This window comes from Leucoraja erinacea, chromosome 6 (genome assembly GCF_028641065.1).
Source record: "Leucoraja erinacea ecotype New England chromosome 6, Leri_hhj_1, whole genome shotgun sequence".
In the NCBI taxonomy this organism is placed as follows: Eukaryota; Metazoa; Chordata; class Chondrichthyes; order Rajiformes; family Rajidae; genus Leucoraja; species Leucoraja erinaceus.
Window position 1 is genome coordinate 71,265,004 of NC_073382.1, and position 131,852 is coordinate 71,396,855.

General features: G+C 42.9%; 1 protein-coding gene across 3 annotated transcripts; it reads left to right on the forward strand.

Moving 5' to 3' along the window:
• The first annotated feature begins 3,511 nt into the window (after positions 1–3,511).
• cep126 (centrosomal protein 126) lies at positions 3,512–108,306 on the forward strand. Of its 3 annotated transcripts, none has more exons than XM_055637354.1 (13): positions 3,512–4,311; positions 18,405–18,524; positions 37,791–37,961; positions 45,984–46,095; positions 56,965–57,172; positions 71,163–73,404; positions 78,269–78,430; positions 89,854–89,969; positions 91,905–91,971; positions 93,469–93,681; positions 101,619–101,680; positions 102,921–103,107; positions 105,256–108,305. In XM_055637354.1, exons 2-12 carry the CDS (start codon positions 18,437–18,439, stop codon positions 103,053–103,055), a joined length of 3,576 nt encoding a protein of 1,191 aa, XP_055493329.1. In that variant the 5' UTR covers positions 3,512–4,311; positions 18,405–18,436; the 3' UTR covers positions 103,056–103,107; positions 105,256–108,305. The 3 variants fall into 3 exon arrangements, with proteins under 3 accessions (XP_055493329.1, XP_055493327.1, XP_055493330.1); XM_055637352.1 differs by having other exon boundaries at positions 37,810–37,961; positions 105,256–108,304; XM_055637355.1 differs by lacking the exons at positions 3,512–4,311; positions 18,405–18,524; positions 45,984–46,095 and having other exon boundaries at positions 37,832–37,961; positions 105,256–108,306.
• The last annotated feature ends 23,546 nt before the right edge of the window (positions 108,307–131,852 follow it).

A 131,852-nucleotide genomic window follows, 5' to 3' on the forward strand; every position in this document is an offset into this window, starting at 1 on the left:
AAATGAACTCATAATATTTCATATTATACTAGCTGGATATGAGAGATTTTACAATGGTAGAATTACATCAGATATTTGCAAAAGTTTACACGGGTGAACTGAATACCTTTATTTTTGTATATACTGGTATTCTAAAGTAATTTATAAAAGTATGTTCAGACCTACATGCTGTCTGTTCTCAAGGTTATATAGTTTTAGAATACTGGAACAACCTCTGATTTCACTGCTTAAATCAAAATATCCTGCCAAATACACAAAATAACAAGCCAATTACACATATCGATTACATTAAAACATTGTTGACAGTCAGTCCCACAACCCAATTACAAAGAGTCCCAAACAATATTTCTCCAGAAGCTTCTGGAAGGAAGTCAGTTAACTGAATAATGCTACATTTAACCTGGCAGTACAAATAATTCAGCCAGGGCTTCACACTTCGGCCAATCACCAAACAGCAGGGCAACTGTCTTGCAACATTTGCAATCTCTTTGCAGTAATTCAATCAAACACATGCATCTACAACACCTTAGAGTCCTCATACATATTATCAATTGCGAGGACAGCTGGACCTTCCTTATCTGATATATTGATCTGGGACTTAGACTTCCTGGCACCAGCTTGCAGCTTGAGGCTTCTCACAGAAAAAGGCTAACAGGCCTTGTAATGCATATATTTTTTGCTTTATTTTAGCCAGGATTTACAAAATAGGACAATGTAATAATGTGCAGTATTTTTATGTTGTTTTCATAAATACAATCAGTTCTAATGTTACTGCAACAATATTGAACTGCAGGAAAACATTTTTAATTTGTATAACCTAGAGGAAGCAGTGCAGTGCAAGAACACTTCTGGATCGGTCTGCCACGAGGGAATTTCAGCCTACTATTGGGGACATTATCAAACAAATATCCATGTAGACAACATCTACCACCCTACCCTCATCGATCGCCTGTGTCAACTCCTCAAAAAACTTAAGTTAATGAGCCATGACCTGCTGTGTACAAACTCATGCTGACTGTCCTTAATTGACCCATTCTCTTCCAGCTGGGATTAAATCCTATCCTGAATCCTACCTCCCCTATAGTTTCCATAGCACTAATGTGAGGCTCACCATGATGGATTCTCTAAATTAATCTACTGCATCTGGTATATTCAATGTGAGCTCCTTTAGCAAGACCAAGCGTAGACTCGGCAACTATTTCGCTGAATCCCTGTTTAAGAAAGAACTGCAAATGTTGGAAAAATTGAAGGTAGACAAAAATGCTGGAGAAACTCAGCGGGTGAGGCAGCATCTTTGGAGCTCCAAAGTGGAGGCACAACATTTTGCTTGGGTAACTTACAAACCAGCAGTATGAGTTCAAGTGAGTCTATTGTCATGTGTTAAAGAGGGAACTGCAGATGCTGGAGAATCGAAGGTTACACAGAAAAGCTGGAGAAACTCAGCGGGTGCAGCAGCATCTATGGAGCGAAGGAAATAGGCAACGTTTCGGGCCGAAACCCTTCTTCAGACTGATCAGGGGTGGGGGTGGGTGGGGACAAGAAAGGGAAAAGGAGGAGTAGCCGGAAGGCTGGAGGGTGGGAGGAGACAGCAGGGGAGCTGAGGAAGGGGAGGAGACAGCAAGGACTAACAGAATTGGGAGAAGTCGATGTTCATGCCCCCGGGATGCAGACCCCCGGGATGCAGATCCCCTCCTCCACCATAAATGAGGCTCGCACCAGGGTCTCTTCCATACCCCGCAACACTGCTCTCTCTCCCCATCCCCGCACTCGCAACAAGGGCCGAGTCCCCCTAGTCCTCACCTTTCACCCCACCAGCCATCACATACAAAAAATAATCCTCCGTCAGTTTCGCCACCTCCAACGTGACCCCACTACTGGCCACATCTTCCCATCTCCCCCCATATCTGCCTTCCGCAAAGACCGCTCCCTCCATAACTCCCTTGTCAATTCTTCCCTTCCCTCTCGGTCCACCCCCTCCCCGGGCACTTTCCCTTGCGGCCGCAGCAGATGCAACACTTGTCCCTTTACCCCCCCCCTCAACTCCTTTCAGGGACCCAAGCAATCGTTCCAGGTGCGACAGAGGTTTACCTGCATCTCTTCCAACCTCATCTATTGCGTCCGCTGCTCTAGATGTCAGCAGATCTATATCGGTGAGACCAAGCGGAGGTTGGGCGATCGTTTCGCCGAACACCTCCGCTCGGTCCGCAATAACCAAGCTGACCTCCCGGTGGCTCAGCACTTCAACTCCCCCTCCCACTCCATCTCCGACCTCTCTGTCCTGGGTCTCCTCCATGGCCACAGCGAGCAGCACCGGAAATTGGAGGAACAGCACCTCATATTCCGTTTGGGGAGTCTGCATCCCGGGGGCATGAACATCGACTTCTCCCAATTCTGTTAGTCCTTGCTGTCTCCTCCCCTTCCTCAGCTCCCCTGCTGTCTCCTCCCACCCTCCAGCCTTCCGGCTACTCCTCCTTTTCCCTTTCTTGTCCCCACCCACCCCCACCCCTGATCAGTCTGAAGAAGGGTTTCGGCCCGAAACGTTGCCTATTTCCTTCGCTCCATAGATGCTGCTGCACCCGCTGAGTTTCTCCAGCTTTTCTGTGTAACCTATTGTCATGTGTCCCTGATAGGACAATGAAATTCTTGCTTTGCTTCAGCACACAGAACATAGGCATTTACTACAAAACCGATCAATGTCCATATGCTATAATATAAATATATACACACATGAATAAATAAAATGATTAAGTACAAATAACAGATAATTGGTTATTAATAATCAAAGTTTTGCCCGAGCCAGGTTTAATAGCCCGATGGCTGTGGGGGAAGTAGCTATTCCTGAACCTGGTTGTTGCAGTCTTCAGGCTCCTGTACCTTCTACCTGAAGGTAGCAGGTAGAACATTGAATTCTCTAATTTGAATTGAATACTTTATTGTCACATATGGCAGGTCACACTAAAATTCTTTGCTTGCATACCCAAGGTATGTTAATAGTTGCCCATAAAGGGCACTTACAAAGTACCCCATGCCAGGTCCTCCTTTGTTTTCCCCCTCCTCTCACAACGCCCCCCCCCCCCCCCCCCCCCCCCCCCCCCCCCCATGTTGGGTCCTCCTTTGTTCCTTCCCCCAGCAGTGGTGCCCTCACTTACACATGTTCATCATCGACCGCCGTACCGACCTCTCCACTATCGCCACCGGGTCCTCTCGGTGGCGCCGACCCCAGACCCCAGCCGTGGGCTCCACAGACCCAGGGGCCATTGGCTTCGTCAACTCGCGAGGCTCCGGCCTCGGCTTCTCAGCGGAACCTTCCGAACGCCTGCCGCAGTGCTCTAAGTAACTTTTAAATACCTCAGATTTTAGGTAACAGGTAAATTTTAGGTAACATACAAACACTTCCCTCCCCCATTAAAAGTTGGTTAAACAGTTCCACAGTTCTTAACGATGTAACCACCATCTACAAACGTCAGGTTCTTGAACTGAGTGCACAACATTCATTCATTCCTACCTCAACAATGAACACAAACAGGTGGGAGATTGCAACCTTCATGTGGTCCGCTCTGTTTCGACGAATGAAATCAACCCGGCGTGCACAATCAAATAATATCAAATAGAACAAGTTATCCGACAACTTTAGGCTGTGCACGACATACGCCAGAAGAAGAGAACACAGAAACAAAATGTTGAAGTAACAGGCAGCATCTCTGGAGACAATGAATGGGTGACGTTTCAGGTCGAGACCTTTGTTCTTTCTTCAACAATGAACACTACATATCAACTCTTGCACGATACCAAATGTGTTTTGCATTTTAATATCTTGCATTAATGTTTCACCATGTGCCGGCGGCGCTCAGTGCGCAGACTCCCGCATGCCGGCGGCGCTCAGTGCGCAGACTCCAGGCTGCCGGCCGTTCTCAGTGCGCAGAATCCGAGCGGCTGGCGGCGCTCAGTGCGCAGACTCCCACGCCCACCATCGCCATGAAGATATTGGTTGCTAGGGAAGCCGCGTCTCCAGTTGTTAAGATGGCGAGGCCGAGGGTTGTCCCGGAGAACACCGCGGATTCTAATGCATTTCCTGCAGAGTTTTATCACTGATGGCCTGCGAGGAAATTGATCTGCGAGTGCAAGTTACTGCGGCATCCAACTTTAATGGAGCGTTGTCAAGAATGGTGTTAATCCCGCCGCCGAGTCCCGAGAAGTGCCGGGTCCGGACGGAGGGCACAACCCGGCCGGGGACTGATTGAGGCGGAGAAAAACCTTCGACAAGCCTGAAGCCAGCCTCAGGATGCAAATGCAACGAACCGAGTCCTACTCGTATCCTTTTGGTACCGAGCTTGAACGAAGTGGGGAAAGATATCGCCACGATTCACCCCGGTAACTTCATTGCGAAGCCCAGTAGAATTAGATTTAGATACTTAGATGATGCTTAGATACTTAGTGATGACTTAGCTCTAGATACTCGTGCGATTGTTCCGCCTATAATCAATTGGTGAAATTGCTGTTTGATGCAAAGTTTAGTTAAATGTAAGAACATGGCAAAGTTAACACCATGGATATGGCCGAAGAAATTTGTCTCAAGAGATATTGCGGGCATATTTACCCGCATACTAACTCAAGTCTGGATGTTTAAGAAAGAAATGCAGATGCTGGAAAAATGACAAAATGCTGGAGAAACTTAGCGGATGAGGCAGCATCTATGGTGCGAAGGAATATGTGACGTTTCGGGTCGAGACCCTTCTTCAGTCTGAGTTTCTCCAGCATTTTTGACTACCTTCAAGTCTGGATGTAACTTACCCCATATTCCGCCTTTTATTAATTTTTTCTAATAAATAAATCATGATCCCATTCTTCTTGTAATGATGGACCGAAATTTTGGACTGGTGTTGAATATGTTGAATTAAATGGCCAGCCGATCAGAGACGGCTCAATGTAATTAGAGCTTAAATTTGGGACGTTGACTATCGAGAGGAATCTGAAATTAAGTTGTCCCGGCAGTGCAGTGTTGACGGTACTTTAAAGTACCTGCTTTAAGCCGTTCATGAGTCTGAAGCATGCAAAAAGGATGGGGAATTATTATTTTTGTGGTTTGACCCTCAGACACTCTTCTTTGGACAGTTAAGGTCTTGTCAGTATTCTGGAGGTGAATTTGATTGTTGATATTTTACTGTGCTGAGGGGGGACTTTTGGAGATCCTGTTTTCGGGATTGTGTTCAGTCTCGGAGCATTCAACAATAGACCCTCTGGAAAAATAGTCAAAAATAGTCAAAGCTTCCTATACTCCAAAGACGTTAATTGGCTGGTAAATGTAAAGAAATGTCCCTAGTGTATGTAGGATGTGTTAAAAATGCGGGGGTCGCTGGACGGCGCGGATCCGGTGGACCGAAGGGCCTGTTCCCGCGCTGTATCTCTAAAACGATTGAAGGTGACATGAATTGAAAGGGTCCCTCGATTTGTTTTGCGAAGTTACATATGATCATGTTCATTATCCTTCCTGATGGACCAAATCCACACTGATTCAGGAAGCAGCAATTCAGCAAGGGGAAGGAGCATGGCAAGGATGGTTCTTGTGAATTTGTTTTCAAGCACATGAGAAATGGACATTAAGGTTTGCTAAAAACAACTAACAGCAGTCTGAAGAATGGTCTCTACCCGAAACATTGCCTATTTCATAGAAACATAGAAAATAGGTACAGGAGGAGGTCATTCGGCCCTTCGAGTCAGCACCGCCATTCATTGTGATCATGGCTGATCGTCCCCAATCAATAACCCGTGCCTGCCTTCTCCCCATATCCCTTCATCCCACTAGCCCCTAGAGCTCTATCTAACTCTCTCTTAAATCCATCCAGTGATTTGGCCTCCACTGCCCTCTGTGGCAGGGAATTCCACAAATTCACAACTCTCTGGGTAAAAACGTTTTTTCTCACCGCACCTCACCTCATGTCCTTTGCTCCATAGATGCTGCCTCACCCGCTGAGTTTCTCCAGTATTTTTGGCTAGCTTCGATTTTCCAGCATCTGCAATTCCTTAAACAAAATCTTCTAGTTTAGTCACACTAAGATGAAGCTGTTGTCATCTTGGAAAATCATGAGGAATCTAGGTTTCAAGGTCAGTTTATCGTCACATGTACCAATTAAGGTACAGTGAAATTCGAATTACCATTCAACTACAGTTGAACACATATGTTTTACAGGAAAGCAGGTCATCTCTCCTGGTGAAATTGATATTTTTAATTTAGAAACAAAAATAACTGTTACATGCCAACAACAAATATTTTGAGAGATTTTTTTTGTTTAGTTTAGTGATACAGCGCAGAAACAGTCCCTTCGGCCCACCAGGTCCGCGCCGACCAGCGACCCCCGCACATTAACACTATCCTACACACACACTGGGGACAATTTTTACATTTACCAAGCCAATTTACCTACAACCCTGTACGTCTTTGGAGTGGGGGAGAAAACAAAGATCTCGGAGAAAACTCACGTAGATAACGGGGGAGAAAACTCACGTAGATAACGGGGAGAATGTACGAAGTCTGCTCAGACAGAGATAGTGTAAAAAGGAATTTTTAATGCTCTAGGGCAGGGACCTCCAAACTTTTCAGCATGAGGGCTACATTATATATTTGGCACTTTTTGCGGCCCATCGGAAAAAATAAATAAATGACACACAAACACACACACACACACACACACACACACACACTGACACACTCACACACACACAACACACCATACACACACACAATGAGGTACACACTGAGGTAGAGAAAAGAGGGATAGGGAGGGAGGGGGTAGAGAGAGGGTGGGGAGAGAGAGGAGGAAGAGGGAGTGAGGGGGAGAGGGAGTGAGGGGGAGAGACAGGGAGGGGGAGTAGGGGGAGAAGGGTGGGGGAGGGTGGAGGGAGAGGGGTGGGGGAGGGTGGGGGGGGAGAGAGGGGGGGGGGGGAGAGGGAGAGAGAGAGGGAGGGAGAGAGGGAGAGGGGTAGAGGGAAGGAGGGGGCGAGAGAGGGAGGGAGAGAGAGAGAGAGGGGGGGTAGCACTGGCAATCGTCGGCAGATCCCAGTCAAAGGGTCCAGGTCAGTGTGGCGCCCCGGAGCGAGAGCTGTTCATGGATCACCCTCATGGGGGGAGACCGCTACACATGGACCCTGGCCGACCCTGCCGCCAACTAGCTCCCCTCCTCCACCCCCCTCCCTCTCGCTCCACTCCCCACCCCACGCTACCACCCCGCACAACTTGCCTTTGCAACACAGGAGCAGTGGCATGGCGGCACAGCGGTAGAGTTGCTGCCTCACAGCGCCAGAGACCCGGGTTCCATCCTGAGTACGGGTGCTGTCTGTACGGAGTTTGAACCTGCGTGGGTTCTTTTCGGGTGCTCTGGTTTCCTCCCACAATCTACGTTTGCAGGTTAATTGAATTTGTCCCAAGTGTGTTTAGGATAGTGTTAGTGCGTACGTGCATCGCTTTGAAGGGCCAAAAGGCCTGTTTCGCGCTGTATCTCTAAAGCTGCGCTACCACAGAACCCGCTAAAAATAGCCTGCCGCACGGAACGTGCTAAGAGCTTGCTGCAGGCCGGATAAAATCTCGTGGCAGGCTGGATGTGGTCCGTGGGCCATAGTTTGGAGACCCTTGCTCTAGGGCTCTTAATAGTCATGTCAAATAGAGTTTATCGTCAGACGCACAAGTACAATGAGGTACAGGTACAATGAAAGTCTTGCTTGCAGCAGTATCACAGGCACATAAACTCGGACAACACAATGCACAAATCATGCATGAATTCTACAAGACTGAAAAAAAAAGACATTAATGCAAAACACATTTGGTATAATGCAAGAGGTGGTCTTTAGTGGTCATTGGTGAGGTAGAATAAGGTAGTGCGGTCAGTTCAAAAACTGATGGTGGTAGGAAAGTAGCTGTTCCTGAACCTAGTGGATTTGGACTTCAAGCTTCTGTAACTTCTGGTGGTAACAGCAAAAAGAAGGCATGGCTTGAATGGTGAGGATCCTTGATGAAAAATGCTGCCTTTTTGAGGCAGTGCCTTGTAAATGCTGTTGTTGGTGGGGAGGGCTGTGCCAGTGATGGACTGGTACAGGGAAATTCAACGGTTCAAGACCCACAACTACATAAAAGTTAACATAAACATCCACCACGGTGGATTCCTTACTGTGATGGAAGGCAATAAAGTCTAATCTTCTTCCCACTTTGTTCTGCTTGATTAGCACTATTGAGCCTGAATTAGTACTACTGTGGGATTAAACTAGTACACGTGCTGTATTAGTGCAATAAATAATACAGAAGAAAAAGGGATTAGTAATGAAATTCATATAAAGGGGGTTGCTATTAATTGTAGCTATTACCAAGTATGTTAAGTCATGATTACACAATGCTTTTACTGAACAGAATTCTCAGAAATACTGAGAAACACCAGCTGATGAAGGTGAGTGCAGCATTCATCTAACCAAATTGATGCAGTGAACTAGTGGGGTAGAACATTTGCACTGAATAAATTCCCAAAATGATAAGTACGCTGTGAAATAATTATAAAGTAAATCCCAAAAAGGTGAAAGTTGGTACGTTTTTGATGTCTTGAATGCAGAGAAAAGTCAAAGTTGAACTGGGATGATCATTCAAACCGGCAGCTGCAGTTCCTTCCGACACATGATCATTCAATATCCTTTAATTTAGAAATTTAGAGTATTGATTTTATTTTTGCTTTATTAAAACAAGGGTAAAATTGACAAAGGAGGTTTCTAATCTCATTAATCATGGATATATTTCCTTAGACATTAATAAAATGAATGTCCAACAGGCTGCTTGGATTTGTAAAGTAAAATGTGTTTTTGCTATCTTCACTAGAATTTTTTAACATAGATTTTCACATTAATAGAAGATATTTAAGACTGAGTATAGGATAGTGTTGGGAAGCTGTGAAATATATGCAGGGTAAGTGCTTTGAAATGGGGACAATATTACTATTTAAGTTTAGATATAGGTATTTTTCCATTTAAATCAATTTAAAAATCCTACAAAAGAAAATACAAAGGCTCATTTGAAAACAAGTTATGTTCCCCAATGAATAAAGAAAACACCATGCTGGCAATGTGTCATCAATTCAGAATTTACATTTTCCTCTAAGAAAACCCCATGTGGCTTTCAAAACATACATAGAAGCTGTGAGCCAATCTTATTTGTCTGAATGTATAAGAAGGAATTGCAGATGCTTATGTAAACTGACGATAGACACAAGAAGACATTTTAACTCAGCGGGTCAGGCAGCATCTCTGGAGAAAAGGAATAAATGACGTTTCGGGCTGGGATCCTTCTTCAGACAGTCTGAAGCAAAAATTAGAGGCTCCTCTAGTATCTTTGGTCTGAAGAAGGGTCCCAATCCGAAACGTCACCTGTTCCTTTTCTCCAGAGATGCTGCCTGACCCACTGAGTTACTCCAGCTTCTTGTGTCTATCTTTTATTTGTCTGAATGTTCTGTTCAGCGTTCTGACAATATTGCAAAAAAAAAAAACTATAATGTGAAGCAAGATAGAAATCACAATTCACAAAAGAAAATGAAGATTTTACTGAAAAATATAATTACCTGATATAATTTAGCTTGAACTAACAAAGAGTTATTTCTGTGGTTACCAGCAGAGGTCCAATGGGAGATAGACACAAAATGCTGGAGTAACAGCAGTATAGGCAGCATCTCTGGAGAGAAGGAATAGGTGACGTTTCGGGTCGAGACCCTTCTTCAAGCAATGGGATATGCATTGCATGGCAGATAAAATAAAGAAATCCATTCCCATCCTCTTGGGGCTATACAAATGGCATTCCCAGAATCTGTAATGAAAATGAAGTGATGTCCAGGAGGACAACACTGAAGTTTGTTCAGGCAATGGTATTAATGGTTATCAGGTTGAATATAGCACATTTCTTCACAAACTGGTTCACAAATTAGCTCCTGCAGGGAGAGAGGCCTGACACAATATTGCCAGTTTTGCAGAAAGTATATGCCAGACTTGTCACTATGAGTGATTTTAAAAATCTTTGATGAAAGCCTGAGGTACTGTACATGGCAACCAGGTGTAAGTATCCTATTAATATTATATTTCGATGAAATTTAAGAAGGGAGAAATTCTATAACGACCTACATGGAAATTATGCGTGTAAGCAATTCTCCCTCCTCAACAAAATTGCTTCAAAATTTAAGAGAACACATCACATCAGTTCATGACTTCATGAATGTATGTGAACTGCTTCTGTATGCTGCAGGTGAAACTTATGTAACTTAAAATGTACTTACTGTGGTTTGGGAGGAACACACAACCCACACTGCTGCCTTGGTGAGTTTAAGGAAGTGTGAATTTTATAAAGAAATCAGAGACAACTGAGAGGAGTAAGTTATCCATCAGCCTTGACACATCCTTGATCATGCATTGGACCACTTTCAGAAGAAACACTCTTGCTTTAAAAACTTGAGAGAAGAGATTAGTGAGAAAGACCATGAATGCCCATAGGTTGATTAACAGTTTAATACAGTGGATTTTCTGAATCTTGATCTAAAATGTAGTCATCCATACTCGATCCCAGTTATTAATAATGTATATTATTCTAAATATTCATTGTGTTAACAATCACGTTGGTAAGAAAATTGTTCAAGGCACAGCTATGCGTTAAATAGACTTGAATATGAATGTGCATTTAATTGAGACCAATTGTTGATCTATCATGTAAAGGAAACTAGACGTTGTCCATAGTCCTTTAGCTAGGTCTTTATTTAAACACTAATAACACACGTTCCAGTACTAACCACAACTGGTCTACACACGTACTGGAACCCAACAGGGAGGGAACATGCAGAGACTACAGTTATACTATAGAATGTGGGAGGGACGATATGCTAATGAGGTAGTTACATATGTGGTTGCATGCATAACCATCTACATCCCTTCCCGTAAGATAAATAGCAGCAGCAGGCAATTATACAGACCTGCACATAATAACAATAATGGTCAGAGAACATCTCAAACTAAGCATAATCACCATACCGATCAGGAGGCCGCACAACTCTGCCAGAGCGGGTCCGTACACCACCCTCACTCCCCTCTCCCAAAGGCAAAGGCAGCGAAGATCGGGGGGACGGAATAGGCAGCAATGCAGGTCGGGGACTAGAAACCGGTGAGGCAAAACCCGAACAAGAAGGGGAGGACGAAGAAGAAGAACCGACAGGAGAGGACCTTGGGGAAAGAACAGGAGAGCCGAGATCAGGTTTCACAGGAGCAGGTTGGGTAGGCGCTGGAATGACAGCAGGGGCACATGGGATAGCCCGAGGAGGAGGAACAGGTAAAGGAGTGGAAGTGGATGGGAAAGAGACCGGTGGAGGAGGCTCACGGACAGCACGCAGATGCTGGCGACTGCGACGATATACAGTGGAGGCGTGGGTTCGAATCCCACTTCTGACACCATGTAAAGGAAACTAGACGTTGTCCATAGTCCTTTAGCTAGGTCTTTATTTAAACACTAATAACACACGTTCCAGTACTAACCACAACTGGTCTACACACGTACTGGAACCCAACAGGGAGGGAACATGCAGAGACTACAGTTATACTATAGAATGTGGGAGGGACGATATGCTAATGAGGTAGTTACATATATGGTTGCATGCATAACCATCTACACATCACTTGACAGTTTTTTAAATAAATAAAGTGAATTAATTTTTCCAATCACATATAAAAAAACCAAATTCAATCAGAGATTTAAAAAAAACAAATCTTTAATATTACATTAGATAGTGGGCAGAAGGAGAAATGTTTACAAAGAGGAGGAGCCACTGCCGGCGTGTCAGAGACCAAGGTCACCCTCTCTGTGATTGCCTGCGTTTTCTCCAGGTGATCCAGTTTCCTCCCATATCCCAATGATCAGGGCCGGCCTTAAGCCGATTTGACCGATTGCTCTCAATTGGGCCCCGCGTCTAAGCGGGGCCCCGCCCTAATGTTCCGTATTTCGTACGGAAATACGAATTCTCTTTGTTAAATAAAGATTTTTTTTAATTCGCCATCCGGATTTTTTTTTTAAACGAACATGTATAACGACCGCTGCTCGGCCATCAGACACAAACGATTTGTTAACTGGTTCTGTTAGCACTTCTTAACAGCAAGTAGTTAACACCTTGTTATGCAATGTCATCAATCTGCGTCCATCCGCATTCCTCAGTAAATGTTATTGTGTTTTGAACAAGTATTAATGACGCCATGTTCCTTTGAATAAAATTCACGCGGCGTCAATAATACTTGTTTAAAACACAAGTACATTTACTGAAGAATGTAGATCGATGACACGTTGAGAATTTCATTAAACTCGCCATCATGAGTGAGGGCCCCGGACCGCGAGAAGGGGCTTCTTCCTGGTGTGCAGGTTAGTCATTCACCTACCGACCCACGTTGTGTGTCTCTCTGTCTTTTGCTCTCTCCCTCCCTCCCTCTTTCTCTCGCGCTCTCTCTCCCGCTCCCCATCTCGTCTCTCTCTAGCTCTCCCATTCCCTCACTATCACCCTGTCGCCTCAGTATTCCCGGAATCATTGACGTTTTGCGGTAGACAAAAATGCTGGAGAAACCCAGCGGGTGAGGCAGCCGCCCAGCCCGCTGAGTTCCTCCAGCACTCTGTGTTTTTTGTTTGGCTCTGAAGTTGAAGGTGGATCAGCGGGACAGGCAGCGGCTCTGGGGAGAGGGTTGAGTTTCTGGTCGAGACCCTTCTTCAGACAATCACAAGTACTCTCACCGACGCGAGTTCAGTTCAGTCTGAAGAAGGGTCTTCTCTCCAGAGTCGCTGCGCTGCCTGTCCTGCTGAGTTACTCCAGCTTTATGTCTATCTTCAATTTCAGAGAATTACAATTTCACACGGGGGGCTTATAAAGTCTCTAAACCCCTCTGGGACACTCTGAACACCTCTAAACCCCCTCTAGCCCCCCTATTCCCCTCTAAACAATTCTAAACACACCTGAACCCATCTGAAGCCCTCTAAACATCTCTAAACTGTTTAAACCCCTCTAAACTAGGAGGCTGCAAGGTGACTTGGATAGGCTGGGTGAGAGGGCAAATGCATAGCAGATGAGGTATAATGTGAATAAATGTGAGGTTATCCACTTTGGTGGCAAAAACAGAAAAGTAGACCATTATCTGAATTGTGGCCGATTAGGAAAAGGGGAGATGCAACGAGACCTGGGTGTCTTGGTTCACCAGTCATTGAAAGTAGGCACGCAGGTGCAGCAGGCAGTGAAAAAAGCGAATGGTATGTTAGTATTCATAGCAAAAGGATTTGAGTATAGGAGCAGGGAGGTTCTACTGCAGTTATACAGGGTCTTGGTGAGACCACACCTGGACTATTGGTACAGTTTTGGGCTCCTAATCTTGCCATAGAGGGAGTACAGAGACGGTTCACCAGATGACGGTTCATTTCATATGAAGAAAGACTGGATAGACTCGGCTTGTACTCGCTAGAATTTAGAAGATTGAGGGGGGATCTTATAGAAACTTACAAAATTCTTAAGGGGTTGGACAGGCTAGATGCAGGAAGATTGTTCCCGATGTTGGGGAAGTCCAGAACAAGGGGTCACAGTTTAAGGATAAAGGGGAAATCTTTTAGGACTGAGATGAGAAAAACGTTTTTTACACAGAGAGTGGTGAATCTGTGGAATTCTCTGCCACAGAAGGTAGTTGAGGCCAGTTCATTGGCTATATTTAAGAGGGAGGTGGATGTGGCTAAAGGGATCAGGGGGTATGGAAAGAAGGCAGGTACAGGATACTGAGTTGGATGATCAGCCATGATCATATTGAATGGCTGTGCAAGCACGAAGGGCCGAATGGCCTCTACTCCCGCACCAATTGTCTATGGTTCTATGACTGCGTCCAACTGCTGTCTGGTTCGTTGATCGGTTTTCTAGATATGAACTGTTTTGGGAGAGAAAATTGCTCACGGCAGACCAAAAGTGTTAAACAGAAATTGGTCAGATATTGAGCTTTACAAAGTGAGAAATCATGTGAAATAATCACTGAATTTAATTTTAAATGAATGTACCTGCATGTTATACTGTTTAATTTGGAGATACAAGCAGATAGTCTGGTTGATACAACCAGATTAGTTTGGAGATACAACCAGTAGTCCACTGAGTTTGCACCAACCAGCGATTTTTGTTACAGATTTGACAATTTTATTTGGCGGCTAATCAAACGCTGTCTCTAAGGGGGTTGCATCCAATCACCAACCAGCTTGCCTTAAAATTCCCGTCCAATCAACAAATAGGTCTCCTCCCGTCCAATCAGCCGCGGTGACATTGTGTCCAATCACATAATTAGCAGCTACGGTAAAGGTTGGAAGCCAGCCGAGCTACTGAGTCAAACGGGAGGGAGCAGGAGAGATTCACAGTGTATAATCCATAGCACCTAGTGTACAATTTCATAATATATACTAAATAACTGGGCTGACACACCTTGGCTGGGAATTTGGGGTTCACCAAAATTGTTCCCAATTGGGCCCCGCACCCCCTAAGGCCGGCCCTGCCAAAGATGTGCGGGTTTGTAGAGAGACAGACAGACACATACACACACACACACACATCATGAGGGGGAACACAACATCTGATCATGAGGGGTTTAATAGGATAGAGTATAGAGTTGAGGGGCAGGTTTATAGGTGATATGAGAGCTGCAGAGAAGTTGATTAGATACAGAAAAGACATTTAGATAGACACATCAAGAAAGGATGAGGGAAAAGTGCAACCATGGGCATGGGCCAATTTGGAACCAAGGGCCTGTGTCCATTTCGGTACGATGACAGAACTCTAACATTATTGTGAAAAGTTTGCACTTTTTCCAGCTTAATGACATAATTGCTACAGCTGGGTGACAAAAACTGAAGAGTCAAGGGTCAAGAGTCAATTTAATTGTCATTTGGACCCCTGGAGGTCCAAACGAAATGCCGTTTCTGCAGCCATACATACAAATAGACCCCAACATAATTAATTTAAGAAACATCCATCACATTGTGATGGAGATAGACACTCTCTCCTCTGCATTGACAGAGTCAAAGGATAGCAGCTGGCGAAAGTCCCGCGCCAAAAGCCACGCCGGGTGGTGCAGGTGGCACACCTAGGTGGAGCCCCCGGTGTGCGCCGCAGAGTGGTATTCCAGCCGCGCGGGGCAGTGGTGTCAGGCCCCGCTCCAGGGCTCTTCGACCCCCGCATTTGGAGAAGTCGCCGCCGCAGAAGGAAAAGCGGTCTCCCCCCAGTGTCTCCCGGCGCCGTCGTCCACAGACCTTAGAGAGCCTCCGACTCTCCACGAGCAGCAGACAGAAGCAGCAACAGCATCAACATTCCTCCACCGCTCCGTGAAAACGTTTGCACCTGAGTCCCCGGTCTCTTCCTGTTGGAGGCCGCTCCTAATGACCTCAACGACGCTGAGACCCCGACGCTGTCTCCAGTGCACAAAAAGTTTCCCCCCCCCTCCCACCCACCCCCCCCCCCCCCCCACACACACACACCCCAACATAAAATAACAAACACTCCAACAATTTTGCTGGCCAGAGCCGCGCCGCCTACCGCTTTTTTATTTCTCGAATTATTATCGACTCATTACTGATTAAAAGTCTAAAAAGTCAAAAGACTTTGAAATTAAAACGACCAACTTCAACTGATGACGTCACAATGGCTCGGCTAGCAGTGATCAGCCTCACTGAAGATTTCATGCTTTATTTCTCGACTTATTACTGATTAAAGTTTAAAAAAATCTGAAGACTTTGAATTTAAAACGACCAGCTTCAACTGATGATGTCACAATGGCTCGGCTAGCAGGGGGAGGGCAAATTGCTATCGCAACACACCAGGGCAAGTGCAATTGGAATTTTTTTAAAGAGCACTGCTGAGGGAGCAAGGGGAGAGCTGGAATCTTACATTCGGGAATGGCTTGAGTTGGAGGACCATGCCTCCCTTGGCTACGGGTAGGGAACGGGTGCATTGGGGGAGTAGATCCAACGGGTCTGCACTTGGTCTAGTATATTACTAAACCTCTTCTCTTGTTTGTGTGAGTGTCTATATATATATATATATATATATATATATATATATATATATGTGTGTGTGTGTGTGTGTGATCTGGGCACAATCTGGTTAATTCCTATATTTTTCCAAACGCTAGGCCACAGCCTTTCCATTTTCACACATTCTACTCACATTTCCCCTGGAGGCGATAAACATCTTTCTGTCACATTCCCACCTATAATTCCGACTTTTTAATAATTTAAAGTTTTATAAACAGCCCGAAGGGTGAGTTTTCGGGGAAAAATACCCGAATTACGTCACAATGCACACGACATGACGTGACACTCCAGGAGGGAGGGGCATTCTAGTGCTCGTGCGGCTGTGCCAGCGCCCAATGCCCAATACCTGGTGGTGAGGGTGGTGCCGCGGGCCCTGGCTGAAGCCGAGCCTGGTGCTCGAGCTGGAGTGAGAGCCGTGCCTGGGGTTTGGGATGGGGCTGTGACCACCGAAGCCCAACACCTGGTAGCGAGGGTGGAGCCACGGGCCCTGGCTGAAGCCGAGCCTGGTGCTCGAGGTGGAGTGAGAGCCGTGCCCGGGGTTTGGGATGGGGCTGTGACCGGGGCCGAGAAAGAAGCCGCCGCTGGAACCAAGAACAAGCCTGGGTCCGTGGTCAGGGACGAGCCTGCAGATGAAGTCGTAGCCTGCACTGTAACCCAGGCGGTGGCTGAGCTGACGGCTGGAGACTACAACCAGGGATGGGCCGATTACGAGAACCAGGCCTAGTTCCTGGCCATGACGCTGCTCTATGACCTGGGTAGGTCCTGGGGGAGGAGGATGAGGGAAATGAGGAAGAGGGAGATGGAGTAGGGAGTGTGATAGTAGAGGGAGATGGGGGGGGGGGGGGGGGGGGGGGGGGTGGGCTGTGGAGAGAGATGCCCCCTCCCTATCTACCCTCACTCCCACCCTCTCTACCCCCCTCCCACTCCACCCCCTCCCTCTATACCCCTCCCTCTCTAACCCCCTCCTTCTCTAACCCCCTCCTTCTCTAACCCCCTCCCTCGCCCTCTACCTCTCTCCCTCCCTCTCCTCTCCCAACTATCCCTCCCTCTACTCCCCCTCCTCTCCCTCTCTCTCTACTACCCCCCTCCCTCTCCTCTCCCTCTACACCTCTCCCGCTCCCTCTCCCTCTCCCTCTCCCTTCCCTCTCCCTCTCTACCCCTCCCCCTCCCCTCTACCTCCTCCCTCTCCCTCTTTACCTCCCTCTCTCCCTCTTTACCCCCCCCCCCCCCCCTCCCTTTCTACCCACCTCCCTCTCTTCACCCCTCCCTCTCTATCCCCCTCCCTCTCTACCACCACTCCCTCTTTAGGGATTGAAGAGGGAGGGTGAAGAGGAAGAGGAGGGCATGCTGGGATGAGGAGAAATGAGCCGCGCCTGCACAGTTGGGGGCTATGCATTGGGGGAGCCGGTGTCTTTTTGGATTCTCCTTAATATTATCTCCAGAACTATCTCCTGCCCCCTCTTTTCCCTCTGGACTTCCTTCTTAAGTATGTTCCTCAGAAACCAAAACTCTTCCAGGGATACATTTAATCCAGGTTGCCTGTACCTGCCCCATACCTCTTATTCATTTCCTGACAAGAACCTTAATTTCTATTGTTATCGAGGCTTCCTTACTCCCACCTGCCACGCCATTCACTTTAATAGGAACATGCATGCCCTGAATTCTAGTTGTCTTATTTTTAAAAGCATGATTTACATCAACATAGCCTTCTTCACTGTTGTAATTCATTTTATGACTAGATCACCAGTGTGAAATTTGCTTTTTGCATTTCTCTTGCACATTTTAATTTAAAATTGTTTAAGTAAATCTAGCAATAATATAAACCTAATAATCGTTCATAGTGCTTTAGTACTGGTCTTCCCCAGGTTTCAAATGCCTGAAAATATAAAGAAGCGTTTGGGAGACTAGTGGGATGGATGGGGGTGTATTTGCCAACTGCTGTTGGCCTGCAAACATCTTTTGCCGGATGGGAACAAGACTTTTCCCTGTACATTCTCTTCCCACCTGCCTGCCCCAACTCAAGCAGAGCCTCGGAAATTGGATCTGCTGTAAAGCTGATCAAATTTGTATTTTGAGTAATTAGAAAAATTAGAGGCAAATAGTACATTTCCATACATGTATATAAAGCACCTGTTTAAAGCAGTTTGCATGTGAACTTGTGCATTTGAAAAATAATGTTCCATATCTTGGGTCGAATACATTTATTATTTAAACCAAATAAATTGGAATAAATATTTTGACCTAAGCAAAATTTATGAATTTGTCCCATGTTTTGCATGTTGTTATTTCTGTATTTATTCTTAACTCCTGGCCTTTGTAGAAATATAAAAACTCAGTTGGAGCCAGAATGGAATGAAGAACAGCAAAGATTACTGGAAGCACAAAAAACAAATAGGACTAAAGCTCGTAAATTTACATTGCAGACAATCCGCAGGCAGAAGTAAGTACAATATATCAGAATTTGTAACTGTAAGATAGATGATTTTTTTAATCTCCAGGACATAAAGCCAATTAACATTTTCTGATTTTCCCCTTTTGCATCTTGCAGGTTTCTGTACCAATATGGGATCTTACAGCTTAGATTGCTTTCTCCAAAGTACTCTCATCTTATTTTCCTGTATTGGTCCTCTACAAGATCAGGCTCTTGCAAAATGCAGTTATTCATACCTTTTCCTAAATTGGGTTTTACTCTTCTCACCCCACGGCTTCTCATCCTTTATTATCCCGTATCAATCTCAAAATTGTCATACTTATTTTCAGATTTCTTTGCAGGATTTTCTCGTCTCTCTTAATACTATTCTTTCATATATTACCTATTCGCTTTCAATTTCCTTTCAGCTTTAAACAAACTTAAAGCTCCTCTCTGTGACTATTTATTTGGTTTTCAATCCAAAGTTTGAAAAAAATATTTTCTTTTAATAATAATAGTAATAATAAATTTTATTTATGGGCGCCTTTCAAGAGTCTCAAGGACTCCTTACAAAAATTTAGCAAGTAGAGGAAAAACATGTAAGCGGAATGAAATAAATAGTAGAGACATGGCTAGTACACAAATTAAAGACAGAATTCAATTCAAAACACAATATGAGGCAATTCAAGCACAGATGAAAAGGGAGGAGGACGTGGGGCTAAGGATAGGCAGAGGTGAAGAGATGGGTCTTGAGGCGGGACTGGAAGATGGTGAGGGACACGGAGTTGCGGATCAGTTAGGGGAGGGAGTTCCAGAGCCTGGGAGCTGCCCTGGAGAAGGCTCTGTCCCCAAAACTGCAGAGGTTGGACTTGTGGAGGGAGAGGAGACCGGCTGATGTGGATCTGAGGGATCGTGAGGGTTGGTAGGGGGAGAGGAGGTCAGTGAGATATGGGGGGGGGTCAGATGGTGGAGGGCTTTGTAGGTGAGGACCAGGATTTTGTAGGTGATCCGGTGGGAGATGGGAAGCCAGTGAAGTTGTTTGAGGACTGGAGTGATGTGATGCCAGGATTTGGTGTGGGTGATGAGTCGGGCGGCTGCGTTCTGGACCAGTTGTAGTCGGTTGATGTAGGTGGAGCTGATGCCAAGGAGAAGTGAGTTGCAGTAGTCCAGTCGGGAGGAGATGAAGGCATGGATGAGTGTTTCAGCAGCGGGAGGTGTGAGAGAGGGTCTAATTTTGGCAATGTTGCGGAGGTGAAAGAAGGAGGTTTTAATGACATGGCGGATGTGAGGCTCGAGGGAGAGGGTGGAATAAAAGATCATGCCAAGGTTGCGGGCCTGGGGAGATGGGGAGACAGTGGTGCCGTCGATGGTGAGAGTGGGGTTATTGATTTTGCTGAGTGTGGATTTGGAGCCTATGAGGAGGAATTCTGTTTTATCACTGTTGAGTTTGAGGAAGTTATGTTGCATCCAGGTTTTTATAGCTGACAAACAGGTGTTGATATGGGAGAGGGGGGGGGGATTGTGGGGGGATTTGGTGCCGAGGTAGATCTGGGTGTCATCGGCGTAACAGTGGAAGTCTAGGTTGAAGTGGCGGAGTATCTGACCAAGGGGGAGGATGTAGATGATGAAGAGGAGGGGGCCGAGTACGGAGCCTTGGGGAACGCCTTGAGTGACTGTGGCTGTAGCAGAGGTGTGGTTATGGAGAGAGATGAAGTGGGATCTGTTGGAAAGGTAGGAACAGAGCCAGCTGAGTGCAGAACCTTCAATGCCGAGGTCTTTGAGTCTGGTGAGCAAGGTGGTATGGTTCATTGTATCGAAGGCTGCGCTCAGGTCGAGGAGGATGAGGATGTTGAGGGAACTAGTGTCAGCAGAGGTGAGGAGGTCGTTGAGGACTTTGAGGAGAGCAGTTTCTGTGCTATGGAGGGGGCGAAAGCCAGATTGGAGGGGTTCAAATAGGTTATACGCAAGGAGGTGGGAATTAAGTTGTGACGCAACGATACGGTCCAGGGTTTTTGAAAGAAAGGGGAGGTTTGAGATTGGGCGGTAGTTAATGAGAGAGGAGGGATCGAGACCAGGTTTCTTTAAGATTGGTGTGACAGCAGCAGTTTTGAAAGCGGAGGGGACAATTCCTTGGGACAATGAGGAGTTCAAGAGATTAGTGAGGTAGGGGCAGAGAACGGGGAGGCAGGACTTCAGCAGGGGAGTGGTTTAAGTTAATGCATAGTTAAGGGCATGTCCCACTTTCCTGAGTTATTCACGAATTCTCCCGAGTTTTCAAATTCGCAGAATGTTCGTAACGAGTCCGTAGGAGGCCGTAGGAGTCCGTAGTTATGTTGTAACGGCTTGTTATGCCAGCCGTAGGTACTCGGGGCTATTTTTTTACATGTGGACATTTTTCAACATGCTGAAAAAACATCCCGACTTACCTGATGCCCCGAGTACCTACGGCTTGAGTTTCTGTGATCTTTTTTTATGAGTTCAACTGATCACATGAGTTCACAAATAAAACTAGCATAAATTCTTCCTTTACGTCTTTTGTTACTTTCTTTGAGTTATTTTGGAGTTAATGACATCATGAGAACACATGATCAATTGTAATGTCTTGTTTGCTTTGTTCTTGCTTATGGGTGTGAAGTTTACTTTACATTTGTTTGTTTCGTTCCTCCTTAGTTCCTATATTTGTTTATTACAAACAAGTAAGTGCTGTTGTGTTGAATTAAGATCAGAAATAAAAATAAATGACAAGGTCTAGGCTATAAAAAGCATTTAACATATTTTCTATTATTCTGTCCGGCATATTTTAATTCTTTAAGCTACTGGAGGGTGTTGAACTTTCAGAATAGTTGCTACCATGATGGTAGAAGGAAATTCGACTCCCCCAAGGAGTCTGAGGGAGCTCTCTCACCTGATGGAGAGATGTCACCACAGGAGGCATGTTCTTTGTGTGTGGCTGCCCTGGAGACTTGCTATGGCTACAGTGAGGAGTTCCTGATCTCTCTGGCAGCATGAAGAATGCTACATATTATATATGTATGTCCCTTTAGAGAACTGGCTGTCAAAGACACAAGGAAGTTAAATGATGGCAGCTGCAAGATCTTGCAATAGAACCACACAACAGTGCACACAAGACATGACACAGTGATGTTACCCTTGGAAACTTGGCAATGATATTCCAGGAACCTCAGAATTGAAGAGCACAATCTTTATGACACTCCAAAAAATGTCAGAGCGACATTTAACACTGCTCTGACGCACCCATAAAAGTAACAAATGGGTTTCTAGGTTCATGTGTGCAGTCTAGAATGAGACTTGTGGGAGGAACAGGGAATAAAAGATAATGGGCAAACCAAAAATAGTTAAGGACAAATCTTATGACCATGGAGAGGAAAAGAATGTTAAGTCTGCCACCTCTAATGCTCCTCCCACTGCAAAATTCAGTTCATCTGAAATGTCTTTGCCATTATGCACATACCCGTCATCTTGATATTCATGTGCACCCACAGCTGTGCAAAGACTGGCACCCTAACCTAAAGTTGTCGTATCATCTTTAAATTCCTACAGTGCTTGAGCCTTTATCTTTGTTGTAATTTCCTAAACTTAACCATTCTGACAATTGTTTTCCTGATTTCAGCCTTGAATATCCTTCCTCCCTCTAAATGACAGTTTACTATTTGTTAACTTGGCAACATGGTCTAGAATTTTCTCTCTTAACATTTGTGACTGCTCTTTCCAATTCACTTTCCTTTTATGATCCTTCCTAAATTCAATTTTTTTGACAAAGTTTTGACTGTCTGTTAACTGTTGACAAAAAATGCTGGAGAAACTCAGCGGGTGAGGCAGTATCTAGGAGCGAAGGAATAGGTGACGTTTCGGGTCAAGACCCTTCTTCAACGTATCATCATCATTTGACAATACTTGCTGGATTTTAGAAGGATGAGGGGAAACCTTGCTGAAACTTACCTTAATACTGAAACTTAATAGTGAAAGGCCTGAATAGAATGAATGTGGAGCGGATGTTTCCACTGGTGGGAGAGTCTAGGACAGGGGTTGGCAACCTACGGCCCATGGGCCAGATCCTAGGCGACCTAGCGCAAGCGACCTAGGAACTGTGGCTAGTCCCGGGGCTCGCAGGCAACTTGAACGCTACAGCCAGTCCCGGGGCACGCAGGCGACTTGGGAACTGAGGCTAGTCCCTGGCACGCAAGGGATCTGGGAACTACAGCCAGTCCTGGGGCACGCTAGCGACCTGGAAACTGCAGAAAATAATTGAACAAACACGTGAAAAGTATGTATTATTAGTATGTATTATTACTAATTTGTGTATTATTAGTATGTATTATTACTAATTACTAATTTAGTTAGTATGTATTATTATTACCATTTATTAACCATGGCAATAAATGTGGCCTGCCATCCGCTCACAAACATAGGTCCTGGGCCCCATGAAAAAAAGATTGCCGACCCCTGGTCTAGGGCCAGAGACTGTAGCCTTAGAATAAAAGCACATAAGGAATTTCTTTAGTCGGAGGGTGGTGAATCTGTGAAATTCATTGTAACAGACGGCTGTGGAGTCCATCAATAGACATTTTTAAAGTGGAGATTAACATATTCTTGATTAGTAAGCTTGTCAGGGCTTATGGGGAGAAGGCAGGAGAATGTGGTTGAGAAGGAAAGATAGATCAGCCATGATTGAATGGTGGAGTGGACTTGATGGGCGGGCCAGTCTAATTCTGCTCCTAGAACTTATGAGCATAAAGCGGCTGTCCCACCAGCATGCGACTGCATGCGGCTAGCGCGACGTAACGTGGTCGCTTGAGCCATAGGCCTCGTGGGACTGGTCCCACTTCGATCGCCGGAGCCGTATGGAATTGTGCGGGACTGGTCCCGACCGCGTGGGGCTCCGAAAAACTGATACTGTCCAAAAATTCCGTGCGGCAACGGCCTGTCAGCCCGCAGCCGCATTGAGGCCGTACGCAGCTCCTCGACGCTGTACGCAGCGTCTTGTTTGCGTGGTGGTGCGCAATGACGTCACCGACCGACGTGCCGTTGCGTGATGACATCACTGCCCGACGCCGTGCAACGTCCAAATTCAGTCGGCCCACCTCCTGCCCAGCTGATTGGTGAGTATGATGCCGGGACCAACCCCGCACAACTCCAGACGGCTCCGCGGTTGGAAGTGAGCCCGGCCCCGCGAGGCCGTACGCCTCAAGCCACCACGTTTGGTCGCGCTAGACGCATGCAATCGCATGCTGGTGGGACAGGCCCTTAAGTATTGGTATTTTGCCAACCATATCTCAAATCAGTGCCTCTAAAATACAAAACTGCATTTCAAAAACAATAGCCTATTATGTTGGTCTAAAGATGACAAATGACAAATTACATTGGGGATAAAAATAAAAACAGAGTGGAGTAAAGGGGAGATGGAGATTAAGGGCACGGATAGCATAACAAAGAGAGATGACAATCATGGAAGAGAAAAGTAATCAAACCAGCAAGAACAACATGAACTGAAGGGAATAAAATACAAAACTGCTGGAGGAACTCAGCAAGTCAGGCAATATTCATGGAGGTCAATGGACAATTCATGTTTTGGTCAAGACCCTTCTCAATGATGCAATTATTTTTATGATGTGATTTTTGATAATGCAAGCGGTCTTAGGAATTTGTTGCATTTTGGCAGAACTGTGTACAGAGCATCTGGGTAACTTTCCCTCCCTCTGAATCAACAAATTGGCAGAAGCTCAAACTTTAACCCATCACTTCTGAGCCAAAGTTTGTCAAAGTACAAACACTTACATCCAATGTGTCATTGAACCTAGTGATATTGATCAACTACCATGACACAAAAGATACATCAACACCTTTTCATCCCTGTTTTACTTTATTTAATTACTTGATTTAATCCTGTCACTATTGCCCAAACACAAGTCAAACACGCTGACCAATGTCTACATTCTGTGGACACTACACCCGATTGTTCTGAGAGTACACAGACTTCAGCTTTGTGTTCCCAGCTAACAGCATAGTCCCTTGCATCAATTAATCATTTCTAGTTGATTACTCAATCAGCTGGAGGACTACTTATTTATTTCATTGGAATTTATAACTGAAAGAATAAGATTTACCTACAAAATTATATTAAACTAATGTTGCCAAATGTCACACTCAATAAACAGTGTGCTTATAATATGTGCATTTAACTGCACCACACATTTCAATTATCCGAGTTGAACTTCATTTGTCAATTAGAAACTTTCTAAATTCTTAATATAAGTTGTTAACAACATTAGTCACAGCACTGATCCTTGTGGATCAAAACAACCTATCTTCTTCAACCGTGACAAGTCACAAATTAGAATTCGGTCTTTAGAAATGCTGGTATTGCATCTGGGGAGGACAAGCAAGGCAAGGGAATCCACAATAAATCATAAAACCACAACCACATACGGAGAGATCAGGGAGCCCAAGAAATGCATTTCAGCAGATTTTCAAAAGTACTCGGACAACTAGCGATTGTGGTTTAGCAGACAGATGGAACACCTTTGTTGGTTATAATGTAGGTTTAAAGAGCAAGTATTTCACACTGTAATTGTATAAATATAAATAAGTCCAAGCTAAAAATTGCCTATATTACCCCACTGTACAAGAAGGGAGCAAGTCAGAATAGTGGAAACTATAGGCCGGTTTGTCTGACTTCATTGGTTGGTAAGATTTTAGAGTCCATTATAAAGGATGAGGTTACGGAGTACTTAGAATTTCATGATAAAATAGGCCAAAGTCAGCATGGTTTTGTGAACGGGATATCTTGCCTGACGAATCTGCTGGAATTCTTTGAAGAAGTAAATAGCAAGATGCCCTAAATTTTCAGAAAGCCTTTGATAAGGTACCACACGCGAGGCTGCTCAGGAAAATGAGAGCCCATGGTATCAAGGGGCAGATACTCGCATGGTTGGCTAAATGGCAGAAGGCAGAGTGGTAATAAAGGGGGCCTTTTTCTGGTTGGCTGCCAGTGACTAGCGGAGTTCCGCAGGGGTCGGTGCTGGGGCCGCTATGCTTGTATATTAATGATTTGGATTAGGGGATTGAAGGCTTTGTGGCCAAGTTTGCAGATGATACGAAAATAGGTGGAGGAGCAGGTAGTGTAGAGAAAGTAGGGACTGCAAAATGACTTGGACAGGTTGGGAGAGTGGGCAGAATAATGGCAGATGGAATATAGTGTAGCAAAGTGTGGAGACATGCATTTTGGTAGTAGGAATAAAGGTGTAGACTATTTTCTAAATGGAGAGAGAATCCAAAAATCGGAGGTGTAAGGGGACTTGGGATTACTGGTGCAGGATTCCCAAAAAGTTAATTCGCAAGTCAAATCGGTAATAAGGGAGGCAAACATTATGCTAGCATTTTTTCAAGAGGGATAGAATATAAAAACAGGCTGAGGGTCTATAAGGTGCTAGTCAGGCTGCATTTGGACTATTGTGAGCTAGTTTGGGCACCAAATCTGAGGAAGGATGTGTTGGCTCTAGAGTGGGTCGAAAGGAGGTTTACAAGAATGATTCCAAGAATGAGTGGGTTACCATATGAGTGTTTGATGGCACTGGGCCTGTACTCGCTGGAGTTTAGAACGATGAGGGGGTCCCTCATTGAAACTTACCGAATAGTGAAAGGCTGGGATAGAGTGGATGTGGAGAAAATGTTTCCACCTGTGGGAGAGTCTAGGAATAAGTTATCAGCGAAGAAAGAATAGGGAATCCTGGTTCCCTAACTGGTAAGTGGTTTAAAAAAGACAAGAGGAATTACATGGATTTGTTTCCTGAAAAATAACATCAGGGAATGTACGGTTCCATTATCGCACACCTGATAAGAGCAATCATATATATGCTCATATATCTATTAAAACTCTTATGTGTGTGTGTATGTGTGGATGTGTGTGTGTTATTTTGCATGTGAAACGTATCTCCTCGAAAACCAGACGCAAAAATGCGGAGATTTTTACTATTTCGGTAGGGATTTAACTTATGAGTTCAGAAATCCACTTCTTGGTCAATTATTTCCCCAGATTTTGAATAAAATTGATCACAAAACTCAATTTTTAAAATGTAAACGGCGCTCACCAGCTGCTGATGTCACAATGCCCACATGCCGACCAATCCAGGCCCACCTCCAGGCGTCATTTGCTCACCTCCACTCCCCCCCCCCCGCTCCAAGTACGCCCACGCCACGCCTCCCGCAGCTGGACTCCCACGCCTGCCCACCTGCCCCCTCACTCCAACCCTCCCTCCCCCCCCCTCGTTCTCAAAATGTTCTGCAGATCAGGAGGTCACCGTAGGTCACAGCCGGTTGCTGGCTTGAACATGGCGGCAGCAGGTATTTTCGCGCGGGGATTACTCCTTCTGGGAAACCTGAAATTCCTCCTTTGATCGCAGGGGCACAGGGAATCGGCACGCGTGAGCTGCCGAGGCTCTCCACGTCGGCCCCGTCAGCCCCACAGAGCTCACTCACCGAGTTCAGATCCTCCCTCTCCCTCTCTCTCTTCCCATCCTCCCCCATCCTCCTTCCCTCTCCCCCTCCCTCCCGCTGCAAACACAACGTGCTGCCAGTCGCGCCTCTCGCATGTCCGTTGATAAAAACCTTGCGACCCCCCCTCCCCCCTTTCTCTCTCTCCCCCCCCTCCTCTCTCTCTCCCCCCCTCTCTCTCTCTCTCCCCCCCTCTCCCTCTCTCTCCCTCCCTCCCTCTCCCTCTCTCCCCCCCCTCCCTCTCCCTCCCCCCCTCCCCTCCCTCTCCCACCCACTCCCCTCCCTCTCTCCCCCTCCCCTCTCCCCCTCCCCCTCTCTCCCTCCCTCTCCTCTCTCCCCCCCCCTCCCTCTCTCCCCCTCCGTCTCTCCCCCTCCGTCCCTCCCCCCCCCTCTCTCTCCCCCCCCCCTCCCACTCTCCCCCCCCTCTCTCCCCCCTCCTCTCTCCCCCTCCCTCTCTCCCCCCCCCCCCCTCTCTCCCCCCCTCGCCTCCCCCCCTCCCCCCCCCCCCCCCTCTCCCTCCCTCCCCCCCTCCCTCTCTCCCCCCCCCTCTCTCTCCCCCCCTCCCTCTCTCTCCCCCCTCCCCTCCCTCTCTCCCCCCCCCCCTCTCCCCCCTCTCCCCCTTCCCCTCCCTCTCCCCCTTCCCCTCCCTCTCCCCCTCCTTCTCCCTCACACACACCCCCTTCTCTCTCTGCCCTCACTCTCTACCCCCCTCCCCTCCTTCTCTAGATGTGCCTGCGAGTTGGGGGCTATGCGTCAGTAGATAGGACGATTATGGAGTAAAAGGAGCAAATTCATAATCTGAATATATTAACAAGGAGGGTAGTTAGTGTGTGTGTGTGTGGGGGGGGGGGGGGGGGGGGTAGTAGTTAGTGTGTGTGTGGGGTGGTTAATGTGTGTGACGCCGCATGTCCTCCCCCCTCAACCGCACGTTGGGGGAACAGTCCCAACGGGTCTGCACTTGGTCCACTAAAATATTATATTTTACTTCTCCCACTGTTCATTAGCTGCTTATGCTAGCAAGCTGTTCATTTTGAACTTGTCATAAAATCAAAGAGTTGTAAAGCATAGTTTAGTTTAGTTTAGTTTAGTTTAAAGATAGAGCGCCGAAACAGGCCCTTCAGCACACCCGGTCATGCCGACCAGTGATCTCCGCATATTAATACTATCTTACACACACTAGGGACAATTTTTACATTTACCAAGCCAATTTGCCTACAAACCTGTACATCTTTGGGGTGTGGGAGGAAACCGAAGATCTTGGAAAAAACACACGCAACACGGGGAGAACGTACAAACTCCATACAGACAACACCAGTAGTCGGGATCGAACCCAGGTCTCTTGCGCTGCAAGTGCTGTAAGGCAGCGACTCTACTGCCGCTGCGCCGGCCCATAGAAGCATGCTCTTCAGCCCACCTATTCTATGTTGTCCACCACACCAATATATATGAATCCCACTTTCCTGCATTAATCCCATATTTCTCCATGCCTTGCTCAGTTGCCTGAGGTGTTGTTCCTGCCTCCACCGCCTCCCGTGGCAGCTCATTCCTTTTACTGACCATCCTTTATGTAAACAAAATACATCTGATCTCTTTTAAACCTCCTCCCTCCACCTTAAACCTATTCTTTCTAGTTTCAGACACCCTACTGTGGGAAATACACTGGCTAATTACCCTATCAATGCCACTCGTCAATTTATTTACTTCAATCACATTACGTCTCAACCTCCTTCACTCCAGGGAAGCCAATCCCATCCTCCCCTAATCTCTCATCATATTGCGAGCTCTCCAGCCAGACGACGTCCTTGTGAATCTTTCCTGCACTATCTCTATAACTAAATCAGGTCCTTTCTAGAGTGTTTAGTTTGGTTTGGATTATTGTCATCAAGTGACTTGAGCTGCAATGGAAAGGTTTTGCTTGTGTGCTCACCAATTAAATCAGATAATATACTATGTACGGATAAAATCAAGCCACATACAAGTACAGAAGGTAGAGAGCATAGAGATAAATAGCAGAATGTAGACTATAGTTTTCAGCATTGAAGCATTACAATTCCAGAGAAAATGTATGATGTCCGCAATGAGGTAGATTGGAAGATTGGGACTACTTCATTGCTTATAAGAGAACTGTTATATGTTTCAAACTTTGGATCTTCTGCCTGTCAGGAGCCCACCGGAGTGAAAAAGGTCCTTAATTATGTTTGTTGCTAACTTGAGGCAGCATCCAGAATTGCACACAGTGCTCCAGTACTGCCTCGCCAAAATCATAGAGATACAGCTTGGGAAATGGCCCTGTGGCGCACCAAGTCTGCGCTGACGATCAAACACCCATTTGTCCCACTTCTACATTCATCCAGTTTTGTTTTTTATTCTTCCTGCCTTCTCATTAATTCCCTTCCAGGTTTGACCAATCACCTACACAATTGGGGCAACTTATAGTGGCACATTAATCTACCAATGTGCACATCTTTGGGTCATGGGAAGAAACCAGAGAAACCCGGATGGGCAAAGCACAAACTCCACACTGACAGGACCTGAGGTTAGGATTGAACACCAGTCTCTGGTGCTGTGAAGTACTAACTAGCTACACCATTTTATTAAAAATCAGCTTAGCCTACTTTCAGTTATCTGACACTTCTACTTAATTTGTTGTTTTACTGGTAGTCTGTGACTAGGCCAGCATTTATTGGTCATCTCTAACTGTCCTCAAGAAGCCACATTCAAGAGGCCAGAGAAGATGCCTAGTTGTTCTACAACTAAATTGGACAACGAGGTAAGAGAGCATGCCCCAGCCTTTTAGATGTTGCACTAAAGATCCTGATGGAAGTGGGGGAAAGTGTCAGAGATATCTTATAGCGAGGGGTTAAAAAGGTTTTGATGATGGGAAGATTAGTGTCAGGATCACTAGAGCTGTATGCAGGGTTTTAAATAACCATACAAACCTGTCAGTCTTTGTGTCTCTTAAAATCTACAAATATCATATTGTATCACCAGTTCCAACTAGTGCTCAATTTGCCGTATGACGATCACTCACCTACTGACAATTTCTACCGAATAGGATGTAATCATCATAGAAAATTAAGTCTGAAGAAAAGTCTTGACCCGAAATGTCACCTATTCCTTCGCTCCATAGATGCTGCCTCAGTCTAGCATAGAAAATTATATCAGTACCTGCAATTAATATAATTGCAGTACAGTAGCTGTAAACGTATGAAATTTTAAAATAGGTATGGAAATTGCACAAAAACATAGAAAGGCAGTAAAAACTAGAAGATATAAACCAAAAACAAACATTTTATAGTTGTTGTAGACACAAGGAACTGCAGATGCTGGTTTACTAAAAATGACACAAAGTGCTGGAGTAATTCAACAGGTCAGGTAGCATCTCTGGAGAACATAGTTAACAGAGAACATGTGTTCTCCACAGATGCTAACCAAGCTGCTGAGTTACTTCAGCACTTTGTGTTTTATTTTACAGTTGACATCTATATATTACTAAATCTCTGATCTTGACCGTTTTTGGCCCACTGTGGTGTGATTTCCGAGAGAACTCCGCCACCTACGGCCATTATTTTTGGCCACCTCACTCAGAGCCCCCCTCCGCCTTTCGGGATCGGAGGATTTTTCCCATGAAAAATCAGAGAGATATTAATGTTTTTAAAATATTTGCCATTCCCTCTGTTGCCCTTGCTGGTGGGAGGGGGAGGGACTATAAAACCCAGAAGTGGTGTGCCTCACTCACTCTTCAAGATGGAGGAAGCTAGAGGGTCACGTTTCTCTGAGCTGTGAATAACACTGAACACATGTCTACTCAACTGTGTGCCCTTAATGTGGTTCTAAAATGCTTGCAAAAAGTGTTTATTGGTTCTAAAATGTTTGCAAAAAGTGTATTGGTTCTAAAATGCTTGCAAAAAGTGTCTATTGGTTCTAAAATGCTTGCAAAAAGTGTCTCTATTGGTTCTAAAATGCTTGCAAAAAGTGTCTCTATTGGTTCTAAAATGCTTGCAAAAAGTGTCTCTATTGGTTCTAAAATGCTTGCAAATAGTGTCTCTATTGGTTCTAAAATGCTTGCAAAAAGTGTCTCTAATGGTTCTAAAATGCTTGCAAATAGTGTCTCTATTGGTTCTAAAATGCTTGCAAAAAGTGCCTCGATTGGTTCTAAAATGCTTGCAAAGAGTGTCTCTATTGGTTCTAAAATGCTTTCAAAAAATGTCTCTATTGGTTCTAAAATGCTTGCAAAAAGTGTTGGTTCTAAAATGTTTGCAAAAAGTGTCTATTGGTTCTACAATGCTTGCAGAAAGTGTCTATTGGTTCTAAAATGCTTACAAAAAGTGTCTCTATTGGTTCTGATGCTTTCAAAAAAATGTCTCTATTGGTTCTAAAATGCTTGCAAAAAGTGTCTCTATTGGTTCTAAAATGCTTGCAAATAGTGTCTATTGGTTCTAAAGCTTGCAAATAGTGTCTATTGGTTCTACAATGCTTGCAAAAAGTGTCTATTGGTTCTACAATGCTTGCAGAAAGTGTCTGTTGGTTCTATGCTTGCAGAAAGTGTATTTTTTGGTTCTACAATGCTTGCAAAGAGTGTCTATTGGCTCTAAAATGCTTGCAAAGGGTGCCGATTGGTTCTAAAATGCTTGCAAATAATGTCGATTGGTTCTAAAATGCTTGCAAAAAGTGTCTCTATTGGTTCTAAAATGCTTGCAAAAAGTGTCTAAAATGCTTGCAAAGAGTGTCTCGATTGGTTCTAAAATGCTTGCAAAGAGTGTCTCGATTGGTTCTAAAATGCTTGCAAAGAGTGTCTCTATCTATATTACTAAATCTCTGATCTTGACCGCTTTTGGCCCACTGTGGCGTGATTTCTGAGAGAATGCCGCCACCTACAGCCGTAATTTCTGGCCACCTCGCTCAGCTCAGAGCCCCCGTCCGCCTTTCAGGATCGGAGGATTTTTCCCATCGATTAAAAATCAGAGAGATATTAATGTTTTTAAAAGATTTGCCATTCTCTCTGCTGCCCCTGCTGGTGGGAGGGGGAGGGACTATAAAACCCGGAAGTGGTGTGCCTCACTCACTCTTCAAGATGGAGGAAGCCAGAGGGTCACGTTTCTCTGAGCTGTGAATAACATTGAACACATGTCTACTCAACTGTGTGTGCCCTTAATGTGGTTCTAAAATGCAGGTAAAAAGTGTCTATTGGTTCTAAAATGCTTGCAACAAGTGTCTATTGGTTCTAAAATGTTTGCAAAAAGTGTTTATTGGTGCTAAAATGCTTGCAAAAAGTGTCTATTGGTTCTAAAATGCTTACAAAAAGTGCCTATTGGTTCTAAATGCTTGCAAAAAATGTCTATTGGTTCTAAATGCTTACAAAAAGTGCCTATTGGTTCTAAATGCTTGCAAAAAGTGTCTATTGGTTCTAAAATGTTTGCAAAAAGTGTCGATTGGTTCTAAAATGTTTGCAAAAAGTGTCTATTGGTTCTACAATGCTTGCAGAAAGTGTCTTTTTTGGTTCTAAAATGCTTGCAAAAAGTGTCTCTAATGGTTCTAAAATGCTTGCAAAGAGTGTCCCTATTGGTTCTAAAATGCTTGCAAAAAGTGTCTATTGGTTCTAAAATGCTTGCAAAAAGTGTCTATTGGTTCTAAAATGCTTGCAAAATGTCTCTATTGGTTCTAAAATGCTTGCAAAAAGTGTCGATTGGTTCTAAAATGCTTGCAAATAGTGTCTATTGGTTCTAAAATGCTTGCAAAAAGTGCCTCGATTGGTTCTAAAATGCTTGCAAAGAGTGTCTCGATTGGTTCTAAAATGCTTGCAAAGAGTGTCTCTATCTATATTACTAAATCTCTGATCTTGACCGCTTTTGGCCCACTGTGGCGTGATTTCTGAGAATGCCGCCACCTACAGCCGTAATTTTTGGCCACCTCGCTCAGAGCCCCCGTCCGCCTTTCGGGATCGGAGGATTTTTCCCATCGATTAAAAATCAGAGAGATATTAATGTTTTTAAAAGATTTGCCATTCTCTCTGCTGCCCCTGCTGGTGGGTCTTTTTTTAACTATAAAACCCGGAAGTGGTGTGCCTCACTCACTCTTCAAGATGGAGGAAGCCAGAGGGTCACGTTTTAACATGAGTTGTGAATAAGTTATTCACATTGAACACATGTCTACTCAACTGTGTGTGCCCTTAATGTGGTTCTAAAATGCAGGTAAAAAGTGTCTATTGGTTCTAAAAGTGCTTGCAACAAGTGTCTATTGGTTCTAAAATGTTAGCAAAAAGTGTTTATTGGTGCTAAAAGTGCTAGCAAAAAGTGTTTATTGGTGCTCCAAAATGCTAAATGCAAAAAGTGTCTATTGGTTCTAAAACTTAGTGCTTACAAAAAGTGCCTATTGTTTCTAAATGCTTACAAAAAGTGCCTATTGGTTCTAAATGCTTGCAAAAAGTGTCTATTGGTTCTAAAATGTTTGCAAAAAGTGTCGATTGGTTCTAAAATGTTTGCAAAAAGTGTATATTGGTTCTACAATGCTTGCAGAAAGTGTCTTTTTTGGTTCTAAAATGCTTGCAAAAAGTGTCTCTAATGGTTCTAAAATGCTTGCAAAGAGTGTCCCTATTGGTTCTAAAATGCTTGCAAAAAGTGTCTATTGGTTCTAAAATGCTTGCAAAATGTCTCTATTGGTTCTAAAATGCTTGCAAAAAGTGTCTATTGCTTCTAAAATGCTTGCAAAAAGTGTCTATTGGTTCTAAAATGCTTGCAAAAAGTGGTCTCTATTGCTTCTAAAATGTGTCTATTGGTTCTAAAATGCTTGCAAAAAGGATCTCTATTGCTTCTAAAATGTGTGTGTGTGTTGTCTGTCTGTGCATGCGTATGTGTGAGTGTCTGTGGATGAGTGTATGAGTGTCCGTGTGTGTGTGTATGTGTGAGTGTCTGTCTATGAGTGTGTATGTGTGAGTGTCTGTATATGAGTGTCTATGTATATATGAGTGTCTGTGTATGTGTGTGAGAGTTTGACTGTCTCTGTGTATGAGTGTCTGTGTGTGTATGTGTGTGTGTTCGTGTTCGTGTTCTGCTTGAAATGCTGTGAAATTGGCTTGGAGTGCTGTGAGGTTGGACTTGCTGCCTACACTCTGCTTGGTGTGCTGTGAGGTTGGACTTGCGGCCTGCACTCTCCTTGGAGTGCTGTGAGGTTGGACTTGCTGCCTGCACTCCGTGATGACTTTTGAGGTAAATTCTCAGATTTTCTTTGTTAAAATTTGACTGCTTAATCTCTCTATATTAAAATTGTCTTTTTTTAAATATCAAAAGCAAAGTGTTATCTAGAGGCAGTGAGCAGCAGAACACATCTAGAGACACAGCGAAAAATAACTTAATATATCTCATCTTTAACATTTAAATTGTTGTTATATTTTAAGTAATTCACATTTTAAACTTTAATAAATCCTTTTTCCACTTGCCATGCTTGCGTGTTCTTCATCACAATAGTAACCTAATAGGCAGGAAGGGTTGCGCTGTCGGAAAGAGCCACTAAGAGTGCATAGGGGGTGATTGAGGGGAGATGGACTGAATGCGTGTGGGGGAGGGGAATGGCATGGAGCAGAGTGCGGGGTGAAGGGAGGACGGATGACTGAGTGAACTGCCACCACCAGCCATGAGAGACTGGGCTGCCAGTCCACCAGCCACGAGTAAGTGAAATGCCAGCCCACCAGCTGTAAGTGACTGAAGTGCCAGCCCACCACCCATGACTTAGTGAACTGCTAGCCCACCTGCCATGACTCGCTGAACTGCAAGTCCAAAAATCCATTCAGTCCACAATGTCTATACTAGCCCTCTGGAAACCAGTCCCTTCAGCGCACAACAGACTGAGTGACTGAGCTGCCCGGCCAGAGTGACTGAGGTGCCCAGCTTGAGTGACTGAGCTACCAGCCCAAGAATCCATTCAGCCCACAATGTCCATACTAGCCCTCTGGAAACCAGTCCCTTTGACCCACAACACACATACTAGCGATCCAGAAAGCCCCCCCCCCCCCCTCCCCCATTGGCCTGCAATATTGGAATTGTTGCAGAGGTGGAATATTGCATTTGGGGACCAGCCCTCCGTGTGAAGCTGGGATCCAACGGGTCCCACTTAGTCTAGTTTCCTTTAAATGGTGGTGGAAACTGGCCGTGTATTCTGCTAAACTTTTGTTCAGCTGTGGGAGAGGGTGTATGCTGGATCAATTGTTATAAAAGTTAAAAAAGGTCTACTTATTTTTCATTATTTAATAAACAACAATGACATTTATGTACCTACGTTGTTTTTGGATTTGTTTTGGCAATCAATATTCATCTAGAAGTGAATGAAACTTGTCTACAAGTAGAGCTCAGTATGTCAGTGTATCACAGATTTCCTTATGGTACCAGCACTCTATTGATTCAGTCACAGTTACTTTATTTTTGATTTTTCATAATTTTGATTATTTCTGTTTCACAAGTTGGTAATTTATACATAAGTTCATAAATGATAGGAGCAGAATTAGGCCATTGTTTCCGTCAAATCTATTACGTTATAATCTCTGGTTCTAGACTTTTCCACTTGTGGAAACATCCTCTCCACATCCACTATATCCAGGCCTTTCACTATTCGGTAAGTTTCAATAAGGTCCCCCGTTGATAATTGCTTGTTTCTATGCTTTCCCCCCCCCCCCCCAATCTAGTTTCAGTAAAAACACTGAATCAAGGACTTGTATTAACTAAATTTTATTTTACCAAAAGCACCACACACTGTACCTATCCCACCATGGGATCGATCCTTGCGTCTAACTGTTCAAGCCCTCTAGGCCCCGCGCAGACAGAGGCACTCCAGAAGGGTATGCGGTCCTGAGCGCTCTTCCAGTAGATTGACCCTGAGCCTCGTGATCACAGCCTTTTATATGCCCCGCGAACCCGAGGGCCGAACCACACGGGAGTTGTCTCTTAATCACCCAATTATCGATTATCCCCATACATAACAGACATTCCCCTAACCCAATGATATAACAAAATATTTTATTCACAACGGACTTCGAGATGAAATCAACTTGGAAACATTTACCCTGATTAACAGAAATCTCAGACAAGGCTCAACACCCCATCCAATCACCACTTAGCAGAGTCAGACTCTGCAACATTTTTTACAAACTATTTACAAGATGTATGTCTGGTTTGCAGCCATCCAATCCATTCTATGCATTTAGTACCAGATTGACAGGGTTTGCAAGGCTTCCCATTCTTTGCTTGAAAATTGTACCTAAGTTCCAGACTCCCTGTCACCTCTCGCAGCCTGTCCCAAATCTGTAGAGAACAATTCCAATTTGACCAAATCTCCCAGCAAACCCTGAAACCTAACCCCATTTTGAAGTTGTGGCTGGTCCAATTTATGCTTCTAAACTCCAGCAAGTAGAGGCCCAGTGCTGTCAAACACTCATCATATGTTAACTCACATGCTAACCTCTTTTGTTTTACTACTTAAACTGGACATTTTCATTATTGGCTAGGTTTAAAAAATTAATCCCCTTCTTTCTCAGCAGTGGGACAGATAATGTTAATCTCAAATAGAGTTTCAAAATCACACAAATATCCTGTGGGAATGAGCCTTGACAAATTGTTTCCTCCGTATCACACAATTTCTGCAACAGTGTTCTGATTTGCATATTTAAGTAGCCTTATTATTACAGGCCTTCTGAAAATTGCATCAGATGTGGCTTCCAAGTCTACGGGGTGATCAAGGTGATATCCAACTTTTTATTTTCCAGTTTAAAAATCCCAAGTAACAGACAAAGTTTCCAATAAATGATTTCCATTTGGCCTTATGGTTGGTCACAACAGCAATCACGAGAAAGTCTTTCATGATTTTACAAAGTATGGTTGAAATTGCTAAGGCCAATGTTATTTATAGCACAATTTTACCAGTGCAAAATTGATTGATGAATTTGGTAGCATTAAAATAACACAAAATCACTGATAGTTTCTGCCTTTTTCCATATAATGTTAAAGAGTTTTTATTTAACTTACATGATGATATCATTTACTTGGCACATCTTAACATGGATGCTTCAGTTTGGGAGCAGGGTGGAAAAATAGACAGAAAATTATTTCCACTATAGACTAAATTCCTGTTCAAGGCTTAATTTCATTAATTTCTTTAAATCACTCAAAATGAATATGGTTGTTAATGAATTGATGAAATGCATGAGACACATCATGACCTTATGTGAGAATACTTTTACCTAGATCACATATAAAATTCAGCCAGTATTTATTCTCTACAAGAGGTCCTTCCATTTTTCCTCATCTTAACCTGTTAACATGAACCTCTATTTCCCCCATCATAAGCTTTATTAGTCTTGCTTTGAATGCATTTATACTATTCACAACAGCCATTCCCAATAGTAATGGGTTCCATATTTTTTGGGATGATCATTTATCCGCATTTATTGGATTTCTTTGTGACGTATTTACATAATTTCAAGATGGTTTCCAGTTATGCCCTTCCCCACATTTGGAAACAATCTATCTTAGCATCCACTGCATCAAAAAAAATCATCATTTTAAAGATCAGCTTTTTGATCTCCAGTTTATTGGTAGCTCCTGCTTATTTTGTACATTGAATAATGCAATATATGCTTTAAGAATCATGACTGAAGAAATGTTTTTTGACATGCATTCACTATATCAAGCAGTTGGGTGATTGATCTTCTCAAATTTAGAACAATTGTTCTTTTTTCACAGTGTCTGCTGTGTGTTATCATTCTATAGGTTGTAAATCATTACTACATTACCCTTGCAGAATTTTGTATTCCTTACAGAGCCCTCGAGGAGAAGCGCAGAGAAGATGAGGAAAAAGAACAAAAACTTAGGGAGGAGGTACTTCAAGAGCGAAAACTGAAGCAACAAGATGCAACTGAGAGATTTCAAAGAGCCCATCTCCACTCATCACAACGCAGGCAATATATAATTGGTGAGAAATAAATTTATTCTGAATAATTTGTTAGATTTGAGTAGCAAATTAGTCTTTTTTTATTTATCCGTAGAATACTTAAATTCACAGTTTTTTTAAATTCTTCATTATTCTTTTAAGTATTCATAGAATACTTAAATTCACAGTAGCAGGCATTCTTATTGTTCATGGGATTACCCATGTTCAAGCAGCAGCCCTAGTTTTTTTAATATAGTGTCTGTAGATTCACAGACTAGATATTAACAAAGTTCAAACTGAAGTCCTTAATGCTATTCCTCCTCAAGCCCTGCTTTGTCTTGTACAGCGCATGAGACAGTAGAGCAGGAATACTTGCCTCTGCAGCAGTTGCACGTATTTCAACAATCAGTCATATCTCTTTGTAGCAAAATAGAAAGATTAAACGAGAACTTGCCGTTTGAAGTTTGATCTTTATTTTATGAGAAGTTGAAGTGAGGGACTACGTGAAGAGCCTGCCAGCCCGCATGCGCATCAATCTTCAGAGCAACTGTATGAAACCACAGACCACTTACACAAACTTAAACTATAGAAAGATTAATAACCCTCGACTTACCGAATTACCTTTATGAGATTCAGGGTTGGGAAGGCACGTAGTCCCTCACTTCAACTTCTCATAAAATAAAGATCAAACTTCAAATGGTAAGTTCTCGTTTAATCTTTCCATTTTATATCGAAGTCACATGAGTGACTACGTGAAGCCTTCGAAGCTCTGTGGTTTCATGCAGTAAACCAATCTGTGTGTGAAACACTTAAACAGATAAACCATAAATGGCAGAAAAGACATGGGTTATTAACAACATGATGCTAACTGACATACATGTCCCTTGCCCTTAATCGGACCACAGTCCCAATTGGCTTTGCGTTAGACAATAACTCATGCAACACTGTTCAGAATTCTTTCTGCAATCATCCAGACATATTCAACCAAATTGTATAACTTCTGAAAGTGCACTATGTAAGCCTCCTGCTGTTGCAAGATGATCAAATGGGAATATCCATTCTATTGGCTGCCAATGAGCCAGCCCCCTTGGAAGGGTGAGACTTGAAATGATTTGAATTCATCCCCGCTTTTAGCTGCTTACCCTCTATTCAACTTACCCTCTACCAGCACCAGCAATCTCTTGAGAAAACTATTAAATAACAATGAAGAAACTATCCTTCATGTCATAAGTACTAGTAAGCTCATTGTACCTGTATACATAATAATACCCCCAATCTCCGATCTGGTGGGTATGCTGTCAACTCGAAATTGTACCCAACCGTGCCCGGTTTGCTTGATGAGATAATTCCCATAACAAGCTACCCTCATGTAGTTATGACCCAGAGACCAAGCTGGAGATTGAGTAAATACTGTGTTCTTTGTGCTGAAATCAGTTGCTAAAAGCATAATTAACTTAAAAGATACTGCTCCCATTAGGAATACAGTAGATGAATATCTGCCTAATAATTTTACTGATACACATTCCACACTACTATGAGTCTACGCTTTAGAGTGTTCATATAAATGACACCTTGCATAACATTAGTCAACAGTGGGTGAATAACCAATCATTTATTGTCCCACTTTTTCACCCAGATAGTTGTGAATTTATGGAATTCTCTGCCACAGAGGGCAGTGGAGGCCAAGTCACTGGATGGATTTAAGAGAGAGTTAGATAGAGCTCTCGGGGCTAGTGGAATCAAGGGATATGGGGAGAAGGCAGGCACGGGTTATTGATAGGGGACGATCAGCCATGATCACAATGAATGGCGGTGTTGGCTCGAAGGGCCGAATGGCCTCCGCCTGCACCTATTTTCCATGTTTCTATGTTTCTTCACAAACTTTCCATACAACCGTGTAGAGCTAGGTGCACGAGAAATAGGCTGAGCTAGCCATCACTCGTGACTTCGAGTAAGTAGAAGCTTCTTTCAGCCGCCTTTTACAATGGACACCCTGAATGAGTAGGCCAAATTGGCACTATTAAAATTCATGTTGCCTCATCTATAATATCGTAAGAGGCATCTACTGACAAAACCCATGTCTTATCAGCTAGAAATGCATGTCGTCTATAAACTCTATGACACAATGCCCTTGTGATCTGAGTAGGGCAGCATTAGCTTTAGAATCTTTGTAAATAGCCTAGGCCTGAAGACAACCCCTAGGTAGAGCCTAAAATTTCCACCACTGGCTTGTCATCAAAAAACACCAGATATATCTGTGCCTCTCGTGTGTAGATATGGAAAAGTATGCATCTTCAAAATCGATTTAAAATGGATTTATGAAAGGTAAATCATGTCTGACGACTCTTATAGAATTTTCGAGAATGTAACTAGTAGCGTGGATAGGGGAGAACCAGTGGATATGGTGTATCTGGACTTCCAGAAGGCTTTCGACAAGGTCCCACATAAGAGATTAGTATACAAACTTAAAGCACACGGCATTGGGGGTTCAGTATTGATGTGGATAGAGAACTGGCTGGCAAACAGGAAGCAAAGAGTAGCAGTAAACGGGTCCTTTTCACAATGGCAGGCAGTGACTAGTGGGGTACCGCAAGGCTCAGTGCTGGGACCAAAGCTATTTACAATATATATTAATGATCTGAATGAGGGAATTGAAGGCAATATCTCCAAGTTTGCGGATGACACTAAGCTGGGGGGCAGTGTTAGCTGTGAGGAGGATGCTAGGAGACTGCAAGGTGACTTGGATAGGCTGGGTGAGTGGGCAAATGTTTGGCAGATGCAGTATAATGTGGATAAATGTGAGGTTATCCATTTTGGTGGCAAAAACAGGAAAGCAGACTATTATCTAAATGGTGGCCGACTAGGAAAAGGGGAGATGCAGCGAGACCTGGGTGTAATGGTACACCAGTCATTGAAAGTAGGCATGCAGGTGCAGCAGGCAGAGAAGAAAGCGAATGGTATGTTAGCTTTCATAGCAAAAGGATTTGAGTATAGGAGCAGGGAGGTTCTACTGCAGTTGTACAGGGTCTTGGTGAGACCACACCTGGAGTGTTGCATACAGTTTTGGTCTCCAAATCTGAGGAAGGACATTATTGCCATAGAGGGAGTGCAGAGAAGGTTCACCAGACTGATTCCTGGGATGTCAGGACTGTCTTATGAAGAAAGACTGGATAGGCTTGGTTTATACTCTCTAGAATTTAGGAGATTGAGAGGGGATCTTATAGAAACTTACAAAATTCTTAAGGGGTTGGACAGGCTAGATGCAGGAAGATTGCTCCCGATGTTGGGGAAGTCCAGGACAAGGGGTCACAGCTTAAGGATAAGGGGGAAATCCTTTAAAACCGAGATGAGAAGAACTTTTTTGACACAGAGAGTGGTGAATCTCTGGATCTCTCTGCCACAGAGGGTAGTCGAGGCCAGTTCATTGGCTATATTTAAGAGGGAGTTAAATGTGGCCCGTGTGGCTAAGGGGATCAGAGGGTATGGAGAGAAGGCAGGTACGGGATATTGAGTTGGATGATCAGCCATGATCATATTGAATGGCGGTGCAGGCTCGAAGGGCCGAATGGCCTACTCCTGCACCTATTTTCTATGTTTCTATGTTTCTATGATCAGATTAACCAAATCTTAACCTGATTTGGCATGGTCCACTTTTCTTCAACCTTGAGAAAAATATTAGAACTATACCCCTCTTGTTCTTGGGCAGACTACTCATCATTTATGAGATGTCTCTGTTTCCACTTACAACCATAGATTCCATTATTGACCATAAGGACGGAACATTTTTTTTGTCTTCTCTTGCCGTGGAGGAATAATCGACGAGAAAATAAACCTTATAATTCTGTGTGATTTGTAAACTGGATAATTTCCAGAGGTTATCTGTCCCCACCTGTTTGTCGAACCCCGACTTAAATATCGACAGCAGCTCTCATGTGACTAATATAATAACATTCACATAGTCAAACCACCTCCACCTCAATGTTGCTTTGCAGTCCATGAGAAGACAGATGATGACTGAAGATGAGATCAGGGCAGTTTCTGAGAAAGCACTTGCTGTAACATCCACCAAGAAGATCCTTGGCCTCAGACAGAAAACTAACAGACAGCTGATCCTAGACTTGCTCTGTGCCTTTGCACATGCATCATGACCCGCTGGGGACAGCACTGAGTATGAAGAAAGCACAGCAACCATGGTGAGCGCTGAACCTGCGGATAAAAAAGCCCTCTGGCTTTGATAGAAGAGTAGGCCTGGTGCTCCAACCAGCCTCCATGGAACAGTATCCTCTTACTCTTGAGAAATTTTAGCATAAATTGGATAGGCCTCAGGCATTTACCATCCTAGTCAAATTGAGTTTAGACTACGTATAACACAGAAGACCCTCTGCTGACCTTGTACAAGGTGAATCCTTCCCTGAGAAGTCTCAAAACTTTCTGGGTTAAAGCCTTTTGACTTAAAATTTTCCTTAACTGATGGCATTAACCTACAACCTCCAGTGTCTGACTGAATCAGAACATACATCAGATCCTTATGCGACTAGAATTGAAACGTAGCATCCACTTGGTGTGGGAATACGAGTTCCCTGTCAACTCGTCACAGTCAGAGTCACCCTCAAAGTGGAAAATATCATAATGCAACCCTGAACCAGGAATTGCTGCCGCAGTCCTCTGCCTGGAACGACCAATCTCAGTCGTCAGAGAGCACAACACATTATCTTCACCAAGGTGAGAGCGATGGCCCTGGGCCTAACAAAGGCCTCTGGCTAGGTCTGAATTGAGTAGGCCTAGGGTTCTAATCAGCCTCAGAGCAGTGCTTCCAGCCGTTAGTTTATATATAGAGGTGATATGCCAAGATACTGGAGCCCTACCCACATAGGATGATTCTACCATCCCCGCAGCCGCCTAAAATTCTCCCTGCAAGTCTTAATCTTGCTAACATCTCTCCTCTTCGGAGAGGCACATTGCAGGCGGTCGCTGCACTGGCCACGCCGTCAGCCAAATAAATTTCAAACCGCCAGCTCCTTAATGAGCCTCCCCGACGGTCGATGCATCGGCCGAGCCGTCAGCCTCTAATTTTAGCCGCCAGCTCCTTACGGAGCCTCCACGGTGGTCGCCGTCCTGGCCGAGCCGTCAGCCGAAAAGTTTTCACCGCCAGCTCCTTACGGAGCCTCCACAGCAGCAGCTGCACAGGCTGTGTCAGCGTCTCCGGACCCGCTGCCCCTATTTTCGGAGCAGCGGCCCGGTCCTGCAACAAAAAATCCCTTACCTGCCGGAGCAGTTTCAAACTGCTCCGATTCTCGCGTTCTGCGTCGACGTATTGACACGCATGCGGGCTGGCAGGCTCTTCACATAGTCACTCACGTGACTTCGATATAAAATGGTGGATTGCATTGACCTACAAATAAGAGATAAAGGAAAGAATGATAGAATGGGATGTGGAGAACAAAAACTAGAAAGAATTTTCTTGAATGAGGAGAAAGATTAATTCAGAGATAGAAAGGGAGAACCCAATAATGATATTCTGGGATTAAGGAACTATGAGTTTGTCACTATTACGTGAGGTAGTTGGGTGTAATGAGATAACCTTATCTGCCTTATGTAGAGGTGTGAAGCATACTTCAATGAAGGAAAAACTGTAAAAAATAAGAGTATGGACTCATTCAATTGGAACAGAAAAGTGTTTTCATAAGTTGAGATGGAGTGGGATGGATGCTGAGGGAAAGTCAATAAATTGTTAACAGAGACCAGTCTGTTGTCTAACGCTTGCCTGGGATATGCTCAGCCCAACTTCTTTAAAGTCAAGCGTAAACAGATGTCATGGGCACTGTGAAAACCAATTTCTACATGAATGGTCACAGACAACATGGACCGCACCTGCACCATTAAAGATTACAGAAATGGCATCCAGGACTGTGTTGCATGCTGTTAGATTCCTCCCAGCATGCTTGAAATACATTATCACACGAAACACCTGGCAACAACAGTGTGAAACGACTGTGAATTGCTGATTTCTTGCAGCTTGCATGGCCTCTTAGATTTAGTTATATTTTAGGTATGCTTTAGTTACCTTTCAGCTTTTAGTTTTTCAGTTTGCATGGTGCACAGACACAATGCTTTGCTATCAGGTTCTGGGGTTCTTTAAAAGAACACTGACTCATCATAATTGATGACATGTGTTTGCCAGTAGGTGGAACTATAGTGACAGATTTGTAAATCAAATAAACTGTAAATGCTGGAAATCAAAAATAGAAACAATCTCAAAGGGTATTTGGCTATGTTTGTCTTCCCACAGGTGCAGCCTGACCTGCTGAGTATATCCAGTGCTTTGTTTTTATTTTTCATTTTCTGACAGAGTTTGGCCCTTGAGCTATAACGCACAGGTTAAAGGAAAAATGCAATAATTTGGTGCTGGCAGTCCAAGGCACTTCAGATCTAATCATGTGTTTATTCTGCCTCCACCATTCCTTTATTCTCTTTTTTTAGCCACCCAATCAACTATTCTCAAATGTTTAAAATGTCTTCAATAATTAACACCAGTACATTATGGCTCAAAATTTTAATACCATAATGCATTTCCCAGCAATGATTGAAAAATGAATACACAAAATAAAATCCAACACTTTAAACATTTCCAGGGTATTTTGTGTCACACCAAAAAACCAACTGAGCATTTCTCAAAGTGATTCACCTTTACTGACATAATTCCCACAACATTCCCGCATGTAATGCTTCTTCTGAAGTATTACAAGGGAAATTAGTCTACATTAACCTGGCTTGATATTGGATGGATATCCCATTCTTGTATTTAACAATTGTTTCTGCAACACCCTAAAAAGGCATTGATGTTCCCAATTACTGGCACTTTGATGTCCTGCATTGTCAGACCCAGCCTACTGGACCTTATGAATTTTTCTTTGCAAAATTCCAAGTTACCCATCGGTCCGATGTTCCAACCACTAACCGTTCAATCCTCTGAGGTTCCACACCTGTGATCACAGCTCCCAGCTACACCTACTTCTAGCCATGACCTACAAGTCAGACTCTCTTCCTAGCCCCAATCATTCCCACTTGGTTATCCACTTTGATAAATTAAACTCCATGCCCCAATCGACCAAACTCCACCGATAGTCATCCATAACTTCCTGACAAAGCCTAGATCAGAACACGATGTTTTTAAATTATGCTCTTTCAGAAGCACTGAGGACTTAGATCTCACATGTTACTAATTTGCAGAAGTGGGCCCACAACTAAAATAGTTGTCAGAGTGCTGCTGCATTCCCCATCTGGGCATAAATCTTAAATCTCATTTTCAATCTTATTGCTAGTTTACATTGTCCCAAATGCTTAATAACATAAAACAGGCCAATTCTAACTTCTGTTTTACCCCATTTATAGTATTAATATATCCATAAAATTACTTTAATGTAATTTAAGAGAATTACCTTCACCTATTTTTTTATTTCTTAATGCAAAACAATATTATTAGTAACTGTACTATTGCCTCAACAGCCCTGCATATTAGAATCCAAATTTGCATTCAACTGCATTTTTTTTTTCAATTTGTTTCACAAAATGAACTTGCTCTGCAATGAAATTTATCATGAGCTGAAAATTTGGAAATCATTCCCTCTGCATGGTAAATGGAAAATGCTTTTTAAAATCCATTTCTTCCATTCATGAAATCTTCCACCTTCTCAAATTATGTCTACCCTCTGTTTCTTATTATGTACGCCAATCTCTATCCATATCATAATGTTTCTTCCCACCATTAGACATGCGGAAATTCAATTTGATGCCTCTTTAACCATCAAGGTTCATGATTATTCAGTGCTACAAAATACAACTGATTATTGCAAAATCTTATCATTAAATGAGTAAATATTCAATAATTTTATGAAAAAAAAAGAAATTTGAGTTATTTACTTAAAATCAATAGCTCGGTTGCTATCCTCTAACATTAATACCAATATTCCCTCTAATTTTCCAGGAGTATCAACAGTAATAATAATATTATTGAAACCTACATTAATGGCCTAATGTTCCACTTTATTTCTGTTTTTTCTCGAGGCCATAGAAACCAATCCATTCAATTAGATGCAGCTCTTGAACAGATTCATGGTTCATTTTATATGTCAACTTCTCCATCATCTGCTGTTGCAGAGCCCACAGTCTTCACAGGGTATGGATTTTCATTTTGACAATTAAAATGTATTCTAAGATATTAGAACATTGAACAGCATAAGCAATATTAAGCAAATTGTTTAAAGTTCTGTGATAGAACACTATTTTTAAATTGGGCCGTCTTAACATAGTTAAGAATTTTTTCATTATTTTTCTTCTCTAGGGAATGGAAGATGTGCTTTAAAGCCCCATAAAAACAATGGTTTAAAAATTGACTCGTTTCCCGTTACTAAATGACTATCTAATTAGGGATGGAATTGGAGGTTTTTGTCTGTTCAAAATACAGTGGAAATTCTGTGGAAATTAATGATTTGTGGTCAGTTCATTTTTCCAAAATAGCAAGAAAATAATTTATCATCCTGTTTGAGAAGAAAAACAGTCAAAATCTATCCCACTGTCCCACTGTCCCTTATATGGTTTGTGAATATATAAAACTTACTATGTTACTACATGTTAGTATGCATTATAATTTGTGATAAATTCATTCTCAAACTGTCACAATTGAATTATTTGAATTGAATAGGTGGGGAAAATGATTTCACAAAGGACTGGGAACTTAATATCCAAGGGTATACCCACCTATTGAAAAGACAGACAGGTGGGCAGAGGGGGTGGGGTTGCTCTGTTGGTGAGGAATGAAATTCAGTCCCTTGCAAGGGGTGATATTGGAACAGGAGATGTGGAGTCAGTATAGATAGAACTAAGGAATTGTAAAGGGTAAAAAATACCCTAATGGGACTTATCTATAGGCCCCCAAACAGTAGTCTGGATATAGGGTGCAAGTTGAATCAGGAGTTAAAATTGGCATGTAGTAAAAGTACTGCTACGGTGGTTATGGCAGACTTCAACATGCAGGTAGACTGGGAAAATCAGGTTGGTACTGGACCCCAAGAAAGGGAGTTTGTGGAGTGCATCCGTGATGGATTCTTAGAGCAGCTTGCATTGGAGTCTACCAGGGAGAAGGCAATTCTGGATTTAGTGTTATGTAATGAACCAGATTTGATAAAGGAACTTGAGGTTTAGGTGCTATTAGGAGGTAGTGACCATAATATGGTCAGGTTTAATCTACAATTGGAGGGAGAAGAGTAAATCGGTGTCAGTGTTACAATTGAACAAAGGGGACTATGGAGCCATGAGGGAGGAGCTGGTCAAAGTGACTGGACAGATACCATAGCAGGGATAACAGTGGAACAACAGTGACAGGTATTTCTGGGAATAATACAGAAGGTGCTGGATCAGTTTATTCCAAAGAGGAAGAAAGATTCCAAGGGGAGTAAGGGGTGACCGTGGCTGACAAGGGACGTCAGGGACAGTATAAAAATAAAAGAGAAGAAGTACAACGCAGCAAAGATGAGCGGGAAGCAAGAGGATTGGGTAATATTTAAGGAGCAACAGAGATAACTAAAAAGGCAATACCGGGAGAAAAGATGAGGTACGAAGGTAAGCTAGCCAAGAATATCAAGGAGGATAGTAAAAGCTTCTTTAGGTATGTGTAGAGGAAAAAATTAGTTAAGACCAAAGTTGGACCCTTGAAGACTGAAAACAGAGAATTTATTATGGGGAACAAGGAAATGGCAGATGAGTTAATGGGTACTTTGGATCCGTCTTCACTAAGGAGGACAGAAACAATCTTCCTAATGTACTAGTGGCCAGAGGATCTGGGGTGATGGGGGAACTGAAGAAAATCCACATTAGGCAGGAAATTATGTTGGGTAGACTGATGGGACTGAAGGCTGATAAATCCCCCGGGCCTGATGGTCTGCATCCCAGGGTACTTAAGGAAGTGGCTCTAGAAATTGTGGATGCATTGGTGATCATTTTCCAATGTTGTATAGATTCAGGATCAGTTCCTGTGGACTGGAGGGTAGCTAATGTTATATCACTTATTAAGAAAGGCGGGAGACAGTAAACAGGGAATTATTGACCAGTTAGCCTGACATCGGTGGTGGGGAAGATGCTGGAGTCAATCGTATAAGATGAAATAGGGGCACATTTGGATAGCAGTAACAGGATCGGTCTGAGTCAGCATGGAGAAATCATGCTTGACTGATCTTCTGGAATTTTTTGAGGATGTAACGAGGAAAATGGACAAGGCAGAGCCAGTGGATGTGGTGTACCTGGACTTTCAGAAAGCATTTGATAAGGTCCCACATAGGAGATTAGTGGGCAAAATTAGGGCACATGGTATTGAGGGTAGAGTGCTGACATGGATAGAAAATTGGTTAACAGACAGGAAACAAAGAGTAGGGATTAACGTGTCTCTTTCAGAATGGCAGGCTAGTGTGGGGTACCGCAAGGCTCGGTGCTGGAACCGCAGCTATTTACAATTTACATCAATGATTTAGATGAAGGGATTCAGAGTAACATTAGCAAATTTGCAGATGACACAAAGCTGGGTGGCAGTGTAAACTGTGAGGAAGATGCCATGAGAATGCAGGGTGAGAGGTTGGGTGACTGGGCACATGCATGGCAGATGCAATTTAATATGGATAAATATGAGGTTATCCACTTTGATAACAAAAACAGGAAGGCAGGTTATTATCTAAATAGTGTCAAGTTGGGAAAAGGGGAAGTGCAACGGGATCGGGGGGGGTCCTTGTTCATCAGTCAATGAAGGTAAGCATGCAGGTACAGCAGGCAGTCAAGAAAGCGAATGGCATGTTGGCCTTCATAACAAGAGGAGTTGAGTATAGGAGCAAAGAGGTCCTTCTGCTTGAGGAATTTGAGGAAGGACATTCTTGCTATTGAGGGAGTGCAGCATAGGTTTACAAGGTTAATTCCCGGGATGGCGGGACTGTCATATGCTGAGAGAATGGAGTGTCTGGGCTTGTATACTCTGGAATTTAGAAGAATGAGAGGGGCTCTTATTGACACATATAAGATTATTAAGGGTTTGGACACGCTAGAGGCAGGAAACATGTTACCGATGTTGGGGGAGTCCGGAACCAGGGGCCACAGTTTAAGAATAAGGAATAAGCCATTTAGAACGGAGATGAGGAAACACTTTTTCACACAGAGTTGTGAGTATGGAATTCTCTGCCTCAGAGTGCGGTGGAGGCCAGTTCTCTGGATACTTTCAAGAGAAAGAGCTAGATAGGGCTCTTAAAGATAACAGAGTCAGGGGATATGGGGAGAAGGCAGGAACGGAGTACTGATTGGGGATGATCAGCCATGATCACATTGAATGAAGGGCCGAAGGCTTATTCATGTACCTATTGTCTATTGTCTATAAATATTTCCGCATTCAACTCCTTATAATAATAATTATTATTGCGAGGTGAAGATCTAGTGTTTACTTCAGCTGAAATGAAAGGGTGGGAATAATTAGAACAGGATGCATAGATGTTACTTCAGTATTCATAGAATCATAGTCAGAGTGATAGTGTGGAAACAGGCCCTTCGGCCCAACATGTTCCAGCTACACTCGTCCCACCTGCCAGCATTTGGTTCATCTCCGTCCAAACCTGTCCTATTCATGTACCTGTCGAACTGCTTCTTAAATGTTGGGTTAGTTCTTGCCTCAACTACCTCCTCTGACAGCTTGTTCCATACATCCACCACCCTTTGTGTGGAAAAAGTTACCCCTCAGATTCCTATTAAATCTTTTCCCCTTCACTTTAAACCTATGTCATATATTTATTTTAAAGTTTTGTATTTTGAGCCCATAAAACATTATAGTTTTGATAAGTTAGGAGCATGACAGCATTAATGTAAATCTTTTTTTCAGTAGTCATCTTCACTAAAATTCCACCTAGAGAATAGTTTGTTATTTACTGTAAGTGTACCTATATCTTCTCATTTATTGTAATCATGTTTCTGAGCAACTGCCTTGTGCCTTCTGGTATTCCTTTTCAACCACAAATTATGAACTCTCAACGCAATAAAATTGGCTTTTTTAAACCAACTGTGAACAGGTAACATCTAAGAAAAAGCAAATAAATTAATTATGAAAAGGGAGCTTTTCATAACCAAAGCTTTCCATAACCGAAGGAACCTGCAGTTTAAATATAGTGAAATAATGTATAATCTCAGAAAATTTCAACAGATTCATACCAGTTATGAGAGCAGATCCAGGTTTCTAAAAGTTTGGACCAATTATGGTAGATCCAAAAATTCTGGAAACAAGTAGAAGATTTATATTTAAAACAAAAAACAACAAATGCTGAAAATGCCAAAGCAAAACCAAAAAATGCTGGAAGCACACAAGCTGGTCAAGTAACACCAGCAGGATAAGAAACAGAATTGATGTTTTAGGTCAAGGACCCTTCATCAGAACCAAAAATGTAAGAAGAAAAATGTTCTAAGATGCATAGAGAGAGAGTGGACAGAAAAGTTAAAATGTCTGTTATAGGTTACTTGTCAAAGGTCTAATAAATGGTCATGACCCAAAATATTGACTGAGAATTTCCAGCATTTTAAAGATATTTGCAGGTTTCCTTTGTTTTTCACAAATCAAAGTTGTCATATTGGTAAATACTTTAAAACACGGTGCCCATTTGGCCCTTGTGGTTGCGGAAGGTATTTTGGGTATAAAGGGCCTGTCCCACTGTACGAGGTAATTCAAGAGTTCTCTTGAGTTAAAATAAAATCAAACTCGTGGTAAGCACGTAGAATGTACGTAGCGGGTAGGTCGGAGCTCGGAACGTCTCTTAGTGGCTCGTAACGCTAACGGCAGGTACTCGGAAACGCGGTAAGCTCGTGAAGACTCGTGAAGATTTTTCAACATGTGAAAAATGTCCACAAGAGCCCCGAGTACCTACGAGCGGCTATTACCGTAATTCTCCGAGTTCGAATCGGGAAACTCGGGAGAACTTACCTCGTACAGTGGGACAGGCCCTTAAGGGTATTTCTTTTGCAGGTGGGCTGGGCAGGTGGTGAGTGCATGGATTCTCAACATCTCCCAATGTACAGGGGTTTTTTGGGCATAGGTATAGCTGTGGTAATATACACGTCACAACAGACCACAGACGGTGTTGATGAATATGTGGCGTTGTTCATAGTCTGGGTTTGGGGGGGGGGGGGGGGGTTGTTCATTTGTTGATTAAAGTCAACTGGAGGAATGCAAATGTAAGAATGGTGAGGGATTGTAAGTAGTATTCATGCTGTAAATACAGTGCCCTCCATAATGTTTGGGACAAAGACACATCATTTATTTATTTGCCGCTGTACTCCACAATTTGTGATTTGTAATAGAAAAAAATCACGTGGTTAAAGTGCGCATTGTCAGATTTTATTAAAGGGTATTTTTATACATTTTGTAGAAATTTTTCACCATGTAGAAATTACAGCTATGTTTATACATAGTCCCTCCATTTCAGGGCACCATAATGTTTGGAACACATGGCTTCACAGGCATTTGTAATTGCTTAAGTGTGTCCTCCTTATGGCAGGTATAAGTGAGCTCTCAGCACACTTTTCCAGTCTTTCCATCACCTTTGGAAAATGTTATTACTGTTTATCAACATGAGGATCAAAGTTGTGCCAATGAAAGGCAAAGAAGCCATAATGAGACTGAGAAACAAGAATAAAACTGTTAGAGACATTGGCTTACCAAAATCAACTGTTTAGAACATCATTAAGAAGAAAGAAAGCACCCGTGAGCTTACTAATTGAAAAAGACTGGCAGGCCAAGGAAGACCTCCACTGCTGATGACAGAAGAATTCTCTCTGTAATAAAAAAAAACCCAAACACCTGTCCGACAGATCAGAAGCACTCTGTAGGAGTCAGGTGTGGATTTTTCAATGACCACTGCCCACAGAAGACACAAGCTAAAGATGGCTGCAATGCAGTCCTGGCAGAGCATCACCAGAGAAGACCCCCAGCCCCCCCGCTTTTTTAGCGATGTTTCACCCGAGAGTTAACGGCCAGCCCAGCGGATGTACTTGGGTGACCGACACGGACGATTCAGTGTCTGCAGGAAGCACCAACCTCGCCCGTAACACACCGGGAAGGGGGGTGGGGGTCAGCAACTCACCGCGGTAGGGGTGGCCTGGTGGGCCGCTGAACCATGAACGGGGGGGGGGGGGGGGGGGGGGGGGGGGGGGGGGGTGGTGGCTGCCCAAACTCCTCATGGAGCCGTGAGGAAGCGAGCGACAGGAGGAGGGGCCCGGCTCCTGTGGTGGAACAAACAAGGAGAAGTTGTTCCAAGAGACGTACAACATGGACTTCGGTGATCACACCAGAGGCAATCGGTAGAGAGTGGAGAGACGGCGTTTCAGGAGACCCTTCACGAAGAGGGCTGGGCCTAGCACTGAAGGGGAAACCTTGTAAAGGTTTGGGAAGAAGGGCAAGGCAATAGGAGAGATGAGCACAAAATGCTGGAGTAACTTAGTAAGGCAGTATCTCTGGAGAAAATGAATGGGTGACGTATTTTTTCGGGTCGGGACCCTTCTTCAGAGATGCTGCCTGATCCACTGAGTTACTCAAGCATTATGTATCTATTTTCGGTATAAACTAGCATCTGCAGTTCCTACACAAGGTAAAAGGGGACCTAGGAGGATGCTCGTTCAAAGAGCGGGCTAGGCTCAATGGGCCAAATGGCTGCCATCCACTGCACCCATTGACTCCAGCAGCAATATTGGTGCCAACCACACCTCCCTACACGTCAACATCTCCAGCACAACACAACCCCTCTTGCCCAACCCACTGTCCAGCCCCAACACCCCTCTCTTCCACCCCCCCCCCCCCCCTCCACCACGGCGTACCCCACCCACCCTGGGGGCTCTGCCCTCCCTCGGGTTATGGGGTACTGTGTGTGCCACCCTCTCACTGACCCTGGGCCCCGCTCCCGGAGCAGTTCCGCCATCAACCGGTCCATCTACACGCCCGGAAACACAGCGATAAACGGAGCGGGCGCGAGTGCCCAGAAACCAGTACCTCAGTGACCTGTCACCCTGATCCCCTGGTAACCGGTTCCCCTGATAAATATCCCACCATTTATTGAGGTGAGGGATGGCCTGTACCAGTTTTTGGAGGTCAAGCAATAACAAAAATAATAATCACCTGCTCCTATCTCTCATGTAGGCTCTACATTATCTTAAAAATACTTCAAACAAAAAACATTGAAATCATTCTTCTACAATGCACTAAAACATGATTTTAATAATCAAATTTTAAATACTCCCTACTGTGGGACCCCCTCCCACAATCTCCTCCCGCTCGGTCATTCCGTTCCCTCGTTGGGTACCCCCGAGGCTGGTGATCAGTGATCGCTCAGCCTCCCCACTTTCAAAAACGCTCCCCGGCCCCTGTGCTGTGTCCCAAACATTATGGTGTCCTGAAATGGGGGGGGGGGGGGGGGGGGGGGGGGGGGGGGGGGGGGGGGGGCTATGTGTAAACACTGCTGTAATTTCTACATGGTGAAACCAAAATGTATAAAAAATAATTTTTTATAATATCTGACAATGTGTACTTTAACCACATGTGATTTTTTTTTCTATTACAAATCTCAAATTGTAGATTAGAGGCAAATAAATAAATGATGGATTTTTGTCCCAAGGGCATTGGATGTATAAAATTGAGTGCGTTTGTGTTTTGATTTTGCATCAAATTACATTTCACAACCATTCTTATTTGAATAAATCTTGTTATTTTTACATAAATGCTTCACATTGTATGGATGGAAGGAGGCATCTATCCTGCATTCTACCCACTGCGTGTTACTATGTCACTGAACTGCAGTTCCCTGAAAAAAAACATATTAACTAAATTCCACTATGCTGCTAATTTGGCATGCATTATAACCATATAACAATAACAATTACAGCACGGAAACAGACCATCTCGGCCTTCTAGTCCGTGCCGAACACTTACTCTCACCTAGTCCCATCTACCTGCACTCAGACCATAACCCTCCATTCCTTTCCCGTCCATATACCTATCCAATTTATTTGTAAATGATAAAATCGAACCTGCCTCCACCACTTCCATTGGAAGTTCATTCCACACAGCTACCACTCTCTGAGTAAAGAAGTTCCCCCTCATGTTACCCCTAAACTTTTGACCCTTAATTCTTAAATCATGTCCTCTTGTTTGAATCTTCCCTACTCTCAATGGAAAAAGCTTATCCACGTCAACTCTGTCTATCCCTCTCATAATTTTAAAGACCTCTATCAATTCCCCCCGTAACCTTCTGCGCTCCAAAGAATAAAGACCTATCTTAGTCAACCTTTCTCTGTAACTTAGGTGCTGAAACCCAGGCAACATTTTAGTAAATCTCCTCTGTACTCTCTCTATTTTGTTGACATCTTTCCTATAATTTGGTGCCCAAAATTGTGCATCATATTCCAGAATTGGCCTCACCAATTCCTTGTACAATTTTAACATTACATCCCAACTTACATTACATACTCAATGCTCTGATTTATAAAAGCCAGCACACCAAAAGCTTTCTTTACCACCCTATCTACATGAGATTCCACCTTCAGGGAACTATGCGCAGTTATTCCTAGATCCCTCTGTTCTACTGCATTCCTCAATTCGCTACCATTTACCATGTACTTCCTATTTTGATTTGTCCTACCAAGATGTAGCACCTCACACTTATCAGCATTAAACTCCATCTGCCATCTTTCAGCCCACTCTTCCAAATGGCCTAAATCTCTCTGTAGACTTTGAAAATCTACTTCATTATCCACAACACCACCTATCTTAGTATCATCTGCATACTTACTAATCCAATTTACCACACCATCATCCAGATCATTGATGTATATGACAAACAACAGTGGACCCAACACAGATCCCCGAGGCACCCCATTAGTCACCGGCCTCCAACCTGACAAACAGTTATCCACCATTACTCTTTGGTATCTCCCATTCAGCCACTGTTGAATCCATCTTGCTACTCCACTATTAATACCCATCAATTGAACCTTCTTAACCAACCTTCCATGTGGAACCTTGTCAAAGGCCTTACTGAAGTCCATATAGACAGCATCCACCGCTCTACCCTCATCAATTTCCCTAGTAAATAAATTCTTCAAAAAATTCAAAATTATTCAAACATGACCTTCCAGGCACAAATCCATGTAGACTGTTCCTAATCAGACCCTGTTTATCCAGATGATTATATATATTATCTCTAAGTATCCATTCCATTAATTTACCCACCACTGACGTCAAACTAACAGGTCTATAATTGCTAGGTTTGCTCTTAGAACCCTTTTTAAACAATGGAACAACATGTGCAGTACGCCTATCCTCCGGCACCATTCCCATTTCTAATAAAATTTGAAATATTTCTGTCATAGCCCCTGCTATTTCTACACTAACTTCCCTCAATGTCCTAGGGAATATCCTGTCGGGACCTGGAAACTTATCCACTTTTATATTTTTCAAAAGTGTCAGTACTTCCTCTTCTTTGATCCTCATAGTTTCCATAGCTACCCTACTTGTTTCCCTTACCTCCCATAATTCAATATCCTTCTCCTTGGTGAATACCGAAGAAAATAAATTGTTCAATATCTCCCCCATCTCTTTTGACTCTGCACATCGCTGTCCCACTCTGACTCTCTAATGGACCAATTTTATCCCTCGTTATCCTTTTGCTATTAATATAGCTGTAGAAACCCTTTGGATTTACTTTCACCTTACTTGCCAGAGCAACCTCATATTTTTTTTAGCGTTTCTAATTTATTTCTTAAGATTCTTTTTACATTCTTTATACTCCTCAAGCACCTCATTTACTCCATGTTGCCTATATTTATTGTAGATCTCTCTCTTTTTCCGAACCGTGTCCAATTTCCCTTGAAAACCATGGCTCTTTCCAATTATTACTCTTTCCTTTCAACCGAACAGGGACAGAAAGATTCTGTATTCTTAAAATTTCACCTTTAAATGTCCTCCAATTCTCTACTAGATCCTTCCCATAAAACAAAATGTCCCAATTCACTCCTTTTAAATCCTTTCGCATCTCCTCAAAGTTAGCCTTTCTCCAATCAAAAATCTCAACCCTTGGTCCAGTTCTGACCTTCTCCATAATTACATTGAAACTAATGGCATTGTGATCACTGGACCCAAAGTGCTCCCCAACGCATCCCTCCATCACCTGACCTGTCTCATTTCCTAACAGGAGGCCCAGCACTGCCCCTTCTCTAGTATGTACCTCTATGTATTGCTGCAAAAAACTATCCTGCACACATTTTACAAACTCCAAATCATCCAGCCCTTTAACAGAATGTGTTTCCCAGTCTATGTGTGGAAAATTGAAATCTCCCACAATCACTACCTTGTGCTTACTACCAATATCTGCTATCTCCTTACATATTTGCTCTTCCAATTCTCGCTCCCCATTAGGCGGTCTATAATAGACCCCTATAAGTGTTGCTACACCTTTCCCATTTCTCAGTTCCACCCAAATAGCCTCCCTAGAAGAGCCCTCTAATCTATCCTGCCAAAGCACTGCTATAATATCTTCCCTGACAAGCAATGCAACACCTCCACCTCTTGCCCCTCCAATTCTATCACATCTGAAGCAACAAAATCCTGGAATATTTTGTTTCCAATCACAGCCATCCTGCAACCATGTTTCACTAATCGCCACAACATCATACTTCCAGGTGTCAATCCAGGCTCTAAGCTCATCCACCTTTCTTACAATGCTCCTAGCATTAAAATATACACATTTAAGAAACCCACCACTTCTTATTCTCTGTTTATAATCTTTTCCTATTATCATTATATTTGATCATGTTTTCAATGATTTGTTATGGTGAGCAAAGTATGATTTATAATGTGCCTTGTCTCTAATATTGATGTTTTAAATAAGTTAAATTAAAGCATTAATTTAGATTCCAGAACTAAAATTCTAGCTAGAGTGCAGAAAGAATAATCTTGCAAATAATTTCTTTGGAATTGCATTTCTAGGGCCACTTGTTTATCCCCAAATCCACCAGCTTACAGGCAAGCTACAAATGTTTCCCACCACAAGAGTCAACTTTCAGCAGCTAAGGCTTATGCCAAGCTTATGCAAGAGAAAAGTGGTGTAAATTTGAAAAACAGTCGGTTACGCTTTCAGCAGGAGCTGCAGGAGACACAGCGTCTCCTGGGAGAGCAACAACTGAATAGTTTACAGGTACAGTGAAAGTAAAAACAATTTTACTATTATTTGTTCATAGGTTTCTTTCAAAATGAGCTGTTTTTAATATTACGAAGAGTTAGGGAAGATTTAATTTAGTGGAGCTAAATTTGATAGAGGCTATAGATGTGCATTGAATTGCAATGCAGAGTGGAACCTTGCCCATTCAGTGTAATGAAGCAGCAAGCCAACCTTATATTGCCTGCTCTTTTTCATAACTGCTTTACATGAAAAGTACTAGTGGTGCTGTTCACTGACTGGACAATTAAACAATGAATCTTCACCAGCAGTTAAAGCTAGCCTGCACTGTTTTGAACTAATCTAAATCTCTTAAGTGGTACATTATGATGAGAGCAGATGCTGGTAGATGTGCAGGAGAGGAATCTATTCTGGGAAATCTAAGAATGGCATATTCAGGAGATCAATTCCAAAATATCTGCTCTGCAGCGTGCATGAAGGATCATGTAGGATTTATAAGACCCATTGTGTCCACACAAGTCAAAAGGAAGCTGCCAGCCTGATCCACCTTCCAATATTATATCGAAAACTCTACAGATCACTGTTCTTCCCATACACTTCCTAGTACTCTTGAAATGTGATGTGAGTTTCTGCCTCCTCTGCTCATTCATGCAATAAATTCCAGGCTCATAGCACAAAAAAATCTGCTAATCTACATTTTCAAGCAAGCCATTTATATACATATATCCCAAAGAATAGAGGTCCTGGCACTGATCCCTGCCGAACACCACAGGTCACAGACCTCCAGTCAGAGAAATACTTCTCCACCACTACCCTCTGGCTTCTATTGCCAAGCCAATTCTGAATCTATTTTACCAAGTCATCCTAGATCCTATGTATCTTAATCTTCTAGATCAGCCTACCATGAGGGACCTAGCTAAAATAAAACAACGATAGCTAAAATAAAACAATTCCTCCACTTTGATGACCTCGAAAAGATCATCCACACATTTATCTCCTCCCGCCTAGATCACTGCAACTCTCTTTACACTGGCATCAGCCAATCTTCCCTGTCCCGCCTGCAACTGGTCCAAAATGCCGCAGTGAAACTCCTGACGGGCACCCGAAAAAGGGACCACATCACCCAGATCCTGGCCTCTCTCCACCGGCTCCCTGTGCGGTTCCGTATACATTTCAAGACCCTCCTCTATGTCTACAAAGCCCTCAATGGGCTTTCCCCCTCCTACATTAAAAGTCTTCTCACCCACCACTCCACCTCCAGGTCTCTCAGATCGTCCAACTTGGGGCTGCTGAATATCCCGCCTAGGCATAAGCTTAGGGCCGACCGCGCCTTTGCGGTTGCAGCTCCTAGACTGTGGAACAGCATCCCCTTTCCCATCAGAACTGCCCCCTACATCGACTCCTCTAAGTCAAGACTAAAAACTTATCTATACTCCCAAGCCTTTCCTGACGTCCACTGAGCAAGGGCTATATGTATATATGTATGTAGTTTGTTTGTTTATAACAAATGTAAAGCACTTTGGCCAACGAGAGTTGTTTTTTAAAATGTGCTATATAAATAAATGTGACTTGACTTGACCTTGCCAAATTCCATGTAGTCAAAATCAACTATTCTATACTCAATCATCTTTATCATTCCCTCACAAACCTCAAATCAAATTTGTACGCCATGACTCCCCCTGCACAAACCATGCTGACTGCCCCAAATATCCCAACCATGCACATTTCCAAATTCATGGTACTTGGAGTCAGCCCTCCCCTTTGGGTCCTCGACTTCCTGATCAACAGACCATAATGTGAGACGATAGAAGGCAAATCATTCTCTACAACAATCTTCAACGGTGGTGTCCCTCAATGATACGTTCTTAGCCCCCTTCTATACTTATGACTGCGCAGACAAATACCAATTAAATTCAATTTACAAGTTTGCAGATGACACCACCGTAGTGGGTCAGATATCAAATAATGACGAGATGGATTACAGAAAGGAGATTGCAAATCTAGTAACCTGGTGCCAAGATAACATCTTCTCAAAAACAACAAGACAAAGGAGATTGTCATTGACTTTGGGAGGGGAAACAGTATACACATGTACGCATTGATGGCGTCAAGGTAGAGATGGCCAATAGTTTCAAGTTCTTTGGAATAAATATCACCAGCAATTTGTCCTGGACCAGCCACAAAGAAGCAATGGCCAAGAAAGCACACAAGCACCTCTACATCTTTAAAATGCTTAGAAAGTTTGACATGTCCCTATCAACCCTAACCAACTTCTACAGATGTGCCATAGAAAGCATTTTATCGGGATGTATCACAGCAAGGTTTGGGAACAGCTCCATCCAAGGCCATAAAAAAATTGCGCAGTTGTGGGCATAGCCTAGACCATCATGTAAACCAACCTTTCCATGGACTCCATCTACACTTCCTGCTGCCTCAGCAAGGCCACCAGCATAATCAACGACCAGTCTCACCACAGTCAGTCTCTCTTCTCCCCTCTCACATCAGGCAAGAAATACAGAAGCCTGAAAGTGCATACCTCGAGATTCAGAAATTGTTTCTTCCCACTTGTCATCAGGCAACCGAATGGTCGTCTCACCTGCTAGAGCGTGATCCTGATCCCCTATCCACCACATTTGAGATCACTGAACTATCTTTAATCAGACTGCACTAAATGTTATACCCTTCATCTTGTATCTGCACACTGGAAGCTTGATTGTAATCACGTATAGTCTTTACATTGACTGGATAGCTCGCAACCATAGGCTTTTCATGGCACTTTGGTACACATGACAATAATAAACTGAACTATGCATTTCCATATGTGAGTAGATCCTATCACTAAGAATCTTCTCCAATAATTTTCCTACCATTGACCTAAGGCTACCAGCTTACAATTTCCTGGTTTGACATTACTGCCATTTTTAAACCTACATTGGCAATTCTCTCGGCCTCTGGGAGTTCATCTACAGCTAACGACGATGCAAAGATTCAGTCCCCAACAATATCCTTGCTTGCCTCTCTCAATATTGTTGGATAGCTTCCATAAAGACAGGGGGAACTATGCTTTGATATATTTTTAATCTATAGATCTCACTACTTTAATTATTTCACCACCTAACCTCCAAATATTCTATGATAGAGAATTCTGCAGGAATTATGCAGTTCAGTCATTGACAGATTCACATTTGCAAGATGCTTTTAATTATTTACCCCAAGAAATGTCTGCTATTGTTCCCCTCCAGTCCTGTTTAATGTGGGAATATTATTGTCAATGGAGGGGTGGTGGTGGAAAGAGTGATTTCAATTGATGCAAAGCCATGAGGCATTTATAATCTCAAACCTGTGTTACAACTCACTCCTGATGTGGGCCAGTATATCTCCCCACTGGCAAGATCTATATAAATCTATATAGATTTATATACACTCTATACAGTATACTTTACAGATCATTATAGATGTATATACACACGATAAAGTGCACTTTATAGATAAGGACAGTATATACATAAAGACAGCGATGAAGATTAAGACATTAGCTGATGCATGTATCGGTTAAATTTGCCTCTTTCTGATAATAGTGACATGGAACTTTTACCATTGCTAGAAGCCCTACCTATTTTTCAGAGATAGTTATTGAAACATGCAAAATAGGATCCAATCCAGATTTTTGAGGCTGCAGATAATTGTAGTAGAAATATCACTGCAGCATCTGAAGGATGCCCCATTTCAAGAGACAACAAACGCAGTTTGAGAGACTATTATAGGGATGTATTATAAACCTTTCTGATCCTATTTACTCTCTGTTTACACTATTTTATACAAATGATGCCAAGTATTTATAGAAGCAAACAGGAGTAAAATTGCAGTGAATCAGAATTCCAACTTCAGTTGGCAAAGGAAGTCACGGATCAGAAAATCCAGAGTGGAGAGGGCATGCAGGAACCATGGGCTGGCATTCAGGCAGCAAGCCCAGTCGGGCATGGTCTGGCCCAATGAATTCCAATTTGCAACTTGTTTATTTCGTTTACAGACATCACAGGCAATACAGTTTATTACTCACTAACATTCAACTGTGTTGATTCTTCCATATGCTGGAATGTTTCATATTTAAAACAGGCTTTAGAAATTCTGATTTACTGTTAAGAACACAGTATTAATAAAGGGTGTGCATGTGAAACATCTATGAACAAAGAGTTGGCTCTTTATTCCGATATAGAAAAAAAAGTCTTCTAGTTGCATGCATTTTTGTTTCAGTATAAGTTTCCTTTCACTGAAATCAATGTAACTACCTGTGTAAACTTGTAAAAATGTTGATTGTTTTATTGTGAACCTCCTTGACAAGAACCAATAGGTGTAGTAAACTTTTGATAAGAATCTATTTCCAGACAGATGGTCCTAATCTTACATAGAACAGTGTCAAGTTGCTTTCTCTTCAACAAGCACTGGGTTTACAATACTTTATAGCCAATTACCTCCTGCTTGCAGATCTCATGAATGGTCACAGTTACACTTTCTTTTTGGCAACATGAGAAAATGCTGTTTGGAATAGTTATATTTTCTTCATATAGGACAATAATATGTTCTACAACTTTTAAAAGTAGCAAATACTTCAGATGAGATGAGATTGATGCAGACCTTCAGAGTAAAGAAGTTTACAATATTGTATTGGACGTGGCCAATGTAATGAGATCCCAAGAATGTAGTTCACAGGTAGAAAAAATTGAGCTAATATTATCACTTTTTGTTTAAAGCTCGTGTCAGTGAAATATTTCAAATTTTGTGAGCTAATCATTGAAGCATGTTTTAGGCATTATTCACGCATCCAGTAATTGGATAGTGCAACAGCAAAAGCTTTTACAAACAAACCATGGTTGGAGTGTAGTCATCTGATGACATGTATCCTTCTGCAACACTGTTGATTCTAACTTGAACCAACAATGAACTGAAGGCAACTGTTAAATACGCATATGAAATCCAAGAATTAGCATTAAGAAGCTTAACCCACCCACATCTTCAGTTACATCCAGACATTTTTGGAGATCAAGTTGCAGTTGGAGATATTACAATTTTGAAAAATTGTAAGGAACAGAGCTCGTTACTGGAATATTAAGATACTGCATGGGTATCAGACATTTGTAGTTTGTTGAGTATGCCAAATGCTGTGGATCATGATACAGAACGCATAAGACCCAATGAGCAAGAACACGGTGCAATGCAAGGGATCATGTAAAGAAGGCTCTACAATAACAATAAAAGTAGCTGATGACAGTTCTCATTCTTGCACTTAGCTGAAGACCAGTCTCTCAGGAAATGTCCTTTATTTTTCATATGGTGGCTAGAGTTGTCTGCCACAGAAGCACAGCTACAGCCACAGGAAATGCCCAAAACCATCTTGCTCGTGGAGCTGATGGGGTTAGTTGGTGAAAAATGCCTCTTATGATCCTTACTGGCTGAAGATTCTCTGGTAGAGAGGTCACAGAAACTCCTGTTGCATGGAAAACAGAATTCATATTTTTCCTGGTAATGATAAGGTGGTGGGCGTAAGCAGTTTGATGATTGCGAGCTTCCCTACAATTCAGGGAGCAGTAGATTGCATCCATATTGCCAAGAATATGCACCTTTGCCTGACGTAATTTTCCTGAATTTGCGGACCCTTGCTACATAGTCATCCTTGCAACAGTGAAGATGAACTGTTCTACATATCTATATAACTAAAAGTATCATCATGACCACTTCCTGTCTGCGCTGTATATTGATTTTAGAAAAAACGCTCCCATATAGCGCTATGATTTTTGGCCATCTTACTCATAGTCCTCCTCTGCTGAGGCAGCCCCGAGGATTTTTCCAATCGATGAAAAATAAAAATGTTATGATGTTTTAAAAATCTTGAGATCAGCTGATTGGTCCTCTTGCCTAAACTTCAGTCCCTCAGTCCCTTAATCACAGGGAGAGGCCCCAGTGATTCTACGCTGTGAATCAACCTGTGAGTCTGGCAGCAATGGCTGCTTGAAACTGCAATGCAACATTGCAAAGGTGCCGTAGAGCTTGGTGCTGGGACCCCAGTTATTTACAATATATATTCACGATTTAGAGAAGAGAATTAAATGCGACCTCCAATTTTGCGGATTACACAAAGCTACGAGGAGGATGCTATGAGGCTGCAAGGTAATTTGGATAGGTGGGTGAGTGGGCAGATGCAAGGCAGATGCACTATAATGTGGATAAATGTGAGGTTATCCACTTTGGTGGCAAGAACGGGAAGGCAGATTATTATCTGAATGGTGTCAGATTAGGAGAAGGGGCGGTGCAACGGGACCTGGGTATGCTTATACATCAGTCAGTGAAAGTAAGCATGCAGGTACAGCAGGCAGTAAAGAAAGCTAATGGCATGTCCTATTGTTTGAATCTTCCCTACTCTCGGTGGGAAAAGCTTTTCCACGTCAACTCTGTGAACTATTTTCTATGTTTTTTTCTATTAGTTTGCTGCACCCTCAAGCCTATTTTTCAATAAGGCCCCAGGAATAAATGCAATTGGACCCGGAGACTTACAGATCTACAGCATGAACAGTCTGCTGAACGGACAAAGAGGGCTATGTAATAATCCTGAACTGATTGTACAACTTCCTGCCCTTTGCATCTACATGGCCTGTGATATCCCCTGGTACAGCTTCTTCTCATGTGATCTAAACACAGGAGAGAAGAAGATGCCATTATCACATCTGTCAGTTGCTCATGACATGCACCTCTGCAACTGCACTGACCAAAACTCACATAAATTATTTGATGCTTAAGAAAGAACTGCAGATGCTGGAAAATCAAAGGTAGACAAAAATGCTGGAGTAACTCAGCGGGTGAGGCAGCATCTATGCAGCGAAGGAAATAGGCAATGTTTTGGGTCGAGACACTTCTTCAGACTGATGTGAGGGTGGGAGGGGAGTGGGGGGGGAAGGGAAAATATTTGATACGACTTTCATCGTGATTGTGATATTGCAACATTTCTCAAAATTGTGCTTGATTGGGTTTAAAAAGCTTTGCTTAATCAGAATCAGAATCAGATTTTATTGAAGAAGGGTTTCGGCCTGAAACATTGCCTATTTCCTTCGCTCCATAGATGCTGCTGCACCTGCTGAATTTTTGTGTACCTTCGATTTTCCAGCATCTGCAATTCCTTCTTAAACACATTAGATTTTATTCGCCAAGTATGTTTTACAACATACGAGGATTTTCACTGGCCAGGTCAGTCATACAATTAAAAGCAACAGATCACTCAAAACACATTTTAACATGAACATCCACCACAGTGACTTCTACACATTCCTCACTGTGATGGGAGGCAAAATAAAGTTCAAGTCCTTTCCCTTAGATCGTCCTTGGTCGTGGGCCTCGAGCCCCCGTTGATCGGATGGTCTTGACTCCCGTAGCCAGCGGCGTTCAGGCCCTCCGCATCGAGGCGATCCGCTCCCTCATCGAGGGGATGTCAGCTCCCCCGCGCCGGGCGATCGAACCTCGCGTCGGGGCTGGACGAACCTTCTGCGGCGTTGGAGCTCCCGACTAGCCTCACCCGAGACTGTGAGCCCTTGGTGTTGATTCCGCGGTGGGAGCAATCCCAGGCAAGGGATCAGCTCCAATGGTAAGTCTGCGCCCCGCGGTGGGGCCTACGATAGTCCGAGGAGGCTTCCAGCTCCATCGATTGAAGGCCGCAGAGCCCGGAGAATGTGATCCGAAAAATGATCACATCTCCGGGAAGGTAGGAACCTGAAAAAATTAGGAGGTAGGAACCTGAAAGTTTCCCCCGATCCCCTCCCCCCTCCCCCCACACAACACAAACCGAGCAACATTAAAACAAACTTTCAACAAACGCTAAAAATGAAAAAAAGATGAAAAAATGAACAGACTGCCGTCAGGGCGGCCATCTCCCCCAACGCCTCTAGTCTTGTCAGCAAGTCTGCCACACAAATTAGTCTACTGCTTCATCTAAGAGTGCGAAAATGACATTGTTAACTTCAGCAGTGAAATCACTACTTCCTCACCTGAACGTTTAGATGTGGTTCCAATATTGTGACTTTCAAAGATCTCTGGGTTAGCATATGGTTTATAAGATTGCAACAACGTACATTAATATGGTTGCAAGATGCCAAACTAACTTGATGTGAATGGATATTCGATTTCTGCTCCTAATTGACTTCATTGTCATTTTCATTTCTTTCTTTTACCTCGGTTATGTTATAAGCACAGAGCACAATTCTATTCATTCCTAACAGGTAGCACATGTCTCATGTCTTCCCAAACTCTCCCAGCTTTCCAACATACGTAGGTTGTAGTTGGCTTGCTAGCATCGCAAGTGCCTCCTGGATGCCCTTCCTCAATACTTTCTGGTACGTGTAATGCTCTGCATTTGCCACATTCTTTGCAAGGTGCTCAGATGCACCCAATATCGTCCTCCATAATCCAGACTTCTGTAATAACATCATCACCAATATATTATTGATGGGACTTCTTTAAGACTGTAGTACTGGTTGCTGAACAAAATCTCACCACCTCAGGAGTTATAAAAGTCTCTGTCCACACTCAACTTGCTATTTCAAGTATAGAACATATGACAGCACTCTAGTAGATCATCAGCACTAACTAACATGCATCACACCTGTGAGTTGCTTAAGCTACTGATTCAGAAGTTTGAACAATACATCATCTAAGCTCTCCTGAAATCTGGGAATTACACTTAAGATCTTCTGCATGTGGCAACATTTCTTAAGCATTGATGAAGTTAAAACCTGTTGATTTTATCTTGGACAATATACTGGTCTGCTATGTAATTTTCAAAAAAATCCTAAATTTGACTGATAAATTAAGCCAATCAAGCAATAAGGATGAAGCTACATTGGACTCATTGATCAACCTGTGAATAAATACCAACAGACGAGATCAAAGCTATGACTTCAAAAGGCAGATTCCATGAATGCTTTAATAACTAAATTTTTTGTATACATTCTAACCAAATCCATTGGAGGTTTTCTTGCTTTACGCAAATGCTAACTTTAAAAAATAACAGAAAATAAAAACTGAATTATGATGCATGCGTTTATTTTGAATTTATTAATACAATTTGCAAATCACTGGCAGGGCTATTCCTAACTGACATTCAACTAAAGAGGCAGTCAATCTAAATGGTCCATCTGGTATCACATATCAGGCAGACCAGTTAAGTAAGGCAGGTTTCCTTTTCTGAAAAACATTAATGAACCAGATGAGTCTTTATGATAATCCAGGAATTAACGGTATACTGAGACTTGCTCTTTATATATCAGTCCATATGTTACTTAATTTCTTGAATCTGATTTCCCATCCACTTTGTGGTGTACTTTGAACACGTTCTAGATCAATGATCCAAATCTCTGCCTATTAGTCCAATAACTCAATGTTAAATTTTTAGTGACGCCATACAACATTCCAACCACTAACCTTTGACACTACATATTATATTTTTAGAGTCACTTGTTTAAATATTAAGAGAATTTGAAATAGGTTAATTTTTAAATATGGACCGTGCTTGGGCAGTCCATTTGACCACTGATTACTTTTAAACAGGCACTTAATGTTTGGTACACTTTAGGTTTTGTTGATTTAGAAATAAAATCATTATAATACTATTTTCACAATGTGCAGTAAAATCCCTGTGTGTTAACGTACAATTAACAATACAACTTTTCAAGTTATTTGATTTTTTGATTTTGTTGTGGGTTAGTTGCAATTTCTAAACTTCATGAAGTTAAACCCAATCTAACTAGGAAATGACAGGACATGAATAAAGGATATAACAGGGGTGAAGGAATGCCAGGCAGTGCAAAAAGAGATAAAGAATGTTACTTTGGATTTGATGAAAGAAGTGCTTATACAAGGCCATGAGACTCAGAAAGTACAGAAACAGGCTCTTTAGGCCAACTTGCCCATGTCGACTAAGCTGCCCCATCTACACTAGTCCTACCTGCTCACGTTTGGCCCATATCTCCCCACCAATGACCTATTGACAAAGCCAGGTTTGTGGATCCTCGGCTTTCTTCTTCTGATGTCAACAATCGGTTCTATGAGTTTTACTAATGTTGAGAACAAAATTGTTGTTCTGGCACCATACAATCTGATGTTCGATTTCCCTCCTATCCTCTGACTTAGCATTATCCATAATTCATCCAACAACGGTCAGGGAAGATGGAGTTGAAACTACAGTGGCTTGCAAAAGTTTTCATACCCCTTGAACTTTTCCACATTTTGTCACGTTACAACCACAAACGTAAAATATATTTTATTGGGATTTTATGTGATAGACCAACACAAAGTGGTGCATAATTGTGAAGTGGAAGGAAAATGATACATGGTTTTCAAATTTTTTTACAAATAAAAAACTGAAAAGTGTGGCGTGCAAAAGTATTCAGCCCCCCTGAGTTAATACTTTGTAGAACCACCTTTCGCTGCAATTACAGCTGCAAGTCTTTTGGGGTATGTCTCTACCAGCTTTGCACATCTAGAGACTGAAATTTTTGCCCATTCTTCTTTGCAAAATAGCTCAGTCAGATTGGATGGAGAGCGTCTGTGAACAGCAATTTTCAAGTCTTGCCAGAGATTCTCAATTGGATTTAGGTCTGGACTTTGATTGGGCCATTCTATGAATATGCTTTGATCTAAACCATTCCATTGTAGCTCTGGCTGTATGTTTAGGGTCGTTGTCCTGCTGGAAGGTGAACCTCCGCCCCAGTCTCAAGTCTTTTGCAGACTCTAACAGGTTTTCTTCCAAGATTGCCCTGTATTTGGCTCCATCCATCTTCCCATCAACTCTGACCAGCTTCCCTGTCCTTGCTGAAGAAAAGCATCCCCACAGCATGATGCTGCCACCACTATGTTTCACAGTGGGGATGGTGTGTTCAGGGTGATGTGCAGTGTTAGTTTTCCACCACACATAGCGTTTTGCATTTAGGCCGAAAACTTAAATTTTGGTCTCATCTGACCAGAGCACTTTCTCCACATGTTTGCTGTGTCCCCCACATGGCTTGTGGCAAACTGCAAACGGGACTTCTTATGGCTTTTTTTCAACAATGGCTTTCTTCTTGCCACTCTTCCATAAAGGCCCGATTTGTGGAGTGCACGACTAATAGTTGTCCTGTGGACAGATTCTCCCACCTGAGCTGTGGATCTCTGCAGCTCCTCCAGAGTTACCATGGCTGCATCTCTGATCAATGCTCTCCTTGCCCGGCCTGACAGTTTAGGTGGACGGCCATGTCTTGGTAGGTTTGCAGTTGTGCCATACTATTTCCATTTTCAGATGATGGATTGAACAGTGCTCCGTGAGATGTTCAAAGCTTGGGATATTTTTTTATAACCTAACCCTGCTTTAAACTTCTCCACAACTTTATCCCTGACCTGTCTGGTGTGTTCCTTGGGCTTCATGATGCTGTTTGTTCACTAATGTTCTCTAACAAACCTCTGAGGCCTTCACAGAACAGCTGTATTTATACTGAGATTAGATTACACACAGGTGGACTCTATTTGCTAATTAGGTGACTTCTGAAGGCAATTGGTTGCACTGAATTTTTTTTAGGGGTATCAGAGTAAAGGGGGCTGAATACTTTTGCACGCCACACTTTTCAGTTTTTTATTTGTAAAAAAAATTGAAAACCATGTATCATTTTCCTTCCACTTCACAATTATGCGCCACTTTGTGTTGGTCTATCACATAAAATCCCAATAAAATACATTTACGTTTGTGGTTGTAACGTGACAAAATGTGGAAAAGTTCAAGGGGTATGAATACTTTTTGCAAGCCACTGTATGTCCAGCTGCACAGTCATGGGAATAGAGTGTGTAGAGCAGGAGGCCAAGCACAGCCTTTAGGTGCATCTGTTCTGATGGTTATCGAGGAGGAAGTGTTGTTGTCAATTTATACTGATTGTGTTCTGATCATGAGGAAGTTGAGGATCCAGTTGCAAAGGGATGCACAGAGACCCTGTTCCCTGAGCTTGATAACAAGTTTGGGGGGGGGGATGAAGGCGGTGAATTCCACAGTTTGCCACTGGTGGTTTTAAACTAAATAAGGGAGGGGGGGGGTCAAATGGGATAGTCAAGGACAGAGTTAACGGGAGAGGGAGTAAAGGGATAGATAATGACCCCAGAATAAACAGGAAAGAAAGCTCACAAAGTGATAGGAAAGTATGGTCAAGTGTAATAGGGATTGATGTGAAAGATGAGATGCAGAAGGAATTAAAAATATTGTATATGAATGCGCGAAGTATAAGAAGTAAAGTAGATGAGCTAGAGGCTCAGTTAGAGGTTGGTAGATATGACATTGTGGGGACTACTGAGACATGGCTGCAGGAGGATCTGGCATGGGAACTTAATATTCAGGGTTATACATCCTATAGAAAGGACAGGCAGGTAGGTGGGCAGAGGAGGGGAAGTAGCTCTGCTGGTGAGGGATGGAATTCAGACCCTTGCACGGGAAGACATAGGGACTGATGAAGTAGAGTCACTGCGGATTGAGTTGAGGAATGTCAAAGGCAAGAAGACACTAATTGGTGTATCTACAGACCCCCAAATAGTAGCCCGGATGTAGGGTGTAAGTTGCAGCAGGAGTTAAAACTGGCATGTAACAAAGGTAATGCCACTGTGGTGATGGGGGATTTCAATATGCAGGTAGACTGGGAAAATCAGGTTGGTTCAGGACCCCAAGAAAGAGAGTTTGTAGAATGCCTCCGAGATGGATTCTTAGAGCAGCTTGTAATGGAGCAGACCAGAGAAAAGGCAATTCTGGATTTAGTGTTGTCCAATGAACTAGATTTGATAAGAGAACTAGAGGTAAAGGAACTGCTTGGAGGTAGTGATCATAATATGATTAGTTTTAATCTGCAATTTGAGAAGGAGAAGATTAAATCAGAAGTGTCAGTGATGCAGTTGAACAAAGGAAATTATGAAGGGATGAGGGAGGAGCTGGCCAAGGTAGACTGGAAAGTGATCCTAGCAGGAATGACGGTGGAACAGCAATGGCAGGAATTTCTGGACATAATCCAGAAGACGCAGGATAATTTCATTCCAAAAAGGAAGAAAGATTCTAAGGAGAGTAGGAGGCAACTGTGACTGACAAGAGAAGTTAGGGATAGAATAAAACTAAAAGAAAAAATGTATAACACAGCAAACAGTGTTTTCTGATTTACCAGTACCTTTGGCTTCTTACATTACTCTATCTACATGAATTGCTTTGTTGGGGAGCAACTAAAATATTTGTTTTAACTATTTATGGGTAAAGTTTGTGCAAGGGGCAGCAGGGAAACAGATATGTCAACGAATAGTGATATATGAAAATAGTTATAATGGTTAGAATATGCATGAGAGTTGGCAGGGAATAAACATAATTAAGCTATCATTTATTTTCAAACAATACATATTTTTTATCAGATTAATTGATTACCAGGCATTTTGAAGAATCTACAACATTGATCAGAAGAACCCAATAGTGGGAACATATCACAAAAATTGAGGTTAAAATGGTCTAAATTAAAACTGACATTGCAAATACTTTACTGTATGTTATTTATATAGCTGCCCCAAAATAAACCCCTTTACAAAACGTGGATTACGGGAGGGCAATGTTGTGAAGCCAATTTACCATAGTCAGTTTGGATTCAACAAATCAATGAATAATTGTCTGTTTTCTTTGCTGTATTCGGAGGCCTAAACCACTGTAGGCTACCACTTTTCCTTCAAATAGTTCATGGGATCTGCTTTGATCATTTGGCTGGGCAGATGAGTCATTTTTAAATCAGTTAAAAGTCAGCTATAATGTAGCACTTTTTCAACATTGCACTGAAGAAATAGTCATCTTTGTTGAACAGCTGTTGAATAGTTATACATAATTAATTTGTTTAAGTGAATTTAGTGAAGCTAGGTGATTTTGTTTTATAGATAAGCCTTTTGGACCATTTTTCTTTGTAAAATAAATAAACTGCATGTTTGAATTTCTCAGGAATTCCAAAAAGAAATCAATCAACTTAATCAGACTCAAAGCTTATCAAGCCTTGACAGCCTAGAAATTGAGGAACAAAATGCCGTACACACATCATCTTTGAAACATTTTATTGCCTCTGGTAAGAAAGAGTTTCATCCTCTAAAAGCAGCACATATAAGTGCCTGGATTGATAACCTGGATAATAGCAGAACTCCTATTTCGTCTCCTGAGAATGCAATAACAAATGGAACTGAAGTTTCAACTATAGAAGAATATTTGACTGACAAGCAACACACATTTACTTCCAAAAGTACTGAATCTAAATGTCCTGACTTAACCTCTGTTTCTTCTACTGAAATACATCAAAATGTATATTCAACCAAATGTTATAACAGCAATCAACATAAAGAATCAGACAGTAATTTCCACTCAGTACAAAGACATCCAACATACATGGACCCTTCTGAAAGTCCAAAGGGCCAGTCTGCTCATTCTGCAATAACTCCTTGCATTGCCTGGTCCACACCAGATCCAACACCCAGAGAAACTACACAATCTTCAGGAGTGAACAGCGGATTCGAATTTGTGCACCACGGAGAGTCTGCATCAATTCATCCATCAAAACTGCCTTCAGCAACGCCTATCTTTTTAGCCTTAAGTCAGGTGTCACAAATGAATCGTGGCAGAGGAAAAACTGACAGCGCAAAAGATAGTCAAAAAATCCAAGAAGCACACTTAATGCCATGTGTTGGTACAACTAGTAAATCTCCTAATTCTCTTCTCACTTTCAACCAAAATACTGATACTTACAGTGAAATTGAAGAAAACCAAACTTCACTCAACAAATATAATTTTAAAGTCAAAATCAGCCATGATTCTGTAGCAGCCAGTCAGAATGCTGTTTCGTCTCAAGCAAAGTTTCATTCGTCAGAATCTGATTCTGGAATTAATATCACAGAAGGAAAAGAAAATGAGCCAGTAACATATTCATCAATGTCCAGCAGCAAATTAAAAGACAACAAGAACCCTATCCATGAAAAAAAAAACAATTCTTTGAAGGGGATACTTAAGAAAGTATCAAAGTATGGAAATGGTAAAAACAAATCTCCATTGTCTGCCAGTAATGTGCTCGGTATTCACATTGCATCCTCTATCAGAGATAGCGTGGAGCTTAAAAAAATGAAACAAGTGGAAACTGATAAAAAACCAACAAAGAAAACGCTGAGATGGCTGGATGAGATTGACCTAATCAACCAGTTTAAGAAGGGGGAAGATGAATCTATTGGAGAAGAAGCGGGAAGTACAGCAGACATTAAAAATTCAGGATTAACAAATCCGACTCAATTACAATCATCCTATTTTCCAAATAATGGTCATATTGTTAATGTTCAGTCAAATGTGAACAATAACAAAGAATCAAAATGGAACACAGATCAAAAGATTGCTGCAAATTATGACCTATCTGGCCTTCAGTTGAATGAAACCCAGGGAAACATAACAATCGGAGCGCCTGTAATTTCAGAAACAGTTTCTGCGACCAATAGAATAGTTTCAGATGTGTCATCCAATGACCATTTTACTAAAGAGTCTTGGACTGTGCCAGGAACTAGAAACAGAGATCACAAAATGAATGCAAGAAATAATATTACTGAACCTGAAAAATCTTTCGGAGGAAAAGGGCAAACCAAAATGGTTAAAAGACCTCATTCAGCTAAAGTTTTTTCTGGTACGGGAAGCAACTGCAGGAAAGGCACCATAATCAAACCAATATCCGGCAGTGAAATAATTATATCTCAGGGTAAAATCATGGTGCCCCACCCACCACCCAAACCACCAAATGACAGCAAGCAGATTCAAAGGATGTCTATCAATTATAACAGCAATTGCCAATCACAGATGCATCCTGCGCATGTTGTTGACATATGTTCCAACACACCGATGAAAAGCAAGCCGTTAGATAAAGACACCATTGAAAATGCAATAATCTCAGGCCTTCAGCCTCAGGTACATTCTTCAAGAAATAGGTATTTTAATATCACAGCATTTCCTTCCTCCTATTCAGTCCGCTCATATGCAACTGCTAATAAAGAAACCTATTCAGTCAATGCTACACAAGATGAAAATGTAACCAATGGCACCAAACAAGACACGGGTTATGGAGAGAACACTATACATTTGGAATCCACCCCAACGTATGAACAAATTGCACTGCTTTGGCACGGTGTGCGTGATGCCTTGGTACAAAGGGATATCACAACTGGTAAGAAATTAATAACATCCAATATTTGTGAAGAGATTTTAAATAATAATCCTATCTAAAAGTTGCATTCTATAACATTTGAGAAATCAATTTTATCTTGTAGGGCTGTCAAGTAGCCACTTAATAGATATAATCTACACAAAGAGAAAGGAATTCCTTAATTTTAAGCACATTAATCATGCTTAGTAATATGAACGAATCGCACTTTATTTGAAAACTAATTTTGAATTTCACACAATGCAATCTGCCATCTTGGATCCAGCAGACAGCCATGTGATGTATGTATGAATACATTAGGGAGCTCCCTTGAACTCTACAATTGAAGAATTGTTTTTACTAAGGATTCTGTGTGGCTGCAAGGTTCACAGACTAAAATAGTCATTAAAATCATAATTGCCCTGACTCCTGTACTCACTCTCCATCCTCCTCCCGCTCCTCCCTACACTATCTCTATTTCTTGCCTTCTTCCTCCTTTCTTCCCCGCTCTACTCCTCTCTCTCCCTCCCTCTCTCTCTACCTATTTTTCTCAACATTTCCAAAACTGATTTAGAAACATAGAAAATTGAAAATAGGTGCAGGAGGAAGCCATTCAGCCCTTCGAGCCAGCACCGCCATTCATAGCGATCATGGCTGATCGTTCCGAATCAATAACCCGTGCCTGCCTTCTCCCCATATCCCTTGATTCCACTAGATTTGCTTCATCTCAATCAGGCTTACTCGCCATACCCAAAATACTAGAGAGAGCAGGGGGTAGTTAAACCAGGAACAGTCTTAGATCCATTTACCTGGCATTTCCCTGGATTCCATATTCCTTGCCAGGAGCTCATCCAACTAAACTTTATAAAACTAAATCAGAGGCCATTGACTCATGTACCCAATAAATGGTAAGGTAAAATTAGGTGAATGGATTGATGTATGGGGTATTGGGATGTCTGGGGCCGTCCTCTATGGGTATGGCTGCCCAGCCTGCAGCTGTCTGTTTTTTCACTTCTTTTTTTTATTTTTTGCTAGTTGAGTTTTTGTTTTTTCAGAGCTCTAGTTTTGTTTATATGTGTGGGGGGGGGGACTGCTTTTCAGGGTCCCTACCTGGTCGGAGAGGCGGCTTTTCTCTGGGCAGGATCTTCGACCCGTCCTCACGGCCTACCAGCGGGCCTGGAGTGGCGTTTCCTGAGGGGACCGGCCAGAACCTCGGCTTCGGCGGCGGCACAGCGCTGGAGCGCTATAGCGGAGCAGGCGATGCCTTGCCCGGGTCGCCGCACTGAGTCCGCCGATGAACATCGCAAAGCTGCGGGTCTGTGGAGCTGCCAGCCGCGGGCGGCGGCGCTGACTTTAACATCGGGAGCCTGGGATCTCTTGCCGAGATCGCCAGTGGTGGAGCTCTATCCAGCGCGGCCTGTTGGCTTCGGAAGCCACGGCCTCCGGTAGCCGCGGTCTCCGGTAAGGAAGCGGCCGTTGCAGGTTTCCCAAGCCGCTGAGAGGATTCTCCCGACGCCGCAGCACCATCATCCAGCCTGGAAGATAGGTCCTCCGTAAAGGCGATTGCGGAGGCCTCAATAGGCCCGAATATGGGTGGACATGGGGATGGGGACTGGACTTTGTGCCTTCCCTCATAATGGGAACCATTGTGGGGGGATGTTTTTTATGTTTAAATTTCTTTATTACTGTTATGTTGAATTCTCTTTTTATGTGCTCCAATGGCAATACGCATTTCACTACACCAATTGGTGTATGTGACTAATAAAGAACCTTTGAACCTTTGATGTCAGATTACATCAGCATCAGACTTTCACGTTGTATTTCATTTTAATTCTGCAATGCCTAGGTAAACTGATCATCAAAGAGCACCTCACTGGTGTTTTTTATTGGAACCACCAGCAAACAGTAGTTTAGATTCAGCCTAATGTTTTTCCTCCATCAATAGATTAGTTGGAAATGTCACAATTCATTTAAAATTTAGATAAACGTGTCACAAAGAATCGTGTTTTCTTGGATTGATTATCGAAGTTGGCAATAATGAGGCAGAGGTTTGTGCATTAACAGATTTGACCAGTTGATAAGGTCCAATATTTTATTGCAGAATTCTTGTTGCTGTCAGAATTTTACTCTCAAGGTAAAGCTTATTTTGCCCATTGCAATGGCAAGAGAAGGAGTAGACTCCGAATCCCTGGTCTACATTTTAGATCACAAATTGTGCACAAACTGCTCTTCCACATGAACCTGCTGCCTGTGTTCCCCTTATTTTAATATTAACTTGGTGTAGATGTGCAGTGGAATCTTCCCAAGACACTTTGTCCTAACGGCACCTGCCAATATATGGTGAGATCTGGATAACACACAAGCACTGATGGGACCCAATCTCTGGAACATACCAGAGAGCAAGAACCGGTCATTTTCATTATATCGGAGGGGTCAAGGAATTTAACAATTTTCATATGTATCTTACATTCAGAAACCTTTAAAATTTATTAAAGCTGCTTAAAATAATTTTAAAATACTTAGGAACTTGAAAAATAATTTAAAAAATAATGTTCAGTCAGAGCGAGTACAATCACTTGGAAAAAAGCAAAAATGCTTTTTAAAGTATTTAAGTATCATTTACCTGCCCTGTCACAAAATGAATAGGGCCTTTGTTCCTATGCCTGGTTGACCTATAGTTGGATCAGAGTGATATATTCCCCAATGTAAAGCTGGGAAATACCAAAAACCAGCACAACAGCATCAGTAAATCACTAAGTCCCAGACATATAAGGGATCCATGTAAATGTTGGATTTACTTCAGTGAAATGGTTGAACCGCCAGCCTCAGTCCTATATTCTTCATTTTATTACCAAAATAAATGTAATTAGTCATGTTCTGAGCACAGATCAGGTGAATGTTGGTCTTCAATAAATTAATAATGGAAATTAGAGGGATAGCTTGTGATATCATGCTGTATCAATTAATGATTAATTGTAATTAGATTTACAAATACTCTGCTATTGAATTTATCCATCCGAGGTTATGTTATGACAACAATGAGACCACTGTCCATTTGTCTTGGTTTATTATTGTATTGGATGTGGTTATGATTGCTCCCAAAGCAACAATTGCAATTCTTAAGGGCTAGAAATATGTTAATAAATCTCTGAAAACTAATGAGACTGTGTTATTGAAAATCGGGTTGACCCAGAATAAAGTCATTTTGGACACATGTTTTGGGCACTTTTGTGTCTCCGTGCCTGTCAAGAAACTTGGCTCCTCATTTTTACGGGGATTTGTTTTCCCTAGTACTTTTTTTGTGGTTAAACTCCCCCAGGTAACCTCAGCACTACAGCAATATATGTAAAAAATACTTTGCCTTGAGATTGGCAACCTTAATGATGTGAAAATGACAATTCTATTTTACATATTGAACAACCAGGTTTAATAAACTCTCTTTGCTCTGAAACTTTGATGGTCACGACACTCCTTCCATAAAAACCAAGAGAATATGATGTTTTCAGATCATCTAGTTTGTGATTTAAAGTTTCTTCGAAATGTTGAACTTTTGGCAGTGACTCTCTCATTATTGCATTCACATGTCAACCTTTAATTTTTATGCAAAAATCTCTGATATAAAATGTGGAAATCACAATCTTGTACCCCAGTGGCAGAACTCTTAAGGGCCTGTCCCACTTGGCGATTTTTTTCGGCGACTGCCGGCATCATTGACTGATGTATCAGGTAACCGAAAAAATCGCAGCGTGATGCGGCGGTGATACGGCATGGCGCGGCGTGATGACATATGATGCGTGGTGTTTTTTCTAGTGTCACAACTTTTTTTTGTCACCACTGGATTTTTAAATGTTCAAAATCTTTTGGCGACACTGATATGACGCCGGCAGTCGCCGAAAAAATCGGTAAGTGGGGCAGGCCCTTTAGCATCTAAGCCAGAGTTGACCACAGTGCTATTAACACCTGATGGCCAACCTGTTTTATTGTATTTGACTGGAATTTATATGGTTTCTCAGATTAACACAATATTCAGGCCTCCATACAGCACAGGTAGTCGGCAATGGGATAGAATTTTTTGTGGGTGTGTTAATTGGTTGAAGAGGCGTTACAAGGGAGGCCAAAAATGTTTTAGTAATGCTCCATCATTCCTGATGCAAAAAGACCCCAATCACCCACAATAGCAGAAGTGTGGAGCCATGGAGAGTTAGCAGCAGATTGAGATTGGTTGAAGGAAGATGGTAGGTTTGAAAATCAAAGGCAGCTGAGAGGTAGGTGCTTTGGGAGATGTTTGACAATTTCATGCAGTAAGGATCACCAGTGATTGAGGAGAAAATCGGGAGACTGGAGAGGAAAGCAAAGATTCGGCGAAAATGGAACTGCAATTAAATGATCAAGGAACCTGGGAGGATCTGAATGGGGTTAAAGAGAATTTAGAAGGTGTGTCAGAGCAGAGGAGATTCAGGTGTCAACAAACGTTTTTGGCATGCCAGGAGGGAATTCATGCACTCGTAAGAACATTAGCAGGGAGTGGCCTCCGTGAATATGCGCATCATATGTAAAAAGGAAGGATCAAATTTGCAGAGCAGAACCACTATACACAAAGGATACTTGATCAAGGAATTATAGAAATCTGCAGCACATGGAGGCCACTCATACCATCATTACTAATTATATTTTGGGTGATATTCACTTGCGTACCATACAAAAGAATATACTGAGAAATACTACAATCTTTTTTTTGTATCACACAAAATCTCAGGATAAAAATATATATTGAAAACATAGCTGTAAATCAATTTTTAAATATGGTGGCAAATGTTGTACAGTTTCATTTACAATCCATGAAGTATGTAAATATGAAATGACATAAAATTCAATTTGAATTTTCTAGGTAACTCTCAAAACAGCTTATTATCTTGGAATAAAGACCATCAAACAAATCTGCAATCTCACCGACCTAATGTCCCTCATTTGACCATTGATGGAGGCAGCTTGTTGAATGACACACAATCAGTTTCCAGAGGAGGACAATTATTTTCTGCTCCTTCTGGTGGTAAGAACATTTCAGTCGAATGTGATTATAAATAGCGTGCATTACTGCATAAGATAAAGCCTGGTTCATCTTATTTTCCAATAAGAGTTTTATGCAAACAAATGAAGTGGTTACAACAAAACAAATGTTGGTTGTTCTCATTGAACAAACATTTTGTTTATTTTAAAGTGTCTTGCAGTAGTTTATTAAAGGGTCTGTCCCACTTGGGCGTCATTTGCGCGGCGCGCAGATGGCGCACGAAGATTTTGTACATCCCAAAATCTTGGGTCGCTGCGCACAACCGTGTGTCACTGCCTACGTCACCACGCACCATGCACGTGTAATGCGCACCATACGCGCATCATGTGCGCATCTCGACTCGTGCGTCGTGACGCGTAATTTATGTCGAGCAGATGACACCCAAGTGGGACAGGCCCTTAACTGTCATTAAATGTTCAGGATTGTTCACTTACCATATATTTCCAGTACCTATATGCACTGTAAACAAAATAGTTGTTTTTAGATATCAGACAGTATTCAACCCGAAAATGCTAGTCGTGGAGGAAATTAGATTATTCCAATATAAGAATTATAAGCATGAGTTGGCAATGCAGCTATTTGAGCTTACTCCATCATTCGTCACTGAACCGCTACCTTGCTTACCCTCCTTTATCCTTTGCTCCTGACATTGAGCAAAGATCTGTAGATTTCAGCCTCTAATATGCCATATTTGAGCATCTACACCCTTGTTGGTAAAGAACTCAAGAGATTCACAACAGGTATGAATAAATTAATTTCTCTGTTTCTCAGTTATAAAGTCAGAGAACATGGTTACAGGTCCTTTAGCCCAACTCATCCATGCAACTAAGATGCATGCCCCAATTACCTGCAATTGACCCATATCCCTTTAAACCCTTCCTATCCATGTACCCTTAGAAAATGTGTTTTAAATATTATTGCTGTACCTGCCTCAACTACTTCCATTGGCAACTTGTTCCAAATGTTCTAAATCCACCCGTAGAAGGAACACTTCGGGTAGGGACCCTTCAGCCAACTAATTAGACTGTGGGACGAGCATCGAAAACGTGTCTAGAATTTAACTTTCGTGACCCATGTCTGGGAACTATTTGAAATGTAGCGCAGATTTAGATAAAATATAATTGAGAAGGAAATCATAACTCGTCAGTGACAAAAGTTGCACATTATTTAATTAAGCTAATTAGAAAATGAGATCGAAAAAGTAAGTACCATCTAGTGTTCAATGCTCATATTACTCCATGGGGAGCCTAATTCCGTGCTGCTGTCTATTTAAACCATATATTATTATACCATACATATACGTATATATATATATATATATACATATACATATATATATAATCACAATAATATATATATATTATATAAAAATAATATAATGAATATAATTGTAAGTGTGTATTTTGAATGAGACTGCCGCCTAATTTGAATGAGACTGCCGGCTCCTGAACCCGCCTAATTAATGGGTTAGGGCAGTTCCTCTGGGTTCCCCCATTTACTGAACCCCACTGACTGCCAATGTGCAGAGTGCGGGTCACGGCCATAGTGGGACTGGGGCAGTGCCAGGCTGGGGGAAGGCTGAGGCATATTCCACTGAGAGGAAAATGCCTAACCCTAACCCTAACTCGCCCCCCTTCCAGAGCTGCCCAGGGCTGGAGCTGGAGCCACTTTGGGGGCCGGATGCGGGCTCCGTACGTGTGGCCGCTCATCGCGTCAATCTCGGCCAGCATGCCCTTCTGGATCACAAAAGTAATGATGGTGGGGAGCAGCACTGCCCTGCATGCCACCCAAAATGCCTTCAGCACCCCCATAGCTCCGGCACCATCAGTTCGCCCGCTCGTTCGCTGCAACACCAGCGGCCCGACAGCCTGACTAACCACTCGCAGCACCCACCGGCGGCCCGACAGCCTGACCGACCATTCGCAGCACCCACCGGCGGCTCGGCTGTCAGGCCGACCCCTCGCAGCACCCACCGGTGGCCCGACAGCCCGACCGACCCTTCATAGCAGCCACCAGCTTACCGACAGCCCGACCGAGAGACTAATCGATCGACTGACCGACTGACTGAATGACCAACCGACTGACTGAATGTCTTCTGATTTACTGACTTCTGACTGACCCTAATCCTGTAGCGGACAATTTTTATATTGTTCGAGAAATTAACCCTCTAGCCGCTAAATGGACAGCATGGACAGCATGCGAGCTCACCCACAGAGACCTTCAGAGCTTCTTCACAGATAAGTCTTCCAAAACATAGTCTTTTGATTACTAAGTTCTTTATTGGTGATGAAAACAACAAGGTACATCCAAACATCTTCCGACTCGTTACTATAATCTTCATTGAACTCTATCTCATTACTTTAAACATTAGAAAACTCCTAGTGTCTCTGTTACACTTCACATGGTCTCCTTTACACTTCGCATGATCAGCTTTACACTTCGCATGGTCGAAGGGTAAACCTTCTCCATGCTCCCGGGATGGCGGGACTGTCATATACTGAGAGAATGGAGCAGCTGGGCTTGTACACTCTGGAGTTTAGAAGGATGAGAGGATATCTCATTGAAACATAAGATTGTTAAGGGTTTGGACAGGCTAGAGGCAGGAAACATGTTCCCGATGTTGGGGGAGTCCAGAACCAGGGGCCACCGTTTAAGATTAAGGAGTAAGCCATTTAGAACAGAGACGAGGAAACACTTTTTATCACAGAGAGTGGTGAGTCTGTGGAATTCTCTGCCTCAGTGGAGGCAGGCACTCTGGATGCCTTCAAGAGAGAGCTAGATAGGGCTCTTAAAAATAGCAGAGTCAGGGGATATGGGGATAAGGCAGGAACGGGGTACTGATTGGGGATGATCAGCCATGAACACATTGAATGGTGGTGCTGGCTTGAAGTGCCGAATGGCCTACTCCTGCACCTATTGTCTATTGTCTATTGCTCCTCCAAACTAAACTAAAAACTAAGCTTCTGCCCAAAACACGGCCAAAAATATGTCATAAATCCCAGCCACAGTATAACGGGCAGTCTAAAATTTAAAGGCACATGCCATCATCAATGACATTCAAAACAAGCCAAATGGCCACTACATACCGGCCCCTAATTGTTCTGAGTATATAACAAGGCAATTATTAATAAACATCAAAAAACTAGCCATGAAAGCTTAACATATATCAAGAAGCAAAAAATCAGGGAATTGAACCCCGTGGCTCCTCGTCGGGAAATTGAACCCCGGTCTACCACGTGACAGGCGGGGATACTAACCACTATACTAACGAGGAAAAAATAGCATGCACTATATATCCGCAATCAGAATTCTTCATCGTCTCTTCCATCTTCACTTTCGCCTTCTAGAAGCAAGCATAACTAGGTTATTAATCTTATTAAAACATTGGTTTTAGTTCAAAGTTGTAGCATGTGCACCAAACCCTTAAAATCAGGCATGATACCCAGTATATAGTCCAAAACATAATAGTCTAAAGCTTTGATAGCATGAAACGTCTTCCTCCATGTTCGATCAACTCATGGATGTGTTGTAACAGAAATGTTGAAGTGTGAAAATCCTTCAAAAGAATTACAGGATCTTTAACAATAAAGTTCACCATTAGGTTTGATTTCGTTTCTGGATCATTAGCAGAGATTTCAAATCCCAGCTCAAGCTTTGGCCATCCTCTGTCTGACACAGAGAGATTTTAGTTCATTGATCCATCTCTTCTCGCCCAACAAAAGGTTCACTGTCGGTTCTCTGGAAACTTCATTCGCAGGATTTTCTTCTGTGTTAACATATTTAAGTTGTACAACATTAGTAACTCCCAATGCTCTTTCCATTGGCAGATCGTCTTTGTCCAAATCCAACTCTCTGGTTTCTTTGGCTCTATCATCTAGTGGAATGTTTTCACAATTGTCGCTGATTCATTTAGAAAGTGCGAATCCTCCCTTATTGCAAAGAGAAATCAGATGTTCTACTAGTAGAATTGCTTCCTGCTCAGTAGACATGGATTTTAAGCAATCATCCTTGTAGAAATTATTCTTCAAAGAGATTCTTATTTCATGAAATTTAGTATTCTCATCAAACTTGCGTTTCAAAGTCTGGGTAGGTTGCTCTGCCATACGACAATTATTCGGCAGACTAACACTTTCTTGGTTGAAAGGTACGTCCACACAATAGTATCCATCAGTTTTCACTGAGTAGTTCATAATATCCATGAACTTCAACTCTTCATTTGACATATCTTCAGATTCCTTGCTGGTACTTTCATTAAAGTCATGATGGTATTGCTTCATCACCAGCTTTTCTAATTTATCAGTAGATATTTGATTAACAGCAATGCTAGGATAGTTCTTCTGATTCCCGTTTTCGTTGTTCCTTTTCAAGGAGCCATAGATAACCCATCCAAGTCGGGTTTTCGTAGCATACGGTCCATCGCCTTGGCTCTTAACAATCTGCATAGGTTCCAAAGCCTTCAAAACATTCATTCCGATAAGTAGATCAAAACTAGAATTTATTTCAGATATCTTGACATCCTTCAGGTAAGGCCATTGTTTCAAGTCTTCATGTCTTGGTATATTTTGATGACCAACAGGCATGGTTCCATGTGTAAACACTTCAGATATTGGTATAAAATTATCTTCATCCAAACTGGATATCTCCATACTCATAATGTAATGACTCCTGCTCTCTTTTTCTTTAGTCATTGTACGTAATCAAATCTTAGTCTCTTCTCCTGTGATGTTCAGCCTTCTCGTCAGGTTTTCTGTGCAAAAGGTAGTCGAACTTCCGTGATCCAGAAAAGCATATGTTTGCAACACTGTACTCGTCTTACTGTTCCTTACCTGTACTGGTAAGATAGAAAAGTTACAAGCTTCAACCCCGGCCCCAATATGAGCAGTTACTTGAGGCGAGGTGATAGCATTTCTAGTAGTCGGCTTCTCGCCCTGTTCTGTTTGCTCTAGTTCATCCTCTTCTATTTGCTCTGGTAGCTCATCATCCGTTTGTTCCTGTTCTTCCTCTTCTTCCCAGTGCTCTGGTAGCTCTTCTTCAGTGTGAAGTGCTTCAGGATGATATTGCCTGCATTTATAACAAATCATAGGACTCTTCCAGTCTCTTACCATATGTCCTTTTTTTAAACATCCAAAACAGATTCCCTTCACTTTGAAGAAATCCTTGTCTTCATATTCTTTCATCTTGAATCTTCAACACCATCTTATGGTGTGACCAACTTCATCACATAACAAACAAAATGCTATTTGCTTGCCAGTAGACACATTTCCTTTCTTTCTTTCAGTCTTTTCCGCAGGTATGGTTGGGATAGCAAAACTACTTCTCTTAGGTTCTGATATTTCTTTAGTTCTGGTAAAGGTAGAACCTTTGTTAGTTGCAATCGGTTTGTAATCTTCAATAGTCCCATAGTGTGGCTCTAACATGTTCCGTTCTTCCCTTTCTAAGAAATCCACCAGGTCTGGTATCCTGGCTACTTGCTTCCTTTCATCTCTAATGTTGCTTGCTTCATCTCTCCACCTTTCTCTCAGTTTTCTGGGCAACTTGCTAATGATGATTCTAGTAATACTTGGAAGATTCATTTCCTCCATGTGGCCAAGATTTCTCATCGAGCTGCAACAATCTCTCAGAAATATTGCATAATCACTCAATGCCTCCCCATCTTCTGGCTTCATTTCTTTCCAAGCATGGGCCTTCTCCATGTATGTGTTAGCAATCCTCTGTTCATTACCAAAACATAGAAACATAGAAAATAGGTGTAGGAGGAGTAGGCCATTCGGCCCTTCGAGCCTGCACCGCAATTCAATATGATCATGGCTGATCCTCCAACTCAGTATCCTGTACCTGCCTTCTCTCCATACCCCCTGATCCCTTTAGCCACAAAGGTCACATCTAACCCTCTTAAATATAGCCAATGAACTGGCCTCAACTACCTTCTGTGGCAGAGAATTCCACAGATTCACCACTCTCTGTGTGAAAAATGATCTTCCCCTCTTGGTCCTAAAAGATTTCCCCCCTTATACTTAAACTGTGACCCCTTGTTCTGGACTTCCCCAACATCGGGAACAATCTTCCTGCATCTAGCCTGTCCACCCCTTAAGAATTTTGTAAGTTTCTATAAGACCCCCCCCTCAATCTTCTAAATTCTAGCGAGTACAAGCCGAGTCTATCCAGTCTTTCTTCATATGAAAATCCTACCAACCCAGGAATCAGTCTGGTGAACCTTCTCTGTACTCCCTCATGACAAGAATGTCTTTCCTCAAATTGGGAGACCAAACTTGTACGCAATACTCCAGGTGTGGTCTCACCAAGACCCTGTACAACTGCAGTTGAACCTCCCTGCTCTTATACTCAAATCCTTTTGCTATGAATGCTAACATGCCATTCGTCTTCCTCACTGCCTGCTGCACCTGCATGCCTACTTTCAATGACTGGTGTACCATGACACCCAGGTCTCGTTACATCTCCCCTTTTCCTAATCGGCCACCATTCAGATAATAGTCTACTTTCCTGTTTTTGCCACCAAAGTGGATAACCTCACATTTATCCACATTATACTGCATCTGCCATGCATTTGCCCACTCACCCAACCTATCCAAGTCACCTTGCAGCCTCCTAGCATCCTCCTCACAGCTAACACTGTCCCCCAGCTTCTTGTCATCCGTCAACTTGGAGATATTGCATTCAATTCCCTCATCCAGATCTTTAATATATATTGTAAATAGCTGGGGTCCCAGCACTGAGCCTTGCTGTATTCCACTAGTTACTGCCTGCCATTCTGAAAAGGACCTGTTTTCATCCGTAACTTTCATTTCTAATACTTCTTCTAATGCCCTTACGAAAGCTTCATACTGCAAAGGATCTCCACCATACATAGGAAATTCTGTTGGCGGTAGAATGAGAGAGGTATTTTGTCAAGCTATAAATTCAGCTTGACTTTTCACCAATGCCAATAACCCATCCTGATAACCTTGGCTTGGCTCCACGTGTTGATAAACAGGCCTCTGTGATTCAAATTGGCTTGCTCGTGTCTGTGCACCAGGTTTCGGACAAGCGTGGTCAGCTACTGGTTTGTCTCGAGTATCCACAGGTGCTCCAATAGTAAGTAGTCTCGATCTAGCACTCATTTACTGAGATGAAGTTTCACCCATCTTCCTCTGTTCCAATGGGTTTTCAAAGCCATGAAATCCGGTGGACCTCGTTTGTGGAATTGATCCAACTGCTAATTCACTTTGAGCAGTTTTTCTTCTTGGTCCGGAGTTCATCACCTTCGATGTTCTAGAACTGCATCTTGACCCCTCACTTTCCAGTAGCTTCTACTTTGCTTTGACCACCGCCATCTTTGTGTCTAGTTCCAGTTGCTCCATTTGGCGTCTCAGCACTTTTTGGCTCATCTCTTCTTCCTTTCGTCTCATCTCTTCTTTTTGTCTTCGTATCTCTTCTTTCCTCCGCTCAATTTCATGTTTTTTCTTCATGGCATCCACTTCTATTGAGAGAGCAGCTAGCTCAGCTTTAACTCCCAATCGAGCAGAAGCCCATGATACTGAACTGGCTGAAGAACCTGATTGATATCCTGAACTATCTGAGCTGCTACCGCAGCCTCTGCTGCTGCTGTCGGCCTTTTTGGCCACAGACTTTGCAGGCAGTGTAGAAGGAGTGGCCTTTGCCATTTGTAGTTGGGCTACGGGGGTCTTCAACTGAGGCTCTTCGTCACTTGAAGATTCTTCAATACTTTCAGAATCGGATTCGCTGTCCGAGCTGGTACTGGTCTTCTTGGCCGCACGCTTCTGAGTGGCAGCAGCCGCCTTGGCCAGCATGGGGCCAGCTTTCGTCTGTGCAATTGTGGCAGGTTTCAGGGGTGCCTCTTCATCACTACTGTCTGAGCTGTCGGCTGACAAGTCACTGATTTCCATTTTACTCACTCCTGCGGTTGGTTTCTTCTTGGTCATGCCTGCTTTTCCATTCTGAACTTTGGGAGGTGGTACAGCACTGTACGAACCTTGTTGTGCTTTGATTTTTGTAGGACACTCGTCATCTGAACTATCAGACTCTTCCCTGCTTGAACTTTCATCTTCCAATCTGGCACCTTGTTGCTTCGCACTTCCAGCTACTAAGCTCGTAAGTTGTGACATAATTTCAGATAACCACTTCTCTGCCTTACCCATGAAACCATTAAATATCTTCAACCTGACTTCCCATGGGGTGTGTCTTCTGCGTTCTTCCCGAGACGGCTGAGAACACAGCAGTACATCGTGTTTCTTGCCAACCTCCTAGTAGAGGTTCCATAGTTGGCTCATATTAGATTTCACCTTGATCACGTTCTGTTCTGATTCCATTCGTTTCTTCTGTTTCTCAATTAATCTGGTAACCTGTTTCCATAACTCGTTTCTCTCCTTCTCGGTTTCTTTCAAGCAGGCAGCATGTGAATTATCTGTTTCTTCTCGATACATGAGTTTAAGTTGTCTAATTGGTCTTTCATCACCACCTTGTGGTTTATCTGGCGTGGCTCTTTCTTCATCTTCTGGATCCATAATTTTAAAGAGATCTTGGCAGATCATCAAGTCTTTAGATTTAACGAACAAAGTCCTCTGCATGTAGTTCTAATTTTGTTTTGTCAACATTTCAATCAGAACCATAACATACTGATATTGTAGAGAACATCTCTCCAACATCCATGGGCTAAAAGATGATGATAATTCGAAAGGAATGTGTGTTGAATTGAAAAAAAAGCACCTTTTGGCTGGCTACAAAAGCCTTTTAAAATTAAAGCTTAGCAGCTTCAAATTCAATGAATAATGATCGATTTTTACTCATAATTCCCATGATATGTCTTCAGATAAGTCTCGTTACTGTCGATAGACCTCAAGGCCTTCTCTGGCCTAGATCTATTTTCTTCAGTTCCTCGGCTGGAACCAAACTTCTGGCCAAAATCTCTCCAAGATCTTAGCCAAATCTTCTGCCCACTCTCTGGTACTGGTATTTACCCCCTCGCCGGAGGTACCCTTTGACTTAATGTAGCGGCCGATTTTTATATCGTTCGAGAAATTACCCCTCTAGCCGCTAAAAAGACAGCATGGTTAAGGGGAATATCTTCGATACACATGCGAGTTCACCCACGGAGACCTTCAGAGCTTCTTCATAGATAAGTCTTAAATGAAAAAGCACCTCGGCCCACAGCCTAGATGGTGAAAGGAGAAAACTAGATAAGAGAGATGAAGTGGATCAAAGCCAAACTTTCTCTCCGCCATTCCATCAGTCTGATAAACAGCCCTGACCAGAATTGTTGCCTGTCCATTTCCTGCCACAGATGCTGCCTGACCAATTGAGTTGTTCTTTCTTGTGCCACTATTTCTAAACAAAGTGTTTTTATGATAACTCTACATAGGCCAGTTCCTACAGGAACTTCTCCCAAGAAAAGTTAGCGGAAGAGATAAATTATGCACATAAAGTCACCAAAAGGTGTGTGGTCATCAAGCGTGATGGACAGGGATATTTTCTAATCACCTGTACATTGGCTGATTATTGCTTTGTCATTATCTGCAGCCTTTTTTAACATAAATATTTAAATAATTCTATTGAAAATAAATGTTTACTTCTGTTGCAACAGAATGATTCGGCATGGATTTTTCTTTCCATGTGAGACACTCCACATAATGACTTACAATGCCACGAGTTGTCAGGTGATTAAAGTAATGCATACTGACCTAAAGCTACTCATTTATAAATAATAAATATGTCTGAGTTTCTCCAGAACTTTCCAGTAGCTTTATAGGATTGGCACTGGTAGAGACCTTTCAGTGAAACAGGGTGAAAAATGAAGATGGAAATATTTTAAAACATTGACTTTAGAATGGATCATTCGTTGTAACTTTAGTGAAAGCATTCCGTTGTCTCGATATGGATTCTGTAGATAGATGCCTTTAAAAACACAGCATATACAAGTGGGTCGGTGGGGGCGCTGTCAGCAGCAGCTCGTTAGTTATTTTCAACTTTTTTAATTTTTTTAGTATGTTTTAAAGTATGTTTTTAATGTTTTTTTGTGTGTTTTGTGTGGGGGGTGGTGAGGGGGAAACCGTTTTGGTCGCCTCCTCCACGGAGAGGCGACAGTTTCCAGGTCGCCTCCCCCGTGGCCTAACAGTGAGGATCGGCGCGGCCTTTCCCGGAGATGCGACCGGGGCTCGGGGCTCCGGCGGCGGGTGCAGCGTGGACTGTCAACACGGAGCTGGGGCTCGCTGGAGGGGAGCGCTCCGTTTCGCTGGCCCGCAGCAGCCGGCAGCCTGAAGCTGCGGTCTGCACAGCTCCAGCTGGCGCAGCGTCTACAGCCCGGGATCCCTCAGGGGGGACCCGGGGTAAGAAGAAGCTTCCACCGCCGGCCTGCGGCCGTCTTCTACCGCAGGGCGCGGTATGGACTTAACATCACCCCTGGAGGGGTGCTTTGACCGCCGGCCCTGCAGTCTGCGGTGCTTCTGTCTGCAGCGTGGAGGGAACTTTAAATCTTCGGCCGCCGGCCTGCGGCCTACACCAACTTAAAGCCGCGGTCTCCGGTGGGTGGGGAAGAGCCGACTCTGGACTTACCTGGACTCGTACCTTGTCCTTACCATCTGGACGCCCGCAGCGGCGGCTGCCGAGGGTTGAGGTCCCGACCACGGGGGAAAATGGAGGAGGACTGGCCAAATTGTGTGCCTTCCACCACAGTGATGAATGCTGTGGTGGATGTTTATGTTAAATTTTTATTGTGTTTTTGTGTGTGCTCTTTATCATTGTATCGCTGCTGACATATCCATTTCACTTGCACTTTTTGTGCAATGTGACAAATAAACCGTATTGTATTGTATTGTATTGTATTGTTCTAAGGAAGTAAATGAGGCAAAATAATATCAAAGTATTGATGTAAATATTTCAAAAGAATCACTAAATTGCTTGGGACAAATGTCCACAATGATACGATGGTTCCACTAAAAATGGCCACGATATCGATGGTGTTGACCAGTGATAGGTTGTACATAGATACATGTAAACTGTATAAGTACGTTTCTCTAACCTATTTGCTTTCTTGGAAACCATCAGATTTCTTAAAATGCTGATGAGGGGGAAAAGGTATCAGTATTATAGAACATGCTAATGCTTTAATATTTGACTATCTTCATTTTCTCCTTGATAATATGGCTATAAATGTAATTCCTCAGAGTGATGAGAAAATTAACATATAACAAGGCACAGTTTTAACACGTATATATCTAAAACATTGTCAAATAAGTTGCTTCGAGAATTAAGTTGAATAAAGATGAAATGTGGTATAATGCTTTGAGTCCACTAGACTGCACCAAGCTGGTGGACTGGAATGTATTGTACATTTCACATCTTCAACAGCCATTACTGTTACATGTTTAACACAAAAGCATTTCTTATTACAGCTAGAAGAAAGAACCCCGTGCCTGCATACAGTAATGGAGCAAAATACAGAGCTCTTCTTCAGCAAAGAAGAATAATTAGCAGTCCATTTGCAAATAAATCTGATCAAATGGGACAGGTAACTTAGTTATAATAAGTTAAACCAACTATCTTGAATATTTTGTATTTATTTGATTTTTTTGGATGGTGGTATCATTGACAAGACTAGCAATCAGTGTCCATCTAAAATTACCCCCAGAAGATGATGGCGAGCCACCTTCCTGAATCACAGCTCTTTTTGGTGAAGGCATTCTTACAGAGCTATTAGATATAAGATTTGAGTACTAAAATATGGTGGTAATTATGATACAGCATTATATTTCCAAATTAATATGATAGCAAAGAGAAACCTACAGGTGAGACTGTGGCAACTTTCCTTGTATTTCCTGATAGTAAATATCAAACATTTTTGAAGTGCTGTTGGAGAGGCTTCTTGGAACATTTAGAAACTAAATGTTCTAGATGGTTTAATCTGCACCCAGGGAGCAAACATGATGGAAGCACAAGTGACTGCAGATGCTAGAATCTTGAGCTAGAATCTTGAATCAAAGTGTTGGAATAACTCAGCAATATCTGCCTGGCCCGATGAGTTCTTCCAACACTTTGTTTTTTGCAAACATGATGGAGCAAGGTAATGTTTAATGTGGTAAATTGAGTGTCGATCAAGTGTCCTGCTTTGTTCAGGTATCAAACTTATTTAGTGTTTTTGAGGCAATATCTAGGCAAGTGAAGATTATTTCATCATTCTGCTGATTTGCACTTTGCACTACAGTGGAAAGACTTTGGAGTGTCAGTTGACAGTCAGTTAAATCCCCTGCTACATTATACAAAGCATCTCACCAAAATGCTCCATAAACATTGAAATCATCTTGGCAATCCTGAACTCGCCCTATCAAAACCATATTCCCTCCCTCATCGCCTACCCCCCATCCCTACCAAGCTGACATCTCCCCCATGGACCTACCCTCCACCTCCCATTCCCACACTGACCCCTCTGTCCTGGGCCTCCTCCATTGTCAGAGTTAGGCCCAGCGCAAATTGGAGGAACAGCACCTCATATTTCGCTTGGGCAGCTTTCACCCCCAACGGTATGAATATTGACATTGATAACTTCAAGTAGACCTTGCTTTCCCTATCTCTGCATCCCTCCCCCTTCCCAGTTCTCTGACCAGTCTGACTGTCCCTGATTACATTTTATTTTTGTTTGCTTTATTGTTACCTTCCCCTAGCTAACAATGATCTATTCTACATTTTCCTTGATCTCCATCACCTTTGATGTCTCGTTCTCACACCTGACATTTCCTTATCTCTGTATCTCCCCCTCTCCTGAATCTCAGTCTGAAGAAGGATCTCGACCCGAAACATCACCTATTCCCTCTATCCAGAGATGCTGCGTGTCCCGGTGAGTTCCTCCAGCATTTTGTTAAATCTTCGGTTTAAACCAGCATCTGTAGTTTCTTCCTGCACAACATAGACATATATAGTCTCATTGATCCTGAAAGTTCTCTTTATGTACGTCTGGAGAAATAAACGTGTTAAAAGAGTTGTCACACAGATTGGTCAAGCTGTAATGTAAGATAGCCATACTTACTGAATCATACTCTTCAGCAAGTATCAAGATGCCTGGTATATCCAGTTCCTTCAACGGGCCAGAACAACAAGAGATAGTGGAGCAAAAGTAGGGCCTTTCAAATTTAATTCTGAATCCCATGATCTCAAAGAAAAGAAACCCTTTGCCAACTGTCAGCTATTGTGTTCAACTCAGCGGAAGAAACCGTATTTCTTCATGCTGAATAAATCCTGGAAGAAACATTAAGAAAGGGCACTCAATCTTCTCTGATTGCTGGCCATCACAGTCCCTTGTTAAGCACGGCTAAGTAGCATGACTGCAGATTGAGCTGGGCAAGTTCTGAAGGACATAATTGCCAGACCTGTGTACAGCTGGAAGTGCTGTTGTTTTAATTACCATTATAATTTATAGATATAAATTAATTTGAATGTTTTTTTCTTCCAGAAAATTCAGATTCAACCAATTCAAAGTGTCTTTAATCCTGTAAATGCCTCTCAGAACACCAAAGAAGGTATGAGTTAACTTTCTGAAAAATCCAGCCATTACCATATCAAGCATTGATTGTTTTATGCACTTGAACTGATATCACGCACTGATTGTTTTTCTTAAAGACGGAATCATGTGCAATAAAAATTGTCTAGTACTGTCTGAACATTAGATTCTGGCAGATAAGTCCAAAAATAATTTTATTTTGCTGTAAGGAACTCAGTGTCCAAATAGTAAATCAAGTATACTAAGGTTGTTAATAATTCCATGCAATATTGCTTTAATTCAATTATTAAAGTTTTAGCGTTATATTTTCATGCTTATTTTTGGATATTTCTTTGGGACAGGTGTTTAATTATTTAATTTAATCATTAAAATCACATAATGGGTTAGACTAGGTTTTGCTCAAAAGAATACAGGTCTACCTCACTTAACACTACCCCATATAATGCTGCTTCATGAAAACATTCTTTCATTTTGTAACCGTATTTTTCCAGTTTGCATTTTGGCTTTAATGAGTACTGGGGGCTTAGCAGGTAACATGGAGATACTTTTGAAAGTTCTGCCGGGGCAAAGGCACAATTGTCGGCCAGAGGCACTGTGTTGTGTGCGAGGAGGTGTTTCACAGGCCACCGTTGCTGTGCCTGTGGGGTTGCAGGCTCCTTCTGCCAGGATGGCATGGGTGATTTTCCCGGCTACTGGGAGACCAGAGGGGTTGAATTTGCTTGCCTCTGCGGGGTAGGAGGAGCCTTCCACTGGGTTATTTTTCCAGGCGATCGGGACGCAGGTGAATGCAAGGGGTAGGATTTGCAAACTCCTATGGACCTCCAGGCAACTTTTTCTTGATGCCATGGGCTCATTTAAAGGTTCTGGTGGGTTCCAGTTTGTGCTTCAGCAGGTTAGTATTTTGCCATTCCTGACAGTTAAGTTTGCGGCTGGGCGCAGATGGGTTATGGTCAAGCACTCCCCTAGGTCATGGTTTAGCACTCCCCTGGGGTTATGGTCCAGAATAACCATGAGTTATGGTCCAGCACTTCCCTGGTTCATGGCCAACATTCCATGAAGGGTGCTCCAATAGTGCCTTGGGGTCATGGTCTAGCACTCCCCTGGGTTGCGTTCCAACAGTCCCCTGGGGTCCCCGGCACTCCCCAGGGATATGGATCAACACTCCCCGAAGTGTGGTTATGGACTGCTATGATACCCTCAATGCATTATTCATGTCCATTTCCCGGACTCCTGGTAGACGATCTCTGAATTTTCACTGTAATATTCAGAGGCTGATTTCTGTTGTGCTACAATAGAAGCTGAACCAATCATCGTTGAATATTGTGCGATGACTTGTTTGATGCCTGCGTGGAAATTATTTTCATGCTGGAAAAAATGGGTGTAGGATCCAAATATGTTCTCTTTCTTATCATATTTGTATCTGGGATGTACATTTCACTTTATTTAATAGTAGAAATGAAACTGGAATGAGACAACGGAGTAAGTTGAACTGATTTTGCAATGCTTCTCTCCTCAGAAGTTTCAGAAAGCACCGAACAGTTTATGCTAGCAGAAAACCTCGTAGAAACATCTGCTATGGATACTGACATATTAGCTGCTATGGACGCAGTAAAAACACAACAACATGTCTTTCTTCAAAACAAAGTAAAACGATTAGGCCACAGTGCATTGTCCTTTGAAGAACAGAAACTCCTTCAGTCATTAGATCGTCTCAATCAAAGGTTGAAGAGTAAGTGAGTAAAATAACCCATCTGCTAAAAAAAACTAAAAAATAAGGAATTATGATAAGTGGATTAAGTTGTGTTATCTTTGGGTTAAGGTGCTTAAGAATGTTTGCTATTTTATTTACATGTTTTTTTAACGATTGGAGTTTCATTTTGCGCTACTTCAATTCAAGATGTTCCAAAACAACTACAGAAGTGTGGACATTAGCCATAGTACGTCCTGTCCTGAAAAGTCAAGCCATATCAGTTCTAACCATTTCTCATCTCACTAGCCTGTTCTCATTCATCAGGAAAGTGACAGCATTGTTGATGAAGGCTTATTAATTATTTTTGGCATTTACCAATGATAAATCAAAAACAGGAAATACTGGTGATATTCAGCAAATCAGGCAGCATCTGTGGAGAGAACAGCAGAATCAATGTTTCATTGCTACTTTAGTTTACATTCCACAAGTGCTGCCTTGCACGGTGAATATATCAAGCATTTTCTCTTTTTAATGGGGATCAAAATCAGTTTAGGTTTAGTTTTAGGTTTATTGGTATCACATGTACAGAGGTACAGTGAAAAGCTTTTGTTGGTGTGCTAACCAATCAAATTGGATAATACTGTACATGAATACAATCAAGCCAAGCACAAGTACAAAGGTGGAGTGAATCAGAATCAGAATCAGAATGCTTTATTGTTATTGCATGTGTCACATACAACAAGATTACTGTGTCTCTCCATTTAAAAGAACTTCAAACATTCACATACTGTAAAATGACTTACTGCACACACAAGTCTTTTCACTGTAACTGTTTATTAACTGAGAGTTAACACTAGGCTGTAGCTGTCCGTGGACATCACTGGAGCTAGAGAGCGAGCTAGAGGTGGGGACACTACAATTATACTGGAGACAATGGGGAGTGGTTAGTAATGGGGAGGTCACTATGGTTAAGGGAACATGCACTGATCTACATCCTTCCTCTTAGAAACAAAAGCATGGCAGGTACTATACAGAGTGACCACGGCTCATACGCTACGAACACCAACCGCACCGGCAACAGTATAAAACTATGCGAACTCCCCGTAGCGGACAGGCGGCTTGACCAGCCGGCCAGAGCGGGTGCGTAAGCCGCCCTCCTCCTCATCGTCGGGAACAGAAGGGACAGCAGCCGGGGGATCGGCAGGAGAGGCGGGCGGAGGAGAACGCGGGGCTCCGGGCGGAGAAACAGGCTTGGCAGGGGAGGGAGGTTTTGCGGGCAATGCTGGCTTGACAGGCGAGGCAGGGGAACGGGCGGACAGTTGTGAGGGTAGGGTGCGCGGCATGCGAGGTGTGGTCGGGGCGTGAGGGGCAACGGGAGTTCGAGAAGAAATGGGGGGGTGGGAAGGATCCGCGGGAGGCGGAGCGGGCTCATTCACAAGCAGCAGGTGCTGGCGGGAGCGACGGTAGATAGCCCCCTCGTAGTCGACGAAGTAGGAGCGCGGAGAACCGGCGTCGCCGACTACGACGGCCAGGCGGTAGTGGCCAGAGGGGGACTGCATACGGACAACCTGCCCCGGGAACAGACGTGGAAGGGGCCGGGCGGATCTGTCGAAGGAGCGCTTCTGGATCACCTGTCTCCTGACAATGCGCTCAGTGACAGTGGCAGGATTCTGTACAGAGGGCTTGAGGGACTGCTGGGAGACCGGCAGGGGAGGTCTGGTGGTGCGTGACATAAGGCGCTGGGCAGGGGAACCGAGCGCGGGGTCGCGGGAAATGTTGCGGAGGTTGAGCAGGGCAAGGTGGAAATCAGCACGGAACAGGCGGCAGTGTTCCAGCAGCTCCTTGGCGCTACGTACGTCCCGCTCAGCAAGTCCGTTGCTTTGAGGAAACTCGGGGCTGCTGGTAATGTGGTGAAAGTTCCAACGGGCTGCAAATGTTTTAAACTCGTCGCTGGAGAATTGGCTGCCGTTGTCGGACCGGAGGGTCACCGGGGAGCCGAAGGTGGAGAAGTGGCGGCGAAGCTTCCCGATGACAGCGGCAGAGGTGATGGAGGTCAGCTGATCGACCTCGAACCAGCTGGAATAGGAGTCCACCAGGACCAGGAAGTGCTTTCCGCGCCACTCAAAGAGGTCGGTGGCAACGGCCATCCATGGGAGCTCTGGAGCCGGCGGCTGCAGGAGAGGCTGGCGCTGCTGATGGGGGTGCAGGGTGTTGCAGGCAGCGCAGGCGGAGACCCTGTCACGGATGTCCTGAGCCATACCTGGCCAGTAGAATTGGCTCTGGGCATGGGATAGAGTAGCTTCCACCCCAGGGTGGCCGCTGTGAGCAGTCTGGAAGTAATGATCCCGCAGTGCGGCAGGCACCACGACTTTGTGACCCTTTACCACCACGCCGGCGTGAAGCACCAGTTCATCGCGAACGAGGAAATAAGGTACAGCGCCAGCAGGCAGTTCGGAGCGACGGTCAGGCCAACCACGGCGGATAACGTCCGCAAGTTGTTGCAGGGCAGGATCATCAGCAGTGTGTTGCACCAGAGACTGCATCTGCTGTGAAGGAACAATGTTGACGTTTAGTACCAGAAGATCCGAGGATTCGTACGGGTGGCGGACAACGGAAGGCAGCGGAGCACGAGACAGGGTGTCAGCTACAAACATGTCTTTGCCCTTACGGTAGACGATCTGGAACGTGAAACGCTGGAGCTGCAGCATCATGCGCTGCAACCGGGAAGAAGCAACATGGATGGGTTTATTCAGGATTGTCACCAACGGCTGGTGGTCAGTCTCGATGGTGAAAGAGTTGCCGAGGATGTAGTCTTTAAACTTGGAGCAAGCGAAGACCACGGCAAGCAGTTCTTTTTCAATCTGGGCATAGCGCTGCTCGGCAGGGGTCATGGTGCGAGAAGCGTAGGAGACGGGCAGCTGAAGGCCGTCGTAGAGCTGCAGACAAGCGGCACCGAGACCGAACTTGGAGGCATCGCAAGTGAGGATAATGGGTCGGTGCAGATCGAAAAATTTCAAAGTCGGGGTAGCGGCAAGCTTCAACTTCAGAGTCACGAAAGCCGACTGGTGGTGCGGGAGCCAGACCCACGCGGAGTCCTTTTTGATTAGTTCCCGCAGGGGGGCACTCAGTTCACTGAGGTCGGGTATAAACTTACCCAGGTAATTGACCATGCCCAGGAAGCGCTGCAGGCCAGGGACGTCGGTAGGAGCGGGCATATCTGTGACCGCTGACGTTTTCTGGGGGTCGGGCTTGAGACCCCCTGCCGTGAAGACATGGCCAACGTAAGTGACTTCCGGGACCCGGAATCGACATTTCTTCGGGTTAAGCTTGAGGTTTATCACCCGCGCTCTGTCCAGGACTTTGCGGAGGTTCAGGTCGTGCTCAGCAACGTCCCTCCCGTACACCAGAATGTCATCCACGATGATGGCGCACGGTAAGCCGGCAAACAGCTGCTCCATGGTGCGCTGGAAAACCTCGCTGGCAGAGTTGATCCCAAACGGCATGCGGAGGAAACGGAACCGGCCGAAGGGAGTGCTGAAGGTAGTGAGGAAAGTGGTTGTGAGCAAAGTGGTTGAGTTTGCCACAGGAAAGACAGGTCTTGCCCTGTGCGGGGCAAACGTTTGAGGGATGTGCTGTAAAATGACAGTTAGGGCAGCAGCGCGGGACAGTCGAGGTGGCGACCTTTATGGGGAGAGCCGCGGGGTTTCGTCGTGTAGTCAGGCGACCGGCTTGACCGGTGAAGTTAATGTCCTGGGAAGCCTGTCTGGACACGGAACCAAAGGCTTCGGACATGCGGGCAGCATACATAGCATCCCGCAGTGTCAGATCGGGTTTCACTAGGAGCTGCTCACGCAGTCTATCGTTGCGGAGACCATTAACCAGGACGTCCCTAATTAATTCGTCAGGGGTGATTGTGTCAAGGCGGCAGCGCTGAGCCAGGTGATGCAAGGCGGCAATATAAGCGCCAACATGCTCGCCTGGCAGCTGCTGCCTCTGGAAGAATTTGAAGCGTTCTATGATGTTGTTGGTGGGTATATCACAGAGGGCAGCGAACTTAGCGATGAGACACACCGGGTCGTTACGGTCCTCTCCGGCGGCGAAATGGAACGATGCATATTGATCCATAGCTGCAGGTCCCGCGAGGTTGAGCAACAGGTGAGCCTGTACAGCAGGAGTGGCGTCAGGATGGGCAATGGCAATGTAGTGTTCGAAATCGCGCTGGAACACGGTCCAGCGATGGACAATGTCCGTGTCGAAGACCAACGTGTCTGGTCGACGACAGGAGTGGGACATGATAAAACGAACGGAGGGAAGGACTGGGAGAAAGAAATAAGAAAATAAAAACCGATAAACAGGAGACACAGGTCTACCGCTGTGACACCATGTAAAATGACTTACTACACACACAAGTCTTTTCACTGTAACTGTTTATTAACTGAGAGTTAACACTAGGCTGTAGCTGTCCGTGGTCATCACTGGAGCTAGAGAGCGAGCTAGAGGTGGGGACACTACAATTATACTGGAGACAATGGGGAGTGGTTAGTAATGGGGAGGTCACTATGGTTAAGGGAACATGCACTGATCTACACATACTCATACTTTTTACACTCCCTCCCTCCCCAAACCCACCCATGGATTCACATTTACATAAATTAACACTGTCTCCCACCCCCCCTCCTTCCCCATAACCCACTCCCGAGACAGAGTTCAGTTTCAAGATTGCTGATGGGTAAAAGCTGTTCTTGAGTCTGGCAGTGTGTGACTTTAGCGACCTGTACCTTTTTCCTGAGGGCAGCAGTGTGAAAAGGTGGTGACAAGGATGTGTAATGTCTTTTACGATATTACAGGTCCTTCTGCGGCATCTGGAGTGGTGGCAGGGGGAGTCCAATGATACCCTGGGCAGTTTTTATCACCCTCTGGAGAGCTGCTCTGTCAGCTGCTGAACAGTTCCAAAACCAGGCAGTTATGCAGTAAGTCAGTATGCTTTCTACCGAACAGCGGTAGAAAGACTCCAGCAGGTTAGCAGACAGATGGGCCTTCTCAGTGTTCTGAGGAAGTAAAGTCTCTGTTGCGCCTTTTTTACAACTACAGCAGAGTTCACAGACCATTTAAGATCCTCACTGATGTTGATCCCCAGAAATTTAAAACTAGGCACCCTCTCCACCTCCTCGCCCCCTGTCTCCAGTGGCCTGAGCTCCGCTCTATGTCGCCAAAGAGAAATACACCAGAGTGCAGAATATAATTTATCAGTATTGTAGTGTAACAGTTCCAGCAAAAGTCTGATGTCCTCAGGCAGGTTGGAGAATCAGGACTGAACTCTAGCTTCTGGAAGGATCATTCCGAGATCAGAGGGAAAGACACTGTTCCCGCGTGTGGTGGTAGACACTTTCAAGCTTCTGCATCGTTTACCCGATGGGGACAGGGAGAAGGAGGAATGACCAGGGTGGGAAAGGTCCTTGATTATCTTGGCTACGCCGGAGGCAGTGTGAAGTGTAGATGGAGTTAACGGTGGGGACTCCCAATTGTGTGACTAATGTCTCCATTGACTGGAGTCAGAATAAAGGAAGATGAGTCAGGTTGTACACCAGTCATCTTATCCTTTCTTCATCACTGCAGAAGTTTCTCAGAGTAGTGTCTTAGGCCCAACAATTTTCAGCTGCTTCTTCAAAACATTTCTTCTATCATAATCTTAGTAAAGTATGTAAAGATGTTTGCTGATAATCATCCAGTGTTTGGTTCCATACAAAGTTAACAAAGCTATCCTTGCCCATTTGCAAAATAGACCCAGAGAACATTTAATTTTGATCTGATGAAGTAACTTGATTGACTTAGTAACATTCCAACCATTTAAGTGCAAGGCAATGATGATTTCCATCAGACTGTCTAAGATCGTACTCTGTGCACTCAGTTGAATTATCAACACCGAAGTCCTGCCATCTAGGAAGGTTATAATTGACTGGAAACATGACCAACCACATATTTACTATAACTGCAAGAGTACATCAAAACCTAAATATTCATTTGTGAGTGCCTCACCTCTTGACATCCTAATGTCTTTCTTCCATTTACGAATCCAAGCACAAATGATGTGTGATTGGATATGCTCCAGCTCTAAAAGATGCTCAAGCATGTTCGCCATCAGGAGAAAGCATACAATTTGTTTAGTGCTCCATTGGCCACCCTAAATACTAAATGGCTTCACCCCTGGTGTGACCTATAAAGGGCCTGTCCCACTTAGGAGATCTCTACAGCAACCTCTGGTGACCTTGCCCGCCACCCATGGTCACTGCAAGGTCGCCACAAGGTCACAGGAGGTTTTGGTCACTCCCTAATGGTCGAAAGTGGTGAAAGAAAGTGAAATCCGTGTGGTCAAGGCTTCATCTAGGTTGCTGCTTTCTTTTCCATCGTGATTAAAACCGTCCTCGACTAAAAATAGGTCGCCGTTTGAAAAATCGATAATTTTTTAGAGGCAGGTCTAGTTGTAGCCGGTTGTGATGCGAGTCGTAGGTAGTTAAAGGAGGTCGAAGGTAGTCGAAGGTAATACCTCCGGGGTGGAAAAAAATAGGTTGAAAAAAAAGGTTAATGTAAACATAAGCATGTGACCTCTGTCACTCCTGGGCGTGCTCATTCATAGTTGGAGAGTTCTTAGCAGCAGGGGACCCATAGTTTCCTTCAGCTCATTAAACAGCTCGGGGATTCGTGTGAAGATTTTAAATGCAGACAAATCCTCCTCTTGCAGCACATTCATCAGGTTATCATGCTGTCCAAGCATCAATCTTCTTTGCAAGAGGGGCTTCACCCACTGACACCTCTTCTTGTGCTTCCTCTTCACCCTTGTGCTTTCCCTTCTGCCTTTCTTGAAAGGCTGATGAAGCAAAAGGGCTGCTGCTGACAGCAGTAGATGTACTTTTGTAACATCCACCTAACTAGTTCCTTCCTTGCTCGCATGGTTCAGAATTATTATTTTTTTAAACTGGGAGGCTTTTATTGTAAGAAAAAAATGCATTCATGACATAATTTTATCGGAGTCAGGGGATATGGGGAGAAGGTATGGTGATCATCTGAGCTGTAACCAGTCGTCGCTGGTCGTTGTTGATTTTCAGTTTGGTCATGTGAGGTCGATGGGGGTGGTGTTCAATCGCGGACCAATTTAACAGAGACCATCCTCGAGTAAAACGTGCATGGTCGAATCCAGTCTTCAACATAGTCGAGGGAGGTCGCTGGAGGTCGAAGGAGGTCTTCTTCATAGTCGAGGAAGGTTTTCAACATATGCGTGGGAGGTCGTAGGAGGTTGCAGGTCACCGCGACCTTGATTTTTTTTGGGTCGCGGGCAAGGTCACCAGAGGTTGCTGTGTAGGTCTCCCAAGTGGGACAGGGGCTTAATTCTGCGGTGGACCACTTACCATTTGCAATCCAGTACATAACCAAGGCTTCTTCAATTACTCCTCGCACATCTTCCACCTAGAATGACGAGAGCAAATAGATACATGGAAACGCCACAGCCCAAAAATCTCCCTTCAAGTCAGACATCATCATCATTAAAAACATTAATCTTAACTTGCATAATTGTTTGCGATTTTTTCATAGTTTATGAATTAGTTGGACTATTTGAAAAGAGTGAGTTTAAATTGCAATGTATTTAGGAAAAAGGCACAGTAAAATGCACTGCAATTCCTTTGAGGGCATTTGCAGATATTGAAATACAAACTATACACATATACTTTGGTACAGCCAGAGCAGCTTTATTTATTGTGATTCTGAGGGACTAATCAACCTAGAGGCAGGGCTGTAGTAGTCACCTGATGGAGCAGAGTGGTCTGAGCAGAGATTGACCCAAAGTGGTGGATGCCGAGATTAAAAAAAAAGTAAATCACTTATCACTGTGTCTCTCTGTGGTGAGCCCACTATGAGAGCAAGAGCTTAGTATAATACTTTTAGAAACTTAAAAACTCATTTTATTCTCTTACTTCATTCAGATATCCAAGAAACGATTGAAGTAAGCCCACGTAATGATCTTCTACAGTTTCCATCTCCTGTTGTAAGTATATTATTTTCTGCTGTGCATCAATAATGTTATCTGCCATTTCCTTTAGGAATTGCTAGTATTAGTGCTGCAAATCTGCCTGTACATAACATTTTAGACTTTGAATAAATGTCCACATCGTTTTATGCCACCTTGTTTAAATTACTATGTTCAGCTCGCAATGCAATTGTAAGTATTATAATAGTTTGTGTAATAAACCAAATAAAACCTGGCATTGAATTACGTGGTTTATAATAATAATGATATATAATCATTTTTGTCTTTGGAACAAATCAAAACTGTAAGTGTCATCAAACTCATTTTGAGTTGATGGGCTTTGCTATCTTCTCTTCTTTCCTGTTCATAAGTTCATAATTCATAGGAGCCGTAGGTCATTTAACCCATCAAGTCTACTCCGCCATTCAATCATGGCTGATCTATCTTTCCTATTGAAACCCATTCTCCTGCCTTCCCATAACCCTTGACACCCTTACCAATCAAGTATTTGTCAATCTCCGCCTTAAAAATACCCAATGACGGCCTCCATAGCTGTCTGTGGCAATGAATTCCACAGATTCATCACCCTCTGATCAAAGAATTTCCTCCTCATGTCCTTTATAAAGGAACATCCTTTTATTCTGAGGCTTTTTCCTCTGGTTCTTGACTCCCACGCTAGTGGAACCATCCTCACCATATCCACTCTATCCAGGCCTTTCCCAATTCAGTAAGTTTCAAAGACATCCCTCCTCATCCTTCTAAACTCCAGCGAGTACCGACCCAGTGCCCTCAAACGCTCATCATACGTTGACCCAATCTTCCCCGGGATCATTCTTGTAAACCTCCTCTGGGCCCCCTGGAATGCCAGCATGTCCTTCCTCGGATAATTAGTCTAAACTGCTCACAATACTACAAATGCAGCATGCCCTGTGCCTTATAAAGCCTCAGCAATACATCTCTGTTATTATATTCTGGTCCTCTTGAAATATATGTTAACTTTGCATTTGCCTTCCTTACTACCAATTCAATTTGCAAATTAATCTCTACACTTTTTTCTCTATACTATGGAAAGAAAAAGATTCCCAAAAGTTTAATTTGCAAGTTGAAGCCAAAGAGCATTGGATGATAAGTTTTTTGTTTATTTTAATGATTTGTAATGACTCTTTACAAATATTGTCATAGATCAAATTTGTTTGTATGAATAGTCAAGACTAATATTATCAATAATGCAACGTTCTTGGCTATTTTTTTCTTTTAGATCACACCTTTTGGTGTCATTGGCTCAGGGTCTAGGCCCATGCGAGTCATTTCTGGAACCCCAAAACATCACAATGTTACTGCTTATAACCATGCACACATTGAAAGCCAATACTCAAGAAACAAGACAAGCTGACCATTATGAATAGCTACATATGAGTTACTACACATATCCACTTTATTCTGAGGTGAAAACTGTTAATTTTATATCTTAAGTTATTGTGTGTTTTAATCCAAAATGATTGGTTTTTCTCAGAAAGTTGTATAGATGTTAGATTTTTGTGACAGAAGGTTGTAAAGAATATTAAGATTTGTTTTCACATCTAAATGCACCCCCCTGGGAAAAATATTTTTAAAAAGGCCAGAAAAACGAGGTTATTAAATGACAGCAAAATAATGTTTCCTACTTATAATCGCTAGTGTGATTGTCATTGGATGATGAAACTGAATCTAGATATCAAACAATGTGATGATGTCACATCACAGCATGCAAACACTCAAGAAAGCTAGAATTTTTTAAGTCACGGTTTAGGCTGATTACTGTAAATCGTACTTATCTGATGAGGGTGGAAAACCTTTTCCCCACAAGGATAATGTAGACATTTGTCTTGCACAGGTGCAATGGCTGCAATTCCTATTGCTCAAGCTGTTTATTCCTATTTAGACATGTAAACATGCATCTGCAGTCCCTTGTTTCTAAAAGAAATGCTAAACAGGTTTCTCAATGCCATGATTGCCAACATGTTTCCAATTTGCTATGTGCATCACGTCCAAGTAATACAAATTGTGACCCCTGACAATTTGAGTAACACAGACATGTTAGATATATGTAGATTGTTGGGGACATCCATCAATGTGCAACACTTAATGTCATTTCTGCCAAATTGGACCAAAACCATACAGCAAGTGCAGTGAGTTTGGAACACTTGTGAAACCTGGCACTTAGCACCTGGTAGGCAGTGTGCCATACCCCACAATACTCCCCTTTGCAGCGACACTATTTAAAATGGTCACTGTTTACATACAGGTTAGGACAAAATAAAAGTCAGATTTGTTGTAGATGAAAAGAAAGGAACTGCAGATATTGGCAATCTCAGTAAACCTTGATTAAGGAAAACTTAATTAAGACTAAGAAGAACTTGGTTAAACCTTGATTATAATCTGCAATTTGACCTTGTGGATTACAATATAGTGGCCATGGTAATGGTGTCGGATCATAATATGAACAATGAGGAGGGTCCAGTGTGCTGCTCAATCTGTTGAAAGAGAAAGGTGGAGAAGACCCCTCAGCAGGAAACCATGTAGAGCAAGTATTTTCGACATGGTTCTCATTTATGCAGTTGTGGGAAGCAAATCTTCTCTTCATGAGGAAGGTGGTTGACAAAAGTCAGCCATATGTTCCAGACAAATCTATAGCCACTATACAGTCCTTCTGTAACATATGGCTGTAACTGTTTTTATAGGAGCAGTCACAGTGAATCCTAATATCTTTGCCACCATTCCTTTTAGACTGCAGTTGAAAACTTGTGTAACATCTCACAATTTGCTGCTCACTGCTACCTTAGGAAGGTCACCAAGGTTGTCTGCTCCAAGAGAGCTAAGTTGATATCCTTTTTTTCAGAAATATGAGGGGTTTGCCAGGATTTTGGACTTCCCAGCAATACCTCTTCAGAACCCAGATTAATGTGTGACTGAGCTGTAACTGCATCCAGGAAATCATGTTGATATGCTCAGGAAGCTTTCATGTTGTTTTTATCCTGAGAGAATCTACTGTGGCCTTAAATGTTGGTTCACTCTGCGAGATCAATAGATGTATGTGTGGAGTCAAGGGCTTACGCTCTGACATCCTGGCAGCAAAGCAATGCAGTTATATCATGAAAAAGCTTCTACACTTTATCATAATTGAGCACAAAAAAAGTAGGTTGATCAAGTGGCTGGTGAGTGTAGTCAGTTGAAGTTACACCTCACACAAGCTGGTGTTAATGTAAGCTCTGCAATAGCTAACTATGAGGCAACATAAATTAGAGGAACAGGAAGGTGAGATGAAGAGTGAGGCAGAAGAAAATACTAGCAGGAATTTTCTGGCTCAGTGTTAAGGATTTGTTAGTTAGGTTTTATTTCCAATGAGTTTTCACATAGAAACCACATCCTCTGAAGCTCCCAATTGTCTTACCATCTTAGTAACTTTTCCACCAAACTACAGAAAAGAATTTGAAGACAACAGAGAAGAAGTCTTCCTGACCTTCTCTACTTGCATGAGGCTATTAATTTACATAGTACTAGATCCACGTCTTTGATTTCTGGGGTTTGATTCTTGACATTAATTTCTATTGCAGCTTCTTCCTACTGGTAATGGCTTACTGTTCCCCTGTATCCTCCTCTTCTCATCTACCCATGCCTCAAGTGGGGGAACCATCACTTTCTATAATGCTATTTAGATCTGTGGAATGAATTTCACCTCAACTTGCAGCTATGAAGTTCTTTCTCTTTAGGAGATACTGGACTGGGTTCAACTATCACTCTTCAGATCGAACCGACGTTAACCAAAATCAAAACGTACTCATTCAATGCCATAATGGTAGCAAAAGGAAGGTGAAAAATTGGATGAGATCAAAAAGAGAAAGGATAAATGACTAAAAGGAATTAAGACATTTAAGTTAAATTTGAGTCTAGAAATTCATTTTGCACAAAACAGTTTATTTTCTGGTGTTATGGAGTGAAAGTAAGATTCTATAAAGGAGGAGTAATGTTTTTGACTCTATTTTAATATAAATCGTTCTTTCTCTGTTTTGTCTCTCAATGTTTCTCTTGTATCCATTCCTTGTCTCTCCCCTTGTGTCTGATGCAGTATATGCGTTATATTTCTGTTAATATAAAACTATTAAGAACCACTGTCATGTGTTTTGCTCAATGACTATATTCAATAGCGAAGCTGAGCTGAAATCACATAACTGGTTTTCCCCCATGAACAGAAACATCAGGTGTTCTAAGTCTTTGCACCTTTAAACATATTTAAATGAATTTGACTCGCTACCAAAACACTCAACAGATTTTAGCCAATAGAAATAATTTACGTAACACACTATGAAATACTTATTAAGCTTGTGCATCTATGTGAATATGTGAATTTTGTTTGATTTTCATTATGATGTTCTAAATTTAAATATATTCATTAATAAATATTGAACAAGGATGATTTGTATTTTATTAATCATGTGAACATTGTAATTGTAACATTGTAATGTACATTTTTGAAATCACTAAAATGTACAGTGGACTATCTATATAAATCAAATGTAAGTGTGTGCATTTTGCAATGTGCAAGCTTGGATTTATTTTACTGTTATTTCTTGTTCCTTGTTTTATTTTGATCCTGACTACATGTACAAAATTTGATTGCATTTTGAGATTGAAATTTAACTGAATAGTAGAAAGCCGGCGAGCACTTATTTAGATTTAGTCTAACTTTATACATTCTAGAAGGAGTTGTAAAACATTGGATATGCTTGACAAAGCTGATTTCTTAAAATAAATTATCAAATATGGATGCAAAAATGTTGCTGGATGTTGCAAATTCAGGGTGTAATATTGATTTCCTTACATTCCACTTGTGGAATAATTTGAAATAGTTAAATCTGAGAAATGTTATCTCATGGCGCAATATTTGTGTGTTATGGATCACAGATTATTTTGAAAAGTTAGGTGTAAGCAGGCATTCCATATGTGCTGCTGTGTATGCATCTGATACAATAACATGCAAAATGCAAAGAAGTGCCCCACTCTGCCAATGAAATACAAAATAGATGGACAATTTCTGTTGTGCCTGGGTGATCTGTGGATCTCTTATAATAAATACTAGACCTACGTCAGTATAAATTATAAGGTATTAATTTAGTAGGCTTCAAGTCTGCATAGAGTGCTTGGAACTGCATTCATAAGCTCTATGCATTACATACTTACCATCTTATTTGTGGCTCAAAGCTCCGTTTAGCAAACTGGCCCATTCACAATCCTGAACCTTCCCCCTCCAACCACCAACCTGCTCCAGATAAAAGTTTTGATTCCAACATCTTTATTATTTCCCAGTCATAACTCCAACCCACTCCCCAACATGAACAGTGGAAGGGAGGTTGGTTTGTGTGATGGTGTGGGCAGTATCCACAATTCTCTGTAATCTCTTGAAGTCTTGGATAGAATTGTTCCCAAATCATGCTGTGATGCATCCTGATAAATCCTTTCTACGGTGCATGTGTAGGATTTGGTGAGAGTTGGCGGGGACATGCTAAACTTTCTAAGCCTTCTGAGGAAGTAGAGGCATTGGTGTGTTTTCTTGGCCATCGCTTCATTATGGGTGGCCCAGTACAAGTTGCAGGTTATATTTACTCCTACTTAAAGCTTTCAACCATATCCACTAAGGTGCCATCAATGCAGTAGTCAATAATTATTTCCTTTGTCTTACAGAGATTGAAAGAAAGGTTGTTGTCTTGACACCAGGTCATAAGGTTCTCATTCGCCTTCCTGTACTCTGTCTCGTCATTATTTGATATCTGGCCCCCAATGGTGAGAAGAGACAAAGGTTAAAGAAGATTTATGAGGCTTTACACACAAAGGGTGGTAGGTACTTGCAATGCTAGCCAGGGTAAATGTTCGAAGCAAGTAGATAGCATCTAGACAGGCACATGAAGAGACAGGAAATAGGGGGTTGTGGATATTAGCAACAAGAGGGAATTAGTTTAGACAGACATCGTGGTTGGCATGGATATGGTGGACTGTGTGGTACTGTTCCATCGTCTACATTCAAACAACAAAAGAAGAAAATAAAAGGTGCCCATAACTGCTGTCAATACATTTTTAAGGAAATTGGAAATTGCACTGGTCCAGATCTCATGTTCCTACCTCTTATGGTGCACAAGGTGGAAACAAAATGTGCTATTTTAAGATTATGCAGAGATGTGAAACATGTGAAAGGCAATGTTTTGATGCATTGCCATCATTCGTAACTTTTTGAACACAATTATGAACTAAAAAGAAAGGAACTACTTCCTCCGGAGATAATTTTTGCCTCTGCTTCCTAAGACTTATGTGGTTTTTTTGTACAGGTATCATTCAATGTTTTTATATTTTTTGGTGTTCAGATTGACAAGGCATACACACCTGAGATTTTATGGAAATTAAAAGGTCATGATCTTGTCTTTACCTTATGAGAAAACTTGTTTGTTCTGATCTGTGATTTCCTTGGTGTGCATTTCAAAAGTAACAACATTTCCTGCTTCTGAAAAGTCAAATGTTATTATAATTTATTTTTGCCAAGTGATTATAGAGCTGAAAAATAACTTTTAAATACTGATTTCATCTTTTTCATTTTGTGTGAATATTATGTCACAAATTTTCATTCTCCGTTCTTTTATTTCGAAAAAAAACAACAAATCATTAATGAGATATAACGATAGTCTTAGAAATCTATTTCTCTTTAAAACTGTATAGCAATCATTTACAGCCATCTAAAGTTTATGGAGTGAAATCAGAGCACATCAAATATGTCATACATACAGACATAAAATACTGGAGTAACACAGCGGGACAGGCAGCATTTCTGGAGAGAAGGAATGGGTGGCTTTACCCATTCCTTCTCTCCAGAGTTGCTGCCTGTCCCGTTGAGGTACTCCAGCATATTATGTCTACCTTTGATTTAAACCAGCATCTGCACTTCTTTCCTACACATGTAATGCATACATATCTCCACATATTTATGCCCAAACTGTGTCTAGAATCAACTGAATGGACTGTGCAAGGGAAATATTTTACACAGAAGTTGGTTGGTGTCTGGAACATGCTGCCAGGAGTCTTAGTGGAAGCAGAGACAATTGATGTAAGTGTCCTTGTTATCTAGATGTGGTCTTATTTCAAGTGGCCTTTAAGACAAAGCATTGACTAAACAATGGTTCAGCTTTTGTGCAGAACAAATATTAGCGATGAGAAAAGAGTGATGGGCCTGTCCCAATAAGGTGACTTTTTAGGTGACTGCAGGAGACCATGCAGTCGCCACACTCGCCAGATGTTCGCGGATGGTTGCCGGGGAGTCGCCTTCATGGTCGTGAGGAGTTCCAGCATTCTGGGAAATAGTTGCGGCTTCATTATGGTCGGCGCAAATATTTCAACATGTTGAAAAATTAGCGGCGAATAGAATGAAGCCGCCGTGGAGAGTAGCGAGGATTCTCGTGCTGTTATTGGTTCGCCAGGAGGTTGAAGGTTCTCGTAGGTTGTAGCCGGTGTTGACCGGTGAATTTCATTGGCTCATTGGGAAAAAAAACATAAGCAGTAGTTTTCAGAACCAAGGATAACCGACCAGTAATGTTAATGTCTGCCGAGCTTCACAGCCGTGTATCTTTAGCTTCATAAAAGTTGTCTCCACTCCTTCTTCCTCCTTCTCCCCCTCTCCTCCCCTCTTTTAAAGGACTTACCATACACTGTGCTTTAGCCATCTTAATTACAATGTTAACCTTCCTGTTCATCGCGGTGTGTGTCTGGGGGCGCTGTCCTGTGCACGGCTGCCCTGCCAGCAGTTGTCTGTCTTTTCACCATTTTATTTTTATTTTTAGTTAGTTAAAGTGTTTTGTTTGGAGGTCTAGACTTTTTTGTGTGGGGGGGTGGAGGGGGGGAGGGGGAAACTACCTTTCAGGGTCCCTACCTGGTCGCAGAGGCAGCTTTTCTCCGGGCTGCAGCTTCGACCCGTCCTCGCGGCCTACCAGCGGGCCTGGAGCAGCGTTTCCTGTCGCGGACCGCCCAGAACCTAGGCTTCAGCGGCGGCACAGCGCTGGAGCACTATCGTGGAGCGGGCGATGCCTTGCCTGGGTCGCCGCGCTGGAGCTCCGGTGAGCTGAGACCGCCGGGAACAACATCGCGGTGCTGCGGGTCTGTGGAGCGGCCAGCTGCGGGCGGCAGCACCGAACTTTAAACCGGGAGCCTGGGATCTCGCGACGAGATCGCCAGTTGTGGAGCTCCATCCGGCGCGGCCTTGTCGGCTTCGTAAGCCGCGGCCTCCAGTGCAGAAGCGGCCGTTCCAGGGTTCCCAGCCGCTGGGAGGACTCTCCCGACGCTGGAGCAACATCACCCGGCGAGAACGGCCTGGAACATCGGGCCTCCGTAGAGGCAACTGTGGAAGCCTCAATAGGCCCAACTATGGGTGAACTGGGGTTGGGGACTGGACTTTGTGCCTTCCCTCATGGTGGGAGTCATTGTGGGGGGATGTTCTTTGTGTTTAAGACTCTCATTGGTGTTATGTCTGTATTCTTTTTTTTGTGTGCTGCAAAATGGCAAAAAACATTTCACTTCATTACACCTGGGTGTATGTGAATGTGACTAATAAAAACCTTTGAATACTTTGTATCCCCTTGGCTTTGCACCGTGCGAATTTCACTCAGACAGCGCTCCCCCTGCTTGCCCTGTTCCTCGCCTGCATAATGGGCTGGTGAAGGAAGCGATGTTGTTTTTGTGTGTGTTACATCCTGAGTCACCGGTTCCAGTTGCTGGCTTTTCAGGCGACTGCAGGCAACTTGACAGTCGCCGTCGAACTGAAAAATCGCCTAAGTGGGACAGGCCTATTATTTAGCCAAGCAATGAGCTTTAAATAGCTGGTGTAGAAATTGCTCAGCACCCTCTTTTTATATTAAAAGGACTTTGTATGTCTCCCTAATGCAATTTTGTGAAATTTTAAAAAGGTTACCCAGTGTAGTTGAAAAACAGTGGTGACACCCCTCCCCCATCTGCCCATGTAATATGACACTTGGTAGGATGTTACTGTTAGCTCTAATTCAGTTTCTAACTGGTGGCAGGACTCAGCCTTGCAATAACACTTCATCAATCAGCTCTTAAAGGCACACAGGCGCACACAGTGTATCATATACGTGGACATGGCGTTAATTGTGCTCTCAGGTTGATTGAGAAGGATGATGGATTATATTACCCAATGGTGGGATGACTGGTGTTCAAAGGATGAGAGGGTCTCACGAGATACGAAGAGGTGATACTGGAAGGATGAAATCATGGATATCTTTGTTCAACGCAATATTGCTTGCAAATCTGACCAGTGTCATATAAAATATTATCTCCTCAACTTTTTGGAGATATTTCATTTTATCTACATCTCTTGCCTTCACCTCCATTGACACTAACCCCTTTTGTTACATTCTCTCTCATATTCAAAAACATTGCTCTGACTCCTTTCTCTCTTTCCATCTGCTTCTCCCTCTTACCATGCTCCGACTGACCCGTTCTGTATCTCTCTGTCTCTTCCTTTCTGCTGCTTTCCAGGTATTGCTCCCTCTCCATGGCTCTGTGTGTGTATGTCTCTCTCTCTCTCTCTCTCTGTCTCGGTATGCGCCTACGTGCCTCTGTCTTTCCCATTCCCTCTCCCTATATGTTCCTTTCCCAGTCTATCCCACTCCTTGTTAAACTCCCTCTTCATGTTCTCCCACACTCAGTCACTGTAAATTTCAGGATTTGTCACCAAGGCACACACACTGGACACAGGAAACACACCAGTTGGTGATCCACAGCTGGATTGGTGGGAGGATTATGTCACATTGTAAAAGGCTGGAGAGGTGGAGTTCTCATTCTACAAAAGCAACCTACAAAAGTTAATCTCTCTTTCCGGGCGGAAACACTATTTTATGATCAGCCATGATCATATCGAATGGCGGTGCAGGCTCGAAGGGCCGAATGGCCTACTCTTGCACGTAATTTCTATGTTTCCTCCTTTTCCCATTCTCTCTCCCCTCCCCCCCCTCTCTCTTTCCCCTCCCCCTCTCTCTCTCTCTCCCCCTCTCCCTGCTCCCTCGCTCTCACTCCCAATCCCTCCCCCCTCTCTCTCTCCCTCTCTCCCTCCCCTCTACCCTCTCTCTCCCCCTCGCTCCATCTCCCTCCATGACTGTATGACATGCTCATCCTCAAAGACCTCACTGTAATATATACCTAACCACCTCTGAAAATTGGTCTCCACTGCAGTGGAAAGTCACTGGGAACAGGCAGACCAGAATGAAGAGGCAAACCCCAAGGAGAAGGTTAACATCACCAGAGGAGAGAGCTCTGTGATGGTTGAGGCAGGAAAGCTCCAGGCCCCAGGGAGTATTGTGGGTGCAGCCCTGTCCATCATACAAAGCAGCCTCCATCCATTGACTCCATCTATACTTGACGCTGCCTCGGGAAAACAGCCAACATAATCAAGAAGCACTCACACCCCCCCCCCCCATCCTCGCTTCTCCCCTCTTCCATCAGGCAGAAGATAGAAAAGCTTGAATGTATGTATCACCATGTTCAAAAACAACTTCTTGCCTGCTGTTATAATATGCTTCTTCTGACCTCTCATGCCAAGGATGTATTCCCAATCTCCCAACCTACCTCGTTGCATAGCCCTTGCACAGCCAATCTTGGGGTCATTAGCTCCATCAGGATGACCAAGGGTTCTGTGCAGAGGTCTGGAAAGAGCACCGAGCCACAGCCTGTTGCACCAGAGGAGCTGCAGGAGTTGTCTGCAGAGCAGAAAGAGGTGCATGCCCCATCTGCCACAGTGGAGGGAACACGAATCACCATGGGACACCAAGCAGGCAGGAGCCTTGGCTTCAGGAGGTTAATTCTAGTTCGTGGTGCATGTAGAAATACACTCTGGGTAGGCTGAAATGCTTGAAGTGCTCAGACTGTCAGGTGACACTCAGGGCATTTCCAGTCAGGTGAGCCTAATTTTGAAAGTGATTCCCTCTGCTGTCAAACAACAGTGAATCTGATGGACCAATGTCTGAGAGAACAGGATCTAAGTGATATCAATGTTGCTTCGAGGAATGCAGAGAGTTATGGTATTTCAAAAGATCTATTTGCCAGCATAGTCAGGGTTCTGAAGGGTGTAAAACCAGTCACACAACAGTGGGTGGCTGCCTGGAACCACAAGAGTCCACCTGATGTTGGGAGAACTGAGACTCCGATCTTTTGTCACAAAGTTAGGATTTGTCCTGCAACCTCCAACTCTCAAACACTAAACTCGATGGTGCAACCAAACAACAATCAGAGATATCAGTTCACAAGGTATACTTGAGAGCATAGATTCATAGATTCATACAGCATGGAAACAGGCCCTTCGGCCCAAGCCCAAGAAGCCTGGCGGCAGCCACAGGAAAGGCCCGTGATGTTTGGAAGGTTTAGAAAAACTGACATGGAAATCTTATAAACTAAGCCATGGATGGTGACTGCACTATGATTCATTGTTTTAACAAGTCTCCTTTGTAACCAAATATTTTGTAGTCTGTTGTTGCTCTATTTATACAGCTCATTTTGAAATGAAAACATTTGGTTAATGCTCTTCATTTATTAGTTCCTTTCTGAGTTTACCAAAGTCAGTTCTCTGCCAATACAATGTTTGTACAACTGTAACTGCAAAGCATACAAGGAATGGTTGTTACTGGATGCTAGTTAGAACCTGTCATGTATAAGTTCCCCTTTTTGTGATGTTTGTCAATGCCTCAAAGAAGCTTCACTTGATCATTCTAAGCAAAAAAAATGATCCTAACATCCAAGGTGGACAAAAAATGCTGGCGAAACTCAGCGGATGAGGCAGCATCTATGGAGAAAAGGAATAGATGACGTTTCAGATCGAGACCCTTCTTCAGTCTGAAGACGATGTCTCGACCCGAAACGTCGCCTACTACTTTTCTCCATAGATGCTGCCTCTCCCGCTGAGTTTCTCCAGCATTTTCTTGTCTATTTTCAATTTTTCCAGCATCTGCAGTTTCTTCACTAACATCGTAGGGTGCCTTGTCCTGTGAAACTGTGTCTGGCATGAAGAGACTTTTCTAGCTTCAAGTAAACCTTGCTTTCCCTCTCTCTCCACCCCTCCCCCTTCCCAGTTCTCCGCCCTGGCTGACTGTCCTCTGATTACATTGCATCTCCGTTTGCTTTGGTGTCACCTTCTCCCAGCTAATAATAGTCTAGTCTACATTTTCCTTGATCTTCATCTCTTTTGATCAGGAATGCTGCCCGTCTCCTTGAGTTACTCTAGCATTTTGTGTCTATCTTTGGTGTAAACCAGCATCTGCATTTCCTTCCTACACATTAAGAGAATACACTGCTGGTGTTGCGTGGCTCGCTTAAACATGATGAGCTGATGTTACCAATGATCCTGGACTTACGCTGATGCTTTAAATGTTTATAATTGTGAAGCAATTGTGCAGCAGAGTTTTCTCGGAAATCCACAGTAGTTCACAATAACATCATGACTAGACTGATCCCACGAGCAGTCAGTATCTCGACTGCTCGTGGGATCAGTCTAGTCATGATGTTATTGTGAACTATCTTGAGATGACTTCGGCAATCTGACAAAGAGGGTTGTGTGGGATAAACTTCCCACCATAAGGATCAGATTAAATCAAGACACGGCATGCGTTACTCTAAAAAAACCTAGTGAATTGATAATGTAATAACACTCATATCTGTACCCTACTTCTTAATGACAAGATTGACTTATTCAATTGTATTTTTTTTCTAAGAGCTTTGTTGAAATGTCTGACACTAAGAAGTGTATTGTGAGCTTCTGCTACTGTTCAACAGAGAGAAAGTCTGCATTTAGAGTCTTGAAGTCATACAGTGTGGAAACAGGCCCTTTGGTCCAACTTGCCCAACTTACATGCCTCATCCAGACTAGTGTCACCTACCTGCATTTGGTCCATATCGCACCAAACCTGTCCGATCCATGTACCCACCTAAATCTATCTATCTATGCATAACTAAAACTCTGATCTTGTGCTCTTCCAGTTTGCGGGGTTTTTCTATTTGCGCAAAAATGGTACGCGACAGCGCTACGATTTTCTGCCAGGTTACTCGCTGTTCTCCTGTGCTGCGAATGCAACACGTTTGGTTCCGATCAGTAGTATCTTGTCAAAGTTATCGAGGTTTAAAAATCATAAAAAATGCGCGTGCACTGAGTCCTTCAGTCCACGCCACGCAGATTGGTCTCTTCTCCTGTCAGTTAATGCCACGGCCGGGATGGTGATGCCCCTTCCTGCTCCACCAGTGGCGGCCTGTCCCGCCTCATCAACAAACTCCTCTCTCCCCTGCTCACAGCAACTTGTCTATCGTCTCCCCCACCATAGGCGGCGGCCGCGTGGGGAGGGAGGGGGGGTTCAATGGGGCCCAGTGGAGGCTCTGTCCCTTCTCTCTCTCCTTCATCACTTACCCCTCTCTCCCGCCTGCCACCTGCGGCAATGGCGGTCCCATCTACCTGTCCCCCCGGGTCCGTCTCTTCCGCAGCCGCCATTGCAGTAACTGACCCTCAAGGCCTGCTCGGAGGAGATCTTCTCCACCAGCTCATCGAACCTCGTGGTGCCCACCGTGACGAACACTGACTCCATCGCGGCTTGGAGGCGGCAGCGAGCAGGCAGGCGGGGATGGGCAGGCGGGGATGGGCCGAGTGGCAGCAGCGGGCGGTCGGACAGGATGGGGATGGGCCGAGCGGAGTGGGCGAAGGGAGGGGGAGTCGGGTTGCAGGGCGGCCGAGCAGTTTGCGCGGAGTTTGAGTAACTCACACACACACACACAATCAAACTGGTCCAATCGTCGTCAACAGGATCTAAACCACAGCTAACAATGAAATGACCTGTGGAGGAAGGCACTGCAGATGCTGCTTTTTATGGATGGATGGAGGGAGGGAGAATGGAGGGAGGGTGTGACTGAGGGTAGGGGAAAGGAGAGGGACGGAGAGGTGAGGGAGGGATTGGGGAAGGGGAGGGGAAAGATCCTGAGGAGGTGAGGAGGGAGAGTGTGGGGGATTGAGGGAGTTAAAGGGGTAGGGAGGGAGAGGAGGAAAGTGGGGAGGTGAGGAGAATGGGGGATGAGGTTGAATAGAGGGAGAGGAGGGGGGAGTGGGGGAGGTCAAGAGGGATAGTGGGGGGGGGGGGTAGGGGGAGTTGAGGAGGGGGGATTGAGGGATAGGAGGGGGATAGGGAGGGGAGAGGAGTTATGGAGGGAGGGAGGGAGTGACTGGGGGTAGGGGAAGGGAGAGGGAATGTGAGGTGAGGGAGGGATTGGGAGAGGGGAGGAGGAGAGGGGAAAGAAGAGGGAGGGCGAAAAGGAGGGGGATGGAGTGCTGGGGAATGAGGGGATATAAGCTGTGCCTGTACAGTTAGGGGCTAGAAGTGAGTGGTGTAACATTGCGTTGGGGGGACGAGTTGCATTGGGGAATGGGTGAGTGGTGGAATATTGCATTGGGGAACGGGTTGCATTGGGGGACCAGGCCTCCCGTGTGACAGGAGGCTTGGTCCCACTTAGTTCAGTGTTTCTTAAACGTTGGGATAGTCCCAGCCTCAACTATCTCCTCCGGCAGTTCGTTCCATACACCCACCACTCTTTGTGTGGAAAAAGTTACCTCTCATCTTTTCCTCTCACCCTATGTCCTCTGGTTCTCGATTCCCCAACTCTGAGCAAGAGACTCTGTGTGTCTACCCGGTCTATTACTGTCATGATTTTGTACCCCTCGATAAGATAACCCCTCATCTGTCTGCACTCCAAGGAATAGATTTATCAACCTCTTCCTATACTTCAGGCCCTCAAGTCCTGGCAACATCCTCGTAAATCTTCTCTGCACCCTTTTCAGCTTGGTCTAACTTGCCCATCACCAGGTCCTCGCCAGCCGCCTTCCCACAGCAAGCCTTAGGGTCATTCTTTTTGTAGATTCTCGCCAGGTTTCTGCGCAGCAGTGGGGCACACCCAGATTCTTGAATGTGCAGCGCACAGTAGTGGGGGAGCAGGGGTTTGCATCTGGTGTCCACCACATCAGCAAAGTCAGTGACACATTGCACAACAGGTAGTGCAACAATTACTCTTTTAGTGAAGATTTCACCAGCACTCCTGTTCCTAAGAATGCATCGAGAGCTAGACATATTACCACTGTAATAGAAGCTTCATTCTGAAATGAGAGCCGCTGTCATGTCATGCAGAGCCGTATTAATTTATTATTTATCAACCCAATTAAATCTGTGCCAAATTCCTGGCATCTTCACTTTAGCACACATTGTCCGAAAAATAATTAAGAACAGAGAAATTGGATCCATTAAGTCAAAATGCTAATTAAGCTGGATAAGATAGCACCAGCAATCACTTGGGTGAAAATGCACCCAAAGGGAAATTAGGATAGGCGTTTCTGTGCACTTTTCACCTTAGCACATCAGGCAATCTCTTGCAGCCACTGGGTGGCACAGTGCACAATGAGAAGAGTTGCTGCTTCTCAGCTCCAACAACCCAGCTTTAATCCTGATTTATGTACGCAGCTTACATGTTCTCCCTGTGATAGCTCCAGTTCCCCTTCACATCCTAAAGACATGTGGGTTGGTAAGTTAATTGAGCACTGTAAGTTGCCCTTAGCGTGTAGGCGAATGGTAGAATGTGAGTGGAATTAATGGGAATGAGAGGGGAATAAAATAGGATTAGTGTGGGGTTAATGGCTGTTTAACAATTGGCACAGTCTAGGTAGACTGAAGGGTCTGTGTTGTGCTGAGTGACTCAACGATTCAGCATTTACTATCATTTTTAGTGTACCATAAAAAAAATGAAATCTGGTTTCTGGGTAAAAGGAAGATGCATTTTATGTGCAGATGTTTTAAGGTTACAATACAAATATATATATGGAACAGGGAAAACATTGCTTGAAATGGTTTCGTTTAGAGATACAGCGCGGAAACAGGCCCGTCGGTCCACCGGGTCCACGCCGACCAGCGATCCCCGCATACTAACACTATTCGACACACTAGAGACAATTTTTACAATTACCAAGCAAATTAACCTATAAGCCTGTACGTCTTTGGAGTGTGAGAAGGAACCGAACATCTCGGAGAAAACCCACGCAGGTCACAGGGAGAACGTACAAACTCTGAACAGACAGCAGACGTAGTCAGGATCGAACCCGCGCCCCGGAAAACATTTGAATTATTTTGTAGTTGATTTTAAATAAAGGTCGTTTATCAATACTTTGGGTGGGAAGGAAATATTTGTGAGCATTACTCACTGCCACTTTTTAAATCATGCGTTCTGCTCAACTTCCCGGCTCCTTCAGATAAATCATTTGAAGATCAAACTCCATTGCACAAACAATATGTGATGGTCATGAGTAGCTTTCAAAAGTTGTTTCATAAAGCATATGTATCCGAGAGTTTGGTGGAGTGGGTGATTGGATTTAGTTTAAAAAGTATAATGAAGGGAAAGATTGTGAAAGAAACCTCAAAATAGTCATTAAAAAGCTTGCTTGAGCTTGTTGGGCTGGGGAGCTCTGAAGTGTGATAAAAGCACCATTGTTCTCCTGTTCAGAATCTTGGCAAGCAATATGACATCCAGAGGTTTGTTTTTGTACTTGGTAAAACTGTAACTGATTTTCCTGTAATGAGGCCCCACTTGACAAGAAGTATGAGAAGATTTTGTGAATAAACTTTTATTTGCGAATTGACATAAACAAAAATGCTTTCTTGGCTCTAAAAATGAGGCTAATTATTACCAGTAATTATAGTAATAAGTACTGTTCTGAAACATTGTAACATAGTTAGGATTAAGACCATGCTTTGCGTTTTAACGCCACCATTTGGAAATACAGAAAATAAGATCATTTATAATCTGAGGAATTATTTTCTTATTTGCTACGCAATTTACTGGAAGTTTATTATTATCCAGTATCAGTTCTTTCACAGATGCTGGTTTAAATCGAAGATAGACAAAAAATGCTGGAGTAACTCGGCGGGACAGGCAGTATGTCGGGAGAGATGGAATGGATGACGTTCGGGACAAGACCCTTCTCCAGACTACTAGTCTGAAGAAGGATCTCGACCCAAGTCATCACCCATTCCGTCACTCCAGAGATGCTGCCTGTCACGCTCAGTTACTTCAGCATTTTGTGTCTATCTTCAATTTAAACCAGCATCTGCAGTTCGTTCCTGCATACTCAGTTCTTACACATACATACATACATACATACATACATACATACATACATACATACATACATACATACATACATACATACATATAAGGGTTTGCATGATATTCAATTAGGAATGAGAAAATAGTTTTTATTTTATCTTGCCAAATTGCAGTAAGTATTTATCAAAAGATGTTAATTTGACCAAACATAAATCTAGTGAAGATATTTTCATTATGTGCTTAACAGGGACATATTTCCAAATTCTGTCATGAAAGGAGAAGTATTTCATAACAAATCTTATCCATTAAATTCTATTGAAGAGCTGATTGTTTCTAAGATGCCAAATTGCTTGTCCATCTGATAAAGATCAGAAAATTCTTCCATTAAGTTTTGGGAAGAGCATAGCCATGGTGATTGGTTACCATCACAAAATCATTCCTCTGGAAACTAAATTCATTCCTTACCCAAGCAACTGACAGAAACTGAATTATTTTATTGTAACCTTGATGTCCAATTTGACCCGGAGAGCATAGCACACAGAACAAAGACCAATACAGTGTAAGAACAAGCTCTTTGGCCACAACGTCCATGCCAAACATGATACCAAGTTAAACTAATCTCTGTCTGCACATGATTTATATCCCTCCATTCCTTGTATATCCATGTGCCTATCCAAAACCCTCTTAAATGCCACTATCATAACTGCCTCCACCACCACCCCAAGCAACACGTTCCAGTTGCCTACCACTCTCAGTGAAAACACTTGCCCTGCACATCTCTTTCCCTGTGCAATATCTTCCACCACTTTTAAACCCAGCAAAGCACCCACAATTCCATATCTTTCCCCAGCTTGGTGATAAACAGCACGTTTAGCTGGAATCATGATAATGAGATTGGCACATGTAGCGGCACCTAGTGGCTGGGAAGTCAGAACCCTCGTCATTGGTTGGCATGGTCACGTGACCGCGGGGGTTCGTTCGCGGCCTTTTAGTCAGTTATCAGCGCTTCTCCCAGCGACAGGAGCTGTGTTTTGTAAGCTCAGCTAGGCTCGCGGTTTTCACGAGTTTTGGTTTTGTTTTCTGTGAATAAAAACTATTTTATTCAACCTAACTGGTCTCGCTTCACACACATATTTAGAGAAAAACAAAACGAGTGAATGGCGCACCACATATCCTGGCATATTTTCCAAAGTTATCCAAAGCTTCTGCCCTCGTTGGCACTGTAAAGAAACATGGTCATGAACTTTCCATTCAAAACATCTTCTCGCTGCCTGAAAATAGACTGGGATGATAGAACGCAAGTAAATTTAAGCGATCCTGTGATTGTTTTTGCAGCGAATCTTGAATAGCCCTGGTTGATGTCTAGCAATGCTACAGAGGGACAAACTCATATGTATCCAACTTATCTTAATTAAGCAAACTGGTGGACAGTCAAAGAACATGTTTTGATTCACTTCAGTCATTTGCACATTCTTTTCATTCTGAAATTTCCATCAGTGGACATAGACACACAAGGGCCAGTGATTTATAGTGCACTCAATATAACGGTCACAGCCATGAACATTAACAACTGTTTTGATTATTAGCTCGCTTCCTGAAAACTTAGCTTACCAATGTGCCACCTGGTTCTCCTCTCCCAAAACGAGGTTTGGCAGTAAGAAAAGGGCATCAATTCAGTTCAGTTTAGTTTATTGTCACGTGTACCGAGGTACAGTGAAAAGCTTTTGTTGTATGCTAACCAGCCAGCGGAAAGACAATACACAAGTACAATCGAGCCATTCACAGTGTACAGATACATGATAACGTTTAGTGCAAGGTAAAGCCAATCAAAAACAGTAGTTCAGGTCTGCTCTCTGATTGCAGTAGGATGGTTCAGTTGCCTGATAGCAGCTGGGAAGAAACTGTCCCTGAATCTGGAGGTGTGTGCTTTCACACTTCTATACCTTTTGCCCAATGGGAGATGAGGGAGTGGCCAGGATGCGACTCATCCTTGATTATGCTGCTGGCCTTGCCAAGGCAGAGTGAAGTATAAATGGAGTCAATGGAAGGGAGGTTGGTCTGGGCTACATCCACAATTTGCTGCAATTTTGTGCGATTTTGGATGGAGCTGTTCCCAAACCGAGCTGTGAAGCATGCAGATAAAATGCTTTCTACGGCACATCTGTAGAATTTGGTGAGAGTTGTTGGGGACATGCTGAACTTCCTAAGCCTTCTTAACACCCAGCATTTAAGGGTATTCGAATCAGCAGTAGTGAGAAGTCAGATTGCCTGAGGGCAGAAAGAAGGGTCTCGACCCGAAATATCACCTATTCGTTTCTCCAGAGATGCTGCCTACCCTGCTGTGTTACTCCAGCGTTTTGTGCCTATCTTCGTTTTGGAATGGAATACTTGTCACTTGTGACAAGGCACAGTGAAATTAAATGCTGCCGAGGCCCCACAGCTGCTGGCGTCCCAAGTCACGTGTCCGTCTTGTCCGTCGGTGAGCACGATCATCAGCCGATGCTCCGACCTCTCCACCAGCATCTGCAGTTCCTTCTGGCAGCTTGCGTGAAGGAATGGGGGGTGGGAAGGAGCTGATATATTGCCTACGGGATCAGGATATGGGATGGAATCTGAAGCTTGCCTGGGGAATTGGGGTTGGGAATTGCATTGAGGATGATCAAGATTTTCAGTAAAGAATTGGAGGTTATTCTATAGCTGGAGCACTGTAGATCACGCCAGTTGGATTGGAGATCAGTAGGTGGGAGGGGATGAAATTCAGTGTGGGCAAAGTGAGGCGAGGGATGTGCTTAGGTAATCTATTTACCTTGTAGACCTTGTACTCGCTAGAATTTAGAAGATTGAGGGGGATCTTATAGAAACTTACAAAATTCTTAAGGGGTTGAACAGGCTAGATGCAGGAAGATTGTTCCCGATGTTGGGAAAGTTCAGAACAAGGGGTCACAGTTTAAGGATAAGGGGGAAATCTTTTAGGACCGAGATGAGAAAAATATTTTTCACACAGAGAGTGGTGAATCTCTGGAATTCTCTGCCACAGAAGGTAGTTGAGGCCAGTTCATTGGCTATATTTAAGAGGGAGTTAGATATGGCCCTTGTGGCTAAAGGTATCAGGGGGTATGGAGAGAAGGCAGGTACAGGATACTGAGATGGATGATCAGCCATGATCATATTGAATGGTGGTGCAGGCTCGAAGGGCCGAATGGCCTACTCCTGCACCTATTTTCTATGTTTCCAATTCGATACTGCATTGTGAAGACCAAATAGTCCCAGGAATAACCAAGGATTTTATCCCCAGGAGAATATTGTTTGAGCTACTCCACAGTACTCCGAAAGAATGATTACAGGGAGAAAATGGCATTATGCTGCATTGGTAAAAAAGTGCTTTCGAAAGTTGCTTAAAACAGGTATTTCCACTTTGAAGCAACCTTTCTACATGACTTTTTTAACATTTGCACCTGTGTTTTAATACTTGCTGTTCACACATTCATCTCACTTCAAATATCAACACAAAGGAGCCTGCATGGATATTTTACATTGAAATCTATTCATTTTCTGTGACAATTATTTTCTTCGAGGCAATGACATGGGAAGCACTTATGACATGTTTCAGAAAAACCACGACCAATCCGGACATTGTAAAACACCATCACAATTGCTTCTGAAGAGCAGCCGTTATGTACCTAAAGGATCAAAAGAGAAAATTTAATAGAAAGGCTAGCAATAAAATAATTCATTGTCCATAATAGGTGCCCTCTACTGAATGCACTGAATTAAAAAAAAGAGTGACAAGTAAAGATGGGGGCACGGTCCATGGTACTAGAACTGAATGTTATACACACAACACCAAACAGAAGCTCTTGATTTACCTTCCAATTAGACTGGTTATCCGGAATCCTTTTGCAGGAGTGAGTCCAAATTGTGTGCTGCAAATTTGACAAGCTGCATTCTCACTTTGAACAGCATTTCGATCAAACTTTCTGGAAGAGTCGATTTCTGTATTGTAATAACACTGACTATGCAGCCCAACGAATGGACACCCTGTACCATTATAGCAACTTATTCTTCCTCTCAGTGGCCTAGTCCAGCCTGTGAAAACAAAAATAGAGGGTCTCCAGGGCAAGGACATTCATTCATAGAGTCATGCAATATGAAAACAGATATTTAAGCCACAAAAGGTCCATGCCAACCTATCATGTACCTATCCTTATCAATCCCCTTTTATCATTATTTGGCCTATAGCTTTCTAGGCATGTCATTTGAATTGTTATCTATATGCTTATTAATGTTGAGTGCATAGAAACATAGAATATAGGTGCAGGAGTAGGCCATTCGGCCCTTCAAGCCAGCACCGCCATTCAATATGATAATGGCTGTACCCCGTTCCTGCTTTTATCTACCACCATCAATTTTACCTGTCCTTTGAGTGGATAAGGTATTCCACAAATGCCCTCTAAACCTCCTATCCCTTACCTTTAACCTGCTTAAAGGCATCCCACTAGGAAGAATATGTTCTTGCTATCCACCTTATCTATGCCTCTCATAACTTTGTGCAACTCAATCAGATCCAGCTTCAGCCACCTCCAGCTAAGAAAAGCAAAAGCAGATTGTGCTTCAGGAGGCTCATGGTACTGGGAAAATGAGGAGGGCACAAACATTTCTATTACAATATGACATCATTTTAACCGTGTTTCAGATGACATTTGTTTCAGTATAACCTTAGGATGGTGGTAATGAGTTCCTTGGTTCGGTGGTACTATTGGTTCTACTCTCCTTCATACTCTCCTTTCAATAACCAGAAATGTGCAGTTATTCACATTAGCACAATGGGATCACTTTGCTCTCCTAACATATAGGGAGGGCATGGGATCTAAAGGTATGGGTTTCCACAACTAGTACCAATCTGGAAAGCAAATTATTAACAAAAAATGCTGTAAAGAGACCCAACAGGTTAGGCAGCATCTGGGGAAAGAGAAACAGTTAATGTTTCAGGTTAAACATCCTGTAGGTATTGACAGCCTCGCATTTCATAAGTTCATAAATTATAGGAGTAGAATTAGGCCATTCGGCCCATCAAATCTACTCCGCCATTCAATCATGGCTGATCTATCTTTCCCTCTCTATCCCATTCACCTGCTTTCTTCCCATTACCCCTGAGACTGGAGACAATCGCAAAGGATATCATGTTTTCTTCTTGGGGCTCAGAGATACAATTCATAGAAAGAATATATGAGAGAAAAACAAGTACCCAAATGGACCCTCAAACGTGCCCCTCCATTCAATAATTGAATGCCTCCATTCAGTTGATCTGTTTGTTCTTGGTCTAAACAATACTTTCCTGCCTAATCCCAATAATTCTTGACCCTGCTATAGACCAAAATTCTACCTATCTGATCCTTGAATAATTGCAATGATTTAGCCTCAAACAGCAGAGTTTAGGAAACAGCAGAGAACTCCAAAGATCATACCCACTGAGTCATTAACTTTCTCCTCATCTTTACTTGTAAATGGTTGAACCTTTATTCTGGATCCATGCCTCCGATTCTACATTCCATTGTGAAGGATGACATTCTCTCAGCATCTATCCTGTTGCCCCAAAAATAGTTCTCAGTTTCAGTGAGGTCATCTCTCAGTCTTCTAAAATGCGGTGAGTATAGTAAGAATGCCTAAACAGACAAAAAAAGTCTGAAATGGGGTCCTGAACCCAAATGTCACCTGTCCATTTCCCCCATTGATGCTGCCTGACCCACTGAGATCCTCCAGCACTTTGTGTTTAAGCTCAACATTTTGCAGAAATCAGAGGTGGAGAACATCTGGGCCCTGTAGCCTCCAAATGCCATTTATCAAGTTTGTGAGTGGTTCTCTACTTCAACATCACTCTCCTGCATATGGGGATGCTCCAGATAAATTAGTATGCATGGAGCTAATTCCATGAGGTCTTAAGTTGTAAAGTAACCTTTTATAATGACTGTAAGTCGACTGGTTTATCTTTATCATGCTCACTATATGCTCAAAGTTCTCTAGTTGTCATATACCTTTTTGCTTTTCATAAAAAACACTATGAGTACTTTATGAATATCTGTTTGAAAGTGTCAAATATCAAGCCCCACGGTCATCTGGTAGAGAATTCCAAAGATTCACCACCTTGCATGTTTTGGAATTTCTCATTGTATCTCTCCTAAATAGGATACTACTTATTCTGAGATTATGATCCCTTGTTCTAAGAAGAAAAACAATCCTCCTCTTTAAGATGCGTAAGAATTTGGCACGTTTCTGTGCAATACCCTCCCATTCTTCATAATTCAACGTCAAGTTGACAATACAGACATTGTCAACTTGATGTCTAGCAAGCCCATTATACCTGCATTTGGTCTAAGGATTCTCCACTGCAGTCCCTCAGTTGCAAATGTACCCATTTTTTGGGGATGAGACCAAACTGAGACAATATTCCAGGTGCAGTCTCACCAAGGCTCTTTATAATTACATAGAAACGAAACATAGAAAATAGGTGCAGGAGTAGGCCATTCAGCCCTTCGAGCCTGCACCACCATTCAATATGATCATGGCTGATCATCCAACTCAGTATCCTGTACCTGCCTTCTCTCCATATCCCCTGATCCCTTTAGCCACAAGGGCCACATCTAACTCCCTCTTAAATATAGCCAATGAACTGGCCTCAACTACCTTCTGTGGCAGAGAATTCCAGATATTCACCAGTCTCTGTGTGAAAAATGTTTTCCTCATCTCGGTCCTAAAAGATTTCCCCCTTATCCTTAAACTGTGACCCCTTGTTCTGGACTTCCCCAACATCTGGAACAATCTTCCTGCATCTAGCCTGTCCAACCCCCTAAGAATTTTGTAAGTTTCTATAAGATCGCCCCTCAATCTTCTAAATTCTAGCGAGTACAAACCGAGTCTATCCAGTCTTTCTTCATATGGAAGTCCTGACATCCCAGGAATCAGTCTGGTGAACCTTCTCTGTACTCCCTTTATGGCAAGAATGTCTTTCCTCAGATTAGGAGACCAAAACTGTACGCAATACTCCAGGTGTGGTCTCACCAAGACCCTGTACAACTGCAGTAGAACCTCCATGCTCCTATACTCAAATCCTTGCTCTTATACTCAAATAATTGCAGTAACCTTTCCTCCTGAATCAATTCCATTCTAAAGAATAACATACCATTTGTCTTCCTAATTGCTCGCCATGCCTACATCTTGCCTTTCATTGACATGAATGCAACAGCACATTTGAACATCAACATAACACAATCTCTCACCATTTGAAAAAAATCAGCTTTTATTTCTGTTTCTGCTGGATTTTGATAAAGTTCCCCATGGTAGGCGAATCCAAAAGGTTACGATGCATGTAGTGACTTGGTTGTTTAGATTCAGATCTGCCTTAGAAGACAGGGTTGTGGTGGAGGGACAATATTCAGGCTGTAGTTCTGTATCAATGGAGTTCCATCAATGGCATTCCACAGGGATCTGTGCTAGGACCTCTGCAGTTTGTGATACATATAAAGAACAAGATGTTGGTGAGGCCACATTTGGAGTAATCTGCTCCAGTTTTTGTCACCCTGCTAAAGGAAGGATATCATTAAGCAGGAAAGAGTGCAGAGAAGATATACAAAAATGGTGCTAGGATTTGTACCTGAGTTATAAGGGAAGGTTGGGCAGGCTGGGACTTTATTCCTTGGAGCACAGAATGCTGAGGGGTGATCTTACAGAGGTGCATAAAATCATGAAGGGAACAGATAGGGTGAATGCACAAAATATTTTACTCGGGATAAAAGAATCAAGGAATATACGACATAGGTTTAAGGTGAGAGGGGCAGGATTGAATAGGAACTGAAGAGTAACCTTTTCACTTAAAGGGTGGTGGGTATATGTGTAATTCTTCTCCTAATCGCACCCCGTTAGTCTGGTGCAGTAATACACTGAGTCAAGCACAGGATCAACTAAACTTCTTTATTCTTAAACACAAACACTTCCTATACGATAACTAACCAATACCGCGGATCCAATCCTTGTCTCTACTCGTCCAAGCCCTTCAGCCTTGTGCGAATAGACACCTCCAGATGGTCAGCACAGTCCCAAGTGCTACCCCAGAAGATCAACACAGACCCATGTGGTCCCCTGTTATATACAGTATTGGATCCGTGGCGCGAAATACTTGGCGGGGGGGGCAAAAAAAGTCCTCCATTTTGCCACATACTAAATTAGCCAATATCATCATTTGTACATTATAATAGTATTTGCCCCCTTCACCTCCTCTGGTAGCTTCTTCCAATTATTCACCACCCTGTGAGAAAAAACAATGGTTAGACCAGATCCCCTTTAAATTTCTCCCCTCTCACCTAAAATCTGTGCCAGTAGTTTTAGATTCCACTCCCCTGGGATGGTCACCCCCAGATACCCAATTATACATTTACTGTAACCGATCATAAATTCACTTTGCATTCTTGTCTACAAACTCTTCACTATGATTGCATCTAGCATCTCTAAAGTGTTAATTACAGGCATAGATATCTATCATATCTATGCCCCTCATAATCATGTAAAATTCATATCACCTCCCATTCTCCTATGTTCCACAGAAAATAAACCCAAACTCAAATATCTTCTAAACAGCCCTCCAAATCAGGCAACACCCTGGCGAATCTCTTCTGTGCTCCTTTATTGTTACCACATCCTTCCTGTGGTGTAGTGACCAGAACTGTACTTGATACCCAAGTGTGGTCTAACCAACATGTTGAACAACTGTAACATAACATCTCAACCCTTTACTCAATGCCTCAGCCTATGAAAGCAAGCATTCCAAATGCCCTTTTCACTACCCTATCTACCTGTGTGCCACATTGAGACATTGCACACCAAGGTTTCTCAATATATCTGGAGGTAAATCAAGCTGGGAGGTTTAACTGCTCACCTGTTTAATTTTCATCAGGCACACATAATTAAAATCATTCCAATTTATTTTTTAAAAGTTTAGAACTTACATGATGCAAAAAGACCATACATTCTCATATTTCAAATCTTTTCAAAAATACTTCATTTGGTTTATGTATTTGGCATTGTAAGGTGCTATATAATGCAAGACTTCCTTGTTTTTGCAGCCACATGTAGATAGGGTAGTGAAAGGGGCATTTGGTCTCAAATTTGCAGCCACAATGCAATTGCAGCTTAACAAGAGCTGTTTCTAGTTTAAATTTGATAAACCTTTGGATCTCATCCAGTAAACTAACTAAAAGGAGGGCGTGCCTGGACAAGACCTATAAACTCAACACTAAACTAATTCTTAAAGGAGCCATATGTTTTGCACTTAAGGGAAAACTGCCAGTTCCATTATTTTTCATTGCTTAGTTCAAAGGGATATATTTATTAATTTAATGCTTCAGCAAATTCTAAATTAAAAATAATCATCTAGATCTGAAAATCATGATTGAAAATTTAATTTTAACCAAGGCAAACAGTGAAACCTTTTGCTGCAAGGAAAAGAGCAGGGTGCCTCATCATATTATCTGATGGTCACCCCAGATATACAATTATACATTTACTGTAACCGATCATAAATTCACTTTGCATTCTTGTCTACAAACTCTTCACTATGATTGCATCTAGCATCTCTAAAGCGTCCATTACAGGCACAGATATATGCAGACGATCTCCTTTAGTTAGGCTTTGTACACATCTGGTCTCACATCCTGTACTATGATGTGTATGCTTCCTTCAGAACAACGGATAAACAAAAATACATTGTCATTATATTTTTGCTGAATACCACACAAAACAACACAGGACTTATCAATCACTGTATGAGTTTATTTCTTCAATTACTGGATTCTAAATACTAACTTCAGATAAAGCTAAACACCAGATTTAAGCTTTTAAATGGCTACTATATTTATACCTTGCATTTGTTGCATTACTGGATTCCATGAATTCATGCAGCAATCTCAACTTTGTCTGTTTTGTTAAGGCTCTCTATCTATAAGCCTCTGCTGTCAATTCTTGCATCTCGACTTCCTGGAGACAAAAGATGGTTCCTCTTTCCTCATGTCCCTTTTGAAATCACAAAGTCATCTTCTCTGGGCTTTCATTACTGGATTGTCTCCAAGGCTTTCAATTCTTCATGGATGTTTTCAGTCTGTTATTTAACTTTGGCTATACTGTCCTGGAATAACATCAATAAGTCAATACAGTCCTCGCTGAAAGTATCAACTCAATATGCATTTGACTCTGTCACACACACAAGGTAACATGGTTTATCACAAAATAAATTCCACAATCATTCATATAGATCTTATAGAGTTGTATAAAATCATGAGAAGAATACATCAGGTGGACGCACTAAGTCTTTTGCCCAGAGTGGGGAATCGAGAACCAGAGGGCATAGGTCTAAGGTGAAATGGGAAAGATGTTATAGATATCTGAGGGATAATGTTGTCACGCAAATGGTGGTGGATGTATGGAACGAGCTGGCGGAGGAGGTAGTTGAGGCAGGAACTATCACAATGTTTAAGAAGCAATTAGACAGGTAAATGGATAGGACAGGTTTAGAGGGATGTGGGCCAAACACAGGCAAGCGGGACTAGTGTTGATGGGACACATTGGTTGGTGCGGGCACCTTTACTCCATTCCCTTTCTATGCAGGGCAAAATATTAGCAATCCTACAGTCACCAGCCCTGCTTCCATGTTTAGGGAGAAGTAGAAGCTTGTGGCAGCTTACAACCTAGCGGTATAAATATTGATATCTCTAATTTCAAGTAATTTTTGCATCCCCCTCTCTCCGTCCCTCCCTCACCCTAGTCATCGTGTTTAGTTTCATGGTTTATCACCTTTTCCTCAGCCAACAATGGACCATTGTGGGCTCCACCTTTCCTTGATAATCATTGTTGGCTTTAATTTGTTCTTTTCATACCTTTCATTCATTTGTTCTTTGTAAATGTTCATACCTCTTGTTTCCCGTTCCCTTGACTCTTAATCTGAAGAAGGGTCTCGACCCGAAACGTCATCTATTCCTTTTCTCCAGAGGTGCTGCCTGACCCGCTGAGTTACTCCAACATTTTGTGTCTATCTCGTGGCCAGTACCTCCGTAAATGCCACTCTTCACTTTTTCTCAGCAACGATGGATGTATCCTAATTACAAGGACGGATGCTCCCACTTTGGACACTGCCAGCCAGTCTATTTTACTTATCTGTTTTATCCTATTGAAATGCTCTTTTCATTTTTTAGGACTTTGGTAGCATTCATTTCTTTAGAAAAGACAGCAACTACATATTTACTATCACGGATATGACCTCCTCTTATATGAGCCGTTTATTCTTTTCATTGAGTACTTCATATTTGGTTGTTTCTACACCGAAAGATATTGTGATAATTTATCCAACAATATTCTTCCCAAAGATATTCTTCTTGATTCGCTTCATTCCCCAGTGGCAGATACAGAACTGCAGATTTACTTAGTGTGCTTGAAACATATTGATCGGAAATATGGTCTTGTACATATTTCAGGAATCTCTCCACTTTTTTTCTATTAACTATGTTACATGTCCAGCCTAAGTTCCTAACCCAAAGTTCCTAACGGAAAAATAAAGTTCATTGAATTGAATTGAATTTAATATATCAAGATATCTGAGGTCCCCCATGATTGTTTTTTTTATAGCTTTTGTACATTTCTACAATTTGCTGCAAATTTGTTTATCTCTCTCCACTTTTGGTGATCTACAGCATACACCTAGCAATGTAATAACTCTTATTATTGACCTGTAATTCAAACTCAGTTAAGTGCACAAAAAATAGCATGATTTGTGTATGAAGAAAACGTAAAAGAAAATGTGAGATGGATTGGTTTGTCAGTACAGAATGCATAGATCTTGAAAAATAGATTGCACAAATTGTTAAGGCTATAAAAACTGTTAAATTCTGCATTTACTACTTTGAATAATCGTGCACGGATATGTACATTTTTACAGAACATTGGTTTGGCCATAGTGGGACCATGGAACAAATACAAACAAAAATTAACAGCAGGAATGGATGGTTATAAAATATGATGAACGGCTGAAATCAGTGGGATTTTCCGTTGCATCAAGTTAAGAGGAAGCCAAAATTATTAAAATGTTAGATAGGTTATTTAGCAAAATAAGTTATTTTATTAGGAGGTGATTCAGCAATAAGGGCCCTTCGGATCAGATTGCTTGCAAGAGAATGTGAAGATGACTGTAATATATTATGTTAATATATCACTATAATATGCTCTTCAGACTGGTAGTCAGGGGAAAGAGAAAAAAGAGATATAATGGGTAATATAGAGAGATATAGAACATATGAATGAAAGATATGCAAAACGTAACGATGATCAAGGAAAGGTGGAGCCCACAGACTCTCAGACTGAACAAGAGTCTCGACCCAAAACCTATTCACGTTCTCCAGAGATGCTGCCTGACCCGCTATGTTACTAGTTTTTTGTGCCTATTTTCAGTTTAAACCAGCATCTGCAGTGCCTTCCTACATATTAGTTTTGTTTAGTTTAGTTTATTATTGTCGCGTGTACTGAGGCACAGTGAAAAACCTTTTTCTTTTAAAAATTCTTGTGTTTAAAATAGCACAATTTCACAGGAAATGAACTTAGAAGGACCTAGGTTTTAAATATGAGTAAATCAAAACTGTTTCAGACAAAGTGAGGTTGAATAATCTCTCAATAGACTAATGTCCTTGTAACAGCACTGATGATGTCATTTGGCAAAGTTTAGTACTGGAAAAAATTGCTCAGGATTTGGCGGTCTCAAGAACGACAACTGAAGTTTCAAACAGATCTTTAATCGAAAGTTCGGTTTTCAGTACACAGGTTCTCTAGACACGTCTGGCCACATCTGTGGTCAGTGTTGAACTAACGCGCGAAAGCAAAAACGCTCGAAAACAAGCAGCCCCTCACGTGACCACGGCTTCCGAACGCCGGGTTCGATACCTGCATGTGCCAGCAGGCGCCA

Excerpts from the sequence above, each read along its gene's own strand:
- cep126 (XM_055637352.1), top strand. The coding sequence starts at position 4,283 with ATGCAAATGCAACGAACCGAGTCCTACTC. Across the intron at positions 78,431-89,853 it reads ATTTTCTGCTCCTTCTGGTG|CTAGAAGAAAGAACCCCGTG; the intron begins GTAAGAACATTT and ends TTCTTATTACAG. Across the intron at positions 93,682-101,618 it reads TCTCAATCAAAGGTTGAAGA|ATATCCAAGAAACGATTGAA; the intron begins GTAAGTGAGTAA and ends TACTTCATTCAG.